Here is a 133213-nt window from a genome sequence, read left to right as displayed (position 1 = left end):
CCGCATACAGCGCATGTCCGATGCGGTCGATACGAGAGAGTTCGAGCGAGAGTTTCCTCATCGCGATATTAAAAATTAGCGGCGAAATGACCGATCCTTGAGGGGTTCCCCTAGGTCCAAGGTGAAATTCCTTGGAGCAGAGGTCCCCGAGCCGAATGGTGGCAACGCGATCCCTGAGAAAAGAGCGGACGAACCCGTAAAAGCGGGCCCCCAATCCCAACTCAGAGATCGAATCCAGTATGTGAGGATGTGAGATATTATCGAAAGCTTTCTCCAGATCGAGTGCAAGAATCCCTCGGACATCTCTGGTGTCTATGTCGACAATTTGATGTTTAATCATTTTCATAACGTCCTGCATAGAGAGCGCGGGACGAAAGCCAATGAGATTGAAAGGGAAGAGCTCGTTTTGTTCAATGTGATGGGAGATTCGGTTAAGGATTGCATGTTCCGCGACCTTACCCACGCAAGACGTGAGCGAGATCGGTCGGAGCGTGCCGAGCCCGAGAGGTTTACCAGGCTTGGGAATGAGGACGACAGAGGCCGTTCGCCACTCCTTCGGCACTCGCCCCGACTCCCAAACCCGGTTGACCTCGTCAGTTAGTAGCTCAATGGATCTATCGTCCAGATTTTTAAGTAGCCTGTTAGTGATACCATCCGGCCCGGGAGCCGATTTTCCATTGAGATCAAAAAGGACCGCCCTGATCTCTGCCGTGTTGAAGGGGGAGTCCAGCTCCGCATCCTCCAGACCAGAGAAATCCGGGTAGTCTGCATCCGTGGTAGCCCCCAGGGGGAGGTACCTATCCGCCAGCTGTTGTAAGATTTGATCATTGGAGAGCCCAGCAGACCTCTCCTTGTGAATGAGCCGATCAACAGTGTGTTTCTGATTAGCTTTAGTTTGCTTATCTCCCAGGAGGTGCTTGAGAATGTTCCATTTCGCCCCTGACCGCATCTGCCCATCGACAGCGTTACAGACCTCATCCCATTGTTGTCTGGCCAGGGTTTGGCTGTACGATTCAATCTCCTGTTTGAGCAGAGCAAGTTTCTTTCTGAGCCGCCTGTTGAGTCGCTGCGTACGCCATCTGTTAAGTAAGGAGTTTTTGGCTTCAAGGAGCCTCGCTAGGCGGCTGTCCATGCGTTCCGTTTTAAGATCCGTCTCCACCACCTTAGTGGCAGCTTTAACATCTGCCTTAAGACGCTCAAGTAGCTGGCCAAGGTCATCGTACTCTTTTTCATCGCTTTGTCTGAGTTCCCGAAAGGCATCCCAATCAACAATTTTGAAAACCCGCGGCGGCGGTGCTTTAACATCGAGGGAGATAGACGCGATGAAATGGTCGCTCCCCAAGTTCTCATGCAAGTTCTGCCAGAAAGGGCACTCGACGTTCCTGACAAAAGCCAGGTCCGGCGTGGTGTCCCTTGCTACAGAATTGCCGAGACGTGTGGGAAAGTTGTGATCAGTAACTAGTAACATTAAGATTGGTAGTATGCTGCAGAAGCGCCCGCCCTTTAGCCGTATTATTGATATAGCCCCATGTCTGATGTTGCGCATTGAAGTCGCCAGCAACTGTCAACGGAGCCAAGCCCGCGATTTTGGAGGCTTTGCAGAGAAGCGCATTAAAAGTCTCCCGAGTATCAGATGGTGAGCTATAAACGTTGAGAATGAATAGGTGCTCCTTAAGCCGAGAGTTTGGGATTAACTCAATGAGTATGTGTTCCACCTTTAGGTCTGGACGTACATCGCGAACCTCAAAGGAGAACTCTTTGGATATGAGTTTGGTGACCCCGCGTTTTCCTTCCCCTCAGCAGGCCACGGAGCGATAACCCCGGAGGGCCACCTCTCCTTTAAGGGTCTCCTGGAGGAGTATTACGGCTGGCTTATTCTCCTGTGAGCTGACGAACTGCTGCAAGACTGCCTTCTTCCTGTGGAAGCTCGCGCAATTCCATTGCCAAATGACAAATGTTTTATTTAGCTTCGCCATGATTGCTACTTAGGTTTTGCTCCACCACCACCACCCTTTCAGAAAGGGACTGGATGACAGAGCTGACACCAGCGATGGCCTCCTTAATTTCATGGACCACCCCCATAATTTCCTGTTTAAAGTCACTGAACTCCTTCTCGATATCTACCGGAGGGTCAGCGGCTTTTCGCTTACCGCCTCTCGGTTGTGCCTCGGCCTGCTGCACTTTCACCGCCCCTTCCGGCGTGCGTTCGCGCTGCCTAAGCTCCTCAACTAATGCTTTAATCTCCTGAAGCTCACTCCTCAGAGTTGCATTCTCACGCTCTAGCTGCTGTATTCTAGCCGTAGCTTGCTCCGGCAACTGGTGCTGCACGATAGTGCGAGACTCACGTTTTGGGCCCACTCGTTCAGCCCAGGTAGGTTCCTGCTGAATCCGGGCACAAGAGGCAGACCTATCCCTCGAGCGAGAGCGGTGACCCGCACCCCGCCCAGGGTTATCAAGGCCACCCCCCCTGGTTGAACCCAAGCCCGGGAGCTTGCTGTGGCACGAACTCCGCGCGCTGCTTGTTTGCTTTTCTCCGTCGTTGCCTTCTACGCCGAATGATGTAGGGAACCTGGTACCTGCTGTGGCAGGCCCGATCCGCCGTCGGATGCGCTCCTCCACAGATGGAGCACTTCGGCTGGCACGTATGATTCTCAGGGGGCGACGAGACCCCACAGTCCGGGCAGGTGATGACTGTAGGAGTGGGACAAACGTCCGAGCGATGTCCCAGCTTTCCGCAGGTTCGGCAGGCGTCGATTTCTCGTCGGTAGAGCGTGCACCGGATCAGGTTCGTCCCACACATGACGTAGTTTGGAACTTTCATACCGTCAAACAGGACGATCACCGTGGGCGTTTTCTTGATGCGCCGTACTCCAAGAACCTTCGGATTTCTTGCGTGCACGAAGAGCTCACCAAGCCGGTCATCAGAGAGCTCAGGGTCGATACCGCGAACAACTCCTCTGCACGTATCCCCGGGTGGCGTCACGTAAGTAGAGACTTCATGGAGCGTTTCTCCCACTCGAATTTGCTTCACTTTAGCGTAGGTTTCTGCGTTCCTAGCGTGTGGCGTGCTGACCACAAAAATGTTCTGCATTTCATTGGCACAAACAATATCTTCCTCAGCCTGCGGCGGGCCGAGACAAGCAGCCATCACCAAAGCTTGGGTAACCTTGATTCCACTGACCTTGCGCACATCCATGCCTCCCTTGGGACGTACGACAACCCGGTAGTGATCTTTAGGCAATCGCGGCAGGCGCGACGCGGCGATGAGCTTGTTTATCGGCCCCTTCGGGTGCGCGGGACGGGCGGCACGATGACCGGCACTGGGGCCAGGGCTGTCGCCGGGCGTGAAATCCTGACGCTGCTTCTTCCGAGAGTGGGCAACAATCCATCCGGAGGCTTCATCCTCCTGCCTGGAGATTTCTTCGCCGAAGACCATCTCCTCGAGCGGCATCCTCGAAGCATCTCGCTCGGCAGGCCGAGCTGAGCACCAACGTGGCACAGGGTGAAACACCCAAATAAATCACACACACACACACACACACACACACACACACACACACACACACACACACACACACACACACACACACACACACACACACACACACACACACACACACACACACACACACACACACACACACACACACACACACACACACACACACACACACACACACACACACACACGCACACACACACACACCGCTGTGCGTTTTTGATGCCTAGGTGTGTATGTACGTGAATGTATCGTGTTTGCGCTCAAATTAATTTTTGTGAACTGTCTACGTGGGGCACGCGAGGCTGATTGAGTGGCGCTTCGACCACCATGGCTTGGAATAGAGAAACCAAGCCTTCAAAAAACACCTGATGATCACAAGCACCAGCGTGTGTGGTTGTCTTATTTGTATTTTTGTGTATGTGTTTTATGAACACGGGGTTCCTAGATTCCAAGCTATGTACCAGCAGGCTAGACACCAGACTTTCCAACCACAATGGGATTGATGGAAAGTATCTGCTCCAGGTGGATTGCTTGGCATTCGCGGCGCTCTTTCACCGAGAATAAAACCTAGTGACATTAACTTGTTCTGAATAAAGACTTGCTCCAATTTTTCAAATATAAAGCTGATTCCAGGAGCTCTGCGGGACCTTGATATTGACCCAAAACCGGGACAAATTGAAATGAACTGGGGTATTGTACACTGCTAGGTATTCTTCTAGAGAACTCGCACTAGCAAATAATGAAGAAAAATTTGAATTTGTCAAGGAAACATGCGTTTTGAACTCTGAATATGCATAATATATTTATGAAAATGAAAATACTGTATAGAACATTTATTAATAAACACATTTTCATGTACCAATGGCAGACACGTGTGCTTAAGTGCAGAAAAATTGTGAAAGCGGTAGTTCGTATACAACAAATCTCTCACTCCGCTGTAAAGACCATTCAGTAGAGAGCAGAAGAGATCTTTTGAACACTGGGAAGTTCAGCGGATCATTGAGGGGCGTTCACTTAGCTTCGTCGTCATTTTGCAGCCACGGTGAATGCGCCTTGGAAAGACGTAATTATACAGACAATAAAGTGGAACCTATGCCGCTGTCTTGGTAAATTTCGGATTATATAATAATGGGGATCAGTACGTGAACGACACTTTGCCAGAACTATCGAATACCAAGCGTAAATATGCAGCGTTGCATAAACCAAGAAAGCTAGCATGCTCCCGCCACTTTCATAAATATGACGTTCCTTGCGCCACTCTCCGACGCACACAAATACGCACACCTATGAACACTGTAGGCCGGGTGAAGCTGCTTTGCGCAAAACCAAATCGAAACGGGGATCACCCGTAGGCAGTTCGCTAACTAATGCAATACGATCCTAACTGTGCACTTCCAATCATTCTCACAATAGTTGAACGACTGTGTCACCCAATTTTGCTCAACATTATGAATCTGTATGAGCTTCAGCAAGCGACAGAATCAAGAAGAAATCACCGCCCAAGCACACTCCGTACAAATGGTTAACAAGCGAAAACTGATACGTGTGGTCCTGGTGTTCAGCAGTGGGTTGAACCCGACGCTGCACTAAAGCCTTTCGCAGTTATTGGTTACATGTTAGTTCTTCACAATGACGTTAGAAACACGTTTCTCTTGGTCTACTTGAGTGTTTATTCCACATGCTTCACATTGTGCCTTGCATGATCATGGTCATGGAAGAGTGTATTGAGTGGTTAAATGGTTTCGGATTGCGTTAATTGCATTGGTTCTTCTCGAACAACGGGCGGTGTGGAGGTGTCGAGATATTTATATTTATTTATCATTGTAAGCGCCAAAGTTCGCATATCGTTGTATATCTCAAACGACATTGCTGTCTTTATGCTTCTATATGAGTCTTTCAGCACTTGCTCAGGCAGATAAATACATCTACGGGTTTGTACGCTTTACTTCCTTGGCGTCTACTAATGCAAGTAAACAAGTGCATATATAAAGAAAACGAACCAAGTGCCACTGTGTATGATTATTTGAGCTAACGAAATCGTCATATAAGTGTTGCGATGCAGTTCCTTGCCCCCGCCCCCGAGAAAAGCCGATGCGATCCCGAACTCCATTGAGATATCTATGCAGATTGTGCATTATACCTTGGTGATATATATTGAATGCGTAAAGACTTTTTGTAATATTTTTTCTTTCATGCTGTCTTTTACTCGCCTTGTCACCACGGTAACCATTACTTTGGGGTCACTCTGGCATAAAGCAATTGGATGCGCTTGAACAACAGCTACGTTCTTGCTCAAAGTCAGATAAATACACGAGAGGAAACTTGCGAACGTTGCACTCATTTGAGTGCAGCACTTCACACGAGATCTTGCGCTATTGTTCATCCGTCACCGGGCAGCTATATTCAACGTCAGCCGGTCCTTCGGACAAAATTCGTTTGGTTACAGTGATTTCCAGTCACTTTAGCACCCAGTCACATGTTGCCGCACGCTGACCCTCTTTCCTTGCGCCTTATTTTTTAGTACTAACTGCGTGCTAGTCAAGACAAAAGGTATTCACAACTGCTCGTAACGTCGCTAGGACAATATTGACTTCATAAAAAACATCGCACAGACATTGGTGTGTCCAATCCACTCCTTCCCAATGCGGCAGCACATGCTCTTTTTCCTAGTGGAAAGCTCGCGAGGTGTTTCATAATATTGGATGCGTCCATCGTGGCCATGGCGGATTTCCCGGCCCTTATGAAATAGCTCCCAACAAGGGCAAGGCGCAGCAATTGAAAATGAAGGCGGCTTCCTTCGTCCAACTCCGGAGCCAGGCAACACCACCAGCGTGCAGCGCAGAACCGAAGTGGAATCTAGCAATACAGAGCTTTGATTTCCTTTGTATTGGTAATTTTTTTTTCCATTTTTCTCAATTCGAATGACTCTTTGCTCTCTTCTCGTCACTCTGGGGAGCAACCCCCTCTCCCTCTTCCACGACGCCACCGCCGATCCGATGAGCACCACGCCGGTCATGCACCGCCGCCGGAGGTGAAAACACCCGCGCGCCACCGCCTGCAATTTTGGCACCGGTGCACAGTTCTACCTGTACATGAGGGGGAAATGGCGTGTATGTCATCGACCCCTTTCGCCAGTGTGGTCACTAGTGCTGATAATTCTTAATTTAAGACATCGTTTAGACTGCCCGCAATTATCACGAGGTTTCGTCGATTAGCTTTAGTTGTGAGTTTCGCACGCGCTTCCCTCATGCCTGCTTCCAGCTTATGTCCTGGGAACGTCCCTACTGAAACCCTCTTTTGCCTCTTACCTTCTTTTTGATTTTTTCTGCGCATCGATTTAAATTTGAGTCCCACGTGGCATCACGTGCGGTGAATTTTCTGCTAGAGTGTCCCACACCAGGAGGTTATTTGCACCTGGGACGCCGGCTCCTTTATCCCCTCCCACCTTCCCCACTTCTTCGCTGAAGCTGCATCTTGTGACAGTTGAACTGGTTGAACTTGTTGTTTTTCTAAACTAGATTTCTCTTTCTTCTCCGCCGTTCTGGGTGCCGATGCCCTACCGTTCTCTCCATCGGCCGCTCCTTTGTTCACCTTCTCGGTCGACCTAAGCCTTTTTCCGGTAGCCCTCGTTTTTCTCGCTCTGCCGCCGACGCAGTCTCCAGCTCGGTGATTCTCATCAGCAGTTCAGTCTGGACAACCATCATTTTCCCCATTTTCTCTCTACCTCACATTGCCTACACTTGGCGTCAGCCTCCTCTGCATTGTCGTCCACACTAGCCTCTATTTTAAAACCCACCTGGCATTCTGAACGCTTTACAGTATTTTTAACCATGTCGTTTTGGCACCAATTGTCCTGCTGAATTGTCCCACTCGATAATTGCAAAACGCGGCGCACGACGAACTGCGCCCGAAGTAGAAGAGTTTAAGCTCCACTACAGAAATTCACCTGTTTGGTGTACGTCCACCCCACCACGGGGTGGCCGAAGAAAAAAAAAACAAACACACACAAAAAAGTAAATACCCGTTGACTGATCCTCCCCCCCCCCCCAAAAAAAAGCCGTATAAGGTGATAGGTAGTCAAAACAGCGCATGGTGGCGCTGCGAATCAGGACAGGAAGCGCCATCTCTGGTAGAAACGTAGAAGTCAAAGAAGTACATCATACGTTTTCCCTTCCCGCCAACGTGCTGCCGCTCGCTTACGTGCTCGTGCAAAGTGCATGCGGTCCGTTGGAGTCACCTCACAATGCATCACCTGCACTGTGGCTTCATAAAGATATCTGAGCTGGACAAGCACTTCCAAGAAGTGATTGTAACAAAAAGAGTAAAGCTCGTTAGTCAAGTTTATGATGTGGAGCAGACAACGGAAGACAAGGACGCCCGAGTCACTGCAGAATACATTTCTCAGGTCCGTGTAGCGAAACTTCGGGGTTGTTTAAGCTAGACACATCTGATGACCATCCAGATGAAGAAGTGTGGGAGCAATTCCGCACAAACACGCGATGACAAGTCGACACAATGAATTCGCGGAGCATTGGGGGTTTATTTATCTAATACAACTCAAATTTACACAATGCACTAAATCACAAATAAAAAACATGGAAAATCATGACATACCCCTCGGCTTGCATGACTGGTCTCCGGTGGTGAGATGCGCTGTTGACCCCGAGTCCGCTCATCCCCAAAAGGGCCCGAGTCGCTGCTTGAATAGGGTTTTCCAGCGTCCATGGATGCGCGGACTAATCAGGCAAGCCGAGGATAACCAATCCCAACACAAGTTTATATGGTCGCGTGAAGCCTGCTTCGCAACAAAACTGTAGCAGCTTTTCGAAACGGGCACATTCTCTAAAACGGCCTTGACGCGCAAACAAGTGCTCAAATGTCACTCTTTGAGGTGGTGGTGGTAGTTGTTAGAAGAGAAGAAAAGCACCTGATTTCTGCAGCCTTGTCGGGAGCATGGCGCAGTGCCTGGTTTGGCGCGCGGGGCGCCCAGTGACCAACCGGTGCAGCCTTTTCTCCTCAGACACTCATTCTTCCTCGAGGCTCCCTCCTCTTAAATGCCACCTCTAACAAGAGCACACGCAAAGAAAGAAATCTAGCTGTAACTAAAAAAAATGCTTTCTGCGAGACATTACCTTCGCAATATCCGTATGCCTCGAGGTAAGTCTGATTCTGCCGACAAGAAGCCACCTACTCTAGTGATGTGCTGTGTTGACGATTGTGAAACCATATAATTGTATAGTTGTTGTTTGGATGTCGTATCTAGCAGTAGCAGCCATGTACTTTCTTGTGCAAGCATTTGCAAGATGCTAGAAAATCTAATAAAAACTAAAGTTGTACGTTCATGGAATTAAATGTCCGAGAAGTTTTCTTTTTGGCTCTCGTGCCATGCTAGCTCTATCTTTCGTGAACGCGGCTGTGTTCGTCGGCTGTAATTTGCTGGGGAACTGATACAGATTTACGCGCGGAGAGCGTCCATTTCCGACGCTTCCGTGGGGTCGCTCTTTTCATCGCAGAAAGGCACTTCACACATGGAGCGTCTCGTTTTAGCGTGCCAAGCTGACGGCACGGCGCTGAAGTTCCCCGCACCGACTGTAGAACGTGTTCCGCGCATGGCGCACACGCTACTTTTTTTTCGAAACACACTGACTCGCCTGCTCTAGTACCTGCGCCCTCTCCCGCACCCATCCTCAAGTTTTGCGCAGCTTACCGCCAGAGACAGGCGCGGCATTGTCGTCGCTCCACAAACTTGAGCTTTCGTTCCCTACAAGTGCTATAAAGTTTACACTGCGGCCTTAATAAATATAAAAGGAAGCTTGAAACATGCAAAACACTTGATGACGCAGTCTATCGGTAGTCCTCGCAAAACACATATGGCTGTGCCGTGCCAGCGCAAAGAAAATTCGACTGGGATAATCGATGGACGGATGAATGGACTGATAAGGCTGTACCCTTTAGATCAGGCGGCGGCAAACGCCACCTAACCCGTAGTACTTAGTGAACAAAAACTATATTTATTTTTTCAATTTATAGTGAAGTTAAGGACTGGCACTCTGCAGTACGTTAAGGATTTAGTTTTCACTCATGCATTGATCGTAGCCACCAATGAGATAATATCCTTTCAGTTATTTCTATCCACTTGAAGTATATTTTGCCCTCCCTGTCCCTGAACCCCAGTGCCGTGAAAAACTCTGCGCCATCATTCTGAACTATAGGGTGAAGCCCTTTACAGAACATTATCAAGTGTACAGCAGTTTCCTCCTCCTCTCTACACGCACTGCATATCGTGTCTACCCCTTCGTATTTGGCCCGATAAGTCTTGGTTCGCAATACTCCCGTCCTGGCCTCCATCAGTACAGAACTACCCCGAGAATTATCGTAGATCCTTTCCTTGGCAATTTCCTGCCTAAAAGTTTGATAGATCTCTAGTGCCATTTTCTTAATTATGCCTATTCTCTACATGTTGTCTTCGATTTGTTCACCTTCTTCTTAACCGATAGTTTTTTTTTGGTTTGGCCCCCAGCTGTTTTCTAAGTATTTACGCGTCAATTTTCTGGTTCGCTTTCTTCATTCTGTATCTATATTACTCATGTACAACTAGCTGAAAACCTTCGTAGCCCAATGCTCCTCCCCTATTTCTCTCAATCACTCCTCACAATTTTTATCTTGCTGCTAGCTTCCCTGCCCTCGAATGATGTCCATCCCATATTCCCTTGTATTCCTTGATTTGGTGCATTCTCGTGAGCTCCAAAAGCAGGCCTACCTATTTCACGTTGCTTAATTTGCACTCTCGCTTGAACCTCTGATCTCATGCACCAGACCGCATTGCCGAACGTCAGACCAGGAGCCAAGACCCCTTTCCAAATTCATATCACAACAACGTACCTATTGTAAATCCACTGTCGCGAAAGCAATGTCTCGCGGAAAGTTTTTTTCTTTTTCAGCTACAGCTGGAGTTCGTTGATTGCCAGATGCTCTTCTTAGAGGCGCTTTTTAACGACTTGTCTCGAATAGGGCGCCTCGACGAAGAATGAGAGTCTCAACAGAGAAAGCTGCATCTGGTCGGTCACTGTTCGCTTCGCGCCAAACCAGGCACCGCGCGGTGTTCCCGACCGGGCTGCGGAAATTAGGTGCCTCTCTCCTCTTCTAAACACTACCACCAACACTCAAACAAGGGAGCCGTCACTGGCTTCCTCCCGGGCAATCAGGGGAGCGACATTTTAACACCTGTTTGCGCGTCAAGGGTGTTTTAGAGAATGCCCGTTCCAAATATCCGCTACAGTTTTTTTGCAAGGCAGGCTTCACGCGACCATAAAAACTCGTTTTGGGATTGGTTATCCTCGGCTTGCCTGATTGGTCCGCGCACCCGAGGATGCTGGAAAACCATATTTAGGCAGCGACTCGGGCCCTTGTCGGGGTGAGCGGACTTGGGGTCAACAGCGCATCTCATCACCAGAGACCAGTCATGCAAGCCGAGGGTTATGTAATCATTTTCTTTGTTTTGTATTAGTGACTTAGTTCATTGTGTAAATTTGAGTTGTATTAGATAAATAATCGCCCAATGCGTGCTCCCCAAAATCATCATCTCGACTGGTCATCGCATGCCTGTGCGGAATCGCTCCCACACTTCTTCGTCTGGATGGTCATCAGATGTGTCTAGTTCAAATAACCCCGAAGTGTCGCTACAAAGTGGTTCAGGTTGCGCGGTATCGATATTACCGCTCTGAAATTATTCCCCGAGTCAATAACAACCATCAGGAAGCAACCTGGGACTTTTCTATTATGACGGAACCCCCTACCTTACTCTCCGCGATGTATACCCCCCAGCAAAACTTTTCGTCGGACCCCCAGTGTACTGAGGCGCGCCGGAAGAATCTATTCCTGAGTGGCTACCTTGCTATGAGCATGTAGCATCATTGAAGAATTGGGACCAAGCCACAAAGGCTAAATTTTTATATTTGACAATAGATGAAGATGCAAAAAAGTGGCACATGACGCAAATTTTAACGGCTGCTTCAAAGTCATGGGAAGAGTGGGCGACACTCTTGAAAACTTCATTCTCAAGTCGGCACTCGATTGAAATCGCCAATTTGCGTCTACAAAACCGGACCCAATTGCCTTCCGAAACCACTGAGGAGTATTCTTATGATGTCGCACAACTTTGTGCTAGGGTCAACCCGTCTATGACAGAAGACGATCGGTTGCGGCACCTTTTGCGTGGTTCGGGCCCGCAGATTCAAGAAAAAAAATGATAATTGCAAACCCGGAAACCTGTGCTGCTTCCCTCCAAATTTTGCGGCGCTATAATCTAGCATCTTTAATGAGTCATGCTTCAGGGCCTCAGCCGATTGGCACCTACTATTCTACCGACATGCAGTCATGGACGCAAAACATCGCACCTCCGGTTGGCAAAGCACCCACCGCAGCAACAATACAGCCCCCTCCGTGTGTCGCCAGCTGCGCCGCGGCCGAGTTGCGTTGCCCGTGGAAGGCTCCCGACCGCGAGAGAGACCTAAAGGCAATCGCCGACTCCATCGCGTCGCTTTCTGACCGGCTCAAAAGCATCGAGGACGAGAATAGTCGCCCCCAAATGCCTTGGCCACCTAGAACTTCCCGCGCCAACAACGGACGTCCCCGATGCCAGACTTGCCCCCGCATTGGTCACATAGCGCGACAGTGATGGCAACGGTTTTGAGATGGCAGGAATGATAAAGCAGTGTCCGTTGGGAACCAGAATGGACAGCAAAACCCTTCGGAATACGAGAACGACTGGGCCTAGGAAGCCAGCCCGGCCGCCCCATCGGCACATTGTCGGAAAGTCAGCTTCTCGCAGTCCCCACACGAGCCAATGGTACAAATGCACAGCTTGTAATCGACACCAGCTCCTCCGTAATTGTAATTTCGGAACAAGTAGCCAGCAAAATATGTGCTACGTCCAAATTAAGAAAAGACGTATTCATCCGAGAAATTGGCAGAGGTGTGCTTACCCCCCCCCCCCCCCACACCGTGAATCCGAAAGAAGACTTAAATTTGGCCCCACCAATATTCATGAGACGTTTTTGGTAGTGTAGGATTGCCCGTAAGAGCTGCTAGGTGGCCTTCTTTTCTGTAGAGCAGCACGACTTCTTATTGATTTCTCGAAGAAAGAGCTCGCACTAAATGGGGAAGTTTTCCAGCTACGTGTAAACTCAGGAGCCCCTGAACACAATGATGTCCTTACAGTGTGGTGCCATGAGCACATTCGTATTTAACCACGCACAAAGGGGGCTGTTGAAGTGAAAGTCGCAAGAGACGGAGCTCACCTGGTCGAACCGAACAGAACGCGCAGAAGCGGACTCCAAGTGGCACGCACAGTAACAGGGATCGTGCATGGGAGAGGCCTCATTCGTATTGCTAATCCCACCAAGTCACCAGTAAGTCTCCTCGGCAGAACAAAGCTCGGATAGGCTTCGTCCATTCATGACGCACAGCTGGCAATTACGGCTCCACAGAATAATCGAGTGCCCCCAGAATTTGACATAGAGACTGGGGATCACCTACAGCTATCTGAACGAGAGAAGCTGCTGTCGCTCTTTGAGAAGTACCGTCATCTTTTCACAAGCACTGATAACCCTATCCGGCATACGCATGTCACTGAACACGGGATCGACACAGGCGATTCTCGACCCATTCGTCAGCACCCATATCGTCATTTCCTCTTTGAAAGGCAACAAATTGAGCAACAAGTTGAAAAAAATGCTTCGCGATGGGTTCATTCGAGAATCACACAGTCCTTGGTCATCGCCTGTAGTCCCCGTGAAGAAGCCGAATGGGACTTGGCGTTTCTGCGTCGATTTCCAAAGGATTAATAAGGTCACTCAAAAAGATGTGCACCCCCTGCCGCGATACGATGAAATTCTAGACGAGACTCAGGGGTCAAAATACTTCACCACACTTGATCTAACATCAGGCTACTGGCAAGTGGGTATCAAAGAGGAAGATAAGCAAAAGACCGCATTTCCCTGTGTAACTGGCTTCTACGAATCCAACGTTGTCCCGTTTGGCCTGTGCATTGCGTTGGCCACCTTCAAGAGAATGATTAACAAAGTCCTCAGCGGCCTACTTGGACGACATTGTAATTTTCTCGAAAACCATGGCAACTCATTTGGAAGATTTGGAAAGTGTTTTTTTCAGCGTTGGATTTGGTAAACTTGCGACTGAAGCCCAAGAAATGTAGCTTCGACCATCAGGAATATAAATATCTCGGATACATGCTCACAGGTGCAAGCATCCGGTCAGACCCAGACAAAGTAGCAGCCATCGAAAAATTCTCCAAGCCACGAAATAAGAAGGGTGTGTAGAGTTTTCACGGAATTTGTAACTACTATCGGCGTTTCATCAAAGATTTTTCTCACATTTCTCGAGTTCTGACAAACTTAACTTTTTTAAAAAGGATGTTCCTTTCGCCTGGGAGGCGGCTTGCGAAGCGGCGATGCAATCCCTCAAAGAGAAGCTGATCACAGTCCCAGTTTAGCGTCAATTTGAGCCGGGAAAGCCAATAGAGGTGCACACTGATGCCTGCGACTACGGCATTGGCGCCGTCCTTGTTAAAAAAAAAGCGGAGCTCAAGAACAAGTTATCACCTATGCCAGTGGACCATTTCGGCTGTACATCTTTGGCACTAAATTCACTGTCGTAACTGTCCAAGCGAGTTTGATTTGGCTGATGAAAGTAAGGAATCCAAACGGTCGTCTTATGCGCTGGTCACTCTTGCTTCAGGAATTCGACATAACTTTGCGACACCGCCCCGGCCTGAAGCATGGAAATGCCGACGCGCTCTCCCGCCATCCTCACGATCCCGCGCTGGTAAGCGAAGAAAACCTTTTACCGTTGCTGGTCCTGGATCAGGTAGATGTTGGGAAAAGGCAGAAGGCAGACCCTTGGATGAGAGATATTGTACAGCACCTCGAGCACCCGAATGCCCCCGTTGTCAGGAAAACTAAAAGAATGGCACGGAGCTTCCGGTCGATTGGCTGTATTGGAGGGTGGAAGGCCTCCAGGGGGATCGCGCGGCGCTCGTGGTCCCAAAGTGCTTAAGATCCGAGATTTTAAGACACTGCCATGATGACCCAATGTCAGGCCACTTGAGTGTTAAGCGCACATGGGAAAAAGTGCGTTGTCGCTATTTCTGGCCGAAGATGTTCTAGTAGGTCAGCAATTATGTACTCTGCTGCCCTGACTGCCAGACGCGAAAGCAACAGCCTGGAAGGCAGGCCGGTTTTCTCCAACCAATCCCACCTGCAGGTCGACCCTTTCAACAGGTGGGCATTGACTTTATTGGGCCCTTCACTGCGCCCGATTCAGGGAACCGCTACATTGTCATAATTACCGACTACCACACGAAATGGGTCGAGTCTGTCGCATGTCAGGCAGTTACTGCCGCAGAGGCAGCAAATGCGTTCGTCGAGCATGTCGTGCTGCGTCATGGTGCACCGGAGAAAGTGATAAACGATCGTGGACAACATTTTGTCGCCAACTTGACCGAGGAAATTTTCCGGCTCGTGGGTGGCGAATATGCCACCACAACAGCATACCACGCACAGCCCAACGGCTTGTGAGAGCGTTTGAACCGCATGTTAGCTGACATGCTCAGCATGTACGTTTACTCGCACCACCGCAACTGGGATGAATTTTCGCCGTACGTACTCTTTGCGTGCAATTCTTCCACTCACGAGACGACCGGATTTACGCCCTTCTTTCTGCTTCACGGACATGAGCCGACGTTACCTGTAGATGTTGGGTCGGGCGCACAACGTGGATTCGACTACACCCTGCATGCTATCAAAGTGGCTCGACGACTCCGGCAGGCTCAAAGACTGATAAAAGAACGGGAGAGGCGTAAGCAGGATAAGAACAAACGCACCTATGATGCTAAACGACGTAGTGTTGTTTACCACAAGAGCGACTTGGTGTGCTTGTGGACTCCCTCCCGGGCCAAAGAGAAGACAATCAAGTTTTTTCACAGATACCACGGACCTTTCCGTCTCGTGCATCGGGTAGCCGCGAATAACTGGGAAATGGTAGACCAAACTGGAAAAAAAGCGTGACATTGTTAATGTGGAGCGTTTAAACCCTGCCACGTCCAATGCTGTTCCGATGCCAATGATGCAAACGATGAATCTGGTGATGATCAGGAGGTGCGCGATTGAAGTGGCGATGTGCGCGAGTGCAGTGCAAGGAGTGTTATCCGCGAACAACATCGAGGTGTTCACGTGCGCGGGTGCAGTGTGAACAGTGATGAAGAGGAATTGCATCCAAGTTTTGTGCGCGAGTGCGGCTCGCGAGTGGGTCAAGAACTCCGATTGCGACATGGGGTGCGCGGGACAGTGAACAGTGCTCCAGTACAACAGCGCGAAGGCTCCGACACTGACACTGAACTTTACTTCGACTAGAAGACATTTCCAAGTGTTAACAATGCACAACAAAATGGCGGCACTCACGACACGAATATTGAGTTGTATTACAGTGCCGTCGAGTGAACTGCATTGATTTCTGTTTCGAGATTATTTTTGTTTTTCATCTGTGGTTTTAAATATGTAATTGTTTTAAGCTTTTCAACTTTTAGACACATGTATAACTATCTTTAAATATGCCCCTTACACTTGTTGAATGCAAAACATTTTGTGTTTTTAGTCTATTTGTTTTCGCGTTTTGCAGATAAAACGAGTGGGACACTCTTTTTTGTAGGGGGGAGGTGTCGCGAAGGCGATGTCTTGCGGAAAGCTTTTTCTTTTTCAGCTATAGCTGGAGTTCGTTATTTGCCAGATGCTCTTGTCAGAGTCGCTATTTAACAACTTGTCTCGAGAACGGCTCCTCGAATAAGAATGAGAGTCTGAACAGAAGAAGCTGCATCCGGTCGGTCACTGTGCGCTTCAAGCCAAACCAGGCACCACACCGTGTTCCCGACCGGGCTGTGAAAATTAGGTGCCTCTCTCCTCTTCTAAGCACTACCACCACCACCCCAAACGAGCGATCTTCCGCTGGCGTCCTCCGGGACAATCAGGGGAGCGACATTTGAACACTGGTTTGCGCGTCAAGGCCGTTTTAGAGAATCTGCCTGTTTCGAAAAGCTGCTACAGTTTTGTTGCGAGGCAGGCTTCACACGATCATAAAAACACGTGTTGAGATTGGTTATTCTCGGCTTGCCTGATTGGTTCACGCACCCGTGGACGCTGGAAAACCCTATTTAAGCAGAGACTCGGGCACTTTTTGAGGTGAGCGGACTCGGGGTCAACAGTGCATCTCACCACCGGAGACCAGACATTCGAGGCGAAGAGTATGTCATCATTTTCCATGTTTCGTATTTGTGACTTACTGCATAGTGTAAATTTGAGTTGTATTAGATAAAGAAACTCCCAATGAGTGCTCCACGAAATCATCGTGTTGACTTGTCATCGCTTGCCTGTGCGGAATTGCTCCCACACTTCTTCGTCTGGATGATGATCAGATGTGTCTAGCTTAAATAACCCCGAAGTTTTGCTACACCACAGTGACCTATTTTTCATCACCGCTGCGTTCCTGTTACCTTTAGTTATTAGTTATCGGCCCCGTTGCTTATGCATACACAGATATTTCTATTTATTTGTTATCTCTAGCGCAACCACCTCTATCCCATGATCACTAACTTCATTATCATTAAAAAAACGTCAGACCAGGAACCATGACCCCCCTCCATTATCCTCTCACAACATCATACCTATTGTAATTCCACAGTGCCCTGTTTTTCATCACCGCTGCATTCTTGTTACTTTTAGTCGTCACGTATATTTCGTGTTCCCTTAGGTACTGAGCAACGTTGCTTATCCATACGCCCAGATATTTGTATTTATCTGTTATCTCTAGCGTGACCTCCTGTATTCTAAGCTCACTACCTTCATTATCATTAAAAATCACGACTGCTGATTTTTTCTTACTGAATCTCAAATCTAACCAATCTCCCTCATTACCGCAGATGTTTATCAATCCCTGCAAGTCTTTCTTGTTGTCGGCCATTAGCACTATATTATTTGCGTACATCAATGCCGGTAGTGCCTGTTCAATAATTTTTCTTGTTTGACGAAAGAGAGGCAGAAGCCAAGTCCACTCAACTCTAATTTGGCCTCTAATCCTTGTAGGTACATTATGAATAATAAGGGTGACAGAGGACACCCCTGCTTAAGTCCCTGTTTTTTCTCAGTAGTTTCGGATACCTGTTTTTCTTACTTTATAGCTTTTATAGATATCCTTCAGAAGGTTAGTGACTCCGTCCTCCACAGTGTTAGGCACGGCACCTGGGCTTACAAGGGAGCATCGTTTTTTGATCCTCGAAATAGTGTTCGAACGGCTGCCCGTTTATATCCACCATGTGTTGCCCCTCCTGGCTGGAGGTTGAGACATCGTGCCACCACGACGGCATAGGCCGTTTCGCGAGAAGACGACAAGTGTTTACGCAGTAGCAACATCTTCCTTGAAAGGAACAGTGGAGGCAGCCGCAAATCGCCCCGCTAATTGAGCGAGCAGTTCGGCAAACCCTTTTTAGCGTGGATATGGTGGCCTTTTTGATGTATGCTGTCGTGAGCTCGGAACCCCTCGCCCAGCGGGGCGCACACAAGGAAGAGCCACGTTGGTCACGCAGTTCAATGCAGCGACCAAATATTTGACGTTTATTCGGCCGTGTGTGCGCGTCACTTTGGCAAGTTGTGTGTGACAGGTGATTGGACAATGTAATCTGGTGTCCTTTCCTCCCATCCAGGTATTTAGGAAACAGGACTGTTTATAATCAGCCTTTGCGGGCTGCTTGGAGTGCCTTTTCGGTGCAGTGCTGCTCGAGACAGTGTTTTTGTGGCTGATGCCTTTTCGATGTAAAGCCTTCGACGAGATCGTCACGATGTAGGGCGACATCTTCGTCTAGATATTCGTGATGTGGCGAGAAACGCTCGCTTGTAAATAATGTAAATTATACCTTTTTAAATATCTTCCAAAGAATGCGCCTTCCTCCCTGCAAGATGGGCTTAACGGGTCCGGTGGTGGCGGCCCTCTATCCACGATGAGACCCAGCGGACCTGAGCCGCAACGACTGGCAGCAAAAAAGGTATGCTGTTGGACCCCCGGTCATAACAACACGAACTCGCTCGCTGAATTTCGTGCCGACCGGTTGTGCCTTCGCTATCTCCAACGTCAGCGTAGCGCTTTCCGACAGGGGTGGCCCTAAGCCATCTCCTAACGCCAATCTTCGACGACTTGTAGCTCTGGCCTACTGGACTTGCCCTACGCCATCTCCAGACCCCGACAAGAGCTCTCGCCAGTAGTGCCCCATCCTCGGGCTCCTGCAAACGTGTCCATCTTTCCTGTCTTCTCCTTACTTTCATTCTTCGCTGTCCCTGCATCTCGCTCTCTCCTTCCTCTCTCTCTGTCTCTTTACCTTTTAATCCGATCCTTTTAATTCCTTCTCACCCCATCCCTCGTGAGCTACTGTTGAGGTGTCCTCCCACTGAGAGACTGTTACGGGGCTCACATTTCTCTTCCTTTCATTTAAAATCACTTCTCCCCTTAACAACACCTAGTGTGCCCAGTATTCCACACAAGTCCTCTTGACCCACGCTATCACGCACTTCCTTGATAACTAAAGATGCTAGCCACAGAGGCCTGCGTTTCTTTTCTGCTATTTCGATGCGCTGCGTCAGTGAGAACAGATCGATTGTCTTCCAACCTCCTTTGTTTGCGAAACCCAATCTACAGTTCCCCCAGTACACCCTCATCCTCTATTCATGCCTGCCGTCTTTCTTTTATAATCTGCATCACCAGCCTGTAGACCACTAGTGTCACTGTTATAGGACGGTAGTTGTTTATGTCAGCTTTGTCCCCCTTTTCTTTATAGATCATGCTCTTGCTGCTAAGCTTCCATGTATCTGAGACTTCACCATTGATTATTGTTTTGCTCGCTGTCTCTCTCAAAGTTTGCTTAGACTTGGGACCCAAATTTCTTATCAGCATGATTGGGGTACTGTCACGGCCTGTTGATGTATATTACAAGGAACCCTCTTTTCAGCCCTTTCCCACTCTCGTTGTAAAAATGGAGCCAGTGCGCCACTTGATTCATCCTTGTCTATTATAGTGCATAATGCACTTCCTTGTTCTTATATATTTAATGGCTTCATCCCCTTCTAGTATAACACCTTGAGCTGCAGTTTTAAATTTCTGCTCTAGGCTTGTCTCATTACTTAGGGAGTTTAGATGGTTCCAAAATTTTGCTGCTGCCTTTCTATCATTACTATGCACTTCTGCCAGCCACTGCATGAGCTCCCTTTCGTCTAGTCTTTTCATTGATCAGAAGAGATGCTTTTCTTATACAGCTTAGAAAGATATCCAACTTTCTTTCAAAATCATCTGTCTGTTCACCACGCTGCTTAGCATGTCTGTGTTTCGTAGAGACATGCTAAGCAGTGACCACACGAAAGAGCACCGTGGTGCGGGAATAAGAGCGCGCTACGCCCACTTCTTAAAACACTCCGTGCGATTGATTGGAACGGCTGGAGAGAAACCCGTCGCGCGCCGTATCGGAGGCCATGGAAATATTAGCGTACTTTCAGAATTTACAGTGACATGACGCAATAAGCGCACTTATCTTTAGCTCATTTTAAATCTCGGAATAAAATAAAAGTAACAACTCCTCACTTCTCCTCCGGTGCCGGCATTCGCTCCTTCTTCTTTCGGCCGTGGCTCCACCCAAGGATAGGGTGTCTCGATGCGCGCGCCACGGAGCAGGCATCGAGGTACTCTACCCGAGGAGGTCAAACACTCCACCTACGTGGTGCATAGCTGCTAGCAGACGCTCTCCTCGTCCAAAGCTGTTGCCGCGAAGTGCTCGAGCTTGTCAGCTGATATTTCAGTGAGATATTTTTATATGAAGTTATTGGTGACTGCGAAAACATGACGAGAGGACATCGACAGATGGACAGACTAAAAAAAAACTTTAAAGGCGAGGGTCGGGGTTGCAAGTGGTGGCTACCTTTAGACCTCTCCCTGTTTGTAAACAGTGTGACGTCAATGCGGGCACCCCACCCACCATACCTTCTCTCGGAGCAGGTGCTGGTTGGCTAGAAAGTTCCGCCGGCGGCATCTTTCTGCGTAGCAGAGCTGCGCGTCTGCATTCCTTTGACAGAAGTTTCCACATTGCTATGTTCTAAAGGCACAGATTTTGAACGAAGGGGGTCGAAGAAGGGTCGCTGCTCATAGTGCAGAAATTTGCTCGTCGTAGTTGGATGAATGGAGAAACTTTATTTATAGTACTGAGAGACGCGACTAGCACGCAGTGGGATTCACCCACGTAGATGGTAGTCATAAAAAAGTATGATCTTTTTCTAAAGCCAACATTTTGAATGTACATAGTGATTGGCACTTCGAAAACCATTTGCTGTGGCGGCTGCATTTCCGATGGAGGCGGAAATGTTGTAGGCCCGTGTACTCAGATTCGGGTGCACGTTAAAGAACCCCAGGTGGTCAAAACTTCCGGAGCCCTCCACTACGACGTCTCTCATAATCATACGGTGCTTTTGGGACGTTAAACCCCACAAATCAATCAATCGAGAACCATTTGCATGGCATGAATGTAAACTTATTCAATTTCCATCGAGGTATGTGCAAAGCAGTTTTAAATGACGTACAGCATAGGCGCCAGCATGGTGTTGAGCTGCTGTGCGCGACATAATGCATGAGTTCTCACTCATTGCGCAAAAGCCTGAACGGAGATGAAAAAAAAAAACTCTTCTTGCCGTGCGTTAGGGCTAGGTTAACATATCATCGTAAAAATTAAAGTGAAATTCTGCCACTCTGTTTCTGAATAACCCAGTGATGTAAATTCAAGTGATGTAAAACCCGATAACGTAATTATATATATTTTCTGGCACAATTACCTTGCTGCATTTGACACCTATAACGTGTTTTCGTACCTATATTGCTTCTTTAGTCATGATACACAAACCTCTAATGCGCATTGTCGCTTCATAAGGATTGAGCCGTAAAAGTATAAAGTAGATAAGAAACGAAAGTCTCCGCTCTTTTCATTTTTACGTATCAGGTATTTGATAGCGGACTAATGCTTAAAAACTCCACTTTTCTCTAAACGGCCAATGTTACGTACACAGACGTTCGTTTTATTGCGGCAAGATATAGCGTGGCTCCACCAAATAGCGGAGCTATGCCAGTGAACGAGAAGGCAATGCGAATGGGGACCCATTACGCCATCGCGTTCTACTCTTTTTCGCGAAGCTCAAGCATACTCATGTATTTTTTTGTTTTCTTCTTTTTGCAACTGCGTTGACACTTTCTGTTTTCTCAGTGTATATAATATGTTTATTCTTTAGGAATTTTTGAGGGGAGGGGGGCACCTGCTGAAGGCCTTGACAAACGATTATTTCTTATTATTGGCCTCAAAAACACATCTATCCACATTTCGAGGAGGAAGAGGCCTCAGCCACTGTAACCCCCCCCCCCCCCCCCCCATATTTTGTAAATGCCTATTTAGCGTATGTTCTGACACCTTCCTGAAACAGCAATATGCCCGGCACTTTGGTACTTTGTGTGACATTTTGTTAAATCTCATACGATGATAATGTTGTCACGCGCGTTGTTGATTCATTTTTTACGTATTCAAGTGTTATTCTTTGAAAAAGAAAAACTGTGAGCAATGCTAGGCGCAGGCCACATCGCAATGTTCGATAAAATTCACGGTTCCTTGTGATTATTTAAAGATTACAGGAGAACGCCAAAATCGAGCTCATTGCAGAGCTCACGCTAGCCACAGTGATTATGCTAGAAAGTTCGATGTGTCATGTATGTAGAAAAGACAGCAAAGGCGTCATCAGAAGTTTTTTTTTTGTTTTGGGGGGGGGACACCTTCTTGGCTTCAGGGGGAAAGAGGGGGCACACTTTTGAAATAGCATTTTTTATCTCACTGTTCCATGGCGAAAAACATTTTGAGGAGGGTGGAGGCACAGGTCTGGTATGCCAACCCTTGGCTGCAGCACTGAAAGACGGCACGTTCCAGCGATGATATCAAACCAAATCAATTCAACATTTATTTCGTCAACTAACTTGGGTCTTATTAAACACTAGGGTTCGAAAAAAAGTGCAACTATACACTTTAGAAACCTTGAGCCCCCGTTTTACAGGGCTTACAGCGAGAGCGCACAATAACTTTACAGATTTATAGAACATATTACGTACACTAATGCCTCATGAAAAGAAATTGTTGCACAAAATACTATATAATACGATATTTATAGAATGTCTCATGATAAGTACTTCTCAAATAACGACAACAAAATGAGCTTTCCTTTACACATTTGTATATGAGAAAAATAAAGAAGAAAATAGTAAAATTTGTAATTACGTCGAACATGAGTGGTACCCTTTATAAGAAGAAAATGCATTATTCCTTGGTGACAAAAAACGCTTTGATTGCATAGTTTCCAGTTGTACTTAAATCATAACACATTCAAGGAGTTAATTTAACAGTTTTGAAACGTGCGACGAAGCATTTGTTTTGTTAGCATGATGTTTGAAAACGATATTTTCCAAATACTATGCTTGCGGGAATCATAATGCCTTGTAAGCGCGTTTCATACGGATAATGTACGAAATGGTTCTCCTTTCACATGTATATACTTTCTGGCTAGATTTAATGGGTACAAGCTGTGAACTGACGTGATATTGTGTTTGATATACAAGAGTTTTTGTGTGCACAGTATTTTCAACACACGCAACGTGACGTAGTGCTTTTTTGTAATATAACCAGCTGGTTGTGGTTTGTAAACGGGGTTGGCCCCAGATTAGACAGGAATAGTTTAAATTGAAAAAAAAATAGTGCACTGTAAGTATGAAGTTTGACAGCTGTTGGCAAGCAGAATTTGAATTTCGCCAATATTTCCACTACTTTATGACTACTTTTTCTGCCAGTGTAACAACATAATTAACCTGAATGTCCCAAGATGGACTATTTTGAAAAAGACATGAGCCAAGTGATTTTACTGGGTCAGCAATATCTGTACTCGAGTTTCCTAAAGTAAGACTGAAAATTGGGGTTCAGGTAGTTGTCAGGAGGTTAAGATAACGGCCTTTTGTTTCGGCCGCGTGGATATTAGGAAAGTCGATTACGCTCCACTTGTGTAAGTCAGCGATAGTTATGTTAATGCTACAATGAAGAGTATTATAAAAATAGCTGCAAAAGAAAATGATTGTATCATCCGCATAAGTGATATATTTTGCTCCGTGGTCAGTTTGTGAAATGTCATCTTTGTAAAAGTTAAAAGCCAATGGTCCGAGAATGCTCCCTTGTGGTACACCTGAGGTAATTTCCTTGTGGCGAGCAAGATTGCTTGGATGCAAACACATTTTATGTTGCAGATAGGACGTTATATGTTCAGATGGTTTGCCTCTACTACTATATAATTATAGCCTATTGTGAGCGTTAAAAGACTTAGATGGTCGAATGCCTTGGAAAAATAATATACATACCAGCTAATAGTTTTTTCATCGAAAGTTTTTAGAATGACTTCTTTGTGCATGACACGGACAATTTCTGTTGATCTCCTTTTTCTGAATCTTAATTAGGTAGGGTTGAATGAATTGTACTTGTTTGCAAACCCAATTCTTCTGGCATAAATGTCATTTTTTATGCCTTTGAAAAGCACGGGGAGTATAGACTCGGCCTATAATTTGATAAGTTGTTAACTTCTCTACCTTCAAATATTGTAGTAACTTTTGCTAGTTCCGTTTTCATCGAAAATACACCTGCAGAGACAGCAATATTACCAATATGTATGAGTTGAGGTAGCGTGATTTTATGAACCTACTTGACTGACCTATTTTTATGCCGTCAATATCGCATGTTAAGTTGTTCTTGATAGATCTATACACGTTATATATTTCATTTTAATTGTATGATTCATATATATGCTTGAAGTGTTACTGCAGATCCCAGTTAATGCCTCCCGCGAATGAAAGCTTGAAACTAGATTCACAAAAATTATTAAAGTCTTCTGCTAACTTCGCTCCTTGTTCAACTTCATTGTTGAGTGTTAGCTGATGAACCTCTGCATTTCTTGATCCTCTATTTAGTAGTTCATTGGTCTTCCACTACATTACATTCATTTTATATTCTTTCCAATTTTGAAGTAGTTGTGCAGATAGCTTCGTTTCGCATTACAGAGCAATGCATTAGTTTTGTTTCTATGCAGCCGCGCTGGGAGACAGTCGTGCTGGGAGTTTTAAGGAGTCTATAAAAACATTTGTCTTTTTTCGTATCGATGGCTGATGCTCTGTTCGCCAATGGCAGTGTGCAGCCTGCACTGCATGCTGTAGTTTGAGTTTTCGTTGTCCGGTGACAAGTTCGGCCAAATAAAGAATTTCACCTTGGACATGCGTGTGCTGTCTGCTTCTTCTTGTCTGTCTTTCTCAGTGTGCTTCCGCGAAGTTTTCAAACATGAAAGCTGTGTTCTGCTTTTGTAAGCATTATATCATGGAGAACGCCAGTCATTCAAGTTAGCATGTTGTGTCATACACGTGGCCAGCTAATGAACTATACTTGCACATGTTTTTAGTTTTCTGAAACGGTAACAATGCCTATGTTCACATCATTTTGTGATATTCATCTTGTATATCCCAGAACAACAAGTATTGGCAAAGTTGAAATAAATAAGCGCCATTCTAATAGAAAATATAACGCAGAAACTTGAAGTAAAGCTCGAAATACTTGAACTTGTATAGCGCATTACGGGGAAGAAGAAACGGCCGAGCAGACCGACACAAGAGGACAGAGCGCTAACCGTTTCCCTTCCCCGTAATGCGCTATACAAGTTCAAGTACGACGAACCAACTCGCCCGATCTTCAACACTCGTCGAAATACACGGCGTTTATATCAACAACGTTCACCAAAACCAAAATAAAAAGACAGCTTTGTTCAAAAAGAAAGGAAACGTGGCCGTGCTTTCGGAAGATGGAGTATGTTATTGTAATATTGTTTTCGGGCTGCACATGCCTGACAAAATTGCTGAATTGTTGCATCGTGCCCGCGGACGACGGTGACGAGCAGCGGTACAAATGCACTAGAGATATATCCCGCATGCTTGTGCGTATTGCCTGAATTCATTTTTCTACCATTTCTCGCTTGGTTTATTACTCTCACAATTAGTATGCTGTATAAAGAAAACTTTACCTGTTAGACTGCGGCCTTCCTGCAGCATTTACCAAAAGAAAAGCATAGTCTTAAACTATCACAAATGTAAGCATCCACTGTCAGTGAAATCAGTTGCAGAAAAGTCACACGAGAGCACCATCGTCATCATAATCATCCTAATCAACAACCTGACTATGCCCTTTGCCGGGCAAATGCATCTCCCATGATCCGCCAATAAACCCGGTCTTGTGCTTTCCGTGTCCGCGTTATACCTGCGAACTCTTTAATCTCACCGGCCCACCTAATTCTCTGTCTCCATGTCATGCGTTTAGCTTCTCTAGGAATCCAGTCAGTTAATTACCGTAATGACCAGCGCTTATCCTGCCTACGTGCTACGTGCCCGGCCTATGTCTATTTTCATTTTTAACTTAAACTATGATATTTTTAACCTAGGTTTGTTTCAATACCTACTATACTGTATTCTTGTCTATTCATGTTACAGCTGTCATCTTCCTTTCAGTTGCTCGCTGCGTCGTTTTAATTTTATACTGATCCATTTTTGTAAGCCTCCAGGTTTCTGCGACGCAGGTAAATATCATTTATTTATTTACAATAAATTAAAGGCCCCAATGAAGAGGTTTTACATGGGTGGGAATATTCAGCTGTTTTATACCTTCCTCTTGAGGGTTAGTGGCGGATTACCATTCATGATTTGATAAAGCTTGCCGAATGTGATTCACCCCATGTTTATTGTTCTAGTTATTTCCCTTTCATGGTTTGGCTCCTTGGTTGCTACCTGTCCTAAGTATACATATTTGTTTACAACTTCCAGCGTCTCTCCACCTATTGTAAAGCGTTGTTTTCTGTCAAGACAGTTCCACAATACTTAAGTTTCATGCATATTAATTTTCAGACCTATTCTGCTTTCTGTGTCTAGTTCAGTGATCATGAGCTGCAATGAAGGCAAAGCGAATCGCAGGCTAGTAAAATACTCTTCATTAACTCTTATTTTTAACTGTTCCCATTCTAGGGCCCTGAAAACGTCTTGTAAACACGCTGTGAATGGTATTAAAGAGATCATGCCACCCTGTATCACTCACTTCTCTGTTGTGATTCTGTTGCTTTCTTTATGGTGAACTATGGTGGCGGTGGATTCACTGTATATTTCTGCCAGTATATTTATTTGAGGTTCGTGGACGTCCTAACTCCGTAGCGCCTGCAATACTGCTGATGTCTTGACTGAGTAAAACGCCTCGTAATCAGTGAAGGCTATGTATAGAGGTTGGTTGTATTCAGCACATTTCAGTATTACTTGAGTGATAATATGAATATGGTCTATTATGTAGCAGCCTGTACGAAGTTCTGGTTGGTCCTTTGGTTGATTGAAATCTAAATTCACCTTACTTCTATTAGCTAATACTTAAGTAAATAGTTTGTAGAAAACGGAGAGTAAGCTGGTTGACCTGTAATTTTTGAAGTCCTTGACGTTTCCTTTCTTATGAATTAAGAGTATGTTGGCGTTTTTCCAAGATTCTGGTACCGTCCTGGTCATGAGACACTTTGAATTAAAAGGAGGCTAATTTTTCCAACATACTTTCTCCGCCATCTTTCAGGAGATCTGTTGTTACCTTAGCCCCACAAATGGCCTTGCCTCTTTGCATTCCTTCTTGGGCTTTCTTTGCTTCCGCTGTCGTTACTGGTAGGATGTGAAATTCCTCTGGAATATTATCGCTTCTTACGATACCATCTCGGTTGTTTCGGCTTTTGTGCAGCTCTATGTAGAACTTCTCCACCGCCTCGACTATCCTATCCATGTTGGTTATGACATAGCCTTCCTTGTTCTCGAATGCATACATCTGATTTATGACTATGCACAAGTTTGCCTTCGCCGATTTTAGGCTTCTACCACTTTTTATAGCCTGATCAATTCTCTCCATGTTATACCTTCTTATGTCGGCTACCTTATGAATATTGATTAACTTCAAAATCTCCACTAGCTCTATTTTGTCGGTTGCATTTGAGGCTTTCATGATTGGTCGTCTCCTGAGAAGATTTCCCGCCTCCTTAGATAGTTAGTCAGTGCCCTGTCTAGTGGCTGTAGCTCCGTCTTCTATTGCCAGTCTCCATCTTCTATTGATCATACTAGCAAGGTTCATTGGGCAACGCTTACATCAATTACCTCGTTTAGTGCCTCAAATCTATTCTGAAGCGAAACACTGAATTCCTGAACTTTCGCTCTCACCGCTATTTTATTGTTTGACTTCTTACGTATCAGTTTTGCCTGTGCTTTTTTAAATCTAGGGGAATACGAGGTCTTACTATTCTATGTTCATTGTATGAAATCTTGCCAACTGCTTCTACGTCCTGTACAATGCTTGAATGTGCACACAAATTGAAGCGTATTTTATTTTTAGTTTCACCATTAGGACACATCCACTTACAGTTAGCCCGTTTTGGGAAGAAGTTATTGAAGATCCATACATTATTACATTTTGCGCACTCTGCTAATAACTCCCTTCTGGCACTTCTAGAGCCGATTTTATATTTCTCTACTGCATGGTCTGTGGCCTGTTTTTTGCCTATGTTGGCATTGATGTCGCCCATCAGAATAGTGTACGGTGTCTTAATAATGACTGACTCTACGTCTTCATAGAAGTGTTGGACCAAATAATCATTATCGCTCGAGGTAGGTGCGTAGGCCTGTAACATCTTCGTCTTGATATGTAGGGTTTAACGTCCCGAAACCACCATATGATTATGAGAGACGCTGTAGTGGAGGGCTCTGGATATTTCGACCACCTAGGGTTCTTCAACATACACCCAAATGTGGGCACATGGGCCTAGAACATTTCCGTTTCCATCAGAAATGCAGCCACCGCAGCCAGGATTCGATCCCGCGACCTGCGGGAACACCGTCAACTTGTACCTTGTGTTAACCTGATCATAATACTCGCCATCCTCTCCCTGATGCTATAGTATTCCTTTATGTTGCCAGCGATAATCTTGTGTAAAAGACCCCCCCCCCCCCTCAGTTATTTTCTGTCAACTAATTCACAATAGCGTAAAATGTACCCGTTTGTCAGCACTGCGCAAGCCTCAGTAGCCCTCCTCTCTTCGCTTAGCCCTATTGGATTTCATTTCACACCATCTTATTCCTCGAATAGCACAGCTAGACTAGCCTCACTAGATAGCGTTCTAGCGTGCAACGTAGCGAATTTCAGATTTCGATGGTGGCATGTCCAGACCCAGAAGTTCTTAGCACCCTCCACTGCGTCGCATACAGCTCTCACCGCCACCATGGACAGTTGCTTCGCAGCCACTGGGTACTGAGGGCCAAGGCTTGATTGCTACTTTCATAAGGGGTGTAGTGCTCAAGTCCTGCACCAGGGAGGCCAATCTTCCTCTGGTGAGGAAGTGCATTTCTGGCAGGTGATCGCCAGCGAGGCCGCACCCCAGATCTCTTATATTTTCTCTTTTTAACGATTCTTCTAACACGCCTTTTAAGCAAAGGTACGATTATAAATGGTCCAGCGTCTGCATTAGAACCCAATTTTACCATTGCATGGTGGGCTGCTGCGCTGTCTCTAAGTGTAGGGTTCTCTTGCATTATCTTGGAACTGTAGACTACGTCCTGACAGCCTAGAAGTTCACATTTTCACAAGACTCCTAGCTCGGTGAGCCTTTTCTTAAGCATTTGCAGACGTGTAAGAAAGGAGAAATTTTTCACTTTAGAATGAAGAGGACAGAAATGAAAATGACGTTACTGGCAAAAGAAACTACGACAAAGGCGTGATGATGACAGCGGCCACATGAGGCAACGAATGACTACAGCGGCCCGTTGCGAACATTACGGTCGTAGCATCACGGCTTGCACGTCGTTAGGGCAAACTTTTTATGGCCTCCATTTGACAATCACTAATTTGCATTAATCTCCCGAACTTCCCTTTTCATCCTTCTTCCTTTAAACGTCGCAGTGGGATATCTCGATTTCGTTTGCATGGAACTACGTAAAGCAAAGACAGCCATGAATATGGTGCGTTGCCGGTTTGTACTGTGGATGGCTATATATATAAGTTTTTAAGCATGCATCCAAATCATGCATAACTGCACGAGAATTCCTACTGTATAAGGATAGCGAATTCAATGTAATGCTGTGATTTGGTGGTTCTGTAGTTTAGCAAGTAATGCAACCGTTGAGCCAATAGTGCAATAGTTACAATGCTGGTTTACTCACCGTATTATAGTGAATATAACAATGAATAACTGAGAACTCATTCATTGACCCACTGTTTACAGTGAGGTACCACTGTCTAATCAAAGAAAAACTGAGACACTCTTGTGAGACGAGGGCCATTAGATATAGTTGGTACTTTTGTTATCGATCCTTATTATCACCTTGATACTCTTATTACGACATGAATGGGGCTAAAAAAAAAAAAACTAGTGCCCGTCTTTACCTTTCCTCCCCTCTTTTTTTAAGTGCCGAGATTTTCCTGGCTTACGAAATGTTCAGCAAACTAAGATATCAACTGGCTCAAAAACACGTTGAAATGTTCATTGGAAACAAATATTGCCGCAATCCTTAAAGGAAGGTCACACGGGACCACAGTGCGATAATGAATTACCACTTCTGCATGCAAAGCGTTCATAAGGAGACGTGCTAGATTTCTCGGCCGAGAAATGATGGTTTTGTTTTTCTTTGTTCAGTCTCCGCAGGGAAACGTTGTTATACCCACTAGCGGACATGGCCACACTGTTGATTATAAGGGTAAATGAACTGAAGAAATGTCGCGTTGCTCACTAATTTATCCTCTGATGTCTAGCTAAAGCTTTTTGTCATATGACGTCATAATTAGTACTTGTTAAAAGTAAGCAACATGAAACGGGCCATTAAAAGGCGCCTTACGCCTATGGATTCGGGTAGAGTGAACAATAATTAGGAATATCAATGCGTAGAAACTAGGTCCAGACTTGACGAAGAGCACTCACTAAGAAATTGTTGGAGGGCACATACTGCCAAGGCTCTTCGACGCACCTCTATAGGGACTATCGTACTGTTTGGGAAGCAGTAACTGATGCGATTATGTCTCGACAAGGGTGTGAAGTTTGGAAATGGGATGTAATGCCTAAAAGATGCTAGGACCAGAAGGTAAGATTTGTTAAAAATTATAAAAAATATTTTCCTCTCATTATTCCACATGTCGGGTGCCAGATATCTTAGATAGCGTCAGGTAAATTTGCATACGCTTACAATAGAAGGTAAAATCGAACGAGGAAGATACAGCTCAAGCGTTTTAACATAATACGAAGTTACATTCCCACCCACCGGGGTATCCAAATTTATTGGAAGAAAGATATGATATTGCCTTTTTTGCAACAAACAGTGACTTGGGCTCATTCTATCAGTGATTACAGAATTACATAACCCCACTGGAAGCATGACTTGAAAATATTTATACGTCATTTAACGTCAACAAAAGTGCGCTTCTCCGTTTATTTTTTAAGATCCCTGTGAACTTCTCACGGATATATCGTAACGAGGTCATTCCGTGGTACACTCGCTGAAATACCTAGGTGTTGTATATAATGAAACGTTAAATTGGAAAAGCCTCACAGATAATTTGGTTGTAAAGTGACACGCGCCAACACAAAAACAGGATTGCGTAGAAATAGATTGATAATGATTTACAAAATGTATCTGTGACCTAATATGGCATTCGGGTGCGTTTTATTTTCTGGCAATGTGGCGTATCAACTTAGACTGCCAATATTATTATAAAAAGAAGCTTTGCGGTTGTGTCTATGCTCGCCAAGCTTGTCGCAAATATTATTTTTTATGTGGAAGCCCATCTTCCACCCTTTTTAACTTGGTTTAAAATACTCGTAGTTGGAAGTTCCCTCAAGATATACAATTCGTCTCAAAGACTAGCTTCTTACGTTTTTATTAAAAAACCAAGCACGTTCTTCGAAACACCATGGTCAAGATTACACTACTCTCAGATTACGTTCATTCAGGCGCTGCTAGAGCCAACGTTTTTAGATACTGTCAGTTGGGTGAGTGCGCGTGGTCGCAGCGACGAGGAGCGGCCCCCTCCCGTATCCCGCGCAGCAGCAGCGCTGCTGTTCCTTCGGAATTGGTGAAGGAGCGTCGTCTGCTACGTTTGCATGCTGGAAATTCGTTTCCAAATATGCCGATTTTAGCTAAAGCAGCTAGAGGAGGGCCGAATGAATACTACCTAGTGATAAATAAGGGCGGCGTCAATACCTAACAGATGCATGATTATTTCTGTGCCTGCAATCAGTTAGTGGCGTGACCAGAGGGGCACACCGGGCCTGAGCCGTTCTCCTCGTCTCACTCCCCCCAAGGAAACACTTTCTCGCTATTTTTTATAGAGCAAAAAGTGACACTTGACAGCACTTGCCTGTCCGGTACCCACTTGAAACCAAGGTGGTGCCCCTACCTCCCCCCCCCCCCCGTAAAAAATTCTGCCTGTGCCTCCGCTATGAATAGCGATTTTCGGCGCCAGCAGGTTGTGGACGATTATAAGCGAACGGACCTGTTGTAATTGAACATCGTATAAATTGCGCGTAAGGTTACATTAGAAACGATTGTGCTTCCTTTTGAACAGCTAAGGCAAAAATAGACAGGCCACACTGGTGGTCTTGTGCGAATTAGCGCCACTATCCTGCTATATGCTTTATATCAGTGACCTTAAAAGCCTCAAAGCTCGCACAGCTTACATAAATGGTATATTTGTTTTTCTTGTAGGGAACTATGCGAACGACGACAAAGCAGCATGAATATGCCTTTTATACAGTGTCCTTGGATTGTAGCTAAAATTATCCGAGCAGTTACGAGAAAGGCTTCCAAAGTGAAGGAGGAAAAATGTAAGAAAAGAAAAGAACGCAGTGCAATAGACGACACACAGAGAGTATTCAAATACCTTTTGTTTGGAAAAGCATTTTCTGGTGCTGGTGGTAGGTTTTTACCATTGCATTGAACAGAAAGTTTACATGAATTTCACTTGTTTTCTTACAGAAGAAATAGTGCCAAAAGCAGTCAGCTGCTTACATACATCTTTTGCAACAAATAGCATTCTTAAGACTATGCATGACTGTAAGAGCTCAGCAGTGAGAGTGGTTTTGTGAGTGCTGCATCCCAACCCTTTCAAGTCGAAGCTTTCAAGCGAATCCAGGGTGTCCCAGAAAGTGTCCACGCACAGGCTGTTGTTTTTTGCAGAACGTTTGAGACTTTATTTTCAACAATTCTGAACAGGTTGAACAAATATGACGAAAGATATATAAGGCATCCTTCCTTAAACTCTTTCTCTAAAATAACAAACGCTTCTCGACATTTTGTGTGTGGTAACTGGATTGCCCTGATTCATTCGACCCACTTCTCATGCTTCAGAAAAGTATGTACAAGGTAGCCACATAAATAGTATACGATGAAATCTTGTGCAGCTGACATGGCATTTCCATAATCGGCTGCATTGTTTCCTACAGGTGAATTACTCTCTGGAGCACTGCAGAGCATCGAATGCACTCCAGAGTTTGTCGTGTGCAGTCAACCTTTCTTTCTTGGCTTTTTTCATCCATTCGTGAACAGTAGCAAGCACGAATGTTGGCTCGGCCACAACACTTACAGTCACAGACGTCTTAAGCGATGTGTACAGACTCAAAAGCCTGTATATGTGCAAGAATCTTACAATAGTCTGGTGGTATTCATCACTTCGGCGAAACTTCTAGTGATGCCAAAAAATCGCTCAAAGAAAACACGCAGAATGACATCTCTTTTGTCAAAATATTTCGAAACACTTGCTACCCCGTACCGGCAAGTATGTAGCAAGTGTAAGCTTTCCAAAATATATTTTATACCTCCAAAAGGTCCTGGTCGAGTTTCGCGGTCAGGACATATTGTGCTCTTTTGGAAAAAAGATCTCTGATGAGATCCAAGACAGATGCGAGCGTCACTCGGAGCGACTCCATAGTCACTTGGGAGGCGAACATCGCTGTCCCTTTTCTGATCTGGTTCTGCTCGGTCACGTTCACTAGTCAAAGAAATTATCCAATCACCTTAAATGAGAGTCAGTGTGCTATTATAATTAGCGCGTAGGATTGTTAACAATCAACATGTTATCCCCTACTGCACACATCCTCATGCTGAGAAAGCCGCGACATCAGCTGTCCGAAAAAGTCATAATTGGATTGTGAACACATTCGTTCAAATGAGGCGTTTCATAGCCACCATGTTTTCTGTTTTTTTATGAGAATCATCTTTGCGTGTCTAATGTTTAATAAATACATGCTATCATTGTACTTGCAAGCATTATTCCTTGTGTAGAGAGGAAGAAGATTATGTGCCAGAGTGGGTCACGCCTTTAGCGAGAGCAGCCAAGCGCGAGCGTTTGCCCCGAGAGCTGTGATTCTTGGGTCCGTTGCTGCCGCCCGCTTTCCGCATCAATAGACCTGCTGTGCAAGTACTACTTGCGCCAATAAACCCCGTTTCAGAGTGGTGGAGGTGCGGGGTAACTCAACCTGGAACACCGCAACAGGAAACTACCTGCCATTCCAGAAATGGCTGAAGAAAACCCCCAGCAAAGTACGACCCAGCCTCCGATGGTCATCGTGCCCACTGCGCTACGCGTGCGCGATCCACCTTTTTTCGACGGTACCGATGAGCAAGACGTAGAAGATTGGCTGTCGACATTTGAAAAGGTAGGCGCAAGCAACAAGTGGGACGACACATCGAAGCTGCAATATGTACCCTTCTACCTGAAAGAGGTAGCGAGTCTCTGGTTTAACAACCACTCGGAATTTGCCACTTGGGGTGCTTTTGAGCTACGCATTACCAATGTATTCGGTCGCCCCGAGGTACGCAAGCTCCGTGCCGAACAGCGTCTACGGGGACGCGCACAGCTTCAGGGGGAATGCTTCACAAGCTACATCGAGGATGTGCTCGACTTGTGCAAGCGCCTTGACCCTTCAATGATCGAAGCAGACAAGATCAAACACATCTTGAAGGGGATAGACGGTGACGCCTTCCAGATGCTACTGGCCAAGGGCCCGCGTACCGTGTCCGAACTCACCACTCTTTGCCAGAGCTTCGAGGAATTGCGCAAACAATGGGTCATGACACGGCGGCCAGCGGCTACCGACGAAACTCTCGAGGCATTGACCCTAGGTGGAGACCACAACGTAATCATGTCGGAAATCAAACGATATTTGCGCGAGGAGGTGGCCCGACAACTTTCGTGTCTGTCGTATCAACCGGCAACGGATCCCTCTTCTGAGCGTCTCGCACCCGCCATCAGACTGGTACTACAGGTGCAGGTCTCTGAGGCACTGCCGCCTGTCTCTCAGACAACACCTGTCACCGCGCCATTGACTTACGCTGCTGTTGCTGCTACTCCACCACGACCTCCACTTCGGCCGACTCCCCAGCCTCTACGAGTACCAACGACGCCATTTCAAGCAACACAACAGCGCTATAACGGAAACCCTTGGCGCACAGTTGACAATCGACCCATCTGTTACGCATGCGGATATCCAGATCACGTGGCGAGCTTCTGTCGCCGGCGCTTCGCAACGGGCCCGGCTGCAGCTCCGAGGTACTCTGACGACTTTTTCCCGGCCCTGTACAACGCGCAACGAGAAATGCCCCGTAAATGCGACCGACAATCAGTGCAATGCGACCCGCCCTCATCCGAACTAGACCACCACCCTGCTGCCGACTACTGACCATTCGGTCCCCGTAGCTCCTCCTCACCACGCCGCTACCGTTCTCCGTCCCCGCTGCGTCGCCGACCGAACCCCGTAGAGACGGAAAACTGACTGCCGAAGCTCCGGAGGCACGAGCTGTGAAATCGTTGCATTGTGGAAGTCCTCGCCCATCCCCCACAAACGTTCTGGAACTGTTTGTTGAAGGTCTACGAACTCTTGCGCTTGTTGACATGGGTGCCGCCGTATCTGTGATGAGTCAAAAACTCTGCCATTTGATATGAAAAGTAACGACGCCGCCTTCCGACGTATTGCTGAATACCGCGAGCACGCAACCTATTCGACCAGTCGGAGCATGTACGGCGAGAGTAATCATTCAGGACGTCCTGTACCACATCGAGTTTCTCATGTTGGCCACTTGTTCCCATGACGTGGTACTTAGATGGGATTTTCTGTCATGCCACCATGCCGTAATTGACTGCGCTCGCGCGCAGGTGAAATTTTCTGTGTTTTCTGATGCGCCATCTACCGACAATGAGCTCACTCACCTTGGCACGCTTCTTCTTGCTTCCGACATAGATGTTGCCCCTCTTAGTGCCATCGTTGTCTCCGTCAATCGCACTGAATTGTCCGGCTCTACCGTTGTGTTCTCCCCATCTGACGTTTTCTGTCGCCGCCACGGTACGTCTCTGCCATACGCCGTTCTGTCGCCTCACCAAGATACTTCCGGAATTGTCGTTTGTAATCCTAGCTCACGCCCTCTCACCTCTAGAGCTCACGGAACACTGGGCTATGTTCTTCCTGTTGATGACAACGTTATTGTGCCTATTGAGTCCCACGACCCTGGCTAGCAACTTCAACTGAACGCTGTTACTCCTCCTTTTACGCGGGATGACTACTCCTCGGATATATTCGATCGTTCCATCGACAGCCAGCTTTCTCTGGATCAACGGAACCAGCTAATAACCCTTCTGCATGAATTCCGTGATTCATTTGACCTTCCTCAAAAGGCACTGAGTCAAACTAACACCGTCGCTCACACAATGTACACTGAAACGCACCCTCCTTTGCGGCAACGCCCCTAACGCCTATCACCCAAGGAACGAAGTGTAATTGCAGAGCACGTGGACGATATGCTTCAGCGTGGTGTCATCAAGCCATCTTCTAGCCCCTTGCCTTCACCTGTTGTGCTAGGGAAGAAAAAAGACGGTTCGATTAGATTTTGTGTCGACTACCAGCGACTGAACAAAATTACACGGAAAGATGTGTACCCTCTTCCCCGCATCGACGACGCTATCGATTGCCTACAAGGTGCCGAATTCTTTTCTTCGCTGGACTTACGTTCAGGTTACTGGCAGGTTCCGATGGCAGAGTGTGACCGTCCCAAAACAGCGTTCGTTACGCCGGATGGCCTATACGAATTCACGGTTATGCCATTCGGTCTGTGCAATGCACCTGCAACGTTTGAACAAATGATGGACAGCGTTTTACGCGGCCTTAAATGGCAGATATGCTTATGTTACCTTGATGATGTTATCGTATTTTCTCCTGATTTCCCTACCCACGTCGACCGTCTGCGCAAGATTATTCAGTGCCTTACTAAGGCAAACCTCCAGCTTCACCTAAAGAAGTGCCGCTTCGGGGCTCGCCAACTTACTATACTTGGTCACGTTGTGTCAAAGGATGGAATTTGCCCTGACCCGGACAAACTTCGAGCCGTAGCCAACTTTCCGAAGCCAACTTCACCCAAAGAACTTAGGAGCTTCATCGGCTTGTGCTCGTATTTCCGCCGTTTCGTCCACAACTTTGCATCAATAATAGCCCCACTTATGCAACTACTGAATGGTCCAGCTAATATTTCTAACTGGACCCCGGCATGTCACAAAACTTTCCTTACACTGCGCCGCCTGCTTACGTCACCACCCATTCTACGCCATTACGATCCAGATGCCCCCACTGAAGTGCACACAGACGCCAGTGGCGTTGGTCTGGGAGCCGTACTCGCGCAACGAAAGCCCGTTATTCCAGAGTACGTCGTCGCATATGCAAGCCGCGCACTCACGAAAGCGGAAATGAACTACTCCCTAACTGAAAAAGAATGCCTCGCAATCGTTTGGGCGTTAAGCAAGTTTCGTCCTTGTACGGACAGAGTTTCGACGTTGTGACAGGCTACCACGCACTTTGTTGGTTGGCGTCGCTAAAAGATCCTTCAGGTCGCCTTGGACGTTGGGCTCTTCGCCTACAAGAATTCGACATTCGTGTCGTCTACCGCTCAGGACGAAAACACACTGATGCGGATGCCATCTCACAATCACCAGTGAGATCCAGCGCACACCTGCATTCGGACGCCAACTTTCCCATCGCTCCTATTTCCGTCTCAAGCATGTCGTCTGAACAGCGGAAAGACCCATGGATAAAATCTCTCTTCAACATTCTTTCCGACTCCTCAACGTCTGCGTACCCACGCGCTCTTCGCCGCCAAGCCCACACATTTCGAGATACGGGATGGGCAACTATACCGCAGAAACTACCATGCGGATGGCCGTAAATGGCTCTTGGTTATACCACGCCACATGCGATCTGATGTCTGTGCGTATTTTCACGCCGACCCGCAACATGCTCACGCTGGTGTGTTAAAAACATATCACTGGATCCGCCAGCGTAGTATGCTGGCGTGGTATGTACACCTTTGTACAAAAATACATTCGGTCCTGTTCATTATGCCAACGACGAAAGACAGCGGCCCATTCACCCGGATTATTACAGCCTCTACCGTGTCCGGCGCGCCCTTTCGACCACGGCGGAATTGATTTATATGGTCCCCTTCCGTACACTGCCACTGGAAATCGATGGATCATTGTCGTGGTCGACCATCTGACGAGGTATGCTGAAAAAGCTCCACTACCTACGGCTGGTGCACGTGACGTAGCCAATTTCGTCTTGCGACGCTTCGTACTGCGTCATGGGGCGCCACGTGAACTGCTGAGTGATCGAGGGCGTGTATTTTTATCCGAAGTTGTACAACAACTCCTTCGGGCATGCCGCACGGTGCACCGCACCTCTACAGCCTACCACCCGCAGACCAATGGTCTAAATGAGCGCTTCAACCGCACGCTAGGAGACATGCTCGCCATGTATGTCAATTCCAACCAATCGAACTGGGATGTTATTCTTACATTTGTGACTTATGCGTACAACACCACGACGCAGTCAACCACAGGCTTCTCGCCTTTCTTTCTTTTATATGGGCGTGAGCCATGCTCCACCCTTGACACCATTTTGCCGTATCTTCCTGACGTCTTAGAGTTCAACCCTCTCTCTGAAATTGTGCACCACGCTGAAGAGTGTTGTCAGTTGGCCCTATCATTCACCTCGGACAAGCAAGCACTCGAAAAAGGCTGCCACGACCGCGACTAGCAAGTCGAGACTTTTGCCGTGGGCTCGCTCGTCTTGCTCCGAATGCTCTTCCACTCCCCAGGTCTGTTCTCTATGTTTGGCCCCAAGTTTCACGGTCCTTATCGCGTGGTTGAACGTCGATCTCATGTCACATACGTGATCGAGCCGGTCACGCCATCTACAGACAGGTGACGCCTTGGTCGTGAGACTGTCCCCATGAGCCGTCTCAAGCCCTATCACGACCCACTCCTACTCTCGTCACCTTGACTTGCCAGGATGACTCGCCTTCGTCGCCGGGTATTGTAGAGAGGAAGAAGATTATGTGCCGCAGTGGGTCACGTCTTTAGCGAGAGGAGCCAAGCTTGAGCGTTTGCCCCGAGTGCTGTGATTCCTGGGTCCGTTGCTGCCGCCCGCTTTCCGCATCAATAGACCTGCTGTGCAAGTACTACTTGCGCCAATAAACCCCGTTTCACTTGTAATAAATACACTACTATCATAGCCATTGTTAAGCCTTTTAAGGAATAGTCTACATTTATACGTGCCTCTATTTTTTTTGATGAGCTTCAGATCCAAAAATCTGGTAGATTCACATTTACGGCATAAAAGAAATCGTTCACCTATAATGTGAACTGCGCAGTTTCGTCAGAGTCCTCCAGGCCAGTATGCTGAAGTCGTTTGTGCACCTTTATGCCAATGGCAACGCTACAGCTCAAGAGCTGCCAAAAACACGAGTAATATTAGGCATTTTCTGCTATGCATGTAATATTTTCGGTGAAGTTCTACAGCGTGGCAAATATTTGTGATCACACTTACCTGCACACGAGGTGCACATTCATTTTCCGCAAATTGTCGGTGTCCACATTTTCCTTTGTCAATTTTGGTGCTACACCGAGCTGTTGTTTGCTGTCGACTTCTTGAAGGGTTCGGTAATGGTCAAAATTGATTTTGTGATCACCAATCTGCAAACTACACATGCAAGAGAAAAGTAAGGGCATATATTTCAGGTCAGCAAATTTCAACGCAACATTGCCAAAAAATAGATATCCATCATGCCATACTTGTGGCGAAGCAGAAGATTTATTATGCACTCAATGATGTGCGGCACATCACAAATAATGTACAGACTGCTACCTGGAATGCATGGGTGTTCGATTTTGTGCTTCAGTGCATGAAAGTCGCCTGTCACGGCAAATGTTGACCACATAGACTTGCTTGTGCTTGTTCCATCACTCATGACAGCTACGACTGTTGCATTTTGATTATGAGGCTCGACGACAGCTTCCAGTGCCATTCTTGCGAGAACCCTTCCAGGCGCAGCATTTTTCATCGTAAAGCTGGCGATGGGCTGCAACCATGGATGAAATAGGGGGGCAAACATAAGTACAAGTGCATGGTCCACCACAGCTGTTGATTCCTCGTCATCGCCATAGTCGACAAAACCATCAACCTTGTAGGTTTCCTTGTTGAATGTGAGAGATCGGCTCACTTTCATTTCACCCAATATAAGTGTTTCACAGCATCTGACTCTTTCTTCTCCTTTCATGAATGCACCGATGCTACTAAGCGAAATCTTATTGAACCCGAATTCGCAAGGCATTCCCTTGATAATTTGCTTGAGGTGTGAGAATGTCGGCGGGGGCAGTATGTTCATCTTTGACATCAGCCTATAAGCAGAAGGGCTCGATATTTTAAAGAGCAGGCAAGTCATCAGCCAATCGGTTACCTACGCTTCCCTTTTGAAGCTTTCAGCGCAGCACGATGAGCGAGTTGTTGAGCTGGAGGAAGGCCAGTGATGAGTTTGTCCGTTTGACTGATAGACACTTTTTAAAGCGGTGCTTTCATTTTCAGAATTGCTTTTTTGTCTTTTCTAAAAAAAAAACTGTGGCTCTAATAACTCTCTTAGCTGTTTAGCAGTCGAGCGTAGTTTTTGGTGCAGCCTCGTTGGTTTCATATATTTTTCTTTTTTTCCTTCTGCCGTGCTCGCAGACTTTTTCTTGTGTTCTTGCATGATGGCCATAAATCTTCCGGGGTCTGCCCGAAACACTTTGTGCTCCTCCACACGTCCCGGATCTTCAGGGCTAATGTTTCGGTCAAAATGAAAAGAAATAAGCTGCTATGGCAGCCCGTGCATATTTTTGGAGATCAACATGACCGACGAAAGCTGATATCATCTGCAAACTCGTGAGTTTCAGCTGGCTTCCGAAATCATGTTCGCTATATGCGCATGGGGGAACAAGCTTCCCCCTAGAACTGAGGACAACACTTAAGTATTTTCTTACCACCACTTCCTTGCCGATTTCGACAACACCTTTGTTTTGAATAACTTTAAAGAAAGCTTCTTCCTGAATAAGCTCGACATTCCAGAATTGGAACTTAGTTCGGTCTTGTAATGCAGGGAACCAATTTTTAACTTCTGGACACAGCTCTGAATTGGAGTGGACGCCAATAGCCTTGTCAACGTCGCTGTTCTCCTTGTGAACGTCTGGCACATCGCCACAACCTGCGTACACACGGTCCTCAAAATTTGCAGTTTCTCGCAGTTTTGGGGCTTTCCTTTTCCGCTTGAATGCCGCTGGTTTAGGCAAGTGTGCCGGAATATTGGAAGAATTTCTCGGGACAGCACCGGGTTTCAGTGTCCACCTGCCACGTGGATTTCGACGTTTCCACCTACGACGTGCTCATGGGAAGTAATGAAGCCCTCGAATTCGAAATGTAGATCGCAAATCTTGGTCTTGACGGTCACCTCGAAAGCTTTACGTGGGATAGCAGCTGTCCAGGCCTTGAGAACTGCAAGGTCATTTGGGGCTTTGAAGAAGTGCCCTCGATAGCAAGTGTTCTATAGCGTCGATAGCCACTTCAACAACCTAGTGCACTGTAGGTCGGCGTGTTTACTACGTTATTTCTAGTTCACTTCTGATTCACTCACTGGTGATTCACTAAAGCATACTCGTCGTGTCACATATCAAATACAGTTTGCGATGACCGAAATCTAGCTTTCAAGCTCCAGCCGCTGTGGTCTAAGCATGCAAACACGAACAAAAAATACTTGACACAGCCGTGAGAATCGCGGGGCGGTTGCGACGGATCGATCTCAACGCTGCGCCAGCACCACCACTCGGAGCAGATACGAGCTGGGGCCACCTCGGGAGCGGGCTTTTCCAACGGACAGTTTCTAAAAACGTTGGCTAGAGCCTCTGAACGTAAATATCAATCAGATTGTCGGTAAACCATGAAGCCTTGCTCCAGCTGATGGAAGGGGCTCGGGCGTCCGCGACTAGCCATCACTACCCGGAGTGACGACGTCACCCACCTCTAGGCGAAGAGAACGTGCGTCTGGATGCAAATAGAGGTTATTTCTCATTGCCTCAACAAGTATACTCAATTCAAAACTTCACACAGAATCTGATTATATGTTTCTTTGTAATGCAAAGCCAACCCCCCCCCCCTCTTCTATATTTGAATAACCAGTTACAATATTACTTGACTTATCAGTTCATAAACATCATTGCGTCGGATGCCGCCGTATTAGAAGAAAAAGCTGGAGTAGGCATCTTCAGCCCTACTCTCGACTGGTATTTTTAAGTTGGAATACCAGATGATACACCTATGTCCATTGCTGAATTATTTCCTAATTTTATCGCAATTCGTATACTTCCTGCAAGTGAGTCAGAAGCAATCATAATTACCAATTTTCTCTCAGCATGTGCTGCACTCTTTGTAACAAAGAATTCAACACTCATGAGTATGTTTAGTAGTTTAATACCAGCAAACCTAAGTAAAATACACTTGCTTTGGCTACCTCACCACCACGGGAATTAGCTGAATGAGATGGCAGACTCCCTAGCCACAGCATCTTTAGGTGGATACGTCTTCCCAATTTTACCTGATACGGCTTACGTGACAGCACTAAAATTTAGAAAGGCTTGTTTGCACAAATAAATAGACAAATCATCACCGAATGAAGTAGGAAACTTCGCATACCTAAGATTTTCCAAGAATAAACAGTGTTGTGTATCTCGGCAGCGAGAAATTGTAATCACCAGATTGTGTTGTAGAACTCCGCATCTGCATTATTACTTGCATAAAGCTGGGCTCACAACATCTCCGTTGTGTCTATTTTACAAGAAAATAGAAACGATATAGCACCTGCTGTTATTCTGTCGTCGATATTCTTTTCAACGGAAAAGCACCTTGTGTTTCCAATTTAAAAGCTAGCTTTAGAAACAAATGTTGCAGTAAATTTACTGTGGAGGCATCGCATCAGGTTGTAACCACAGAAAGGTTTGCTCTGCTATGTTTGCGTACGTAATGAAAACGAAAAGTTGACCTTATAGTATATTATTATTCTTATTTTTGGCTTTAGCCTATCTGATTGCCTGACCACTTGCAGTATGTTCCTTCATCAGTTTATTTATCAACTTTTGCAGTTTACGAAGGTAATTTCCACTGAAGGTTTTTCTATTGATACCCCACTAACTTACAAATCCTGCCACTTGGTTTTTTAGCCGGTTTTCGTTTGCGAGCGAGTGCAAGATATGTGGGTGGATCATGAACGTAATCATCATCAGTTGTCGGAAGATGCTTTTTTGCAATGCCCTGAAACATTACGGGCATTCACATTAAAATCAGTGGCAATGCTGGCGCAATTTTTTGCGCTCGCTATCGAATGAGATTGTTCGGGCCATTGTATGCATATGAAAACAAACCTGTAGGCTACAATAGGTTTCCAAAAATACCACACCAAGTTATTTCACGAAATGCATTCGAGGTCCCTGCAGGCTTTCGTAAAACATGCACTTGCAGATTTCATCATATATTTTGATAAAGTTGTTCAATGCACGGAGAGTGCCATGAAATGACATGAATGCATGGGTGAAGCTTGTGTGTAGGGAGGAGGGTATAGTTAACTGGAGCTTTTTGCAGTGCTCTTTTCTGAGCGTATGACTTTTTTTCGTGCGGACAGTATTCAGCTCAACCTGTTGTTGCATTACCAGTCTTGTGCTCATATAAACTGCTTTATGAGTGCACATGCGTTTCAGTGCCGCCATGTTGGCATGTTAAACTTTGCGTTTTACATTGTTAACAAGTAAGTACACTGTGCTACACTGATCGTTTAGGCATGACAATTAATGGGTTCTTGCATGTGATGTATCATGACCTTATTAATGGAGGTCACAATATACAAAAACAAGAAAGCATCTGTCACTCTAGCAGCGAATGAAGTGCTGAGCTTGGAAGCCCTTCTCATTTCTTTTCGGTTTTCTCTTTGTTGTTCTCTTTATTTTCTTGCGTGGGTTCAATGCCGGCCACAGCGGTCGCAGTGTCTAAGATTGCGGGATGGTGGGCTCATGTACTCTGCAGAGTCAGTGCGCATTAAAGAACATCAGACGGTAAAAATTTTCGAGCCCTCTACTACGGCGTCTCATATGAATATGTCGTGTTTTCTGGATGTAAAACTCCAGATATTATTGTCTTTTGTAATTTCCTCTCCATTTCTTTGCTTTCTCAGTCTGTTTTTGTGTTTCTTACGTGCTTCGTCTTTTAATTTTGTATGTAGCTTTTGTTGTTGTTTCCCAAGCCATAGTGTTCGCACTTAATATCATCATCAAGACACTCGAATATCAAGAAGAAGAACACTTCTCTTTAGTGCGAGTGTGTGCTCGATCAACGCCTCCTCTAGAAAGATGCCTGAGGAATGGCTCGCGCCCCCAGCGGAGTTGGCCTGCCTTCTGTTTTAAACAAGCTCCGCGCGGTGGCGCTCGCGACCGACACTATTACTCGAATTTAAATCGATGCACAGAAGCCATCAAAGAGAGGGTAAGAGGTGACAAGAGGGTTGCAGTAGGGGCGTTCCCAGGACGCAAGCTGGAAGCAGTCATGAGGCAAGCGAGCGCAAAGCTCAGAACGACAGCTGATAGACGAAACCTCGTGATAATTTCAGGCGGTTTAAACGATGTCCTAAATGGAGATGCAGCAGGACTAGCAGCCACACTGGCGAAAGGCGTCGATGACATGCGCGCCACTTCTCCTAAGGTACAGGTAGTGATATGCACGATACCGGAGGTACCGGTGCGTGATAGCAACCTGCAAAGAGCGGTGGTCAACACAAACCAAGAGATATGGCGGATGAGTCGAGAGAAAGGCTTTGAGGTGGTGGAAATAAACAGAGAGGTGCATAAGTGGGGGGTTTTCAACGAGACAGAATTCACTTCGATGGCCGGCTAGGTCATGAGGTGGGTTGGCGACTTGCAGGACGCGCAGTAGCTTTTTTGGGGGGCAAGCGAGCCCTTCGGGGTGCAGGATAGCTATTAACGAGGAAAACAACCAGGGAGACTCTTCGACAGGTGGTGTGGACAGATACGATTCCAAAGTGGCACCAATATCTAAGATAGGTAGAGTCCGGGGCATAAATAGACGTAGCCATGAGCGCCGAGCCAATTCAGACATAGGGTGTATTAACATGCAGGGTGGTAGGAACAGGCTGAAGTGGGAAGAGATAGAAGAACAGCTAAGGGAGGGAAGAGAGGCAGATGGTATACGGTTTTGTAGAAACACATCTCAGGGACATGGAACAACCTCCGAACAATCCGGACTACGCGTGGGAATATTGTAATAGAACAGAAGGCAGCAGAAAGGGGGGTGGTATTGGGGCATTCATTCATAAAAGTACAGACTGGCAAAGGGTCAAGCAGGAGTGCAAGGAACATTTATGGCTAAAAGGGAAAGTGGCAGGTCAAATGACACTCCTTGGTTTCGTGTACTTGTGGACGGGAGCAAAGGCCAGAGAGGAAAACCAGGCAATGGTAGAGTGTATATCAAAGGACATTCAGGAGTTAGGGAGAGAGTGCGAGATAATTATACTAGGAGACATGAATGCGCACATAGAAGATATAGATGGGTATACCGACCCGACAGGCAAAATGATCATGGATATGTGTGAAAGGCTTGATTTGATCATTTGCAACAGTACCGAGAAGTGTGAAGGGCAAATAACATGGGAGGTAGGAAGGCTGCAGTCGACGATAGATTATGCACTGATGTAACATAGGATGTATGACAAGCTCAGGGAAATGCACATAGATGAGGGTGGCTCCAGAAGTCTGGGTAGCGATCACAAACGTATCAAGCTAAGTTTTGGAAGAGCAGTGAAAGTGGGAAGGAGACAAGTTGAGCAACTACAGGAAAAAAAAATTTTTATCCAGAAAGGCAAATTGAAATAGCCACTAAACAAATTGAGAAAGTAATCACGGAGGATAATAAGACAGTGTGGACATACACGAATCTAATTAGACTCGTTGAGCTAGAGCTTGCTAAGACGCGTGACAAATCACCCCGGAAAAGAAGACACAAACCCAAAAGTTGGTGGAATGAGGAAGTTAAGAGAGCCATAGCAAAACGTCAGGAAGCCTCTAGGGAACACAGACATGCTAAACAGCGGGGTGAACCGACAGATGAGGTTGAAAGAAAATGGGCAACCTTTCTAAGCTGTAGAAGGGATGCATCCCTTCTGATCAATGAAAAGATTAGAAGGAAGGGAGCTCAGTGGCTGGCAGAAGTACATAAAAAAGATAGAAAGGCAGCTACGAAATTTTGGAACCATCTAAACTCCCTAAGAAATGAGACGAGCCTAGAGCAGAGTTTTATAACTACAGCCCAAGGTGCTAGGCTAGAAGGGGACGAAGCTATTGAATATATAAGAACAAAAGTGACAGAAAAATTTCAACAGAGAAGTACTTTATGCACCACAATAGGTAAGGACGAATCAAGTGGTGCAATGGCTCCATTTTCACAACAAGAGTGGGAAAGGGCTGAGAAAAGGGTTCCTAGTAGTACATCAACAGGCCCAGATGGCATTCCAATTAGGCTGATAAAGACATTAGGTCCGAAGTCTAAGCAGGCTTTGAGAGAGGCAATGAGCACAATAATAATCGATGGTGAAGTTCCCGATCGATGGAAACTTAGCAGGATGAGCATAATCTATAAAGCAAAGGGGGACAAAGCTGACATAAACAACTACCGTCCTATAACAAGTGACATCAGTGGTCATTTAACCATATGGTGTAGTAGCGCAATTTTCACGGGGACGAAGAGGACAAGAACACACGACACTCGCTACACTCGCAACTAATTTTATTTCCGCATTAAAAGAAGAAAAGAAGTATGCATTAGTCAGTCATCGGTTTCGTTAAGTGACCGAGAAGCCAGCTACCTCGAAGGACTTAATTGAGATCAGTGTTTGCATGTGTCATACTCTCCTTTTTGTCGTTTCAAAATTTTGTTTCAAACACGTGTGAATTCCCGCAAAATTTTTTGTTTTTTTTTATTTGATGTTACCCAGGGCTGTTTTAGTTATGTCATCTTAAAGTGTAAGCGTAACTGCCGTGTACTATCGCTTGAGTCTGCGCAAAAGCTTCTGTTGGCAATGATTCAATGTTCGTAGTTCTTTTCTGTGTCGCTAGGGTTATGGGTTATATATGAAGTGCTGCTTCTGAAATAAAATTAGTTGCGAGTGTAGCGAGTGTCGTGTGTTCTTGTCCTCTTCGTCCCCGTGAAAATTGCGCTACTACACCATATGGTTAAATGATGTCTCACCAACTAGCCCAGCTCTCAACCCTACTGGACATCAGTGGTCTACAGGCTGGCGATGCAGATTATAAAGGAAAGACTGCAGGCGTGGATAGAGGAGGAGGGGGTGCTGGGGGAACTGCAGAATGGGTTTCGGAAACATAGGAGGTTGGAAGAAAATCTGTTCTCACTGACGCAGTGCATCGAAATAGCATAAAAGGAACACAGGCCCCTGTGGCTAGCATTTTTGGATATCAAGGGAGCGTACGATAGCGTGGTTCAAGAGGAATTGTGGGGAATACTGGACACACTAGGCGTGGAACATGTAGTCACTAATCTTTTAAAGGGTATCTATAAAGGTAACAAGGTAGTTATAAAGTGGGAAAAACAGGTATCCAAGCCTGCAGAGGTAAAACGGGGGCTTAGGCAGGGGTGCCCCCTGTCACCCTTATTATTCATGATGTACCTACAAGGATTAGAGGCAAAATTAGAGGGAAGTGGACTGGGCTTCAACCTGTCTTTAGTCAAACAAGGAAAACTTATTGAGCAGGCACTACCAGCATTAATGTACGCAGATGATATAGTGCTAATGGCCAACAACAAGGAAGATTTGCAGGGATTGATGGACATCTGCGGTAATGAGGGAGATAGGTTAGATTTTAGATTCAGTAAGGAAAAATCAGCAGTCATGATTTTTAATGACAACGAAGGTAGTGAGCTTAGAATACAGAAGGTCACGCTAGAGATAACAGATAAATACAAATATCTGGGCGTATGGATAAGCAATGGGACCGAGTATCTGAGGGAACACGAAATATACGTGACGACTAAAGGTAACAGGAATGCAGCAGTCATGAAAAATAGGGCACTGTGGAATTACAATAGGTATGATGTTGTGAGAGGAATATGGAAAGGGGTCATGGTTCCTGGGCTGACGTTCGGCAATGCGGTCTTGTGCATGAGATCAGAAGTTCAAGCAAGATTAGAAATTAAGCAACGTGGAATAGGTAGGCTTGCTTTAGGAGCTCACGGGAATGTACCAAATCAGGGATTACAAGGTGATATGGGATGGACATCATTTGAGGGCAGGGAAGCTAGCAGCAAGATAAAATTTGAGAAGCGATTGAGAGAAATGGGGGAAGAGCGTTGGGCTAGGAAGGTTTTCAGCTACTTGTACATGAAGAATGTCGATACAAAATGGAGGAAGCGAACCAGGAAGTTGACTGGTAAATACTTAGAAAACAGCAGGTGGCCAAACCAAAAAGAACTATCGGTTAAGAAGAAAGTGAAGGAAACGGAGACCGACATGTGGAGAATGGGCATGATTAAGAAGTCCGCACTAGATATCTATCGAAGTTTTAAGCAGGAAATTGCCAAGGAAAGGATCTATGATAATACTCGGGGTAGTTCTCTACTGTTTGAGGCCAGAACGGGAGTACTGCGAACCAAGACATATCAGGCCAAATACGAAGGGGTAGACACAGTATGCAGTGCGTGTGGAGAGGAAGAAAAAACTGCAGAACACTTGATAATGTTCTGTAAAGGGCTTCACCCTATAGTTCAGGATGATGGCTCAGAGTTTTTCAAAGCACTGGGGTTCAGGGACCGGGAGGGCAAAATAAACTTTAAGCGGGTAGACTTAACTAGAAGGAGGTTATCTGATTGGTGGCTAAAGTCAAGGCACGAGTGAAAATTAAACTCTTCACTGCAAAGTACGAATCCTCAAACTCTTTTTCAAGGAAAAAAATACATATAGTTTTTGGTTCATTAGGTATTACGGCTTGGTGGCGCTAGCCACCGCCCGATCTAAAGGGTACATTCATATCCATCCATCCATCCATCCATCCATCCATCCATCCATCCATCCATCCATCCATCCATCCATCCGTCCATCCGTCCATCCGTCCATCCGTCCATCCATCCATCCATCCATCCATCCATCCATCCATCCATCCATCCATCCATCCATCCATCCTTCCATCCATCCATCCATCCATCCATCCATCCATCCATCCATCCATCCATCCATCCATCCATCCATCCATCCATCCATCCATCCATCCATCCATCCATCCATCCATCCATCCATTATCATGGCGACGGGCGGTACCAGCTAAGCGTTCTTTATATGCGGCCCATATGGGCGCGCCAGTCGAGAGTTGTTCGAGAGCTGCAACTGTGCACCACTATTTCGTAGGCTATGCAAAGTGTTGCGTTGTTGCACCGTCCACCACAAGTGATGCTAGCGACCGAGAACAATTTCAAAATGAAAGAGAGAAAGGGTGTGGCAGCTGTTTTTTTTTCTCATGCGGCAGGCATCTTCCTAGAGGAGGCGTTGGCTCGATGCGCTACAGCTGCTGGCTACGCCTGCGTTACGTCAAGCGATGACGATGGCAGCATACAGGAGCCCGGCCCCTTACGTGCTCGGCATTTAAAATTCTCCCCGCAGAATTTTTTTGGCAGAAGTCTCATTGCGATCTTAAGCATCGAGTTTTATTTCACGTAGTGGCGGTCCCTCCAGCGCCACTTTGATGCGTCATCTTTGATCTTCTCCATGACACTCCCAGCCCCGTGGCATGCACAATTCTCACAAGAATTTTCCTTCATCTCGCAACCATCGAAACGTGTGTATGGCGTCAAAATCACTTGTATCAATTGACTATCAGTTGAAAGGAAGAGGTTTGATAGAGACAGAGAATGCTACTTTATTGTCATCTGACTTGAGGAGGTAGGTAATCCGCCAGGCTGAACCTGTTGGCCACCCTCTCTGCCCCCTGTATGGTGAGAGCTGAACTGCCAGGCTTGTGGAAGTCAAAACCATCTCTCTCCCCTCTGGCAATGGAGTGCCCAGGAGATCGGGAGAAGGAGATCTTGCTCACAGGCGAAAAGAGTGTGATTGAGTATGGCTATTGACCAACCACGAGAGCAATGAAAAAAAAAAACGTGATTTGACAGAAGTTTGTTCAGATGAGCCTTTTTCCCGTATTATAGAGCACCCCTTCACTCGGAGCTGCACCTTGACGCGAGAATTTCGATGGCAGATCCACTTCTTCGCAAAAATGTAAACTGGGTAAAAGTGACAGCCGGCATTGATTCGCGAAACCGACTGAGTCATATTCAGTCGCGCTGCGGCGCTGTGCTCAACGCTGCCAAGTGAAAGTCGAAATTTCAGGCGAGGATTGTTTTGGAACGGGGGGGGGGGGGTTGTATATACGTTCTTTATCACCACAGTGCGCCGCTTCAGCTGATAGCCGGTGTTTGTATTGCGTGGCTCCCAAAGAACACACACACACACACACACACACACATGTATATATATATATATATATATATATATATATATATATATATATATATATATTTATATATATATATATATATAATGGGAGTAATAATTCAATGGGCCAGTTAGTCTTCGTGAAGGTATGGGATATGGCACAACGGGAGCGTAGTCAACATGGATAAATATATTTACACACACACACACACACACACACACATATATATATATATATATATAATGGGAGTAATAATTCAATGGGCCAGTTAGTCTTCGTGAAGGTATGGGATATGGCACAACGGGAGCGTAGTCAACATGGGTAAATATATTTACACACACACACACACACACACACACACACACACACACACACACACACACACACACACACACACACACACACACACACACACACACACACACATATATATATATATATATATATATATATATATATATATATATATATATATATATAATAAGGAAAGAAGTGTTTACTTAGGGGCTCGTTTTTCTGTGTTTTGCACAATATCAATGATATTGATATCTAACAGACAATCATGACGAGGAAAGTATAGGGGAAGGTATTAGACCAAATTGTAATGTAAATATGAAGAAAGAAAAGTGGGTGAAAAAATAACTTGCCCTGGGCAGGATATATATATATATATATATATATATATATATCTATATATATATATATATATATATAGCGCCACCGGGAAAAGAGCTTTGTGTGGCTTGGGTTGAGTGTGTTCGTTGTGCCTTCGTCGCGCCGTCTGCAGACACTACAGTATGTTTATTCGTTTATCACAGCTTTGAAGCCAGGAGACGTAGTTTTTCAAAATACAATGCACCATAAAAAGTGGAGTGTGCTCTCCGATGCGGTGGTTATGAGAACATACCAAAGGAACATACTTTATAGTAGCTGTCGGCATACGTAATCTACGCAGCGGTGGTCCCTTCCTCGATGAAGCCTTCTAGTGCGGAAACTTACACACTAAGTTTTTTGAAAGAATGACGTCTGGCGGCACATTCTAATGAAGCACATGCTAATCATCTGATTAGCATGTGCTTCATGCATCTGCATAAGCATCTGATTTTCGAGTAGCCGTGTCAAGGAGTCGAGGGTCAACACCATTTACGCGCAAGCGTGAAAGCCCCGATTGTTAAGTGTCTCTTGTTGAGTGTGTCAAAGCGACCCTGGTTACGTTAGGTAGGAGTCTCAAACACGATGCCCACATGTGTTTGTCTTGGCTACGCAGTTTTATCGACACCTTTACAACTTTGCCGCAAAGGTGAAGCAAAGAATGCGATAGTAACAAATTGGAATGCCAGGCGAGGAATGGCAAGGATATCGAAACGTGCGCTGCGTTGATGCTGAAAACGCCATAGTTCCCTTGAGGTCACCATCGCCAGCAGTAGGTGATCGTTAAAAAAGTTTGCCTTTTCAATGTTGACGGTGGTGCTTCTTCATAGCTCAGGGGCTCTCGCCACGCACTCAAAAGCAAGATGATGATGATACTTGGTGCTTTGTGCGCAAGGGCGATTTGATGTCCAAAAAGCGCCAGTTCATAGGACAAGAGATGTAGATAATGATTTCGATTAGCGGCTGTATAGCGGCCTTAAAATTCCTCGCCCTAAGGCGAGTAAAAACATAGCAGTAATATAATCATGACCATGTCGTGAATCAACCAAAGAACCAAGCAGTATTTTGTACATGATATTCCACAATAGACAATATTCCTACTATTATTCAGGTAATAGAGAAATGCGCAGCTTACAACAAACCCTTATACATAGCTTTCATAGATTGCGAGATGATGTTTGACTCATACCGGTGTCACACAGGCACTTTTAAGGGCGATCAGGGTGATCTGGATCAGTTTTCTTGATGGCGATCAACTTTATGTCCACTGATACACGGTTTAAGCTAATCCGGTTCGAGAATGGGTAAGACAAAATGTCCCAGGTGGCATTTGCGTGCCCTAAAACAGGCCACTGAAGAACCCGGCGTACAATATATACAATATATCTATAGAGCCCTTTATCAGCAATGTTAATAATGCGAGAGCTACTCAAACGTGAAAAACTTTGCATGCCACTACAATAGTAAGTTATTAAACCTATCATTCGATAAAATTTTCGTAGCATTCACCTGTATTGCTGGGTGAAATTCTTAACCATTGTTTTATTTCTGATGGGCCCCGCTCGTAGCCGTCTAGTCACCGTGAAGCGTATATTTATTTTTTATTTATTTATTTCGACATACTGCCAATCCCATCAGGGATTTTAGCAGGAAGGGCGTGAACATAAAAATTCGAATAGGTACACAATAAAGACATACATCGCGATAAAGTACAGAATGAAACTAACAGAATCGGATCATTTAACAATTTCAGATCAAAGAAGGCATAAAACATTAGTGTAAAGAAAAGTTGTCAGAAGAAAATAAATGCAGCGACTTGGTTGACACATTGGTTGACATATTGGCATATGCATCAAGAAACAAGAAATTACAGCAATAAGAAACTACCCTACAATATGGCGAAGTATTTCAAGGAAGGGCAAATTTATACACACTGAAAAACAGAAACATGTTCAAGAATCAACAGAGCGATTTCTCTTCACCTGGATTCAGTAGTAAAAATTGCTTAAAGAAAAAATATGATGACATGATACTTCGCTCGTACAATGTTCACACGAACACACATATTAAAGTCAACCAGGTGATTTCGTTTGCATAATACAAAGTTCATTTTCGACAAGGGTTAGAAATTTTGCTAATTCGGTAGTGCTGGAGATACTCGGATCCAGTTTATTCCATTCATTAGTGGCTAACGGAAAGAATGAGTACTTAAAGCAGTTTGTGTTGAAGGAGTATTCGTTAAGTCTCATTGGGTGTTTTTGGCGTGTTGTTCTAGTTTGATCAAACGTAAGATAGGCGGATACATCAATGTTTAAATGACCATGTATTAATTCATGTATGAATTTTGCACGTGCTAACCTTGTTCTATTCATTAGGGTAAGTAATCCAGCTTTTTTCATTAGTTTAGTCGGAGAATCTGTATGTCTGTACTTGTTGTAAATGAACCTCATAGCTTTCCTTTGTATTCCTTCCAGTTTCGTGATTTGCTGTTTTGTGAATGGTGACCAAATAATATTACCGTATTCAAGTAATGATCGCACAAGGGAAGTGTATGCAAGCAGTTTTAGAGAAGGAGGGGCCTGGCGAAGCCGGTATCTGAGTGTAAACAAGCGGCGTAGTGCAGCTGAAGTAACGTAACTTATGTGTGCATCCCATCTTAGATCTTCAGTTATAATAATTCCAAGATATTTATGCTGACTTACTCTAGTTATGGGAATGTCATTAATGGTGTAAAGAAAATTTGGCCTAGTTTTTTTTTCGACTTACTGATAAAATTGTACACTTGTTTGCATCAAGTGACATCTGCCATTTACGGCACCAGCAGGAAACATCTTGTAAAGCACTATTTAAAGCTACATGGTCCTCCGTTGAGTTTATTTCTCGATATAGCACGCAGTCATCCGCGAATAATTTGATTTTTTCCTTAATATTTGTAGGCAAATCATTAATAAAGAGAAGAAACAAAATTGGCGCCAGCACACAGCCCTGCGGAACTCCAGACGTGACGGAGGTGGTAGCAGAGGTTTCATCGTTAAATTCCACATACTGTGTACGATCAGTAAGATAATTTTTTATCCAGTTAAGAACAGTAGAATTTCCTAAGGTGGCCTCAAGTTTTTGAAGTAGTTTCTTGTGTGATACCTTGTCGAATGCTTTGGCAAAATCGAGGAAGATTAGATCAGTTTGTTTTTGGTAGTCAATACTCTGGGATACCTCATGTGTTAATTCCACTAATTGGGTTATGGTTGAAAGACCTCGGCGAAAGCCATGCTGATAGGGAGATAATATACGTTTTTCTTCTAGGAAAACAGTTATTTGTTTAAGAATTATGTGCTCCAAGATTTTACAGATTGTACATGTCAGGGATATAGGTCTAAAGTTAGATATATCATTTCCGCATCCTCCTTTATGCACAGGAACAACTTTGGCCTTTTTCCACTCCACAGGTAAAGAGCACGTTGATAGTGATTTGTTAAACATGACGCACAGATATTTAGCTAGCACCTCTGCATATCTTACAAGAAAGATATTAGGAATGTTGTCAGGCCCTGCTCCTTTTTTTGTGTCCAAGTTTAACAAGAGATTTATGACACTGGCCTCATTGACAATAATCGATTCCAGGGTACCTTCCGCACTAGTGTCGATGTCTGGAATGTTTCCGTCATCGACAGTGAATACAGACTTGAAATAGCTGTTCATTTTGTCTGCAGTGATCGGGTTATCTTTTTCCGGGGGTGTGTTGCTTTTGTTGTTTTTTGCAGGCTTTAGGTAGCTCCAAAAGTTGCTGGGGGAATTTTTTAGAAAGTTTGGCAACGTTTTAGTGAAATAGTTGCTCTTCGCTGTTTTGATTTTTGTTTTTAGGTCACTCACAGCAGCAGACAAATCATTTACTGTTACTGCTGCGGGTTTTTGTTTCATTCTCTTTCGTATTCGCTTTACTTTGCGTTTCGCATGTATTACCTCACGTGTTATCCACGGGTTGTGTTTCTTAATTTTTTTCACTCTAAGAGGTACAAAGGTATTAATACAGTGGTGCATAATTTCTTTTAACTGAGAACATAACGTTTCAATGGTCGTGGAACTATCATTCGACAATTCTTCGAAGGACGGAAACTTTATAATTAGATAATTTAGTATGCTGGTGTCGTCGGCATATTTAAAATCCGGGTAAGTAATTTTTATGTTCGTTGGTTCTATTTTATCACGAAAGGGGACAGTGCACAAAGTGAGCTTGTGATCAGATATGCCATCCATAACTTCAATGTTTGTTTCATCGGCTGGGAAGTGGTTACTCAAGAATATAAGGTCAAGAATATTTGAAGTTTCTCCCTGGACACGTGTTGGTTGGTTGACTACTTGGTGAAGATTAAATCGCAGCATTGTGTCGATGAGGACATCTGAGCATGCGGAATGAAATTTCATGGATCGCCAGTCGATATCAGGAAGGTTAAAATCACCCAACAAGATGAATCTTGCACTTTGTATGTTTTGTTCAATGTAGTTGTAGAGCGATTGCATGCTATCTTCGCCAGAAGTAGGACTGCGATAGCAGCAGCCCACAATTGTTGTGTGAAGGCCAAATTTTAGTTTCAAAAAGACAGCTTCTACACCTTCAACCTCTGGCAGCACAGTGTATTGTATTTCGCGTTTTATCATTAACGCTACTCCACCGCCTCGTGTCGGTCTGTCCTTCCGTATTATATTGTAATTTGGGGGCGTTACTTCACTATCTAAAATGTCATTATTTAACCAGGTTTCGGTTAAAGCAACAAAGTCTGGCTCAAGGTCGAGAAGTAGGCATTCAAGAAATTCTAATTTGTTTAAGACACTTCGGCAATTCACATTTATAAACCTCAACTGGGGCGGTTTCGAGTGCGAGACGCCGGCCCGTCGCTTGGCAGGTTTTTTTTCCAGTTCAGGGATTTTTTGCCTCGCCAATCATCACTTTATCGTTTACAGTGTCATCCCAGCGATAAAGAATACGGTCTATACTAATTTTGTCGTAGACAAGATGTACCTTTTGCCCGGATTTTTTATTTGGTTTCGCCGAGTCCCACAATTTTTTCCTTATATTACGCACACGCTGGGAAAAGTCTTCACTAATTGATATGTCGGTATCCTTTAGTTTATGACAGTTTTTCAAAATCTTTGTTTTGTCTCGATCATCAAGGAGTTTGAAAATTATTGGTCTAGTTTTGTTCGCGCTTGGTTTACCGAGCCGATGTATCCTTTCGATTGAAACAGGTTCAATTTTCAGAACACCTTTCGCAACTGTATTGTTTATTACTTGCTCTAGTGATTCCTCGTCTTCTTTTTCATCCTCAGGGATGCCATACACTATCAAGTTACTTCTTCTTGACCGGTTTTATAATTCATCCAGCTTTAATTCTAGGCCTGATACTACTTTTTCTAAGGCGGAAACTTTTGTGGTGCAGTCCAGTATTTTTTCATCTAAGGCAGCCAGTTTTTCTAATTTGGACTCAATAGCGGTTAGTCGTTCTTCTTTAATTTCTTTAATATCACCAGCAATTTGCGTTAGTTGTTGAGAAATTTGTTTTAAGTCGGGCCCGGGGTTTGTCTCGACGTCACCTGCTAGTAATAACAGGTCCCTCAAATAACAGGACAAGTTACACAAGGGATCACAAAGCAACCTTGGGCACGGCAGCACAATCAAGAAGAGGCAGTCAGAACGCACGCATTCGCCGTAGCGTTTTCTCACCTGTACGACATACAAGAAGGGATTAGCGCTCTGCATGCTTCGGGTGCCGCCGTGCCCATTAATCACCGTCGCTTGGGGGGCCGTATTTATATCCAGGGTTGTCGACGTTTAGTGAGGCACCGAGGGGGCGCTGAAGATGGCGTCGGCGCAGTACGTCGCTGAACCCAACGGGTCCAACTTGTAGGGCCGGCCATCCAGACCAACCGGCGCGTGTTGCACGTGGCGGGCTTTATCACGGCCTGGATTTGCTGTCCACGCTGTCGTCGGTTTGCCCGCTTCTTCATGCCCCGCCGGTATCAGCAGCAGGAAAGTGCTGATCTGTACGACATACAAGAAGGGATTAGCGCTCTGCATGCTTCGGGTGCCGCCGTGCCCATTAATCACCGTCGCTTGGGGGGCCGTATTTATATCCAGGGTTGTCGACGTTGAGTGAGGCACCGAGGGGGCGCTGAAGATGGCGTCGGCGCAGTACGTCGCTGAACCTAACGGGTCCAACTTGTAGGGCCGGCCATCCAGACCAACCGGCGCGTGTTGCACGTGGCGGGCTTTATCACGGCCTGGATTTGCTGTCCACGCTGTCGTCGGTTTGCCCGCTTCCTCATGCCCCGCCGGTATCAGCAGCAGGAAAGTGCTGATCTGTACGACATACAAGAAGGGATTAGCGCTCTGCATGCTTCGGGTGCCGCCGTGCCCATTCTCTTTGTACGCGCCAGTGTTTCACTTCTGGCGCCTCAAGTCTGTTCCAGTCGCTCCTGCCAGCGGTAAATGATTACTGTGAAGGGATCTCCATTCGACCACGAAGTGCGCGTACGTTGCGACGTAATAAAAAGGCTTGTGACACTCATAATCAGTTTCCTTCGAGGTGCTCCAACAGCTCCGACGGGGCGGGAGTTGAACTAAGCACTGAAGGCAATGGTCGACTGCTTGTCGTCTGCTTCTCGTCTGCTTCTCCCGTAACTACATGCGGTCGACGCGAACCTCAAAATATGCAAAACTTAAGATATTGTTTCAGATTAAAATAGACTAAAACCGAATAAACAGATTAAAATTTGCTTTTAAATATAACATCTAGCTGTTTCAAATTAGTCTTTTAATTGAAGTGGGCTTGATTTTCTAGCTTATTGTACTTTCAACAAGCTCGGCTAGGGGGTGCAGACGAGAAAAATATCGCGATCTATCAGGCAGATCACGATGCGCGCATTGCGAGTCTTGACCCCGATCACGCCTGATTGTGATTAAAAGTGACCGTGTAGCAGCACTTAATCTAAATCTTTGTTAATCCGGATCGACACTGATCGCAATTAAAAGTTACCGTGTGACACCGGCATCAGTCTATACATCAGCAGTATTTCAAGCACCACATAATCAAGGCATCGACGAACGCTACATAAGCGTACTTGAAGAAATGTACAGTGGATTTACAGCCACCATAGCTCTCCATAAAGAAAGTGACAAGATTCAAATAGAGAAGGGTGTAAGGCAGGAATACACGATCTCTCAATGCTATTCACCGCGTGTTTACAAAATCTACTTTTTGTTTTGCGAAAACAAAAAGTAGATTCGCGCAGAGGGCAGTCGCGACTGTGAGGGGGACGGGGCTTCACCGGGTCAGTTGGTAATGATGAACGTGTGTTGCTTTGAAAACTACAAACTAGTCTGTGTGCTAGCTACGAAGTAAAAAATATTGTAACATTATTTATGGAGTCTATCAAACGTGCCAGGGAAGTTCTTAATGATATGACGTGTATGTGACGCAATAATTGGCAAAATAAATGTTCAGCAATCACCGTGATGGCAAAAGGTGCCGCTGGCTGAAGCTCTCACGTTCAAATGCACACAAAAACCCTATAAAATGGACGGGGGTATCACCGTCACCGTTGCTCAGTTGGTAGAGCATCAGACGTGTTATTCGGAGGTAGAAGGTTCGGATCCTGCCAGGGGCAAGTTATATTTTCGTCCACTTTTTTCCCTTTTTACATCTGCATTACTTGCAATAACAACCTTTTCAGTTTCCCTGGCAATATTGTATGTTAGCCGAAAACAATAAAAAAGCGAGCCGTTAAGTTGGTACTTCCCTTCGGTAAAAAAATGGTACATCCATTTCTTAGGACGGGCTTTATGTGCGGAGTAGTGTTAGTCAAGCCAAGGTCCCGAGGCCGAGTGAAACTACGATCAACCAATCCGTACGACCCACCTCTCATCAATCCCAGGATGCTATCGAAAGATGAAGGCCAGGATCGGATGGTGTATGGTACGTGCTGTTAGCAGATATTAAGCGAGCATTTCTTTTCGTAATGTATCGTCAATTCTGGTTCTTTGCTTACCGGATATAGATGCACCAGTCATACTTTGTAGTGGTGCAGAATTTTAGAGTAATAATGTTGGTTGTCGGGGCTGCGAGAAAGTAAAGCGGCCGCATCTCGCCTAATTACATAAATAATCAGCGAACGATCAACAATTACATAAATAGAGAACCAAGCGCACCTTAAACGCATCTATCTATCTATCTATCTATCTATCTATCTATCTATCTATCTATCTATCTATCTATCTATCTATCTATCTATCTATCTATCTATCTATCTATCTATCTATCTATCTATCTATCTATCTATCTATCTATCTATCTATCTATCTATCTATCTATCTATCTATCTATCTATCTATCTATCTGTCTGTCTGTCTGTCTGTCTGTCTGTCTGTCTGTCTGTCTGTCTGTCTGTCTGTCTGTCTGTCTATCTATCTATCTATCTATCTATCTATCTATCTATCTATCTATCTATCTATCTATCTATCTATCTATCTATCTATCTATCTATCTATCTATCTATCTATCTATCTATCTATCTATCTATCTATCTATCTATCTATCTATCTATCTATATATCTATCTATCTATCTATCTATCTGTCTATCTATCTATCTATCTATCTATCTATCTATCTATCTATCTATCTATCTATCTATCTATCTATCTATCTATCTATCTATCTATTGTTATGCCAGCGAGTCCTCGTCAAACGTCCGTGCCTCTGAAACAGGCAATCTGGGTCAAGGCCAGCCGCACTCCGCCGGGCGCGAACAACTCCACGGCGTGAACACGCGCGGCGCATCTGTGGCCCACGTGCATTGAGTCAGTTGCGCACGTGACAGCGAGCCGGCGTCCTCATGTCTGTGGCCTGACGCATCGCGCGGCGAACCCCATTGGAGGAGCCTGCTCGGAAGACCAGCGGCGCTTCTGATTGGACATTTTAGTTGGGCCCGGTGTAAATAAAAGAAGCCCTGCGGCGCGTCGCGATCGGAGATCCTAGGAGAGGAGTCCCCGTGTCGGAGTGCCGACATGTGTGTGAGTCAGCGGTTTTAGGCGAAAGGCTGACCTATGTGTTAGAGAGAGGAGCTCGGCTCTTCGAGTCTCTGCCGGCCCCAGTGCCGAAATTGTAACGCCTCTGTATATATGCTGTACATAAACCTTGTTTAACTCACCGTCGTCTCGTCCGCTCGTCTTATCAGCTCTGCGCAGAAGCAGTCGCGAGCTGATAAACATACGCTACCAAACGGCTGGTGACCTTCCCGGCGGAGTTGAAAGCAGTGGCGCCTCCGGGGCCGTGTTGGCGTCGCCGTCTTTCGCAACAGTGGTGGCTTCGGCGGGATCGGTCCGCCGTTTCTCAACAGTGGAGGTCAGCGGTGGGATTTCGGAGGTGCCTTCTCAACAGTGGTTGGCAGCTGCGGGATCGGCCGGCGTCAGCGACATCGATGCGGTGAGTGCCTGACGTTTTCCCCTCAGTTCACCAGACTACTCTAGCTCAGGTTGTAGTAGTTTATAGAAGGGCTGTGTGAAGCATTCGAGTGAGCTTTGATCGTTTCAAGCCAAGTTGAAGTGCTTTGAAACCAAAGTTAATGCGGAGGTGGTAAACACGGCAGTGTTAATATTGCTTGCGCGTCTTGCTAGTAGGCTTATAGTGGGTACGGCAAGTAGATTCTTAACAGGGGCAAACAGCAAGAGGCTAGTGTGAACGATGGAGAACCTTAAAGTGAAGGAACTCATCGAAATTTGTGAGGAACTCGGCATTACTTTGGGCCGTGCGAAACGAAAGCAAGCGATCCTTGAGATCATGAAGGATGAGGGAGTGTCGGCTGAGGAAGTCGATGAGGCCTGGGTGGATATTAAAGCACGCCGTGAGGAGGCTGAAAGGCGAGAAGTAGAAGCTCGCGAACGTGAGGAGGCTGAAAGGCGAGAAGCTCGTGAAGAGGCTGAAAGGCGCGAAGCTCGCGAACGTGAAGAAAGGCGCGAAGCTCGCGAACGTGAAGAAAGGCGAGAAGCTCGCGAACGTGAAGAGGCTGAAAGGCGAGAAGCTCGCGAACGTGAAGAAGCTGAAAGGCGCGAACGTCGCGAGCGCGAGGAGGCCGAGAGACAGGAGCGCCTCGAGTTGAAACGACTAGAATTGGCAATCCTACAGTGTTCGCAGGCGCCTAGCGTAGCTTCTCCGACGAGTCAGGTCAGCGGTATTAGAATTCGGGATCAACTGCCACCGTTCGTAGTGGGCGAGGACATGGCGAAGTATCTCGTCAAGTTTGAACACGTCTGTGAGCGAAATGCTTTGGAGCAGTCTCTTTGGGCGCGGAACCTGCTAGCTCTTCTTCCCGGCGAAGTGTCCGACGCGATAACTTGCTTGTCGAGGGAAGCGTTTGAGAGCTATGACGAGGTTAAGGAAGTGCTCTTGAGACGTTATAAGTTGTCACCCGAGGCTTTCAGGCAAAGGTTCCGGTATGCTAAAAAGGGGAATGAGTCACACGTTGACTTCGCGTTTCGTCTTAACGCCGATTTGATTGAATGGCTCAAGGGCGAAGGTGTTTATGACGACCGCGATAAAGTGGTGGAATGCGTTGCATTGGAGCAATTCTACCGCTGCATCGAGGAGGATGTCAAACTTTGGCTGCAGGACAAACTTGGTGAAGTACAGCTAAACAAGGCAGCAGAGTTAGCTGAGGAGTATTATACTCGCCGAAAGTTGCATAGCAGGGCAGCGCGCGTTGAAAAGGATGAAAAGAAAGAGGGCTTTTCAAGGAAACCTGATCAACGGAAACCCGTTCCGCACCGTAATTTCAAAAGGGACCCGTCTCTTACGAAGGACAGTGTAGGGGAAGGGCAAACAGAAGCGGAGAGATCGAGTGAGGTTTCTACCACACAGACATTTGAATCGGAAAACAAACGGAAGCCGCTAATCTGCTACAACTGTAAAAAGGAAGGGCACATCGCGAGAAACTGTCAGGAAAAATTTGCCTTCGCAACGATCCGAGAATCAGAAAAAAACATTCGGTTGTTGGAGCCGTATCTCCAAGAAATTAGGGTCAATGAGAAAACGTGCCGAGCACTTAGAGACTCAGCGGCAACCATGGACGTTGTCCATCCTTCATTGGTGTCTCCGGATGACTTCACAGGAGAATGCGCGTGGATCAGGCAAGTCGCCGAGGTGCAGAGTGTTCGCTTACCAATCGCCACGGTTGTCATTGAAGGCCCGTTCGGTGAGCTTCGCACCGAAGCAGCTGTGTCTGCCGCGCTGAACGATCGTTTTCCTTATCTATTCTCCAACAACTCAGAGCAGCTTCTCAAAGAGCAGGGCAAATCGTTCTTCCCCAACTTAGCGTGCATGGCTCTCACGCGATCGCAAGCGCGAAAGCTTTCGCGGAAGCTGGACTTGGTTCCATGCGGTGAACTCTCAAGTGACCTTGTCGGCGGGTCGACGGAACCCCAAAAAGGAAATTTTCCGCATGAGTCATGTGAGCAGTCACGCGAGCGGCCCGTCGCGGGAGCGGCCGGCGCGGTATGCGCTGGGGGAGACGACGTGGCGCCTTTGAGTCAGAGCGAGAGGGATGCAACGCTCTCGCCTGTAGCGGAAAGTTGGAGCGAGCTGCCGAGAGTTGATCGAGAGACGCTCATTCGAGGGCAGAGTGAGGATCTCTCGATTGAAGCGCTAGTGGAAAGCCAAATTGAAGCGCTCGTGGAAAGCCAGAAAAACGCGGCAAAAGTGCTGTCGAAGGAGCACTACGAGAAATCGGGGAAGAAGCGCGCTTTTGAAGTTGATAATCAGGTAATGCGGCTGCAGCCACCAAAAAGGAACAAGCTTGAGGTTGATTGGGAAGGGCCCGCCACAGTATTATCGAAGCCTTGCGATACAACTTATGAGGTGCAAGTAGGAAGGCGGCAGAACAAAATTTACAACTTGATGAAACCCAATGTTCAACATCAAGCGGTCGTAAATCAGCTGTTGAAGGCTTCAGAGGAAGAGGGAGCAGAAAATTTGAGTTCTAGTGAGGTGATCGAAGGGGGATCGAAAGTAATTTGGGAGCAGATAAACCTAGAGCCTAGCTTAAGTGAAGGAGGACCTGAGAAAGAGGACCTGAGAAAGATTGGTTCCGAGTTTGAAGACGTGTTTTCGGACCGCCCCGGAAACATGAGGGTGATCGAACACGATATCGAGCTAAGCGGTCAGGAGTCAATCAGTAGCAAGCCGTATCGTTGTTCCCCTGTGCAACGTCGCAAGTGTGAGCCGCTCTTGGTGCCGCATAGGTATCGTCGCCTAAAAGTGGCCGGTTACTGAGGTGGAGCATGTTGCTCCACAGCGCAACTTTGACGTTCGCTAAAGAGAAAAAAAAAGGGGAAGGTAAACGCTAATGCAGGTGCATTGAGCAGTGCGTTCCAGCTAGTAACTTCTCAACCTTTCGGTTTCTGGCTGGCGATTCGGGGCAAAATTTTGACCTCATCACGACCTGGGCTGAGCGCTCTCGTTCAGAGTGATCTCAAGGGGCCAACTTTATGTGGTATTCTAATCCGTTACGTTGTTGTACGTGGAAAAAAAATTGAGTTGTCATTTTAGGGGTCTTTTGTCCCACATGTGCCTCTTGATGTAGAGGGAACAAAATTCCGATAAACACGTAGATAGGTATATGTTGTACTATACTTTGTCTGGTGTTCTGTCGGGTGACCGAGGGCACTTGCTTGTGTCGTGTGTTGTCTGTTGTCGAACCGTTCTTAGCAAGTTGCAGAACCATCGACAAGTGCTGAAACCGAAGATGGTCAGAAGAGACGAGTGAAGCTGGTCAGCAAGTTGTGGCGACAAGCCAGTGGGGCTGGGATCCGTCGTCAATGATGGGATGTGTTCCCGGAACAGTCTGGAGCTGTATTCTCCCCATGGCCCTGGAGGCGAACCTGGAGGGACCTGGCGAACGAGCGCACCTGACATCCGAGCCCCGTGGAAGCAGCTCGTCTTTCCGGTGCATTGTCTGGCGGCGGGGGTGCTGTTATGCCAGCGAGTCCTCGTCAAACGTCCGTGCCTCTGAAACAGGCAATCTGGGTCAAGGCCAGCCCGCACTCCGCCGGGCGCGAACAACTCCACGGCGTGAACACGCGCGGCGCATCTGTGGCCCACGTGCATTGAGTCAGTTGCGCACGTGACAGCGAGCCGGCGTCCTCATGTCTGGTGGCCTGACGCATCGCGCGGCGAACCCCATTGGAGGAGCCTGCTCGGAAGACCAGCGGCGCTTCTGATTGGACATTTTAGTTGGGCCCGGTGTAAATAAAAGAAGCCCTGCGGCGCGTCGCGATCGGAGATCCTAGGAGAGGAGTCCCCGTGTCGGAGTGCCGACATGTGTGTGAGTCAGCGGTTTTAGGCGAAAGGCTGACCTATGTGTTAGAGAGAGGAGCTCGGCTCTTCGAGTCTCTGCCGGCCCCAGTGCCGAAATTGTAACGCCTCTGTATATATGCTGTACATAAACCTTGTTTAACTCACCGTCGTCTCGTCCGCTCGTCTTATCAGCTCTGCGCAGAAGCAGTCGCGAGCTGATAAACATACGCTACCAAACGGCTGGTGACCTTCCCGGCGGAGTTGAAAGCAGTGGCGCCTCCGGGGCCGTGTTGGCGTCGCCGTCTTTCGCAACAGTGGTGGCTTCGGCGGGATCGGTCCGCCGTTTCTCAACAGTGGAGGTCAGCGGTGGGATTTCGGAGGTGCCTTCTCAACACTATCTATCTATCTATCTATCTATCTATCTATCTATCTATCTATCTATCTATCTATCTATCTATCTATCTATCTATCTATCTATCTATCTATCTATCTGTCTATCTATCTATCTATCTATCTATCTATATATCTATCTATCTATCTATCTATCTATCTATCTATCTATCTATCTATCTATCTATCTATCTATCTATCTATCTATCTATCTATCTATCTATCTATCTATCTATCTATCTATCTATCTATCTATCTATCTATCTATCTATCTATCTATCTATTCTCCACCTACGAAATAAACAACATGAAAATCTTGCTGCACACTATGTCAAACTTTTTCCTGTACGTAACTGTGGCAAATACCTGTAAACATGGGACAAAACATGCGGGCATGCGTCAGGGGTCATTGACAGTTGACCCTATAAATACCCAGGATCGGCGAAAACCAGCACGGATGATTCAAATGCGAGAACTTAAAGAAAAACTAACGTCGGCATCGTTGACTAAACGAATGCAAAAAAAAAAATCATGGTCCCAGCACGAGTCAAACAGAACCTTTCCGCCTGAAATTCAGCTATTCTACCACAGTGCCACGCCACGTCTTGAAGCTGGTTTACAAAATGACTCTCGGCAGGCGAAATGCCAGTGCAACACCAAGTGTGGTTGCAGTGCTGGCTATCTAATTAATACCAAAGTAATGAGTGAGCGCTGGATATAGACAACAGAGCTTGTTTTTTCTTAACTATGTTATTTTTAAGCTTCTTTTTTTTCCAGAACCTTGTTACTTTTTTTTTCTGAAATAACTAGCTCACCTAGTTGCTTCATACTTAGTAAAAAAAACAGACATGGTGCAAAGCGTGCGGAGATGAAGTGAAGAAACAAACTAAAAGACACGGGCGCCAACTTGCAACTTTTCAATCGCAGATTTCACGTTCAATCGCAGATTTTAGTTTATAAAGGCTGTGAAACAAGGCAATCTCATATCGGGAATAAGCACATGGCAACACAAATCAGCGCGCTTTAAATCAGCGTGGTTTGTGTGATTTGACAGCTACCACCCGTGTGTGTCAGTTTTTTTTTCACTTAGACACGGAGGAAGGCTGTTTTTTCGTTACAGATATACACACCGATTTCAATCACTCAGTGTATGAAACCTTTTTGTACTTGCTGTGCACCCAATATGTGGCCTTAAGCGTGCAGTACCGTGTATGCCTTTTGTAGTGGGTGACTGGCTTTAAGCGAGGAAGTCAGTAGGATAATTCCATATTCTAACGCCCCATGACAATGTGCGCTTGTACCCCGCAATACTACTGGTAATAATTCATGTTGTATTATGAAGCTTGCATACAGGATGCGTGGGGTTCGTAAAGCATAAAAGCTATTTTCACTGCATTTCTGAGCCGATGATGCTATTTTTCCTGCATTAATGAGCAGAGGTATGGCTGTGTAGTGGAACAACCACTAGCAACGCAAACGACCCGGGTTTCTACCCCACACAAACCCGAAATTTTAGGGGCAAAGTCCTTAGGATGTGGGTCTGTCCTTCCTTCAACGGTGTATGTAGCCACCGGTGGCACATACACGAAATAGTGGTCCTTAGAATGTACTCTGGATGGTGCCACTTGTATATGATGAATACGTGATGAAAAGATACGAGATGGCTGTACTTGGAGTGTGCACTAGATAGATGAACGGACAGATGGACATACGGATAGACGGACGAACTGGTGGACGCACAGACAGACAGACAGGGGGGTAGGTGCACGGATGGACAGACACACATACAGACAGACAGATAGAAGATTTGCCAGACGAACAGACGCATGGACGGACGGAAGCAAGAACGAATGGGTGGACGAAAGCACGGATGGACTGACGAACGCTTAGCCCCAATCATCATTCACTCCGTGAATATGCAGAGATTTTTTAATTTTTATTTTATTTCCATCTGTCTATAAATTTTTGTCCCCCGAAGATGATCTTTCGCTCAACAACAATGACGCTGGCAACAGCAGCGATGTCGACGCCGAAATTTCTGTGAAACGAGCTCTTCAACGCTATCACGTCAACATGTGATTACCGAAACGATTTTGTCGACTTGTAGATTTCGTAGGCGCATGGGTGAATTAATCCACCATTTACAAGAGGCACAGCTGTTACTGCGCGTATTCCCTGACGATCACGTAGTGGGTGCATGTCAAGTTTGAAAAAATTTCACGCGAATGGATGCGTGCTACCTATTGCACAAAATGCAACCATGTCCGATATCTTCTCTGACACAAGCCACTATAAACTTCATCAACTACATCGTAGTAATAGAAAACTTCTCGGGTAGCATAACAGTAAAAAGTGTGTACTAAATGATTGAACTATGCACGAGGGCATTATTACCGCTATGGCGTTCAACTCTTGAAGGCGAATCTTGAGGGATTCTCCTTTCTTTCAAGTGTTCTTCAAACCGATAGAAAATGCTGACGATTCATTTTCGCATAATTACACCATCGCTCACTTCGTTTCCATAATGCTGACTTCTGTGTTCTAGCGTGAATGCTGGCGTTATTTCGAACCATGAGTTACAGCTAAAACACCAGTGTAGTCGACGTGCCTTGTAAATGCACGATGTGCACCCAGCTGCGAAACTTACAAAAATACGTCAGTAAAACTCAAACCTTCTGCCCGCTCTCTCTGTTCCCTTGAGCAGAGCTCTCTCAGCTGCGTAGCGGCTGTTGCAATAGAAGGGAGTGGAAGGTTGTTTGCTTGGTGTCCGTCTTGTCTTGTCGTAGCTGCTGCTGCTTGTAAAGGATGGAGACCAGTGCCTTTCGATACGTTGCAACAACTCGACTTTATTTAAAGGAACTTATGTACACATTTACAAGACTATTTCACCATTGGAACCGTCGCACGTTGCCTCGGCAGAGCCGATTGTGCAGAGCACTCTTTGCTGCGACCAGAACGACCGTGAAGAAACAGGAGCCAGGTTTTAAACCCTCGGTTGCCCCTCTCGATTCTCCTCACGGCCAACCAAAAGAATTCACTCCGTTCATTGGACAGACTAAACACGCTTATTGCCTTCCTCTCCTCTCGCTGTCTTCTTCAAGTACTTTTCCCCCCGGTCTGAGAGAAAGAGACGAAAGGACCGGCCTACACAAGACGTTCCGCGAACTGTGCGAACGCATTGATGGTGGCACCGTTTGGCCGCAGGCCCATGCTATTACTGTCGGATGACTATGCTGTCCAGTGTGACAGCCGTCCCGCGGACTCTGATCCAGATGAATGGGTGTCTATACACTGTCCTCACGTCACCCTCCGAGAATCCTCTGGCCGCGGACCTCTTAGCTGGTCGTTAAAAGAAGCAACCGACCGTGGTCTTCTTGGCATAACGGGCGTCCTTACACCGGGATTATCGTCTCCCGAGAATAGGCTCTTTGGGAAGCGCGTCATTAGCGACAAAGACTCACCCCTCTTGACCTGAGACGCCAGGCCTTACACGCCCTTCCCAAGATTCGCGCAAGCGCTCAAATGCAGCTACGCGAATAACAACAACATAAAGGGATGACGCCGAACGTCTCCAACCCTGTGGCTGCACTACACAGTTCCTTGAACGCCTGAGGCGTTTCTGCAACGCGTGCAATATTCCCTCGGCCTAAACCTCGGGGCCCCACCAAATGGTTGCCACTACAAAGCAAACAAAAAAGAAAAAGAAAATGACACAAGGTCACAGTGAACACAAGTACAATCGCACAACTCCTGCATGCTTCTACTCATACACGTACACAAAAACAAATACACTTCACTGAGACACATACACATTTCAACGCATGGTGCTGTTCAGGTGTGTCCAGGTTTGCGCACGTCACCCTTAACTAAAGGAGTGTCCACCGCGTGCCTGTAGTCCTCTAGTGTCTCAACAGCACCTAAGGCACCGCTGCCATTTCCCGAGCGACCGTTTTGTGCCTTCGACAGTGTGCATGCGTAGGTTACAATAGTGGGTGGCGGCCAAAGACAATGGTCGTCAGTGCGCTGAAGGACCAGAAAGTGACCGCTCCTGAATTTCATCTGACTGACAAGGAATCGCGGCACTGAGTTGGAGAAAACCCGTGCCGTGCAAACGCGATAGACGCCTGAGCGTCACTCTTTCCCGCCGTGATCGGTACACCTCAGAGGTGGCCACGGACAAGTTAACTACAAGCCAATATGGCTTTTCGGGATCTAGTCTTATCAATGACGCTGCCTCATACAGTGTGGCTCCATGCTGCTGAGATGCCCCATCTGCCCACGCAATTTTGTCCGCAACCCGCTCTCCCGTTAGCTCAAAAAACGGCTGAGCTACCTCCACGTAATTTCGCTCGTAGCTTAGGTAGTGTCCACACGATGCCTGAAATTCTATCAGCTTTGTCCCTACGGTTGGCACACTCAAGCCCTTCACTATCGCAAGCTCCTCACCATCAGGCACTCGACAAGAGGAACCAGCACCACGCCCTAAGTAGCTCTCCAAGTGACTCTCCACGCAACACTGTTCGTACTCGAGAAGCCTTCTCACTTTCCTTTTCGCGCTTCTATGTGGATGAGAGTTCTTTCGGGTTAACTTCTCTTCTTCAAAAAATTCTAGTTGCCACACCGAAGTCGCATAGGTTATCCGCCGAACGGCCCTCTGTGCTTACTAAAATTCTCGCGGACTCGGTCACTGTCTTGTTTTTTGGCATCGCCCGACCGATCGGAACCCGGGAAAGTACCTGCAGCACACGCTACTGCTGGCCGCAGTTCATACTCAGCATCACTAAATTCAATGCCTTGCTCGAAAAATACGTCAACTGACCCAAATTTCGGGCAACAAAGGCGCAATTCTTTCGCGTCAACCAGGTCTCGAGGCTCCGCCGGCATCTGTGTCATGAATAAACACTCGCGTGGCCGCTCAACAATGCCTTCCGCTTCCGCGCTCTCCTCGGCTATCCGCGGTTTGACCTCGGCTTGTTCCTTTTCGCGAAACTCCTCGGGTGCGCTTGTATCTTTCCTGCCCGCCGCTTGCGATCCATCGGGCGACGCGTGGCTGCCCTCGGGATTGTCGTCGTCCCCACTGCTCACGACAACCTGGGGGATCATACCCTTTATAGTCGTGGTTTGCCCCTGACACTCAGGGCTTTAGGCTTCTAACTGCCGCACTTTGCCCGTGTTCACTCGGTCACTCCCCGGCGTCAGCTGTGTGCTGCCTGTCTCCTCCGCGTCTTTTGATATGCTCTCGGAAGCGCATTATTTTTAAGCGATTTCCACGCTTGTTGGGGGAAGACGAAGAAGACGAGCTTCCGCTGTGGTGCTGTTACTGTTCTTCTGTGGGTTTTACTCAAATTTTCTCGTACTGTCACCTCCGTCATGGGTGCAATGCTGACAGCAAGGTCAGTGGCTCCGCCCCCACTTCCGCCAAGACTGGGATGTGACCTGTAAGCGTCAAATAGGACTGGTGCACTTGAGCATCTGAACATGGCACTACCAAGGTCATCGAGCTGTTCTGACGGGAATGACATGGAATCTGACGGCAGATATGCTGAGGCCACGAACCGGCGCTTGAAGACAAAGCTTCGCAGGACTTCAAGCGTGAGTGATCTCAATCACAATGCATCGTCCTCTCTGCAGACGAGCACGATTGATTACGTTCCTATCACTGCTACAGGCAACCTGAATTCTCTGAATAGACAAGCTCTCTCGGCCTATCTTGGAAGGATAGCTCCAGGACAAATAAAAGAGGTCTGCGATAATCCCAGTAAAAACATATTTGCTGTTGACGTTCTACACGAGCGAACCTCAATACACTGAAGGCTGTGCCTCAGATGGGCAAAGTACCTGTGCGCTCCTCCATTATAAATGGAGGCTGCACCATTGCCGGTGTGATTCCTGACGTGGATAAGGATATCGATAGCAGTGAGTTGTTATTGCGGATATCCTCGACTGTCAATATTGCAGACGTACACCGTTTTGGACAGTCGAAATGTGAAGATAGTTTTTGAGGGGGACATATTGCCATCACACGTGAAAGTGGGCTATGTGAGGCATCCTGTCCACCCGTACATACCTAGGCCATTACAGTGCCGTAAATGTCAAAAAACAGGCACGTTAGCGCTTTGTGTGTGAACAGGTTGACTTGTCCCCGCTGCAGCGGAGATCATGAAGAGTCATTATGCGGGATATCTACTCTAAAGTGTTCTAACGGCGATGGCCCGCATGAGTCGAGGTCGAAAGATTACCCTAAAATAAAGTCTGAAGTGACCGTGCTTAGGAAGATGGTACGAGATCACTCTACGCATAGAGAAGCGGCTTCTTATGTTCACGATTGCCAGAGACGCTCCCGTGACCGCAGGAGGAGATCAGCATCGACAACTACATGAAAGCCTGTATTGCCTGATGAGTCAGCGAGAGATCGTCTAATATCTGAAGCGGTATCTTAACCTCGAGTCACACCTTCTTTGAAGAATGTAACGGATAATACCTCATGGCCTTCTCTGCCACCTCGGAGTGCTGAAGTTCAAGAACGAGAAAACTGGCATGAACATGAGACTTCGTCATCGGACCAACCAAATACCTATGCATACCAGCGATGAGTACGTTTCCATCACGTTGAAGCTAAAAAGACGAACGGTCTCGATAATTGGTGGTTACATTTGCCCGAGCGGGAGATTTGACGCAGAACACCTGAAACCTGTCATCGACTCGACTCAAGGACCTCACGTCATCGTACGTGACTTCAATGCACATCACCATCTTTGGGGCAGCAGTGTCATAAGTACTCGGGAAAGATAACTCCTAGGCTTCACAAGCAACAATGGCCTTCATATTCTTAACGACGGATCACCAACATATCTCCGTGGCTCAACGTACAGCAGCTGTCTCAACTTAACTATCGCTTCTCGGCGCCTTTCAACATCCGCCGCCTGATGCGCAGACGTTGAAACATATGGTAGTGATCACACTCCTACTTACATAAAACCACGATGGTATACCGGCGTTGAAAGCATTCGAAGGCGATGCACAGATTGGCTGTCTTTTCAAGAAGAGCTATAAAAGTTTTGTAGCTCTATGTATCCGACAGAAATTGAAGAAAGTATTGCCACAGCAGTACAGACCACTACACGAGTTGTCGAAACGTCTAATTCCAGGAAGCCGGTTGATGTGGCATACGAAGAGCTGAGGGCAGTTCGTCGTCGAGCTGAACGCAAATACAGGCGAACGAAATCGATCACAGATCTTAGGACCTCTCGTAACGTGCAAAAGAAAATTCAGAGGTACTTGAAAAAGCTTGGCCGCCAAAACTGGAGGTAATTTTGCACCACCCTGGACCCTCGAAAACTGTCTATGGCACGTCGTATAAGTTATACCATCTTCACTTCAGCAACTGCGTCCTTTCCGTGCATTGGCCATCATAAGAACATGCAGTGAGAAACAGATCACAGAAGAATGTTGCATGCGCCTCTCCGGCTTTGCAACAACGGATGGTTCACTGCTTCGGTGCGCACCCCCTACGGCAGACGTCCGTCTCGACCGTCCTTTCACGCTGCAAGAGCTTCGTGTGGCTATGTCCACTTCGCAACGTTCTAGTGCCCTTGGGCCTGATGGAATCACCTATGCTACCCTGCGCCACCTTGGTCCTCGGGCAACCGAAGAACTGCTGTCTTTATAAAACATTTTTTGGGCATCTGTAACTGTACCGGCACACTGGGAAAACTAGAAAGATCGTTGCATTGCTGAAACCTGGAATGTCTCCCCGTGATTTGCTATCCTATAGACCTGTGACACTATCAAGTTCTGTAGGAAAACTCATAGAACGAATGCTTCTGATGCACTTGGAATCATTTCTAGCGAAACGAAGAGTATATTCAGACGCCATGACTGGCTTTCTGAAGGTGAGGTCATCAATTGACAGTGTGATTGATTTGCTAACAACCGTTGAACATCAGATACGGTGCCGCCGATTAACGGCTGCAGTATTTCTTGATATCAAAGGCGAATTCGACAATGTTCTGCATGACGCCATCCTAAATTCTCTTGAAGACAATAGCATTGGTGGCCGCATGCATCAATGAATAGCCAGCTACCTTCAATAACTAACTATATTCATGTCTACTGCTGATGGTGACACAAATAAGTATCCTGTCTGTCGTGGCGAGCCTCAAGGTGGAGTCCTGAGGCCAACTATATTTAATACCGTACTTGTTGACCTCGTTAAAAAGCTATTTAACCTAGGAGATAAAATTTCTGTGCCTGTGTACGCAGATGACATGTGCATTTGAACCACGAGTCTAACACGTTTGCAAGTACGAAAGAAACTACAACGTGCGGTATCAACAACGTCCGCATAACTCAATACCAGCGGACTGCAACTGTCGCCGACGAAAAGTGCAACCCTGCCATTGACGAGAAAATCTATGGCTTGCTACCCCATAGTGATTCATGGGAACATAATACCTTCGGCAACTCATCACAAGTTCCTCGGAGTTATCATCGATCGTGATTTGTCTTGGTCGAAGCACATCTCTTCGCTAAGAAAGAAGACTAGACAGCTTTGTCCAAATCATTTGCCATATGTGTGGAAAATTATGGGGACCACCAAAATTATCTCTTCTGCAGCTGTACCAGACATTTTTTATTGGATACCTTCGCTACAGTGCTTCTGTTTTCTCCCGTGCTCGCACATCGGCTTACGCACACTCGGTGATGCTAAGGCGCGTGCCCTAAGAATTTGCCTAGGACTACCTCGATGCACTTCTACATGGGGCACCATGGCAGAAGCACGTGCTTGTCCAGCTCTTGTTTATCTTCAACACGAACCACTACGAGTACATCTCAGGCTACTGACAAGGCATCGAGACCATCCACTGGCAGAAACTTTTAACACACGACCCAATGCTGCATACTCAGAAGCCGTTATGTCGCACCGAGATCTGCTGCCTTCAAATTATGCACCACATGGTACCTCTGACATACCCATCTGGACGATTCCTAAGCCAATCGTGCGACTTTCGATCCCACGAATAACAAAAAATGACCGCAGCTTCCCAAGTGGAAAGACTGGTTAGCATGCGGAGCATATATGTTTAACTGCGATAAATGTAGTTTGTAAATTGCGACATGCGTGTGTGTTATGAGTGAATACGAGTGAACACAAGTAAACGCGCTCGCTCGTATGCTGCGACAGACGAAACGGGAGTCGAGGAGTGATGAGCCGTTCTTCGACAGCGTTCAACTCTGGTTGACGTTTCGGTCAGAACGGGTAGCGGTAGTCGCAACTCACGCTGAGCGATGGAATTCCACCGGCAATTAACGTCTGCTTGCACGTGGCACACGCGACGTAGTCGGCAAATTTGTCGGCGTCGCTTCCAAACGCATCGCCAAGAACCGACAATGCTTTGGAACGATGCAGTTCATTCTGAATGTTGCCGACCCACGTCAAGTTGTTGTCAAACCAAAGTCGATCACACACCCTGCAGCTGTGGCCGAAGCTCCGGTCGAGGAAGTCTCGCTTGAAGCGACCGTTGGGCGTGGCGTACTGCTTGGCTCGCCACGCCGCTATCGCGGCACGCTCGCGCTCGCGGGCGGCATTGAGATCGGCCTCGTGGCGTCGACGCTTGCACGGGGCTTCACCGCCCGGATTCTCTTGCCGATGTTTACGCCTCGCATCGGCTTCGCGTTCTCGAAGCTGGGAACCTTCCGCTCGACGTTGACGTATCGCAGCTGCTTCGTGTTGGGGATCCTCCGCTCAACGCTGACGTCTCGCAGCTGCTTCACGTTCCTCGGAGCTGGGTATCTTCCGCTCGACGCCGACATTTGCGTTCCGCATCGCGAGCTCTCCTCAGTGCGGCCTTGTCTACGGACGAAGTGTCTTCGGAATTGCTTGCGGTTCCGCCAACACATTGGCTGATGCTATTGGAAGGGACGTCGGTAAGTGTGTTTGCGGATTCGTTAGCATACATTTTCACCAGCGACATCTGACGTGGAGTGACCGCAAAAACCAACCGACGAAGGGCGGCGCGCCCCGACACTCGGTTATTTATAGCGAGCGCCGGCCCCGGCCTGCGCATGCGCGTGTTAGCATACAGCTGGCGCACGTAAAACTAAAGGTCGCGCGGCGCGCGGAGGGGAGAAGCGAGCGCAGCGCGCGCTGTGTTGAGAGGAGGAAGGGATTGACAGATGGCTGGCGGAGGAAGAGGGGAGGCTGCGGACGGCGGCGGCACATGACTACCCCCTAGTATAACATGCTCCGCATGTTAAAGTCGAAAATACCACCTGCTGGTCTTAAGCATTTCACTTTGTCGTACATTGACTATATGTACGAATATACAGTACACATTTTTGCAGATGGCTCTGTCATGCAGACCTCAGCAGCAGCTTTCACCGTGCCTCAAATGGGAATCACTCAATGCTTCAAAATAGCCCACCGGACATCATTTACTGTCACCGAGCTGACCGGCATCCGACAAGCTGCGTGCTACATTTCGTAGCAGAGTCACGTGAAATGAACATTATGGACAAGCCGGCTCTTCAGATAATTAGAAACTACATAGAACAAGACACTGCATACAGTCCTCTCGTGTGTCACATAATGAATATGTTGAATGAGGCATTTCAATCAGGACATACTGTTGCGTTGCAGTGGATTCCCAGTCATTGTGGCATAGCTGGGAATGAACAAGCTGATGCAGAAGCGAAAATGGCACACACTAGTGGTGAAGTGATATCGATTCACTATTCCTGATACGACATCAACGCCTTGCTGTCTAAAGGTATGAAGACATCTATGCAAGGACTATGGAATGATCCAGATTATCCTCACAAGCGCACTTACAGGCTTGACTCTTGCCGTGTTTTTCACCTTCCATTCCGACTAAAGAGAGACCAAAAAAACGCTTCTACATAGACTGCGGCTGGGTGTTGCATACACGCGACGATACTTGTGTATGATAGGACAACAGCAAATTCCTAACTGCAACTTGTGTAACACGTCAGAAATTATTAAACTAATCCTGCGTGTTTGCCCTTTATACGCAGTCTAAAGACGATCTCTTAAGTGCCTCACAGATTACCTACACTGCCCACCCTTTTCGGAGGAGAAACTTTCGGGGGCTTGGGAACGTGTGGATCACGCTCAATGCAGTTTAAAGGGCCTGCTCGCATTTCTAAGCAAGACAGGTTTAGACTCCCGTCTTTAGAGAATCTGAAAATGTAGAGACTCTTGTGCGTGTAGTACACCAAACGCGACATTGTGGCAGTGATTCATTGTGCTATACCACAATCACCCCCTATCATACCCTCCTCTTTCTTTCCCTTTTCCCCTTACTCCCGTGTAGAGTAGCAGGCCAGAAACCCGCTTTCAAGGCCGACATCTCCTCTTTCTTTTCATTAAACACCTTCTTCTTCTTCTTCTTCTTCTTCTTCTTCTTCTTCTTCTTCTTCTTCTTCTTCTTCTTCTTCTTCTTCTTCTTCTTCTTCTTCTTCTTCTTCTTCTTCTTCTTCTTCTTCTTCTTCTTCTTCTTCTTCTTCTTCTTCTTCTTCTTCTTCTTCTTCTTCTTCTTCTTCTTCTTCTTCTTCTTCTTCTTCTTCTTCTTCTTCTTCTTCTTCTTCTTCTTCTTCTTCTTCGTTTTTTCTGAAAGCAGGCAATCTGCTCGAGCTGTCAGTCGGTCAGTTAACGCGCAAAGCACAGGAACCGTCCCCTTTAGGTCAGCACTAACGCCGCTTTCGCTAGACATCGTCAACGGGACTACCGAAAGCTTCGCCTTAACTGTACCACCAATTGCAGACGTTAGGTTGATAGTTCCTTGCGGCTTCACCAGCTCCGGTGGGATCCTGATCTCCTGCAACACAGTGATCTCAGCTCCCGCGTCAAAAACCACTCAGATATGCCTATCTTTAAAGTCGAGTGACACGGCGATAATGTCACCGCGCGCTACCACCGGCTCTCCCATCGAAACGTGCGCCGCTAAGCTGTCGCTCCCAGCGCCCGACCCATCTGATGTTTGCTGCTCCTGTCGGTACGGGCAATTCCATTTTTGGTGCCCTATACTACCGCAACTGTAGCATGCCCTGGACTCAGGTTTTCCTTCTGCGCGGAGGCTTTCTCCAGCACCGCGGCTCTTCCCTCTCTCATTATGAGCTCTAACTTTGCTCGCGCCTTGCATTTCTGCTGGCTTTTGATTCGCCTGTTTCGCAGCGCTGTTCACACTCTGCGCTTCTTCAAACGTTCGCAGCAACGCGGATATTTCTGGGGCACCCATCCAATTTCTTTCTTCTTAGAGTGTCACATACCGCAAGGCCTCCTCCGACAAACTTTTCTTCAATTGGTCGGCAACCAAAGCTTGACCAGGCCCTCGAATGTCGACACCCCCCTTGCCTTAAGGTAAAAGTGGAGGTAGCTCTCTAAACGTGTCTTAAAAGGTCTCCACCCTTCGTTCGCATGCTTCCCTGACCCCAGGAATCTTTTAGATGCGGAGCATCTTATACTCGCGCCTTGTAGTGCGCCGTCCGCGCCGTCCGCGCCGTCCGCACCGCTTCTCGAACATTCGACAGCTGACGCGCGTGCATGCGCCGTCGCGCCGTCGCCCACTCTTCCACCATCTGTGCATCCCTTCCTCCTCTACACACCGCGCGCGCTTCACTCCTCCACCATCTGTGCACCCTTCCTCCTCTACACACCGCGTTCGACATCTACAATTCTCCTGATTCTCCAGTGGACGCGCATGTGGCGTCGCGCTTCGAGAACATTCAACAGCTGACAGTGCATGCGCCGCCGTGCCGTATATATACTCAAGGTCGGCGCTCGCTCGCTCAGTTGCCGCTCGTCGGTTGGTTTGTACGGCGCGTCGACGTCCAAGGTCGCGGTGAAATGAATTCCAACGAATCCACAAACACAATGATCGACGTCCCTTCGACCAGCGCCACCCTTTCGCATACGTGTGTACGTGTTCACTCATTTAACACCCCCTCCTACAACCACGTTAACCAATTTAGCCATCGACCCAAGTAAGTCGCAATTTAACACCCCATTTCACAACCACGTTAACCAATTTAGCCATCGACCCAAGTAAGTCGCACTTTAACACCCCGTTAACCAATTATATGGTCCGCATCCTCCTCAGTGTTCCCCCGAGGGAAGCTGCGGGCAATTTTTTAGATACTCCCCTGCCGAACGTGTGAGCTCCTCAAGCACCATTTGCTTGATTGCCTGGTAATATTTATGCTCTGTTGGGCTTAGTCACGTACACGAAAATGGGACTCTCTCCGCTAACGATGGGAAAACCAACCGTCCCCAAAACTTCCTTGGTACCTCGTACACTTCTAAGGCGCTCTCCAGGGAGTCAAACCACCCCGGTGCTTCAGCTTCGGCTGGAAATTTGGGTAACACCCCTGTGAGAATTTTCGAGTAGCGTCTCAGTTCGCTACACAAATTCCACCTGCCGAACTCTTGTCCGATCCACTGAGAGCTTCCACCATCATCTGCGACAGTCTCTCCATCTCAAACCACAACTCCTGCAGTCTACGCTCCAGCGTGAGATTTCCGAGGTGGTCATCTCTCTGGCTTTTCTGCGCACTACCTCCTCCCGGGTTTTCCGCATCGCTTTCGTCTCCCGACTAACAATGCATGGCCTGCGCTCGCTTGTCCGGGTTTATGTGGGCAAACCTTGTGTCTATAGGACGCCTTAAAACTAAAAAAAGGCAGCGGCACTCTGAGATGTAAGAATACCAGAGGACTCACCACTTGTTATATTGCTACTCGCTGCTCGCTGCTCTCTTGCCTTGCCTAGTGTGAGACGCTCGACATCACTCGATGTCGCCGGGATTGTCACCGGGCCAATGAATGAAGAAGACCGTTGCTGGACCGCTGACTTCCTCGGGTCGAAGGCTGCCGCACCGCAGCCTCCTCAGCTCGGGGGCTTGCTTCTTCGTTGGACAAGCCAGTGTCTTGGCTTTCATCTTGAGTGTGCTCCGCAGCATGACGAACTCCTTGGTACGCAGACCGTCCCTTGTCATCGTAGTCTCGATCCTGTCAACTGCGCCAGTAAAACTCAAACCTTCTGGCCACTCCCTATGTTCCCTTGAGCAGAGCTCTCTCAACTGTGTAGCGGCTGTTGCTATAGAAGAGAGTGGAAGGTTGGTTGCTTGGTGCCCGTCTTGTTTTGTCGTAGCAGCTGCTGCTTGTAAAGGATGGAGACCAGCGCCTTTCGATACGTTGCAACAACTCGAATTTATGTACAGGAACTTACATACATATTGTAAGCACGAAATTCACAACATTTGACCTTCATCTCCTTCATCTGTATATAATCATCATCACGAAAAACGTCGTCTTCGTTCGAAGGGTTGATCAGGCGATTCGGCCTAATAAACGCCGTCGAGACTCCAACGCTGCTACTGTCTTACAGAGTGGTGGAGGCTGCTTCGATCTCCAAGTGCTCTCCTACGTCACGTTCCCCTGGAGCTTCGTTCGGGTCGCCGCTTGCTTCCCCCGTCGGCTGTCATGACTCAAGAACCACTGCCTAGAACATCCAGCATCCCTGTCCATTAAACCATTCCTGCGTGGATCGTCAACGCCCGGAAGCGTGACCCACCCATCTTCTCTGGTCTTCCACGCGACGACGTCGAGGTATGATTAAAAGAATACGACATGACCAGTGTTTATAACCAATAGGATGAGCCTCAAAAACTTCGTCACGTCACCTTCTATCTGCCCGATGTCGCAAAAACGTGCTTTTTTAACCACAAGAACAGCTTCCTGGATTGGCCTACTTTTGCTCAACAAGTCCGTAGGATTTTCGGGAAACAGAACATCCATTCTGAAGTGTCGAAACAGCTCGATGGGCGTGCCCAACATCCCGGGGAGACGTATACTTCGTGCATTGAAGACGCCCTTGCCCTTTGCCACCGCGTGAACCCGGCGATGACAGAAGCTGATCGTGTTTCTCACATCATCAAAGGGATAGGCCATGTCGCCTTTAGCGGTCTGGCTGTTAAAAACCCCACCACCGTCGAGGACGTCATCACGACATGTCAGCATCTTGATGAACTCCAAGCCATTCGATTGCACCCAGTCTAGCCAGACGCCAGTGACAGCCGGCCTTCCTCGGATGCGGATTTGCGCGCGCTGATTCGCACTCTGATTCGCGAGGAACTTCAAGCGCAAGGGTTGTCATGTGCACCCGCCCCTCAGCCTCACTCTCTATCTGCTGGTCTGCGCGACATCATGAAAGAGGAGCTATCATCCATGGCTGGTGCTCTCCTATTGAACACTACGGCACCACCAACACCACCCATGACGTATGTGCAAGCCGTTGCAATGCCACCTGCCTTGGTTCAGCACGCGCATCCTGTTGCTGCGCAGTCCAACGTAGCAGCATTTGCACCACACTCGCCTGTCCCAGCGCCAGTACCAGCGCCTTTGACAGCTCCAGCACACTACGCCCCCTGGCGCTCGCCTCGCCCAATATGTTACTATTGTAGCATTTAGGGCCATATTTCACGATTTTGCCGCAAGCGTCAACAGGACGAACGGCATGGCTACGATGTTTACGAAAGGGATTCGGAGCCATCCCCGAACCAGTACCAGCGACGCCTTACGACACGTTCCTTCTCTCCGACTTCTCCACTCGCCGCACCTCGCCCCTGCTATCCCGGGCGCCACCGGTCCCCTTCACCTCTGCGACGCTCAACATCTCCTCTGAGACCGGCTGTACTTACTTCTGACTACCACTCGGAAAACTAGCTGGTGCAGTTTTTGGAGGTAAAGCTGCATCGCTCGAACAAACACCAAGACCTCCAGAGAGCCCAGCCAACTTGTTATTAGTGTATGCGGAAGGGGTACCAGTTCAGGCATTGGTGGACACGTCGGCTGCTATTTCTGTTATTCATGCGGATTTTTGTACTCGTCTATGTAATGTTACCACACCTTATACTAACACTCTCTTACGTAGCGCAAATGACTCGCTGATACGGCCATCAGCACAGTGCAGCGTTAGAGTTTTCCTTGATGCGATCCGGCATCATATCCAGTTTGCCGTGCTGGTTTCTTGTGCTTTTATGCTTAATTTAGGATGGCACTTTCTTTCTGATGCTGCTGCTTCCATCTCTTGTCGACAACGACTCATACATATGCGAGAGATGGATGATATTTCCCCGAAATCATCACGTGACCGGCTACGAATAGCCAATGACTTCCTTGTGCCACCTAACCACGAGCACGTTATCACGGTTATGTCTGACTCCATTGACCACGGTGACGTCCTAGTCAGTCCATCAGTCCGTTGTCTATCCAGAGGGATTGCACTTTCATAGAGTCTTGTCCGCTTCTCCAACGGCACCACATTTCTCGCAGTACTGAATATCACCGATGAGCCGATTCTGCTGACCAAGGGCACTGTTGTAGTTTCCAGCGTGGACACAAAACCTATCTCTGTAATGGCTTCGGATACCAGTCTGGCGGAATCACGTCCAATACCAACAGATGCTCCACCTACTATGGCTCTCGTCGATGCCATCAGCACGGATCTCACTCCCCTGCAAGCAGACGAACTACTCAGGTTGTTGACTAGGCATAATATTTCTTTCGACGTACATTCCACTGCTCTAGGCCAGACTTCTGTGGTGGCTTCCAATATTTATAAGACTCTTTTACCATTGGAACTGTCGCACGTTGCCTCTGGAGAGCCAATAGTGCAGAGCACTCTTTGCTGCGACCAGAACGACCTCGAGGAAATGGGAGCAAGGTTTTAACCCCTCGGTTGCCCCTCCCAATTCTCCTCATGGCCAACAAAAACAATAAAGTCATATTGAACAGACTAAACACGCTTGTTGCCGTCCTGTCCTCTCACTCTCTTCTTAGAGCACTTGGCTTCCCGGTCTGAGGGAGAGAGAGAGAGAGCGAGAGAGACGAATGAACCGGCCTACACAAGACGTTCCGTGAACTGTGCGAATGCATGCGATGGTGGCGCCGTTCGGCCACAGGCCCAAGCCATTACTGCGGGAAGAATATGCTGTCCAGCGTGACAGCCGTTCCGCAGACTCTAATACAGATGGATGGGTGTCTACGCACTGTCCTCACGTCGCGCGCCGGCAATCCGTTGGCCGGGGACGGCTTAGCGGGTTGCTAAAGACGGCGACACAGCATGGTCTTCTTGACAGAACGGGCGTCCTTACGCCGGGATTATCGTCTCCCGAGAATCGGCTCTTTGGGAAGCGCGCCCTTTTGCGACAAAGGAGACTCAACCCCCTTGGCCTGAGATGTCACACCCTACAACGTCAGTCCATTTTTAACGCTCGGAATAAAATAGAAAACAAAGCAGTGCACATTAATAATCGCTTGCTGCTTTGCATGAAACCGATTCTACAAGGCCTGAAAGCTGCTTCAGCTTTCGCATGAATACTTCATAATTATTTTTTTTTCAACGCGTGTTGTTACACACCTATTTAGCAATATTATACACCCATCCTAAGCAATGTAAGGAGCAGTGGTGCAAATGAAAAAATTGTTGGTCGTTTTAAATATGACACCCCATCAGGCTTTCTCTAGTTCTTGGCATGCTGCACAAACTACAGCTGCGAATGGGGCCCTACATTTCTATGTATTGCTGCAAAGCTGAAATTTCAGCGCCCCAGCCTTGCTAAAGGCGCACCCTCACACATTTTTGGCCGAAAATTATCATTGATTTTTCGTTGGGAACGAGAAAGTTTGAAGGACTCTTGAGCGTTACCTTCAAAAATATAACGTGATATGTGTAAGCGGACAATTTCTCATGTATTTTCAATCGCTAGCGTGACTTCACTGCTCGGTAACACCTCAACCATGAAGCAAAGCAAGGAAACTTGCAAATATTCCCTGTAAAGCAATGTAGTACATCTAGTGAAAGTTCAGTTGCAAGTGCCTTGGGCTACATAGTTCTTCCTTTTGCGAGTTCGTGGCTTACCATTACGCGTTGATAAGGTGGTACGCGCACTAGTGCAGTTGCACACGTTGTTGAGGCAGTTGTCGATAATGATTATTTATTCAAATGCTCCTCGTAAGTGTTGGGTCTTCACCCTAACTACTCCTTTAATAATCCATGTGTTTTGACGCCTGGTAGAATAATACACTTCTGCCACGCAATGTTGGGTGTATTTATCTTGACAATTCATAAAGATTACATTTTTTGAAGCAATCTCGAGCATGGGCAGAGCTCTAGTACCGAACAGCTTGCCACACAGAAGCCAGTCATTTATCCTATAGAACGAAGTATTTATAAATGCGCATTTAGAGATTTATAGATGCGCATTTACTGCAGGAACTTCCAGCATTTCAATCTATTTATCTATCTAACCGCCTACGTACACTTTCTCAACCTTGCTAACAAAACTTAGTTTGGAGGGGTGAGTAAGTTAAATGAATATACCTGGCTCGTTATGTACATCATCAAGCCCTTTTCTACCGACAAGTGTGGCCCACAGACGTATGTCGTGGAGCATGGTTGGTGGGCATCTGCCACAGCTAACAGACAGTTTATACTTACCCAGCAACGGCGAGAACACATTCTGGTAATTTATAAAAACTGACATCAGCAGCCATGAGTCCCCGACTTCAAAGCCGAAACTTCAGGGCCTGAGCAGGAATTGAACCCAAGCATTTTACATGTCAATCAAGTATTCTACTTCAAAGCCATGCCAGGTCCCGAAAGTGGCGAGGAAAAAAGAGCTTATGGTGGCAAAATATTGCTGATACGTCAATTGTGTTTAAAGTACAGGCTATATATTTGTATAAACATTACACATATGCTCTCCCATTATACATATGAGGCGGCGGGTTGACGTAAGCAGTATACTTCAGGACTCCCTACTGAAGTTGGTCTATGTAGTACTAACCAGGTTATTGTACATGCGACCTATTTATTTCTATATTTTGAATTTACCTTAACGAACCGCGAGGATTTTTCACTAGCTACCAATGATGCGGACCACGACACCTACATTTTTTTAAAAGAGCTCCCCAGCGTTGTTGCGTTAGTAAATGCAGTTGTTTAACTCAAGTCCAAACCAAAGTTCCGTATACACATCCAATACGTGTGAGTTGTTGGTATAGTATTTTTCCCACTCTTCTGTCGACCTATATATTTTGAACACAACTAAGCTGTAGAGTACTGTTTGAACGATTACACGGTTGCTTACGCTTACTTTCCTGTTGCCTCTTTGGTTTCCTAGGTGTACAAAAAATAAAAAAAACTACTTGATACATCCGCTATGAAAAGTATTGGCGCCCAACTTTAGAATGGTTCGTTTCCGGCTTGAGAGAAACACCCCATCTGGAGTCGTAAATACATAAAATGCTTTATCAGGAACGCTGCATTTTCCTCTCAGCACGTGTGCTGAACGTGCGCTATGGGGAAACATAAGATAGCGGTTGTCGACGAGAGACTCAGGTGAGCTGAATACCTTAACAGTGTGATTAAATACGAAGCATTTCATTGTGAACTGTAAGTACTTTTGGCGTCTATTCACGCATCTATCTATCTATCTATCTATCTATCTATCTATCTATCTATCTATCTATCTATCTATCTATCTATCTATCTATCTATCTATCTATCTATCTATCTATCTATCTATCTATCTATCTATCTATCTATCTATCTATCTATCTATCTATCTATCTATCTATCTATCTATCTATCTATCTATCTATCTATCTATCTATCTATCTATCTATCTATCTATCTATCTATCTATCTATCTATCTATCTATCTATCTATCTATCTATCTATCTATCTATCTATCTATCTATCTATCTATCTATCTATCTATCTATCTATCTATCTATCTATCTATCTATCTATCTATCTATCTATCTATCTATCTATCTAATCTGTCTGTCTGTCTGTCTGTCTGTCTGTCTGTCGGTCTGTCTGTCTGTCTGTCTGTCTGTCTGTCTGTCTGTCTGTCTGTCTACGACTTTTCGCTCTCCTGGCCGTTTGGATATTGGTATCCATACCAAACTTAGTATCGAATAACATAACTCTATGACGAGCACCCCTGTATTCGTTGCAGAATTATTGGCAATTGTTCTTGCCCTACGCAAATTACCCTCAGGCGAATCATCAGCAGTGATCATTACAGATTCATTATTAGTATGTAATGCAATTTCTGCGGCGGCAAATGCAAAGTTGAGGAATACGTTTCGTCATTTATTACAGAAAATTGTAAAAAAAAAACTACATTAGCTATGGCTACCAGGCCACCGTGGATTATATTTGAAAGAAATGGCGGACTCTTTAGCAGCAGTATTCCTGAGTGGGCCCACCAACCCAGTTTTGCCAGATACGGCTTACGTTACAAAGCTTAGGTTCCGAAATGCTTATTTGCAATGGTGAATAGGCAATTTAGATAATTTAAGAAGTTTGAGCATTTAGGGTATTGCTGGAATTAACAGTGGTGTGTATCTCGTCAGTAAGAAGTCACTTATATCAGATTGCGCTGTACAGTTCCAAAAATTACTTATTGCCTTAACTATCTGTCAGATAGCTACAGTGTTGCGCACGCATGAAGAATAAACAACTAAGGCATGCTGATACTTCACTATCACTGTCACTAGCAAACACACGCAGCATTATGTCAAAACAAGATTTGATCTCTACTTTTCTGAATGATAGTAGTTGTGAAATTGTCTCCTTCCCAGAAACTTGGCTAAGTGCTGCCATCAGTGATCATGAAATCTTCACCTCAGCTAGCTTGTACCATATCTACAGGTGTGATCGCACTGGTAAAAGAGGAGGCGGCGTTTTGGTGGGCATAAAATGAAACCATCTCTTCATTTTTAGCGAACACTATTTCTGATGTCAAGATAGTTTGGGTAGCCTGCACCGTTCCTTTCTCCAAAATTCTTGTAGGCTGCTGCTATCGAGCGCCGGACTTCGCTTCTTCCTTCAATAATATGCTACGAGACAGTAATAACAAGGTATGTGAAATTTCAAAGCAGACATAATTTACATATTAGGCGACTTTAACTTTCCCCTCATTGACTGGGCCAGCTGTCATCACCATGTCAGATGTCAAGTAATTTTCTGAACTCTAGATTTCAACCTCTTCCAAAGTGTTCTGAAGCCTACACGTGGTGTAAACATTCTAGATCTTATTCTAACTACTGCCCCGGATGCAATACGTAAAACAAATTACTTGGATGGATTCAGTGACAACACGCTACTCCAAGTAGAGATAAACATACCCCGACCTGTAACCATTGTACATTGAAAACAAATTCGAGACTGTAATAAAGGCAATTATCAATAAATCAATTATGAAATAGCATTGTTTTTTTTAAAATACTTTCCTACCTTGCTTCCACAATTGATCTGTCGAAGAGAATTGGCTGCTTTTCAAGCAAACTTTGTGTACGTTAGTAGAAAAATATATATGACTGGTTAAAATTAGCAATGATAAATCAAATCCGTGGTTCACCAAAACTCTTGAGAAAATGCGGAATAAGAAAAAGCGGCTATATAATATTGCAAAGTGCTCGGGCAGTTCTTCTTGTTGGCTCAAAAATATAAAACCTACATAAAAACATATTACGCTGCTTCAAGTAAGCCTAAGGTGAAGTATAATTCTATTGATATGCCCACACTACTGAAAAACAATCCAGCTGAATTTTGGAAAGTCATTCATTCCACCAGTGAAAACCAGAACATTTTATTACATGATTGCAACAACGTCCCTCTTTCTGCTAGCCAATGCCCAACAGCACTCAATTCCTTTTTCACTTCTGTCTTCACGAAACAGAACAGTACAAACATAGCCTACGTAGCCGAGCTTGACTATCAATTCATGGAACCAATAGACATTGAGCTAGACGGCATAGCTATAGCCATAAACAATCTCAAATTATCTTCGTCATGTGGTGTAGACAGAATCAACTTTAAAGTGCTAAAGTGCAGTAATATACTAAAGCAAAATTCTACTCTATATATTCCGACAGAATCTAGCAAAATACCGTCTCACTGGATGTTGGCAACAGTATTACCAATATTCAAAAGTTGAAATAAAACCTCATGCGAAAATTACCATCCCATTTCGTTTACATGCATTTGTTGTAAAATGATAGAACACATCATCGCCTCGCATATTTACAGACATCTGGAATCCAATAATTTCTTTTTCAAAAATCAACACGGTTTCCGATATGGTTTTTCGTGTGAGACTCAGCTGTTTGAACTAAGCACAGATTTTCATGCAAATATGGACAATAAATTTCAAACTGACTGCGTGTTCCTCGACTGTTCGAAGGCTTTTGACAGGGTTACACACTGTCACCTGATATCGGAACTATCCGCCTTGAAATTAGACTCCCGTACACTATCATGGCTTCTCAGTTTTCTATCTAATCGGCAGCAGTGCACAACAGTCAACAATTTTTCTTTTCTAGCTGATGTTTTTTCAGGTGTACCACAAGGCAGCGTACTCGCACCATTACTTTTTCTCATACTTATAAATGACCTTCCGCAACGTGTCTCTTCTTGCATCAGAGTATTCACCAACAACTGCAATATTTACCGTCCAATCAAAAACTTTAGTGACCACCTGTCACTTCAAAATGACCTCGATGTAATTATTCGTTGATGTAGTACTTGGCTCATGACTCTAAAAGTCTCAAAGTGCAAAGTAATGGCAATCACACGTAAATCTAGCGGATCGGAATTTTCATACAGCATTGATCAGATCATTATCTCGATTGCAACGCAATATCGTTGCTTGGGCATTATACTTACACCTACTCTATCGTAGTTTGACCACATTAGAGCAATCTATGCTGACGCCTCCAGGTCACTCGGTTTCTTAAGACGTAATTTGAAAGCTGCACCTTCAAGCATTGGCAAATTATCATACTTGACTCTGGTTTGCCCTCAACTAGAATATGACTGCTCGATCTGGTCTCCCCATCAAAGATACCTAATTGAGACATTGGAAAAAATTCAGAATAGGACAAGCCACTTCATCGCCAATAACTAGTCCCCATTTCAGTATATGGTACATGAAATTACAACTTTCACTTCAAGTCTTGAACATCCGTGGTGACATTGCCTTGATTTCATTCTTTCATAAAATTACCCACTCTTCCCGAATCACCGTTACTGGTCGGCACAAACCATATCTCACCTCACAATCATCTTAGCTATTCCCGTATATACGGCTCTACAAACGCGTTCAACAAGTCGGCACTCCCACGTGCCATTATTCTTTGGAATAGTTTGCCTGATTACATTGCTTCCGAGACAAATCATTAAACATTTCGTCATATGTTATTGATCGGCTTCACAAACTTCACCGAGTAGATATCTTTCCACAGCGCAAAGATGAATTTTTAGAACTTTTTCATCCTACACCATCATCAAAGTAAATTTCTCGTATGGTACGTCAGATGAGCTCTTTCTGATTGTCAGTTTTCCCGCCTATCGCCTTTTTTTTTCTCGCGCAGTAAATTCGCCCCGTTGTATGGCCGCTATGAAGTGTATAGTTTTTCTATCTTCATCGCGCATGGTATTAGTTTTTATTTTGTCAAACATAAACTCGTTTTAAGATTGTTGCAGCTGTGACATGTTACCACCCCCTTCTTGTGCTCAATAAACGCACACTTTCGCTTACTGTTTGCATGCGTGCGTCATCTACACATGTATATACTTATCTATAATGCTTTCTGGTAATTATACTCCAATTGTGTCTTTCCTCATGTATCCTTGCCAAATCCATATGTATATGTATCTAGTGTATCGCCCCCATATTCAATGCCCCCCCCCCCCCCCTGGGGCCTGTAACGTACCTTGAAATAAGTAAAATAAAAAAAGCTCGACTCAAGGCATTACCACTGCGCATTTTTGGCAACAAAATTGAAACAATTGAACATTGCTTTTTATTCTGTCGTTGTTATTCTTATCAGAGAAAAAGATTTTTAGAAGCCCAATTACAGAAGTTTGAAACACAAGTGAATGTACCAGTACTTTTATCAGTTGGCAGCACTTCATTTGGTTACTGCCACAGGGATATATGCTCCATTGTGTTTGCTACATGAATGCAACTAAAAGATTACCGTGCTAGTGAACCCTAAACTATTCAGATGTTTATTTGATAATTCGTAGCTATGTCTGTCAGGAACAAGAGATGGTTTGACCGCTTGCTCAGTAACCATTTTTGTTTATTGGCCGTTTTATCTCTAAACAAATTTTCAGGTTGGCTTTATTTCATTTTAGTTTCATTTAAGTGTCCTGACGCCCGGTACTTGACCGATTCCCCTCTGGTTGAGCGCCATTCATTTGAAATCATCAGCATCACCATCTTGTCTGTCTCACTTCTTAAAATGGCGTAGTCGACAGGAAGACAAGGTCTCACATGCCTGCTTCCTCGTCCAGGACACCCGCCAACATGCAGCCTCGGTAAGCGCCGCTTGAGGACGGCGTCCAGGCCTCCTAGACACCAGGTGGCACTGCCACCCTTGTTCGGGGACAACGTATAGGCCTCCTTGACGAATCACCAGCACCGCACCGACGTGCGATACCTGTCTACGACAACAGACGATGTCCACGCGTCCTTGGCCATAAATCCCGCCACCATGAGTTCCTTGATTTGATTGATTGATTTGTGGGGTTTAACGTCCCAAAACCACCATTTGATTATGAGAGACGCCGTAGTGGAGGGCTCCGGAAATTTTGACCACCTGGGGTTCTTTAACGTGCACCGAAATCTGAGTACACGGGCCTACAACATTTCCGCCTCCATCGGAAATGCAGCCGCCATAGCCGGGATTTGATCCCGCGACCTGCGGGTCAGCAGCCGAGCACCTTAGCCACTAGACCACCATGGCGGGGCACCATGAGTTCCTTGACCGCCACGTATATCGCTCTCACAATTGAATATATCACAACCGCACTGAATGCTTCGAGGGTCACATATTCCGCCGTTGCTGGAGAATGCTTCCGAGGTGCTCTGATTATCTGCGCCACCTTGTGCCTGTTGCTATAACTGAACAGCTTCGCGTCTCATTACTGGTGGCCCTATGACGCCGCCATGAGTACCACGGCCACCCAGGGTATGTTCAGGAACACTGTCCGGGGCTCATCGGGAGCATCACCCGTTAAAGATATGGAGTACTTGCATGCACTCACGCAACTATCACATCAGCTCGATCCTTTGGCATCGTATAACTTCGGGTGCTCGCCTGCCGCTTTGCTACACTCGGCTATTTGGGCGATACGGGAGTCCTACGCTTTCCAGAATGACGTCTTCTGGTGGGCCGACACTACCAACTAGTTTGGCACTGTCCATGGGTGGACAGAGCGGCGAAAATGGTTGGTGACCTTGACCACCTTCGCGATGCCGCCAATGCATGGCATGCTTACGAAGGCACCTAGTATCGATCGTGGTAGGAATGGTGCGCGGAGCTGACTAGCCTCTTCCGCCCACCTTTTTTTACTCCGTCGACTACATGCCTTCCAACAGAATCTCTACTAGGCATGAGAGCTATGAGGCACAACACTTCGACAGTGCGACTCAGGTGTCGATCCACCAGCCCTCCAGCGAAAATCAACATTGTGAGGGGCGGCGACACCCTTGTACATCTGCGCCCTGTAGATGTTCTACAAAAAGCCTCCTCGTGAGTCCCGTGGCAATTAGCGACGCCTGTAGCAAACGGTTCTCCTCCCGAGAGGTGTCAGACTCTAGGTCTCTAACGGCCACACAATGCACCTTGACAGAGACTAAGACTACCTCCCCAACAGAAATGTCGATGACGCAAGCCGAAAGTCCATCACCACCTTGATACGTGGAGACATGGACTCCTCTATCGGTGAGAATGCTATACGACCAGAAGGCTGGGGAGCACATTTCAACGATCAACATTGATATGCCCACAAATGCGCCGCAGCTGTGTACGCAAAGTTCAGGGCAGTCATTGGCCGAATGCACAGATGGTCTTCTTACGCTGATCAAGAACAAAATTCCTGATACAGGCGATCCGGCAGTCATGTCTATGCACGCCGATGACCAGACTGTTGGCTCTCACAACAATGTCGCCACATCCATGACTGGTTTTGACGGATCCCATGTATCCCAGCCACGCACCAGCGAGCACTTGTATTCGCAGAGCCCTTCCCATACGATTCAACGATGTGTCTCTGATGAATACGTGAGAGACCGACACAGCTGCAAACATATAAAACATGCCATTGCGATTGAAGCGTTGCTTCCTTATGACTGAAGCACGACAAAGTCGAGTCGAGTCGATCCAAAAGATCTTTATTGCAGAGGAATTAAGTACCTCCCTGGCCCCTTGGGTCCCAGCGTGACAACACCATAAGGTCATAATGCTGGCAACCTGGTTGGTGGTTATCTCCTGCCTTGCCGGGTCCGAAGAGCGTAGCGAAGTCTCCCAGTCCTCCAAGGTTCAGAGTGGAACCAGCCCGCCGGGAGGGGGAAAAGACGGACAGGACAGGAGAACGTGAGCTAGGTTTGCACCGGACGCATTGCATAGAGGGCAGGAAGGTGGGATGGGTCGGTAGTGGGAGAGGAGGGAGAGGTCGGTGAAGTTCGCATTTGAAGACGGTGCCATATGTGCTGTTCCCTGGTGGTAAGGGAAGGGTGAGGGGGCGGGTATTCAGCACGAGCGTTCGCAGTGAGCTCAGCAAAGAAGCACGCATCCTCCTTCGAGAAACGCACCAAAAGGTCTGCCTGTGCCTGGTTTCTCGACCAACGGGCTAAAGAATCGGCGGCCTCATTGCCAGGGTTTCCCGAATGCGCGGACACCCAGATGAGCTCAACGCTGCAGGAGGTAGGGAGATTCTGGGTGAGCATGTGGTAGGTATTAGGGTGAAGTCTGCCTCAGGCATTATTTAGCAATGCAGTTTTTGAATCACTTAAGATGCACGTAGCATTGGAACTGCCGAGTGCTAGCACAAATGCTAGCACTCGGCAGCTGTTGTCTGTTCAGCTGTTGTCCCCTAGTTAGTTGTTTTATCAATGTAGCGGTATTTGGGATGTAGGCCATCGGAGTGGCTCTGTACTGATCGTATGCAGCATCTACCCGGATTGCACCTTGTTCCCCACCGTACACTTTATGAAAAGCTGCTGCTTTAGCTCTCCATCGCTCGCGTTTGTGGTCGGGGTGCATATTACGGGGGAGTGGTCGGATACAAAACGTTTCGCAAATTTCCTTTGGTAGTGACTTTAGGGAATTACAATTATCGGGGATGTGAATTCGGAGCTTTGAAAGCATATGTCTACCGGTATCGGTGCTGGCCAGTCGGAGATATTGTGTCTGAAGGTGCGCTTCAGTTAGTTCTTGTATAGTGTTATGCACTCCTACGTATGCGGGGCGTTCGTTATTGGTGGTTTTTGGAAGGCGGAGCACTGCCTTGGTGACTTGTTGAAATATAGTTTATTGCTGGGGTTTCGGTCACATTAAAGTTGAGGCAAGGTGTGGAGTACAATACTCTGCTTAGAGTATACACGTGCACCACTCTGAGAGTATCCGCTTTTCGTAGGCAATGATCTTTGCCTGTCACTCGGCGTATTAGCTGCGTGGTGGCTGCCAGCGTGCTCTTTAGGCATTTGATTGTTTCGGTATGCTTTCCATCTTGTTGGAGGTACAGCCTTAAAATGCGTATCTTACAAACCTGAGGGATCTCCTTACCTTGCACGCATATTTTTATGGAAGTGTGGTTTCCGTTACCTTTTGGTGGAATCAAGAAGAGTTCTGATTTTTCTGGTGAATAGCTGAGGCCAACCTTGGTGACCTCGTGCTGTATTTCAGTTGCAGCTGTTTGTAGAGTTTCTTCAATTTGTGCGTCCCATTCATATGTAGTCCACAAAGTATTATCATCTTTGTACAAGGAATGGTCAAGATGAGGGATATTCTGCCGCTACCGCGCAAGTGGAAGAAGTACTGCGTTAAAAAGCAAAGGGGACCACACAGATGATTGAGGGGTGCCTATGTTAGCTAACGCGTAGCGCTGCGTATGGATATCGCCTGCAAACACGGTAGCCGTCCAGTTTTGCAGGAATGCCCTAATGTAGTTATAAGTTCGTTGGCCGACTCTAAGGTCTACCAGGGAATCTACGTTGACTTCATGTTCGACGTTATCAAATACTTTTTTGAGGTCTATTCCCAGGACAGCTTCAGTATGCGTAGGTAAGAGGGAGTCCAGAATAGCTGTTGCACGACAAAGGACGTCACAGCGCTACTAAGGTCGTCAGCGACCACCCCAACGCAGCGAGTGTCTGTCCCAAGAATGTCGTGAGCGGAGCCAGACAGACCAGTCTCAACGTCACCCCACTTCATTCAAAACCAACAACCATGGTACAGCCAAAGCAGCCCTACAGAGTTCGCTTTAGAAGAACACCGAGACAGGAGGCAATCTTGGAAAGACCTACCAGCACAGAACTGCCAGTGCAGACCACTAGAGATGAATTATGCAAGTGACGAGGTGTGCATGACGGCTAGAGACAAGAAATTGCGGGCATACTCGGACCCTTGCGATGTGGGTGAGTGTAAGCAAGCACGTGCGGCGTTTCAGCACTGGCGCGAGGTCAGTTAGCGTGACAGAGAGAAGAAGCAAGTCAGAATAAGAACAACCAGCCCACCGCAAGGATGCTGCCTCTTGTCTGTTTCATGCCTTACAATATATACTCCTCTAGAAGAGCCATCATGGCGCGCTAACGCCGATTGTAGCTAGGTGTCATGCATTGAAGCTGATTTATGTAGCAGCGTCACGGGCTACCGCTCTCGCGAGGACCAGCACTTGATAACAGCTGGTCCTCGCGGCTTCTGATGTTCCCAACAGTCTCATGTTCCCGTTGGCATTATTGCGCAAGTTCAGAAAACTGTTTATACAAATATCTTAAACTCTTCAACGTATGTCTATGTGTTCAACATTTATACACATTGACACGAGCATCTAGTGGGTTTCTGGCTGTTGCGCGGCTATTGTCATCATTACTTGTGCGTGTCGAAGGATTTGGTCGGCAGAAAAGATGACGACGAACTCGCGCTGCTCGATCGAAGCTGTTCCGCTGTTTGATACTCTGTTACTTGCACTGATTTTATTACCGCGACAAACTGGTGGAGGTGCAGGGTACAATACCAATTCGCTAGTTTTAACTCAAGCCGCTTCAAGCTTCTGCCACCATTTCAACCATACCGGAGAAAGACCTGGCACTTCGCCTCAGCCGCCGCTTGCTAGGACTACCTCTTGAATTTGGTCCCTTGAGCTATGCAACAATGCCCACCACAGCGGCAAGTCAGACACAAGAAAGCAACGTAGAACAACTCGCATTCACCCCAAGCGTCGTATACACAGTACGTACCCCGAAGCCGTTTCATGGTGATGTATTTGAGGACGTAGATGACTGGCTAGACCACTTCGATCGGGTCGCAGCCGCCAACGAATGAAACGATACCAAGAAGCTTTGCTACGTCTATTTTGCACTTGAAGACTATGCTCGAATCTGGTATGAGAGCCATGGGCCGTCTATCACCAACTGGGAAGAATTTCAGCGACAGCTATGCCAGGCGTTAAGAGATACCGAAAGGAAAGAAAGGCCGAGCAAGTTCAGCAGAGCCACGTTCAAAAGCCAAATGAAAACGTGGCTATGTTTGTCGAAGACATGTCACGCTGTTTAAGCGCGCTGACCCAGGGATGGATGAAACAAAAAAAAAGTTCGACTCCTCCTGCGGGGTGTCAAGGAGCAACATTTTGCTGGACTCATACGCAAGCCCCCAACCACTGTCGATGAGTTCATCACGGAAGTTACTACCAAGGAACGGGAACTTCGGCAACGCTCTCTACAGCACGACCGCCAAGCTTCTGTTGCCGCGGTGTCACCTTTCACCTATGGACAGGACTTATCAGCACTCCACGAGCTTGTGCGGAGCGTGGTCCGCGAGGAGCTCGGAAAAGTCCGTCCCACTTCTGCTCACCCAAGTGCGATGATTCTGGGAGACATTCTTCGCGATGAACTCAGGAATGTGACCCAACCATTTCTCCCAATGCGTGCGGAAGCTCCTGCTCTGTCTTACACCGAAGCATTTAGGAGTCCTCAACCTTTTACCGGACGCCGGCCACCCTCTACGCTCTCACCATCGCCCCGTCAATTCGCACATGCAAATAACTACGAGAGCACTTTCCAGTATGACGTTCCGCTTGAAGTCACCCGTAAATCTGATGTATGTCACACCTCTGACAACAAGCCTCTTTGATACCACTGCGCTGAAGCGGGCCATCTGTACCGCCCATGTGCGTATCGCAGGATGGGCCTTCACGGGTTTCACCCTAATGCGCGTCGAGCCAGCAACGGGGAGTGTCCTCGCGAGATTCAGCAATACCTAGCAGCGCAGCAGCCGTTTCCTTCTGCACAAAGCCATCGGCCAAACTCGCCTTCTCCTCGGCGACTTCGCTCGCCTGGTCGTTACGCCACGTTCTCTGGTGAACGATACAGGTCCCCAAGTCCTGGGCCCACGCCAGGAAAACTGAGGCCAGCGGCATCTGGGGGTAGTGCCGCTGTTGACCGAACTGACAAACATCCTCCGTCACGACACGTTGACGACGCCAGTATTTCAGCCACAAATTTTTTTTAACGTGACGCAGCAGTTTCAGCCGATATTTCTGCAACCGTCGACAATCACTCGACCACCGCACTCGTGGATACTGGCGACGATTACTCGGTTATGAGTGGTGACTTCGCGGCTGCTCTTCGAAAAGTGGTGATGCCATGGAACGGTCCGCAGCTTCGTACCACGGGTAGTTATCTAGTGATGCCGGTTGGGAGGTGCACTGCCCGAGTACATATTCGCGCTTCGACCGTCATCGGGACTTTCGTCGTACTGCGGGAATGCTCCAAACAGGTGATCTTGGGATTAGACGTCCTTCGAGAATATGGGGCTATTTTAACTCTCCGAGGATTGCTGGTGATGTTTTCACGTAACGAACATTCTCAGGATTGCGGATCACGTATGATGGCGTTGCGTGTATCCGATGATTCAGTGACATTACCGCCCTGTTCCAGTGTTCTGGTTAACGTGCTGAGGGACATCAACCGAATGGCTCTCGGAGTTGTGGAAGGCAATGTGTCCGTGCTCTTGCCTCGTCAAGTATGCGTCAGCCGTAGTCTCATAGAATTGACACAAGAGCCTACGAAAATTCTACTAACAAATTTCAGTCATGAATACCAGCGCTCCATGAGGCAATGTGTCATCGCTTACTTCGAAGAAATCGGAGACTCGAAAGCTAGCTTCTCACTCGCGCAACTCTCTTCCGGTCGTCGCGACGACAAACAGTCTCCGGTTAAGCTTGATGTGAACTGCACACTGTCGACTTCACAGCAAGAGAGTCTTCGCTCCCTCCTGCTTTTGTTCAGTAATTGCTTTGCCACGACGTCCAAAATCAAACAGACACCCATCGCAAAGCACAGAGTCATAACAAAGCCCAGAGAAAGGCCTATTCGACAACATGCTTATCGAGTTTCCCGCAGAGAACAAGGTGCCATCCACGACCAAGTACAATAAATGCTTGCTGACGACAACATTCAGCCATCTACAAGCCCATCTACAACACCGGTTGTGTTGGTGAAAAAGAAAGATGGCACATCGCGTTTCTGTGTTGATTATCGCAAACTGAACACCGTGACAAAGAAAGACGATTATCCGCTTCCTCGCATCGACGACTCACTCGACCGCCTTAGAAACACCCGATATTTTTCATCCATGGATCTATGCAATGGGTTTTAGTAAATTGAAGTCAATAAGCGTGACCAGGAAAAGACCGCCTTCGTTACTCCTGACGGGCTCTTCGAATTCAAAGTGTTTCCTTTTGGACTGTGCTCTGCTCCCGCGACTTTTCAACGAATGATGGACACACTTTGTCCGGTCTCAAGTGGCAATCATGCCTTGTCTATTGAGGTGACGTCGTCGTTTTCCATCGACTTTCGAGCAGCACCTGCAGCGTCTTCGTGCAGTACTTGAGGCGCTACGAACAGTTGGACTGTCGCTCAAGCCCGAAAAATGCCACTTCGACTACGAGGAGCTCAAGTTTTTCGGCCATGTCGTCAACAGTGACGGAATTCGCCCAGACCTCGTGAAAACACTGGCTGTCGCTGCCTTCCCAACTCTGACGAACAAACACGACATACGCCGTTTTCTGGGTCTTTGTGTGTATTATCGTCGCTTCGTTCCGAACTTTTGTAAAATAGCAGAACCCTTTGACCAACTCACGAGAGACAACGTTGCTTTTGTGTGGGCCCCAGAACAACACAAAGCTTTTTGCGAGCTACGACGACGCCGCGAGACTCCTCCAATCTTGGGTCATTTTGACGAAAATGCCGAAACTGAAGTGCATACAGATGCAAGTAATGTCAACCTCAGAGCCGTCCTTGTGCAATGGCAGCAAGGTATCGAGCGAGTGATCACCTACGCTAGTCGTACGTTATCATCGGCGGAAACGAACTATCCCACCACAGAAAAGGAATGCTTAGCTGTCGTGTGGGCCATAGCCAAGTTCCGCCCGTATTTGTACGGGCGACCATTCAAAGTAGTCACCGACCACCATTCTTTTTGCTGGCTTGCAGGCCTCAAAGACCCCTCAGGCTGCCTAGCTCGATGAAGTCTCCGCTTAAAGAATTTGACGTTACGGTGTTTTACAAGTAAGGACGCAAGCACACCGATGCTGACTGCCTATCGCGTGCCCCAGTCGAGTCGATTTCTCCTGACTAAACTGACGATGAAAGTTTCCCCCATGGCCGTCACAGCCTCCCACTTGGCTCAAAAACAGCGTGATGACACAGAACTTCGCCCGATCATCGACTATCTCGAGGACAAGCTTGAACAGCCACCACGAACATTCAGGCGCACAATTCGACAACGTCCTGTACAAGCGGAGTTTTGATACCAACGCTCGAACCAACCTACTGGTCGTACCATCTCTGATGCGAGACGACCTCCTTAGGGCGTGCCATGACGAACCATCTGCCGGGCATTTAGGGTTCACGCGTACTCAGGCACGTATCCGCCAAACGTACTAGTGACTCAAACTGTCCCGTACGGTCAAGTACTACGTGAAAACCTGCCGAGACTGCCAGCGTCGCAAAACTCCGCCCATGAAACCTTCTGGTCTTTTACATCCTATGGGCCCACCCAGAGAACCATTTCAACAAGTTGGCATGGACTTGCTAGGTTCATTTCCAAAATATTCAGCAGAAAATCACTGGATGATAATTGCGACTGACTATTATCCCGTTATTGTGAAACACGAGCACTCCAGCGTGGTACGGCAAGCGATGTCGCGGATTTCTTCATTCATGCTGTCGTCCTCCGCCATGGTGCACCGGCCGTGGTTCTAAGAGAGAGAGGCACGGCCTTCACTGCCCAACTACTGGAAGATATGATGACGCTCAGCGGCACCCTACATCGCCGAGCGACAGCTTACCACCCACAAGCTAACGGATTAACAGAACGGCTCAATAAGACCATCACAGACATGATTTTCATGTATGCCGCCGTAGACCATAGGAACTGGGACAGTGTCCTCCCTTTCGTAACTTTCGCATATAACACCACCATGCAAGAAACTACAGGATTTACACCTTTCCGCCTGCTTCACGGCCGCGAAGTTAGAAGCCATGCTCTTACTTGACGCATTTACGACCACAACCGAAAATGCTGACCAGTATGCGCAGCGTGCCGAAGAAGCTCGACAAATAGCTCGCTTGCGCATTCGCTCTCAGCAACAACACGATGCTCATAGGTACAACCTTCGGCACAGAGAAGTCACCTACCACCCTGGAGAAAAAGTATGGCTCTGGAGTCCCGTACGCCCACGCGGCCGCTCTGAGAAGCTCTTGCGGCGTTATTTCGGCCCTTACCGGGTTCTTCCGCGCCTCAGCGATGTAAACTACGAAGTTATCGCAGAGACCAGCATGCAGTGCTCCCGCCGTGGTGCCCAGCCGGAAATCGTTCACTTGGCTAGGATGAAGCCGTATTACTCACGCTGAAGACTTGCTCTTGCCTTCATGCATGTTAAAGCATCGAGTCGATGCTTTTAGAGAGGGGGAGTAATGACACGAGCATGTAGTGGGTGTCTGGCTGTTGCGTGGCTCGTGTCATCATTACTTGTGCGTGTCGAAGGATTTGGTCGGCAGAAAAGACGACGACGAACTCGCGCTGCTCGATTGAAGCTATTCCGCTATTTGCTACACTGTTACTTGCGCTGATTTTCTTACCGTGACAATATATTTAGCGTCATTTCATGAGGCATTGCTCAATAATAAACTTACAACATGGTCACATTCCCTCCGCAATGCTTCGCATAATGTCGATTCCCTAGGTACCTGAGATTTTTATTTCTTCGCAGCAGGTTCGGGTGCTTTCGCTTGTAAATATAATGAAGTATATATTATCAGACAAATGTAGAATGGCATGGTTCTGCTGAATAGTTTCGCACTCTACACAAACAAAAGAGAGATAGCTAAACTTCTTAATGAACTCCCTAAACCCCCTAAACTGCTCACTGGAGAAACAGAAGCTGGGTTTTGATAAATACGGGACGAGCTCAAAACTGTCCCTTTCTTCAACACGAAAGAACACAACTATGGCAGCAAGAATTATGGCCTTGAAGGCCTTTTTGCGTATTGACATATCGCGATTATGCACCATGAGTAATTGTTGTCCGTGGCTCGGTCAGGACCAAACAATTGTTTCAGTAGGTTTACTGCAATGCGGTCTAGTCGGGGCAGAATAACTCGCAAAAGCATCCAGAGTCAAAGAGCAGATACGCAAGAACGAGTGCAGTATAACGATTGGTGTATATATTTCCAAAATGTTTTCACTTTATAGCCCTCAAATCTGCGCTATTTGGTCAAAATCTGCGGTATCTTGACTTGGCGGCACCGACCAGGCAGGGATGCTTATTCCTGCTCTTTTTTGGGCAGATCACGCTGTGGTCTAAACGCCTCTTGGCCAGGCAACCTACGCATTTGCACGGAAGTGGATTGATGCCAGAAAGAACACCATGGACCGAACCCATGCCAGTACCGACCAGCTTTTGCGCACCTCAACAGTGCAATTACCACGTCACAGACGCGATAACACTGACGGCAGCAAGCTGTGGACAGCATAAAAACCCAGCCCGTAACCCAAGGCACTTCAGTAGACTTGTGGCACAGACCAGGCAGCGATTCTTATAACTGCTTTTTTTGTTGTGCAGATCACGCTCTGGCCTAAATGCCTCTTGGCCGGGCTGCCTACGCATTTGCACGCAAATGGATTGACGCTAGTGACCAACGTAGAAAGAACATCATAGAACGAACCTATTCCAGTACCGACCAGCTTCTGCGCACGTACATGGCTTCAGATCTACATCTACATGGCTTCAGATCAGGTCTCTCAACTACAACTCAATTAGCTGAATTAACTTACGACATAGCCAATGCAATTAACGAGAACAGTCAATTAGATGCCATATTTTTAGACTTTTCTGTAGCATTCGACGTTGTTCCACACAAGGATTTAATAAGAAAAGTGTCGGCCTTTGGTATTGATGTCAAAATAGTAGCGTCAATTAACAGTTTTTTAACAAAAAAAAACATATAGAACAATCAACAACCTTCTATCGCAACCGCATGATGTTTACTATAGGTACTTGCTCCACTTTGGTTTTCAATGTTTTTAACGACATTTATTTTCTGTTAAAACTTCTGTTCAAATGCGACTATTCGCAGATCACTGTGTCATGTACACAGCCGTACACAATTCGCAGAATCAAGTTAAACTGAACAATTCATTGCAAACGGTCTATTGCTGGTGCATACTTGGGGCATGAAATTGACCACAACCAAAACTCACTTCATTTCATTCACAAATAAGACCAACCCCTTTCACTTTACATATACTATAGGAAACACAACTTTCGACAAAAACAACCAAGTAAAATACTTAGGCGTTACTTCCTCGTCGAACCTCAACTGGGAACCACATGTCTTACCCATATGTCGTAAAGCGGAGAGGAAGCTATCATTCCTGAGGCGAAAATTGCGAACTGCACCACCACACCTTAAACGTACTGCATACAAAATACTAAATATACCATGTTTAGAGTACGTCGATCTCATCTGGAGTCCACATCAAAAGCACCTCAATAATGAAGCAGAAAGAATACAAAAATTGACAGTTATGTTTATATATACAGACTTCTCGAGGCAATCCAGTTCTGCAGGATTCCTCGCAAGGACAAACTTAAAACCTCTTTCGCAACGCGGAATTATCTCGTGACTAAAACTCTTTACCAATTATATCAAGGTGAATTCCGCATATTACGATCTCATTACCTGCTAGACCCACCCAATACTCATCGCGACTGAACCATTCCAAAACTACCAACCAACCTTTCAGTCATGTTAACGCTCACAAACATTCTTTTTTTCTGTCAGCTATCTACTATTGGAATACACTAGATAACAATATTGTGTGCTGTAACACTATTCAATCATTTATCAACATCATACAGTGTGTCCAATTTGAATTACGAGCTGTTTGACTTTGTATCTTCTTTCTTGTTATTCCTTTGTGCATTTTATTTCGATGCTTAGTATGTAATTTCTTGTCTCCACTCCAGCATGAGCCGTGAAAAGCCTGCAGTATGTTCAAATAAAAAAAATAACTCGTGGAACTCCTCGTGATCAAACCCTTTATTAAATGATTAAAAGAGCAAGAGAATTTTTCAAGTAAAACAACACAGCGGGCGGCTAATACAAAATTCCTTTTGTCTTTCATTGGAAACGTCCTTTACTCCCTTTCTCGAAGTTTGAATCGGAAGCCTGAATTCAACGGTGTTGCTACTTAATGAAGGCGTGCATGCGCAATCAAAAGCATGCAGCGCTAAATGTGTGCTAAGACGACCTTTAAGACTCGAGATTTGTTTCCTTAGCTTCACGTTTACACCTCAGTCAGTCCTCTTTACGTACACAAACCACACGTCAAAAGAATCATGTGCACTACATTGTTTGCTGATTTAACAATCTGGTCTTTATGCTTTGAATACTATACTCTTCGGGAGCGATGCCTGTTTGTAACATGTCTTCTTATTAATGAAAACAAACCTCGGACATCGCTCCTGGCCGAAGACGCCAATTGAACATCCGAAATTCCAGTTACCTTTTCTTCTTTCTATCAGGCACTGCGTGAACATAAGGCACCACTTCAATACGTCACAGTTAGAATCAATACATCTTTTTTTCGGTTTAAAATGGCTCTTTTTCTTGCCTAAATTTTTCATTAGCCTGCTGCCTATAGCCTACATCACAGATAGCGGGTACCCCGCGTCCTGCAGTCGAGCAGTGGCGAAACAAAGAGGACGGTTGTGAGGTTGAACCCCATTTCCCCCCGAAAATTTCCGTGGGCATCCCCCTCCGCTCCCCCCAGCCACTTGCCGACTTTTTTTTCATCGCTTCGCACTGACATGCTTTCAAAACAAAGTGGTGCTACTATCACAGTATCATTCCTGGGCGCTTTTACAGTGAACAACGTCTGTGCACACGGGAAAACGTGTCACGGTGTTTGTCAAGGATTTAACACCGTGTGATATTTTAGGCAGGAAGCTCCTCAGTGAGCGTTGTATGTTGGCTCGGTGGCGCAATTAATGTTGCAGCGGTGGTAAAACCAGTAGCTGCCGCAATAGATCTCACCGGAGTTGATCACTACGATTATTTTCAACAGGTGGAGATTTGTTTTTTTGGTGAAAGCCAGACACAGTTAGAAGGTCTGATAGGCCACATTCAAGCATAATACGCTGTGACTCTTCGTACGCGTGCAGAGGTATACTCAAGCCAGAGAATAACATTTCTTTGGAACCTTCGCACTTTCTGCTAACATTTAAACACATACGCACGCGCACACATGCATGCGCCGCGACATAATATTTGGCTCATGCACCGAGTTTCGCGTGCATGCACTCTTGGAAATAAAGTTAGTAATTCGTAAACGCACGTGTTTACTAATTTCCGAAGTATTTTACTACCTTCGCGGCATACTTTTGCTAGTTACCAGCTAGTACAGCTAGTAGAGAGAGTGAGAATTTATTAGAAGGCAGAGAGGTCGGCCTCAGCTAGTTCGCTCTAGCCTGCTACTCTACACAGGGGATAAAGGAGGGGGGAAGGAAATAGGAATGAAGGGTGATGATGGGAACAAGAAGAGGTGGTGCGTATGTACAGTAGCCACTTTGCATAGTATTGTACTGTATAGTATCTAGTCCAACTTTAGCCGTTACTAACCTGGGAACCTTTCTTAGTTTTTTTAACAAAGCAACTTCTAAGCCATTTACGTTGCCAGATTTTTCGTAGATTCCGCAGTATAATTTGCCCTAATGGTGACATCGTAAGCAGTATTCACGGAAGCTTTAATTTTATTGCTACCTTGAAATAAAAGTTTTGTGCTATGTAATTGCACATACATAAGTAAATAAAGAGACAAGATGATGCATAAAAAACAATTATCTTATAAATTGTGTGACTGCTAACCAGTATGTATATGTAGTCTTCAAGCTGCTGCTAGAGTAGAATTCTGCTATGTAAGTCTTGAAGATTTACTTTTGCATGTGTTCTCGCGATCCGCTCATGTAAGTTCTCATACTCACATGAGCATATAATCATGTGAGTATAAAGATTATATGCTCATATGAACTCATATGAGCATTTTATTATATGCGCATATGATCATACGCTCATACGAGTGCATATGACGAGTTGTTTCTTTCGGAAATAAATGAAGCACATTGAATGTTTCGATCTTGTGCTTTGTTTCGTATGAAATGCTAGGGGAGGCCTATTGTTAGAGGAGCGATAATGTTGAAATTTTTTGGAATAGTTTAGGAATACGACAAAGAAATAGTGTAAAAAGAAGTGAAAGGAATAAACAAATGCTGGCCCAAAGGAAAAAAATACACATCATCATAGGTCAGTTAACTGACTCGTGAGCTAAATTACTCAGGCTCACATACAGCCGTGCGTCTTGGTGAATACAGGTGAGGAATAATTTCCTCAATTTGAGCCCGAGCGATTGCATTTCAGAAAAGCGTTTGTGGGTCTTACTCCGAGTAAGTACGCTTCGCGACAATTTCTCGATTGTGAGTTCGAAAGAACTTCACTTTGGGCCAGCCTAACCTACATCGCTGAGCTTATTAGACGAGTGACGCAAACACACTTAAAAGGTGGGAAGTCAGAGTAGGCGAATAAAGTTGACGTACAAGCATTCTTGCCACGATAAAAAACGAAAAAAAAAACACTCCAGGCCTGCACGGCAATTGCAGCACGGTCACAGGGAAAGCTAGAAAAGCGGCTTCTTAGAGCTTTTGAAAACATTCATCGGGTAACTAATGCAAGCACACTTGCTTGATACCCACTAGGGCATTAATGATAAATTTTTCGGGTAATAAGCCATGATTCACAATGCGATTTTTCGTCATTCTTCTGATAAGCGTCGTATGAGCTAAACACTAGCATGGAATTTTGCGCCATTTGTTGATGCAGTGGCTGACAATAATGAGGAATAATGGCTGAAATGGGTATGCGCCACAGTTAATAGGGGAACAAGAACAAGCTTTCGTAATGGGCTGGAACATTGGACAACCTACAGGTTACGATATTCGAATCGTGCAAAGACCGGTTGTTCTTTCGCTGTTTTAAAACGTTTTGTAAGTCGTATTAACGCGATTGCTTTCCCTACCTCAAGCCTGCCTAATGCAAGTTTACCAACAAGTCCCAAGCACTGGTGTGGTGCATTGGTAAAATACTGCGCTGACACCCAGTGGACCCTGTTGCAGCGCCACTGGGTCATTGGTTCTAGGTTTTTTTTTATTTCTCGCGATGTGATAACGGACATTGGTGGCGATGGCAGCGACGGCGGCGGCAGATAAATGCGCGTGACCCGAGTTCTGATCTTATAATAGCTTTCGCTGCAAATTGGAGTGAAAGGTTAGGCCCAGTTTTAGGGGCGAAGCTCCTTAGCGTCGTGCAATGTCTCCTGTCCGCCGGCGTAAGACGCTTGGCACATACCCGCTCTAGAGTGGGTATGTGTCACATACCCACTTCTTATCAAGCACTCTAGGTGCTTGATGACAGAACTTGGAGTGTTCACTAGATGGACGCACAGACGGACGCATGATCGGTCGTACAGAAAGACTAGCAGACGGATGGACGAACGCTCGGACAGACGGATGGATAGACGCACGAACGGGCGGACAGACGGATGGACAGACGGATGAATAGACGGATGGACAGACGGATGGACAGACGGATGGACAGACGGATGGACAGACGGATGGACAGACGGATGGACAGACAAATGGACGCATAGAGTTTCGCGCGGACGGGCAGGAGCAAGAAAGAACGAACGAACAGGCTGAAGGCCGCTTCGCCCCACTCATCATCATTCACTCCGTGGATGTGCTGTGAATATTTTTTTTATTCGTTGGACCACGAATATCAGTATTCTGCAGCGGAAGAGTAATAAACGTGGCTATAGAAGGCGTTTATTTACCCAGAAAAGGCACAAAAGCCAAAAACAGTGGAGGGCCTAAGTTTGCCGCAAATATTCGCCACAACGCCAGACATAATAGAGTGGCCTATTAACACAGCTAGCGTTAACTTGAAATTAATAAGACAAAATTAAAATGACCCAATACTTACGCTACAAGGAAAACATTTATGTTTCATTCCAGTGTTAATCTATGTAACACACTGTTATAGGTCATGCTTCTTTGCCATCCATGAGTAAATTGCTGCACACAGTGCGTGATTGAACGACAGTGATACTTTTTTCAAGTGCAAAATACATACATATTATAATACTTTTCTCCTGTTTTGTGCAGGGCCTATAAAGTGAAACATCTACGAGTCATCGATGCCTCAGTAATGCCCAAAATCACCTCGGGTGGCACTAACGCACCGGTAACGATGATCGCCGATAAAGGGGTTAGGATGATACTCGAGGACGCCAATGCTGAAGAGAAGAAAGGAAGCGGGCAGAAAGTACCTCAAAGAAAATAGAGCATCATGGCGGATAGCCCCTTTAACGAGCCTCCCTTGTCTTCCTTCTTTTAGTGCCTTCGTTTATTAACAGCATAGCTGTTTCAGCTGGCTGTTGTTTGTCCTCGAAGCAGCGGTCTAGTGGCTAAGCTACTCGGCTGCTGACCCGCAGGTCGCGAGATCAAATCCCGGCAGCGCCGCCTGCATTTCTGATGAAAGCGGAAATGCTGTAGGCCCGTGTGCTGAGATTTGGGATTTGGGTGCTCGTTAAAGAATCACAGGTGGTCGAAATTTTCGAAGCCCTCCACTACGGCATCTCTTATAATCATATGGTGGCTTTGGGAGATTAAACCCCACATATCAATCATCAATGCCTATAGTTTGAGCGGTGTCACTATGGACACATCATCAAGAACTTTCACAAGCTTTATTGATCATTTTCTTTATCGTCATCCTCGACTTTATCTCCTGCGTCGCTCCTAAAGCACATGCGCCGAGTTCTCGGTGGGGGATGCAATAACTCTGATGATCCTGACGAGGAGAACGGAGTTACAAGACAAAATAGATAAGGAAAGAAAAAAAAGAAATAAAAAGTGCCCATTTACCTGCGTGCTTCGCTGCAAATGTCGTCAAAAGACAATAATATTCTGTCCGGCTCGTTGCGCACATAGCATTGCATTTTCAGCGCTAAAGTGCATATGTATCTTTTAGTAAATGAACCCATCAGCTGATACCTCTATACGTAATGTTGCATTCTCGATAAATTTATGATAAATTTTTGAATGAAAAAGCTCACAAGCTCACAAAGATAGCGCAGCTACCAGTTCAAGATGGTTGGGCTGTCAGCAAGTGCTGAAACTTTGGCCGGCTGGCTGAATCGTGTGACAGACAGACAGACAGACAGACAGACAGACAGACAGACAGACAGACAGACAGACAGACAGACAGACAGACAGACAGACAGATGGACAGACAGACAGACAGACAGACAGACATTTTTGCGTTCAAGTATCCCAAGAAATATATGGTATTCATTGGACATAGAGGAGAGAAATTCTAAGAGAAAAATTTGGTAGATTCCGCACCTTGTGGGAACCAGTATCCTGCGAAGCAGCCTGTGGGTAGTTGTCAACGCTGAGTTTTGTGGCTTTGAGCCAAGCGCTACGAGGTGGATCGAAAAGTGTAAGCGTAATAGTTGTGTTCACATCGTGGCCTTAGCAGGAACGTCTACTACGCCGATGTTTGACGGGTCATCTATGGCGTGGAGCGACATCAGCACTCATGTTAGAGCACAGACGTTAATATTATGAAAACGAAGAGCATGCGACGACGGCGTGATGATGTGAATATGATTAGCTAGCATTTTTCTCCAGGTTTGAGAAACGCTTGATAATCGCTTTCTGAATGCTGAAATACGGACGTAATGAAGATTGCGCTATTATAAAAGCAGAGCTAAAACTGGAACCACAATCGGTGTCAACCCGACATGACTCTTCCATCATACATGTGTGCATGCAATGCTTATTGCTTTTGCATAAAATTAGATAATCAGCACAGCAACCACAAGACTGTGCACAGACATGACGCCTGCATATGCCCCTTTTGCAGCGCAGTTTGTAGATTTCGCGTAGTTTTTTAGGTGCAATATCTTACTACCACGCAGAATGCTTGTGTTCCATTCCTTCAGGGATCATGATATTTGTAGCCTTCTTAGTGTCAACGCAGTAGATGTTGGTATATTAACTCCTTAACATTCAATTCGGCAGTATCACACTCCCTTAATAGATATTGCCAGTCACCTCTGGCGCATACCCCCCTACCACGGCCCGTGTGATACGAGAATGTGCCAGAGATGGGTTTGAAGCCCTAACAGAATTTCCGGGGCATTCATGTCAAAGCTAGTAAGTCATATTTGTGATAAAGTTTTACCGTCCCTTTCGAACCCTTGGCATCAACATTTTAATAAGGTCATCCTGAGCGCATCCAAACGTGGACGGCTACATAGATAGATAGATAGATAGATAGATAGATAGATAGATAAATAGATAGATAGATAGATATATAGATAGATAGATAGAAAGATAGATAGATAGATAGATAGATAGATAGATAGATAAAAGGACTGCACGGGCTCGGGCCCACCCACTAACCCAGCCTCGGCCCAGCCCACGGGCGGGGCCAGGAAAAGTGGCTGGCATGGCAGGCCCGGGCCGGGTCAGGCCTGAAACACTGGGTTTAGCGTCGGTCAGGCTTGGCTTTTAGACAGAAGGCTTGGATTGAGTTAGGCCTGAACATAAGGCTCAGATTGATAAATTTTAGTTTCAATACCCAATGTCTTTTGGCACCACCATAGATTCAGTAATACAGGACAACATAAAGGGCAATGTTCCAGTTTTAAAGTTCGCGCTGAAATCTCCACGCGAGATTACACTGGTTAACCGCTGTTCGGAGACGTTGGCTCAGCAGGATTAAGTTGTTCTCATGAGTAAGAGAGCGCGAGGCGCGTTCCGGGCGCTAGAAAGCAACGTCGATGTGCGAGACCCCGATGGTGCGCGTACGCGTTACGTTCGCGTACGAGATTTGACACGAACGCTCGTGGCACGGCACCCCGAGCCGTGATGGAAATTCGCAGAGGATGAGCTCTGACTGTGCGTTGTGGCTTCAAACTAGAAATATTAGGGAGGTCAGCGTCGCTACAGCGACGAAAGCAGTAGCTGCCTGGTTCTGGAGGCTGTCGGCGAAGAGGCCCGGTGAGTTCCGTTAATCTAGAAAACTTGCGAGTGAGGCTGCTTGCACTTGCCGTATTTCCTGGTGGGTCTACCGCTCTTCCACTGCGTACCAGAACGTTTGCGGCTCGTACCATTGTCACAATGCCATTGACAAGTTATGTGTAACCTAAATGAGCAAGAAACGACGACAAAGACCAGGACATCGGCACTGAGGACGAGCGGCTTGTTCGGCGCAAACAGACGAAAACCTGAGAAGCTCACGGTGGATGACGTTGTCACCCAACTGTTAACAAGGAAAAATTGGCCCCGTATCTGCATGTTCATCTACAAATGATATCAAAAGACGATAGTCTGCGTGTGGTGAGAATGAACAAAACATTTTTTCATGTTCTGCGCAAGAAAATCGACGAATGGTATTGTGAAGGCACCGCCTTTGAGTGCCTCGAGCGTGCAGCCGAGGCGAACAAGCGCATCAAGCACGTCACACGCTGGACATGAGGGCCATCTGGCAACCTTTTTTTTCGGGGGGGGGGGGGGGGGAATGAAGCGCGTGGCCCTGAGACGGATGTGCTCGCCCGTCTGAGAAGTGATAAGGTGTAGAACGCAAGGTGACGGGTATGTGCCACCACCATGTCGTCTCAGCAAAACGTCGGAAGCACTCGCGTTTTCGTGCAAGTGTTGCATGGTCAGAGCAGCGTGATAAGCGCGACGGTCCTTAGCATTACTTAGCTATGCCTTTTCTAGTAAAAGATGCACATGCAGAATATATACGGGTTGTTATGGTGCCCCAGGCATGCACAATAATTGTTTTTTAATTGACGATCGCACAAGTATGAACGCTGAATCATGAGCAACATTGGTGGGCGCTGCAGATGGGGTCGGCCATTTCAAGTGCCAAATGCCGTTAAGAGTAGACAAACAGACAAATGTAAAGACAGACAGAGAGACCAAAATTTTTGCACCGAAGGTTTCCAAGAAAGACTAGCGTCTTTAAAAACCCGGAGCCGACGAATTGAACTGTAAAAACGTTCCAGCACTGAGACTCTAGCACCAAGTATACGCTATAGGGCTAGGAGTGGATTCTGATTGGTCTACAGTCGCTTTTGGTTTGACTATGCACGTGTTTGTTGTTATTTCACAGCGAATGCTTTTATGAGATCACCACTAGGGTATTGTACAATGCCGTAGTTGTTCGCCGCCGTGTCCGCCGCTGCCACCAGTGTCCGTAACAACATCGTGTGAAATTAGAAAAAAAAACTAGTGCCAATGACGTAGTCGGGCTCGAACCCGAGTCTGCTGGGTGCCAGTCCATGATGATGATGATGGTGATGATGATGATGATCCTTGTTACCCTGGCGCACACCCACAAAGGGGGATCGGACAAGAACTGGGCGGCAGGATCTTTAAGTAAAAGGCTTATGGTTTTACAGACACAAAGTAATTTTGGACTGAAAAAATTATGTAAAAAGTAAAGTCAAAAATCGAAAAAGGAGTATATGCTGTATTATACCACTGAGCCATGCCGGTGCTTTTTTTTCTTCAATGCATGAAATCATCATCAGTGAAGTACACACAACATACTTCATCAGAAGTCAGGCAAACACACACAAGTGTCAAGAACAGGAAGCCACTGCGGAACAGGGTCAAAAGTCTCAACAACACTGTGCACTTGAGCAGCTGCTTCTCAGAAGACAGATCTCGTCGACCGTGTTGGCTCGGCATGTCTATCAATCATGAGACTTTTCTACAGTGAATTAAGTCCCAAGAACATAAACAGGTCATAAGGAGTATTATCAGTCAGACTATTTTTGAATGGGAGGAACCTAATACCTTGAGCTATGATTGGAAGTTCTTTTCTTAATGTTCTTTTTAGAATCTCCCCCCCCAAAAAACGTCTTGAGTATGAATAAAACAGTGCTCTATAGTCTTAGGTTGGTTGCAGAGTCTACAATTCACTGTACAGGGTACGTGTATTGATTTTTCATTCAGGCACGTTTTCACTGGCAGCGTGGAAGTGTGCAGTTTAAAGAAAAATGTTTTCGTTGAAGAAGATATTCACATTCTACGTACACGAAATAATACATCGTGACCATGCTAAAGCGAATATGGCTTTCGGTGAACAGGTTCGGGGAAAAGGTTATTCACAAGTGCAGCGGTTAGATTTGTTCTGACAATTGTATACAAGTACTCTAACCTAAACCTGGCTTTCGAAAAATTGGCAGTATCAACAATTTCTTTTGGGAATCCCCGCAACGACAGTTTGTTAGCTACGCTTGTTGTGACATGAATAAAAGGAAGGTGATAACATAAACGATTACGAAGAACCGCTAAAAAAAGGGTGGCACACATCCTTAAGGTGAAAAAAATTGTCACACCAACTGTCGCATGAACAAATGCACAAGGCTGAGGCCACCCTTTTCAAGCGGAAGAAAAAGATTGTCTCTTTTCGTGGGTTCCCAGGAAGAGCTCCAAATAAAGCAGGCAAATATCCTATGAAAGGCTTGAATGTGCGCACGAGAGCAGTGCCACACCTGCAGTATATAAATAAGCTTTGATGCAAGGAAGATATTGCACGCTTTCGCTCTGGCAAAAATGGAAAGCTCCTGTTCGTGCCTTGTTGCCACCTTTCGGCGGATCGTAGTTATCGCATCGGTCCAGTGTGGGCCGCTGTTACGATAGTTATCAAGAAGCACACCCAAGTACCTCCTAGAAGTCGCATTCCAAAGGATATTTGCGAAGACTGAAGGAGTTTGGGCCCAGATGTCTAGCCAGTATCCACTACTTTTATCAAAATTTATGCTGGCGCCAGCGACTTCACAGAAACGTAAAGTAGTGTTGACTGCTTCTTGAACGCTGGGTTTATTAGCGCAAAAGAAGGCATTGTCATCTGCATAAGGTAGAACTTTAACTTCCAGAGAATCATATCGGTAGCCTTTTATGCTAGACTTTAGAAGCACACCTAAACATAATGGTTCCAGATAAATTGCAAAAAGCAAAGGCGAGAGCGGACATCCCTGACGTACAGATGAATTTACCTCTATTATATTGGAAAGTGTGTGAGTTAAAATTAGCGTAGTTATGCACTTTTTATAACAGAATGAAATACCATTGTAGAGTAAATCACCCAAGAGCAGGTGTCTTAGGAGCCAGAACAAAAAGGTATGCTGTGCCTCATCAAATGGTTTTGCAATGTCTATTTGAAGGAGGGCTACTTGGTCCATGCTATCATCAATACACTCAAGTACTGAACGTGCAACATGAATGTTTTTCGGTATAGGGTGACCGCAAATTCCACATGTTTGGTGGTTACTACACATGTAGTAATCACTGTCTGTAGCCGATTTGTCAACAATTCAGCAAATATTTTGTAGTCAACGTTACATAACGATATAGGCCTATGTTCATTAACTCTCTTTAATGCGTCAGGATCAGCACTCTTTGGGATTATTGTTGTATGGCCCTGATAGAAAGAAGGAGGAAGTTCACCACGTTCATTCACCACGTTCATAAGGCACAAGGACAATGAAGTAGTCAGCTTCTTCCCCAAAATTCTCCTGAAGCTCAGCCGCGGTGTACAAATTTTTGTAATAATCTTCAAATGTGGCTCTTATTTCACATGTCTCTGTGCAGAGAGAACCACGCGGCTCAATTTGCAGTATTCGTTTACAAATAGCATATCTCTTTTCATCCACGAGGAATTTTTATGGGTTTCCACTTCAGTGAAATGGGTAACACGGGAACAAATTTTCGCTCCTCTGTTTGAATCTGTATCACATTTTTGTAACTGTGTTCGAATCACAATTATCTCGTCCACGTACAATCCCAGCTGTTGACTTTCAAAAGTATGGAGCCTATGAAATAAATCATAAAGATAGCGTTTTTCAGCTTTTTTTTGCGCTATTTCACATGAAATACTACTTGCCTGATACTTAACTCTTTCTTTCAACCTTCCCATTGAGCGAAAGCTGGCAGCTGTCGACACTGTGTTAGATCTTGTACCGATTCTCTAACTATTTTAACAAAACAATCTTCGCGCAACAACTGTACGTTAAGCTTCCATAGGTCCCAGTTTAAAGGGGCTTTATCAAAATTTTCAGGACCCCAAGAAACAGTGAACAAGCAATGGTCTATAAATATATGGACTTTACAGCATAATTATGTATGTGAGACCATAGGCTTAGAGATACATATACACGGTCAAGTCGAGCATGAGAGATGCCTTGAAAGTGCGTGAACCTCACCGAGGAAGGTGCATGCGCTCCCACATCTAATAAATTGTGGTCATTCAATAATTTCGGCAGTAAAGGTACACTTGCATCATAACGACTTGTTATATATGAATCATCTCTCGCGTCACAAACACAAATAAAGTCTCCAAAAACTATTGAAGTTCTGTCAGTATTTCACAGCGAAGTTAAAGAGAGGAAAAAGGCATTCCTGTCACTCACTTTGGAGGGAGCATAGACGCAGGTATACCTCTAATTATGTGAATAAAAAGATAAGTCGCAAGAAATGACGCATGCTTCCCCATCAACATGTAGCGACGTCAAAATATGATTCAAGTGCTTTCTAACTAATAAAAAGCATCCAGCGGATGCACCACAAGCTGGGCTGATGTATAAATTGTAGTCTCGAAAAACTTCAAGTGCAAGATCGGTGTCACGAGCAGCCGAAATCTTAGTTTCTTGCAATGCAACTACATCAATGTTTTACTGCTCAAGCACGTGGTGCGACTGCCACTGACTCCTTACATTCCTCAAGTCACGTACGTTGAGCATCGATACACACATGGGAGACGTTAGCGCGGTAGCCATTTTCCTATCTTAAACGTTTTGTAGGTCACCTTTAGCCACCGGGCAATCTGTGGCTTTACCTCCTTTGCACTTTTTAGGAGCACTTTTCTGAAGACGCTGGCATAGGCGGCGCGTCCCTCGGTCCCCAAAGAAGGGGACACATGGACCACATGAAGACACTTGCTCTATCGTGTCTGGCGCACTCGTTGTTGCCTCATCGGTGAGCGGTGCCTGACGCTTCCTTGTCTGACCGCTATCTATTGATTCTTGTTCCTCATTGTCAGGAGGCTCGTCTTTGAGGTCTTCCAAGTGGTGTTCTTCTGCAGCGTTGCATTCATTTATGCTTTCAATGGCGGCGTTAGCGATGTTATTTTGCGTGCCGAGTGTATTCATGGACAAGTGTTCAGCTTCCTTCAAGGCACCTTCTGCTCCTACGACTGCTTTTCTTGTCGCATCAACTATACCTCAGTGACATCCATCAGATGGTCTAGATGTTGCTCTTTTGTGCCTTCGCCAGAACGGAGTTTGTTGGCATAAGTCGGCACGCAGGCATCTCATGAGTGACCAAATTGATGACACTGCAAGCACCTCGGTGTTTTGCACTGTCGACGGACATGCCCCACTCGCTTACACCGAAGACACAGTGGAGGCCTACCGGGAAATAGTACGAGGCATTGGTGGCCATAGATTGACATAAGGTGCAGTATTGAGCTCACAGTGATGGTGTCCTTGAGCTCCAAGGCAACTTCCCTATTTGTTGTTAACAATTGTTCCATTCCTGTACATCTGCATGCCTCTCTCTCAACGGACTTCACAACGCCGTAAGCTTGGAACGCCTCTTCAACACGTCGCGATTCAAGATGAGGAGGAAGCCAAAGAAGTTTCAGCCTAATACTGTTGGTATCCGGATCTAGCACCATGCACTTCAGCCCTTTTACAGGGAGCTCACCACAAGTGACGAGTTTATGTTTCGCCATGCCGCTTGCACACGTAACCATCCATACATGACTCATTTGATATTGGCCAACTCCTTTGACGTCCGTTGTGCTCACCACTTTAAGCAGCGCTTCACGGAAGTCTAGGGCACGGTACGGCCTACCACTCAAGTCGGCATGAAGGAAAACAGAATTCAAAACGTCGTTACCGGTGGGATGACGTGGCAGGACGACTTTATAGCATGAGTCTTCATCATAAAACGAAGTTGATGATCCTCGGCCATTGGCCGATACGCTGTTCCCAGCAGAGAGCTGATGCTGATGCTGATGACCTCAGATGGATGGTTCTCATCCACAGAGGGGGATAGGCCTAAAACTGGGCGGCAGGGTAGTTAAATCCAACAAAATTAAATTAAAGCCAATCTGAAATTTTTTTAGAGATAATACCGCCAAGTAACAAAAATGTTTGCTGAGCAAGCAGTCAAACTATTCCTTGTTCCTGACAGACATCGCTACGAATACATTTTCGAACACAGCCGATCAGCGCGGCTTCTTATTCTATTGCTGGGGATTTGCTGGCAAACTTGCCTTAGACAGGCTTGATGTAGGGAAGGCAATCGCGTTAATACGACTTATGAAGCGCTTTAAAACAGCGAAAGAACAAGGAGTCGTCGCACAATGCGTATAGCGTAACGGCATCCTATGTTCCAACCCATTATAAAAGCTTGTTTTTTTTACTTTAACTGTGGTGCATACCCACTTCAGGCATACTTCCTAATCGTCGTCAGCCACTGCATGAACCATTGGTACAAAATTCCTCGCTATAGATGATGATTGATTGACATGTGGGGTTTAACATTCCAAAACCACCATAAGATTATGAAAGACGCCATAGTGGAGGGCTCCGGAAATTTCTACCACCTGGGTTTTTTCAACGTGCTCCCAAATTTGAGCACATGGGCCTACAATATTTCCGACTCCATCGGAAATGCAACCGCCGCCGCCGGGAATCGATCCCGCGACCTGTGGGCCAGCAGCCGAGTACCTTATAACCACTAGACCACCGCAGCGGGGCATCACGCTTCTCTGAAGAATTACAAAAAATAGCCTAGCGAATGCCGGCCTACTACCCTAAACTTTTTATTCGCAATGACGTAGTGGGCATAAAGGGTGCGTGCTTGCATAATTTACCCAACAAGTGCTTAGAAAGGGCTCTGAAAGGCCCCTCTTCTAGACTTCGCTCTGACTGAGTGGCGCCTTCCGCAGAGTCCTGGCGTTTATTGAGTGTCCGCGAGTGTTTGTTTCCACTTTCTTTTTTTGGCCAATACAGTATGTTTGTCTTGCTACTCATGTTTCCGTCTTTCTCAATCCTATTTCTTGCAAGTGCTCTAAAAATAATTATGAAAGTTGTAAGTATGGGGACTCTAGATACCGTCAAGATGTACGACGTCATGACGTTACGTGCGCGGATTTGATTGTGGTGTTGCCATGAGCATTTATGTTTTGCAACTCTAGCGTGATGATAGTTATAGCGCGAGAACAAAACGACGACACAGAGACAAGAAGGACACGAAAGACACGAGCGCTCGTGTCTTTCGTGTCCTTCTTGTCTCTGTGTCGTCGTTTTATTCTCGCGCTATAACTATCGTCATGCCATACCAACTAGCCCAAGCTGCCACACTTCTAGCGTGATGTCACGAAGAGTGTAAAAGTTCTGGGTGTAGAAAAAAGTGGTTTTCCTATAATAAATTCTTTGTCACTTTAGTGTCATTTTAAAATTGTCCATTTACGTTGCTCAACCGCTTACGTTGTTTCAAATTTTTATCTCGGAAAATGCTTTGTCTTATGCGGGGTCGCGCTATTTGTAGAAGTTTGTGAGATACACACTCGTTTGCTTCTTCATATGAGGCTGCTTGATAGAGTAGTCACTTAGATAGTTAACATGTTACTATTCTGTTTTATAATATTTGCATTCGCTAATGTATTAAATTTTGAGTTGTATTGTTTTTGTAGCTGCAGTAGTAAAAGTAGTACAATGGATTTATTTATTATGCTTACTTCCTTGACACTGACCGGCTTATATGAGGAACAGTTCTCTTGATATAGGACTTGTATGAAGAACAGTTCTCTTGATATAGAAACAGCCGAAAAAAACGTGCGCATTATTTATTCGCGGTTTTGATACTTATCTCTTTACAGTTCGCCAGTAGCCACTTATAATGTAGCGCAGCTCAATGCCCTGCTTGAGTGAGATGCTAGGCGGATTCGTGCAAATGCCGATTGTACATTTCCTTTTTTTTGTCGGCAGGCTCTTGAAACAGTGAATGTCTCGACACGATTTTGGCGTGTCTGCATATTCCCTCATGCACCATGGCGCTTAGCAGGTGGGCATACTCTGATAAAGGCTCAGAAACGCAATAAAAGCGCTAAGAGCGAGCAAATGCACGCTTTCGCAGGCTATGGTGCGCGTGCTCCCAATGCAGACGCTCTTGAGATCTTCAGTACCATGAGACTACAGCACCGCCGCTACTGTCACCCGCCGGAGAATCAGCCGAGATGCAGCACGGCCGCCTCGTTCACTCCACCGCCCCCTTCAAGTACACTGTAGTTTTGATTAAGCACCTAGCCACCACGAAGGGGGATACAGTTCTGGCTTGCATGTTAGTGCTCTCGCAGTGTATAACATGGAAGGGAGGAAAGATTTGTCTTGGCGGTTTGAAAAAAATTGATGTATTTGGTGCGTACCCGCTTTGAGGAGGCACGATCACTAAGCAAAGAAAATGCTTTATGCATGCTAATTGTATGTTGTTCAGCAGCGTTGGCGGCCACCCACCACAGAGCCCAACGAGGGGACACTGCCAGTTTGCGGATGCTGGAAGCTTGCAGACGTCAGGCGTACAACACTGCTATAACCCAATGCGCCTAGGCCAAAGTAGGTTATCTGCACAGTGTTAACCCTTGCCGCCGATAAAATTGGAAGTAAACAGAATGGAGAATTAGATAGGAAAGATAAAAAGTGAGAAAGACGAAGCTGTAGGGAGAGGTAGATGGGAACAGGTGACTGCCGATTTCCCCTGGGTGGGTCAGCCTAGGGGAGCCGTCTACGTGAAGCCGGGGCCAAAGAGGTGTGTTGCCTCTGCCGGGGGGGGGGGGGGCTTAAAGGTCCAATCATCCAGTGTCGGCTCAACCCCCAGGATACCCTTTTCCCCAGACACGGCCTAGTCACGCACCGCTAGGCGTGGGAGAAGTCGAAATTCCTCCCTTAGCTCGGGTCTGTGGTGTCGCTACGCACCAAACGTCTTCTTACGCATATGCCCCTGCGAGACACTTTAGTTGGACATTCCTGACCTGGACAAAGCCGGTGGGTGTGTTCGTATGTAGAACAGAACGTACACATAGAGGCGTGTACGTCCTCGACCACCTGAACCGATGTCCAACCCATGCAAAGTCTCTGTGTGGTTATTATTTCCCGAAAATGCCGAGGAGCCAATTCCGTAATATATGAATTATTTACACTTCTGTCTCGAAAGTGAACTTTACTGTTGACGTGTGAAGGTTTAAATTTACGCCCGGGTCACGATCGTGAATCTCTTGTAAGAGCCTTGCCTACGGAGTTCCAGAGTCTATGCCAATCAGTTTTACATGCGCTTTTCTTTTAAATGCGAAGCATTTGTTTGTGAACTTCAGAGACATTGAGCGTATCTATCTATCTATCTATCTATCTATCTATCTATCTATCTATCTATCTATCTATCTATCTATCTATCTATCTATCTATCTATCTATCTATCTATCTATCTATCTATCTATCTATCTATCTATCTATCTATCTATCTATCTATCTATCTATCTATCTATCTATCTATCTATCTATCTATCTATCTATCTATCTATCTATCTATCTATCTATCTATCTATCTATCTATCTATCTATCTATCTATCTATCTATCTATCTATCTATCTATCTATCTATCTATCTATCTATCTATCTATCTATCTATCTATCTATCTATCTATCTATCTATCTATCTATCTATCTATCTATCTATCTATCTATCTATCTATCTATCTATCTATCTATCTATCTATCTATCTATCTATCTATCTATCTATCTTAAGAATGAGAATCGGCACCCATGTGGCGCTTACTGGGCACTCAACAAGACCACTGTTCCTGATCACTACGCGCTTCCGAATATCCAGCACTTCACTGTAGAGTTGCACGGTGTACGATCTTTTCTCAGATCGATCTTGTTCGCACCTACCATCAGTTGCCAGTCGCCGAGGAAGACATACCGAAGACCGCCATTTTCACATCTTTCGGTCTTTTTGAATTCCTCCCCTCAGCATGCCCTTCTGCCTACGGAACGCTGGCTATTCATTCCAGCAATTGATCGTCTCCAACCCCAGAGCTTTGCCTTTCGTCTTTGCTTGCATTGACGACCTCCTTGTCGCAAGCTCTTCTTTTGAAGAGCATCTTCAACACCCGCGATTGTTGTTTTCTCGCCTTCCTTGTTGAATATCCTTGCTTCTTGGATTAGTTGGTGTATATGGTGGAAAGAATACTGGATATGGTGGAAATAATGGTGGATATGGTGAAAACTGTAAGGTTCATAATGGCCGATTACGGTGAAAGTAGAGAAATATTGGCAGATGGTGGTGGTTAGTGGTGGCGATGCAAAATGTGTTTGGTGGTAGGTTTAGTTAGCAAGCTGGAGGACGGTGGCGTAACGGAAGGTTTAGGATGATGGAGGCATAATGAAAAAGCACATGACTGTATGCGCTATCTTTTATTTGTAGTGTTTTATTCTTGAATGCGCAGAGATATATGTTTACAGTCAAAAGAAACCAACAGTGCTCATAATGCTTTCTAGAACGTTCTTTTTTATTCCTGTGGTGTGAACAACGCCTTAAATTTTGTGGAGTGTATAATGCAGCCGTAAATATGTTCACATTTGGCGCACGTACTTATACTAGTTTGACATCCGCGATGTGTTTCTTTGTTGTGATGTTTAGAAGACTAGTGCTGTCACTGGAAACAGTGACCATAAATGTTTTGAATCGCCGCCCAAATGTGAAGAAATAAATGAGCTTCAGTTCGCAGTTGCCCCTTTCAATGTTAGAGCAGACTGCAGCGGCCACTTGTCGCCACGCTAGACAGAAAACTGTTGCAATTCTTGCACACTCTATTGCTTGAGCAATACTTTTGGGTCGAAGTGCGTGCGACGCTAATATGCAATAATTTTCACTTTCGACAGGCGTCGAGATGAGTTTCAACGAGTTTCACTTTCACCCCTTTGTTCTACCACCATGATGTCTGTCAAAAGTTAGGCCTACCGGCCAAGTCCAAAGAAGTGTTATCGTCGCTTCTTGATTTCAGAATACACAGATTCGATAAGTAAGATTGGCAATACAGCACAGCCATGGCATAATTCACCTAAGAGAAGCTTTAATGATTGTCTACGCTTTCCACACATGAAGCGACAAACATCAATGCGAAGCACTTGCAGCACTTCCACCACACGTACGACTCCCCTCACCGACAGCCGCCGGTCGCACTCACCGGCTTTTCTCTGGCTCTTATGCGAAAAGACAGACTCGTTTATTGATATGCTTATTGCACCAGTATGATAGCACAGTGTTTCCAGCACACTGCATTGATTTCAATCAAGCCTTTATGTAGCTGTTGCTAACAATAGAGCTACAGCATTACGCTGGCACGACTGCGCTGTGCGTTGCGAGAAAAACATCAAAATCAATTGTGTGGTCGTATCTATCGAATGAGCCTAGAAGCGTCATAAAGCCTGAGCAGATGTCGCCCTTTGGAAAAAAAAACGAGAGGCGGTTAATAAACTTGAAAGTAACCACCAATAAACTCTTCCTGCTCGTCAGTCCACTGAGCTGGTTTTTTGTTTGGGGGGGGGCGGTTGGGGGGTCGTAAATTTCAACAAAAATATAGCGCTGCCGCCATTATCACAGGGACAATTGTTACAGGAAGCAGTTGTTCTTGTTTATCAAATGTGAAAGGTTCGGTAGAAAGTGAAGATCCCGTCCATCTCGAGTACGCGACAAACACAACTGGTTGAACAGTCAGTTTGTAAGTTGACTACTCATTTACCAGCAAAATTGTCACGTGTCGGTATAGCTCTGTGGTTAAGGTGCACATTTGGGAATCCGAAGGCAGCACGTTCTATTCAGAGCTGTCGCAACTTTTGTGACGGGGGCCTTCTTTATCATTTTTTATCGTCGCACTACGGCAAGGCTTCACTGTGGCAAAGCAGAATTTGTGCTGTAAGTTGGCGTCAATGTAGCGCTACAATCTCGCTCCAACTTGCGCACATCCACTGCATGTGTTTATCATTTGCCACGTATACCAGGCACTCGAAACACACATGCGTTGTGAAAATGCCAACCAGGATAAGATTTTAAAATGATATGGTGACACCGACCAAAAGCACCGATTAGCCTGTAGTAAGACAAGGCATGCCGCAGTTCGACAGAGTCAAAAGTTATGATTTTACCATTGTACACGACTCTTTTCATCGTTATAGTACGTAGTTACAGTTGTATAGGCGCGCGGTGCTTGCATGCACGCGTGAGTCGTAATATATCCTTTTACTGGCATGCAGCTTGCAAAAACGTACGGCAATGATTTGGTGCCCCATAATATACAAGCATACTGCATGCGAATCGCTGCTGTGAAGCGGAACGGCTTGCGTCGAGCTAGAGTAAACGCAATAATTATATTTATGCGTACACTTTTACTGGACTCGTACTTTTTCCTGCTGATGGTCATTATATCCACTGGCGGCGGAGCTCGGTGTTTTTTCTTGCGGATGGAAATCTGTACCTCCGGAAAACAACGCACCAGCACGCTTGCCGCATCGTGTTGGGATCTTGATTGATATAGGGGTTTAACATCCCAAAGCCACCATATGATTATGAGAGATGCCGTAGTGTAGGGCTCCAGAAATTTAGACCACCTGGGTTTGTTAACGTGCACCCAAATCTGAGCACACGGGCCTTTAACATTTCCGCCTCCATCGGAAATACAACCGCCGCAGCCGGAATTCAATCCCGCGACCTTCGGGTCAGCAGCCTAGTACCTTAGCCACTAGACCACCGCGGCGGGGCTCATGTTGGGATCTTCGCAGACAGTGTTGAGTAACAGCTTGCTGTTGCGCTGGTTGTGTGTTCATCAGAGGACGGCTCAGTGGTACCCAGATAACTTCTTATAAGCTGGTGCAGCGTGAACAAGCGCTTTTCTCGCATTTTGAAGTCCCAGAGCCACTGCTTTCCATGCTAGCGAGGCACGCATTGGCTGTTTAAATTTAGGCGTGTTTAGGAGCGAGAATATACCGCCAAAGGCGCCTGCATGCGAGATAGGCGTGCTCTTGTCTATACGTCACCATACACTACCCAACAATAATTTCGGCACCATAATCCACCTAAATGGTGGAATCCATCATTCCTATGGCGGAAGTTTGTTTATTGGGGTTTCAGCCGATAATTGTCATCAACGCCGCCAAAAGTGAGATAGGTCGACAGGAACTCGGACTTCTTGAACGCAAGGTGGACGCAAACGGTATTCGACCACTGCCTTTCAAAGTTTGCGTGGTCCTATATTTTCCACTACCGACTATCATGACGAAGTTTCGCCAATTTATCGGGTTCGGCGAATCATATCGACGGTTTATACCCAATTGTGCACGACTTGTGGCGTCTCTGGACGCTCTGCTCAGCTCCAAATGGAAACAAGCGCTTCAGTGGACTGAAGAGGCCGCCCACGCGTTCAGATTTGTCAAGTCTGCCCACGCCAGTTGAAACACTATTGAAACACTATTGAAACATTCATCGAAACACATTGAAACACATTGAAACACTATTGAAACACTATTGAAACTTGAAACACTATTGAAACATCCATAGCATGATGCACCAACTGCTCTAATGATAGATGCCTCGAACGACGCTGTTGGTGCCATGTTGCAGCAATTCATCAACGGCACGTGGAATCCACTAGCTTTCTTCTCCAAAAAGCTGAAGCCTGCACAGACGCACTACAGTGTTTTCAACCGTGAACTGCTTGCCGTGTACTTGGCTGTCCGACATTTCCGGAACTTCTTGTAAGCTTGGCACTTTAGTATCTTGACCGACCATAAGTTCATTGTACAAGCCATGAGTCGATCGGCGTCCTGCTACTCGCCCCGCAAGACTCGCCATCTCTCTTACATATGGCAATTTACAAATATATTCCGGCATGTCAAAGGCACCGACAACATTCCTGCCGATGTTTTGAGCCGCGTCGATTCCGTCTCTCACACACCGCAAAAGGATCTATCGTCAGTGTCAGCCTACTCGCCACCTACCAGCATGACGACAATGAGCTTCCTAACCTGCGAAATTTTTTGACATCCTTGAAACTGGGGGACGTCGTCTTGACTTTAGATGGTACACCTGTAGTGTCTGATATCTCAACAGGCATACCTCAACCTTTCATTTCAGCACCGCTTCGCCGACGCCTGTTTGATTCTGAACACAGTCCGTCGCATCCTGGAATTCGCGTGATACAGAAACTGATTTGTAGTCGCCACATTTGGCCTCAGCTAAACGCACAAGTTCGAGAGAGGGTGTGCTGTTGTTTGCCTTGTCAACTTTCGAAAACACAGCGTGATCCCATTCCTCCTGCATAACCCTTCCTTCCTCCGGACGCGCGTTTTGACACCATGCACTTTGACCTGGTTGGCCCTCTCTCACCTTTCAAGGGCTACAGCTACATACTGACATGCATCGACCGCTGCACACTGTGGTTATTCGCTACACTCATCACCGACATACCAGCGCCCATAGTTGCAGCAGCTTTCTTGTTGACATGGATCACAAGGTTCCGCTGGCCAATCACTATAGTTGCCGATCGCCGTCGGCAGTTTTATTCGGCGCTTTTCACCAAACTCCTCAATCTTACTTATTCAGCACATGCTTATTTAGCACATGCATGACGTGAACCTCTTTCCGCACAGCATGCTATGCTTTCGCCCATGTCTCTCCGCCCAGGATTCTATGCTATAACTGACGCATGGCATCGTTGATCCTATCATTACCGCCCGCTCATACAAGAGCACTCTTAGCCCTAGATTAACAAAGGCCTTTGGTCGCGTAGAACACCGAGCGTTCATGGCGGCATGTACTACATGCCGCATCGCGAGGTTGTAGAAGACTCACTGACCACAAAACCTCCAGAAGTATTCGACGCCTCATCGCATGAAAAGGAATACATGTCACCGAACGACTGTAAGGACAAAGATACAAATCTGAATTCCGATCTGGTTCAAGTGTTGCTTTGTTTTCGATGCCATCCCATAGCCATCAACGCCGACATCGAGAAATCTTTCCTGCAGATAGAAATAGAAGGATTGAATCAAAATGAATTTTGCTTTTTATGACTCGAGAACTTGCGCCGTGGTGAAAACGACAGCAATATTGAATGGCGAATGACATATGTGCCATTTAGATCGACATAAAGCCCTTTCCTGCTGATGGCAGCGATACACCAGCACCTGGACAACGTACGCGGTGACGAAAAAACCTTGGCCCGGACACTGAAGCACAGTTTCTACGTGGACGACCTCCTGGTAAGAGCCGATAGCTTTGAGGAAGGCCTCGACGTGTTCGGAAAAGCAAAGTTTACTTTGGGTGAGGCTGCAATGAACCTCCAGAAGTGGAAGGAAAACGATGCTCAACTGTGGGAAGTGTTCTCGAAAAATGAAGAGTGCTTGGTAGGATTGGAAAGTACTTCCGCAAGGGCGTCTCTCATTATCATATGGTGGTTTTGGGACGTTTAATCCTGCATATAAATCAATCAATTATTAGTACTTCCACAATGGTTCTATGGATGCTACGGAACGTCGAAGACAATTACATTGCATGTTCTTCAAAGTCTGTTTCGCAGTTTCTGCTTTTAGTTAAGGAGGACTCGAAGCGGACCATCTTAAGAACAGCTTCCAGAATATTCGAGCCTCACGGCATTCTTTCGCCTTTCACAATGATAGCGAAGCTCTTATTTCAGAAGTTATGGGTGTTACGCTTACCACGGGATCCCAAGCTACCCATAGAAATTGAGAAGGCGTGAAAGGAACGGTGTACTGAAGTTGCTCAGTTACACCGTATTGCCACGTTCCATTTTCAAGGTTTGTTATCGCCCCAAAACACTACACGATTCTCAGCGCAAAACGCGCGTGCAGTTGTCGAGAAGCTCCCGAACTTTAGTAGACCTTTTCGATAAGATCACGCCCACTCTGCGAACTGTACAGATTATTGTGAAACCTACGCCTCCCGCTAGTGATTACAATAGAACGTTCGATGGCAACAGTATAAATGCCGACGCACTTCGCCGCTTGTCAGTAGTTGATCGATGGCCGACGCTGCGTTCGCCGCTTACTTGGTGTCGGGATTCCCGCGACCAGGCACGCTGCCAGTCATCGACCTCATCTCATCGAGCATCAAGCAAACCTCTGGACAACCCCCCGGCTCTGTCCAGGCCTTCATCCTGAGCCAATGCCTGGGCACCACAGCGCAAGCGGTGGGAGCCAGGGCCAGTACGGAAGTGTGATGGTTTTCGCAGCGCCACCGCCGAAAGCTCATTGCTTTAACTTCAGCGCTTTAGAGGGGAGCACCATCGACGACATCATAGATGCCCTCGAAGCAGTAACCGGCCCAGCCGGTATCAAGTCCCTCCAGCACTTGAAAGGCGCAAAGTTCGGCGCCGCAGCCGCAAAAGTCCATGCAGCCACCAAGCTGAAGAGCCGGGGCGCCATTCTCTTGAACGGCGAATCAGTTCCACTAGTCAGCGTAGGTCCTGCAATAGTCCACCTCACAGTCATCCGGGTACCGCTGTGGGTAGGCGACCCAGCCCTAGCGACTGCTCTCTGCGCCTACGGCAACGTGCAACATATCCACGAGCCAGTGTTCAAGGGCCGCCCTGGGGTTGGCACAGGTGTCCGTGGGGCGCGAGTGGAAATGAAAAGCCAAATACCGAACTTTCTGACAGTTCAAGGCTTTAATGTCATGTGTGACTACCGGGCAGTCAAGAAAGTGTGCTCTAAGTGCAGGAATGTTGGCCACATCGCCAAAGATAGTGCCACGCCCCGTTGCACGCACTGCAACGTGTTTGGACATGCCACAGCGGGATGCGCAGAACCGTGCTGCAAGTGCTCGGGCAGCCATGCAACAGCTGACTGCGTACGCCCGAAGTCCTTCGCAGCGGCTGCAGCAGCGGCAACCGAAGAACAAGCGTGCACCGACCTCACGCCCGCATTGCAAGATGATGATGAGAGGCTCGAGCCTGCGAGCGACACTGACACAAGCAACACTGACGCCCTTGCTGAACCACAAGACGCAGGAGACCTGCCTCCCCTGACTAGGAAAGTCTCGTCAACCCTTCACGCCCCATCCGAGACCAACGACTTCTCGCCGGACGACTATGAAGAACACAGCTCATCCAAAGCCGAAGCCCGAGTGCCCGAACTTAGCAGAGACCACGAGAGCTACAGCTCTGACACAGTTGGCACCATCAGTAGCTCCGAGGCGCCGAGAGCTTCGATGGGACGCGGCACCCGAGCAACGGGACGTGCAGACGCTCCGGTCATCGGCCCAAACAAACCACAACGGTGATTATGCCACCGACAATGACGAGCGCCCGCGCCAGCAAGTACTCGGCTCAGACCCGCAAACTGAGCCTGTCAAACCGCGTTTACCAGATTACAGGTGCGTCCGCCGGTGTGAGTGTCGGTGCCAGCGCCATGGAAATAGACCATCCAGCCACCAAACGAGCCCATCCACCAACCGCGGACTCTGAGGGCTCTACAGACAGTAGTAAGCCATGAAAATTCGCTAATGCTCTGACGACGTCAGAGCATTTCTCTCTTTAGTCATGTACACTTGTTGAGCGCTCGCCCCACCATCTGCAAGGGGCTTTTCTGAAGTTTGCGCGCACTCTCCCTTCTTCAAAATGGCTACGGTGCATTTTCTCTCCTTAAACGTCAGGGGCTTCAGACGCCAAGATAAGCAAAGAGAAGTCATGCACTTCGCAAGGTCACGTCATGTCGACATCCTCTTCTCACAGGAATGTAATTTTAGAACATTTGTACACATATTGGAATTGAAGCCTTTTTTTCGTTGACTGATTCAAAGATGTGCGGAGTCGGAGTTGTTTTCTTGACACCAGTGTTACGTCGAAGAGCACACTGTTTATGGTTTTGACGGCCGCACACTAGCAGTAGACTTTGACCTCCACGGCAGACGAGTAAGGGCGCTCGTAATATATGCCCCAGCTCCACGTGGGGGCACGGTCGATTTTTTCAATTCACTCGACTCGTTTATGTTTGACAGCTACCCTACTTGCTTAGTAGGGGATTTCAACTGTGTTGGGGACACCGACGGACATGCGCGCGGACTCAGAGAAAGCAGACAATATAGCGGAGTTAGCGCATTGCGATGTGTGATGCTAATGGATGACAAATGTTTGGGATAATAAAAACGATGATGGACATGTATGGCATTAGCACAAGTGCCTCACTCATTCACACCCTTGCGTACAATGGCCGCAAGGCACGTGCTTTGTTGAGTGTAGCCACTGCAGCGGAGACCTCGCTGGAGAGATCGTGCTACGAAATGCCCGGGTATATGATATGGAAATTGTGCAACCCTCTTAAAAAAGCTAATGATGATTTATGTGTAAAAAGTGGTTCCCTACCGACGAACATTGCAGGATGAAATGGTATCTGCTGTCGGTATGGTAATGGAAAGTGTTGTATTCTTAGCGTGTCTAACTCTCTACATCTCTAAACTGAATTAGAATGTGAAGTATGGTGAGCGCTTCAGCAAATCTTTCACACAAAGGTGGATTGCCACCAGACAAAAGAAATGAATGTGTAGTGTGTGTATGTCCTGTTCTCAACCTTGGTAATAGTACTTCTATGTGGCGTGATTTTGATACTGGTGGCCAATGACCAAGTTGCGGCTTGATGACATGCAATTTATTACCCGTGTGGGTGTCCCATGTGCTCTGCCAATAAACCCTAAGCTTCCGTTTCAGAAAAGCATTCAAGTCGAGTGCAGGAACTGGTATCGATGTATTGCTAGCTGTTTTGTTGGCAGATCCATCTAGCTGGTCCACCAGAACGTTGCCTGGCATTTCGGGGTGTCCTGTGACCCAGCAGACTACAACATGCTGCTTGAATGAGTATACTGTGCATAAGAGTAAATAAAGCGAGACAAAGACAGGGTATTTGTGATTTTTAGGTGTTTTCAGAGCTTTTACTACGCTTAGAAAATCTGTATATAAATTGTTGCCTTCTGTAGTTTCATTTGTTTAATGTTTTTAACAGCCACAAGTACCGCATAAGCTTCGCCGGTGAAAATGCATGTATCAGAGTGCAGAACGCCGGCTTCTGAAAAGCATGGGCCGACGGCTGCGTACGAGACAAAAGTGGTAGACTTTGAAGCATCCGTGAAGAACTCAGGACATGTGTATTTATGTTGTATTTCAATGAAGTATGTCTGAATATATGCGATTGGTGCATGCTTCGTTGCCTCCAAGAAAGACACGTCGCAATATATCGCCTGACACAGCAACAGTGGTAGGCATACTGCGGAAGCCATGAAAAGGTGTTCGAGTGGCACACCGGTTTCCTTCGCTAGGCCCCTACACGGAGTGAGTAGGGCTGTCTCATAGAAGGCCGTTTTTCAAACACAGCAAGGCTTGACATGCCATGAATTGTGGAATGTGGTGGGTGTTTCTTGTCTGGATTTAAATGTCTGCGTTTAAATGTCTGTGTTTAAAAGGAATGTAACATCTCTGTAGGTGGAGCGACCATTCGTTCGATTCCACTTACAGGTTTTCCACGGGGCTTGTGCGAAAAGCCCCCGTAGAGAGACGGATTCCTAGATTATGAACAGGGTCAAGCATTTGAAGGGCAGTAGGTGTCGCAGACTGATATGCTATTGCCCCGTGGTCTACGTGGGTACGTATGAGGCTTTTATAGAAATTTATTAAATACTTCTTGTGACTTCCCCACGTACTGCATGACGACACATTTAGAACGTCCATTGCTTTTATGCACTTGTTTTTTAAATACTTCATGTATGGTATGAAGGTTAGCTTAGTGTCCAAGATTAGGCCTAGGAATTTGTGTTCAGTACCAACAGAAAGACGCAGCCCATGCAGTTGAGCATCGGGTTCGGAATGAAATCCTCTCTTCCTGGAGCACAAAACACACTTGCTTTTTTGTGCATTCAGTCGGAACCCGTTTTCTTCTGCCCTATTGGAGACTCTGTTCAAACCAAGCTGAACCAGCCGCTCACACATAGCCAGATTACAAGATTTGAAACCAAGCTGGACGTCGTCGACATATGTGGAGTAAAAGATGTTTCGAGGGATAAAAAAGCACAAAAAGTGTGCAACTAAGTACATCACCTTGCGGCACGACTGTTTCTTGAACAAATGTTTGGGAAAGAACGCTGCCTACTTGAACTTAAAATGTCCGGTTTGACAGGTAACTTTCGATTATAGTAGCATTCTGCCACGCACGCCAAGAAGGGACAGGTCTCTTAGTATTCCAAAGCGCCATGTTGTACCGTAAGCCTTTTCGATATCAAGGAACACAGAAAAAAATATTGTTTATGAACGAAAGCGTCTCTGATCTGTGCCTTGATACGAACAAGGGGGTCTGTGGTAGATCTATCCTCTCGAAACCCGAACTGAAATGGGTCGAGTAAATTGCTTGTTTCAAGGAAATGTACAAGTGGGCAGTTTTTCATTTTTTTCGAAGACTTTTCACAAGCGGCTTGTAAGTGCAATAGGTCTGTAACTCGAAACTGAAGAAGGGTTCTTGCCCTCTTTCAAAATGGAAATAATAATAGCCTCTTTCCAGGAAGTAGGGATAGCGCCAGAAAACCAGATAGCATTGTACAAAGTAAGGTTTTTTGTGTTTCGATTGGTTAGTTTTTTAACATTTCATACACCATGCGGTCAGAACCTGGAGCAGAATTACTGCAGGAGTTTAGAGATGTTTGGAGCTCAGCTAAACAAAGAGCTTGCTTATATGCCTCGTATCTGATACATCTGTGTTCGAGTTTCCGTTTTTCTATATTTTTCTGCATTTTTGGAAAGTGTCAGTGTAGTGTGACGAGCTGGACACGCGTTCGAAGTGTGTACCGAAGGAGTTCGCCTGATCTTCCAAGGTGTCACCCTGTTTGTTAACGAGTGGGAATGTGTGTACTTGTCTTCCTGCTACCCTACCAACCATGTTCCAGACTTTAGCCTCCTGTATGTATGAATTGATCCCTGACAAAAACTTCTGCCAGCTTTCTATTCTGGCCTGCCGAGGTGCTCTCCTGCTTTGAGACTTTATTTTCTTAAATCGGTCAAGATTTTCAGCTTTCGGTGAGTTACGAAGCAACCTCCATGCTCTGTTTTGCTGTTTGCGCGCGTGTCAGCATTCAGAGTTTCACCACAGCAAACGCTGTTTTGCAGGGTGTGCATTTGTTTGTTCGATGTATTTTGTTGCAGTATCAATAAAAAATGCTGTGAAGCAGTTTACAGCAATATCGATGCTCAAAGCACACATGTCACTCCAACCTAAACGAGCGATGATGTAATACTGTTCCCAGTCGGCTCTGTTTATGAGCCATTTGGGAACGCGTGGTGGACACTCAGTTGCAGTAGTTGTGCTCAAAACTACGGGGAAGTGTTCACTTCCGTATAGATGACTGATGACTTACCACTGTAGGAGAGGCACAAGAGATGGCGATACTATGCTTAAGTCTATGGAGGAGTAGGTATATTAGCAAGATTAAAATAGGTTGGTTCTTTTTGATTTAGGAGACACGCGCTCGACGAACGAAGGAACTGTTCAATCAGTCGACCTCGCGAGTCGCAACGAGAGTCATCCCATAGCCTGCTAGGCGCATTAAAGTATCCGAGGAGAACATAAGGTTCCGGAAATTCATCAATTAAAGAGTGTAAATCACGTTTTCACAGCTGATAGCTAGGGGGAATGTAAGTAGTGCAAATTGTGATCAGTTTGTCAAAAAGAATAGCTCGAACAGCCACTGCCTAAAAGGATGTTTGGAGTTGTAAATGTGTGCATGCAATCCTTTGATTCACTATAATGGAAACTCTTCCGGATGATGTCAGGGCATCATCACGGTCCCTTCAGAAAATAACGTATTTACGAAGAAATTTGGTGCGTTTTAAATTTAAGTGTGTTTCTTATACACACAGCAATTTCGGTGAGTGTTCGTGTAAAAGTTTCAGGATGTCGTCAAGATTTCTGAGGCCCCTGACGTTCCATTGTATAATTCGAGTGTTCATGGTGAATGTAAAGTGGTGCTGTGTGTATGAAAAGTGAGTGGCTGTTTAAGCAGGGAGTTAGAGTTCACGTAAGAGGGCCGCCACCAGGCCCTGTTATCTGATATTTTTGTTTTCTTGGAGCACTCCAAGGAGCCACGTCGCTCTTACGGCACCAAGGGTACCAACGTATCCATTGCCTCCTTGGAGGCACATGCGAGCTGTTAGTTCGAATTTGGGCCTCGCCTGGTGAGGTGAGGCCTTGAGACCTGACAACTCTGGAGTCTCCGGTCTCTGTTCGGGAGTAGGCGGTGTGGTCTCGACTACAGCCGCCTTGGGGGCAAATGCCACCACCGGCGGCTCGGTATGCGCAGGCTGAAGGAGTGGCGAGAGCTGGTGCAGCAGTGCTCCCTGACGCTCCGCATCAGCATATGTAGGTTCATAGAAAAGTGAGACTCTTCGCCGCGCTCCTTTAAATGAAATGTTCTCCTTCACCTTCAATGTAATTATCTCTTTTTCTTTCTTCCAGTGTGCGCAGGAGCGTGAATATGCGGCATGGTTTCCTTCACAGTTTACACAGTGTGGCGGTTGTTTACAGTTCTCAGACACGTGGCCTAGGACTCCAAATTGTGCACAAGTCTGGCGACCATGACAGCTTTTAGAGCCATGGCCATAACTCTGGCATTGGAAGCAACGACGAGTGTTCGGTATGTACGGCAAGAGAGAGGTCTTCGTGTACCCTGTTTAAATACTTTCTGGCGGATTACTAGAAGCAAACCTGAGTATTAGGTGTTTTGTTGGTGTTACTTTGCCCTCCTGAAACGTTCCGTATGAAATCTTACGGAAAACATATAGATTCCGTACGATTTCCTGATGAGCTATACGGAAAAGATATGGTTTTTTATGGAAGCATACGGAAGTTGTATGGCATATACGAAACACTTTTAAAGGGAAATATGGAAGCATACGGAAATTATATAGAACATACGGGACATTTCTTATGGAAGATATGTAAAGATACGGCAGTCATGTCGTATATACGGAAAATTACTTACAGAAAATATGGAAGGATGTGGAAATATGGAAAGCTTTACGGAGTATACGGAAACTTTCTTAAGTAAGTTATACGGAGCATACAGAAACTTTCTTACGGAAATGTGGAAAAATAAGGAGTACGAGCAGACTAATAAGACTGGAGATGTTAATGTTACTAGATTCAAATGGCAGTTTGAGCTACGAATACCAGTCGATCCGTGGCGGTGCTACACCGCGGCCAGAAAAAGTAATGTCATTGTGATTGTACGTGATGTCAATGTCGACAATTCAGAAAGAAGTGGCCGCAAAAAATGAAGAAGGAAAATGTAGAGTGATAAAAAGGTGAAGATATACATAAATAATTATTCCCATGCCAAATTGATGAGCACACAAACAAAAAAAAAACGTCGCCAGGACGAGCGCTCACTTGCAACGTTTTTTCCTTGAGAGATTCCTCTTAAAATATGCTAATTTGCAAAATAATTAGGCATAGAAATTTTATATAGCAGAATAAATGGTCATCATGAGCCAAGACGACCCGCTTAACCAGTATACACACAGCCGATAAAATAAGCACAAGCAACACGGCGTGCGCGGCGTGACAAAAAAAAAACGAAACGGCAAAATGAACATCTCAGGTCTATTCAGGTTTTCTAGAAAGCGAAGTAACAGATGAACACCTAGTATCTTGCGGTACGATCGCACACATGTCGAGCTACTTGGTTATTAGTTTTCATGCAAGTTCTCTATCAAGAGAGCAAATTTAAAATACACATGTATGAAGCGAAATTGCCACTCTGCTTTACCTTACGATAGGCAGTCAATCTTCATGCACCTAAATAATGCCTCTGTGAAGTACACAGAAATATAAAATGGAACAGAAAGAAAGAGAGGAAGAAGACAGAAGAAAGGCAGGCAGCTCAACCAGGTTGATGATTTGCTGCCCTACAGCGTAGGCAGGGGTAGAGGGAGTGGTCAGAAAAATAATTAGGTATGAGAGCACAACTGATATGTACGGACACATAATGGTGCTTATCATAGATGCACGGATGGTAATGTATAGAGCTGTGTCGTTTTGAGATTTTCAAAAGCATTGTTTCAGCACACCGTGCAGACTACGCTTCAATTGTAGTGCTATATAAGACACAACTTATGAGCCAGCTGTAATGAATAAGAAGATTATAGATGAAACAAATGCTTTAAAATATATCATGGTTGCATGGACGCATAGAAGCAATGTAAAACGCAATAAAGTGAGGACGCATGAGCTTCTCTTGACGCTTCAGTTCTACATGGAT

The 133213-nt window shown here is 46.2% G+C and overlaps 1 protein-coding gene across 7 annotated transcripts; it reads left to right on the top strand.

Moving 5' to 3' along the window:
* The first annotated feature begins 25397 nt into the window (after positions 1 to 25397).
* Positions 25398 to 106121, top strand: LOC142767686 (ecdysone oxidase-like). 7 transcript variants are annotated; one of them, XR_012885109.1, is made up of 5 exons: positions 25398 to 25644; positions 59130 to 59272; positions 84234 to 84451; positions 85917 to 85984; positions 105918 to 106121. XR_012885109.1 is itself a non-coding variant. In XM_075869869.1 (4 exons), the coding sequence occupies exons 2-4, from the start codon at positions 59246 to 59248 to the stop codon at positions 106093 to 106095; spliced, it is 273 nt and encodes a 90-aa protein (XP_075725984.1). In that variant the 5' UTR covers positions 25401 to 25644; positions 59130 to 59245; the 3' UTR covers positions 106096 to 106121. The 7 variants fall into 7 exon arrangements, 4 of the variants coding, with proteins under 4 accessions (XP_075725983.1, XP_075725984.1, XP_075725985.1 ...); XM_075869869.1 differs by lacking the exon at positions 84234 to 84451 and having other exon boundaries at positions 25401 to 25644; XM_075869870.1 differs by lacking the exon at positions 85917 to 85984 and having other exon boundaries at positions 25404 to 25644.
* The last annotated feature ends 27092 nt before the right edge of the window (positions 106122 to 133213 follow it).

The sequence above is a fragment of the Rhipicephalus microplus genome, chromosome 7, assembly GCF_043290135.1.
Source record: "Rhipicephalus microplus isolate Deutch F79 chromosome 7, USDA_Rmic, whole genome shotgun sequence".
Classification (NCBI taxonomy): Eukaryota; Metazoa; Arthropoda; class Arachnida; order Ixodida; family Ixodidae; genus Rhipicephalus; species Rhipicephalus microplus.
Note: the sequence above shows the minus strand (reverse complement) of the source record. Positions and strands in the feature narration are given on the sequence as shown.

What these genes read in the sequence shown, in the direction of transcription:
- LOC142767686 (XM_075869868.1), top strand. Translation starts at nt 25,513, where the DNA reads ATGGAGTATGTTATTGTAATATTGTTTTCGGGCTGCACATGCCTGACA. An exon ending in GAGATATATCCCGCATGCTT is followed by an intron (nt 25,645 to 85,916) that starts GTGCGTATTGCC and finishes AAATTCTTGTAG; the next exon opens with GCTGCTGCTATCGAGCGCCG. An exon ending in TACGAGACAGTAATAACAAG is followed by an intron (nt 85,985 to 105,917) that starts GTATGTGAAATT and finishes TGTTTTGTGCAG; the next exon opens with GGCCTATAAAGTGAAACATC.